At 37.0% G+C, this 144,179-nt stretch overlaps 1 protein-coding gene across 1 annotated transcript; it reads left to right on the forward strand.

Annotated features, from left to right (window-relative positions):
* The first annotated feature begins 22,819 nt into the window (after window positions 1-22,819).
* LOC116864394 (chondroitin sulfate synthase 3-like) lies at window positions 22,820-67,425 on the forward strand. The gene is made up of 3 exons (XM_032851975.1): window positions 22,820-23,872; window positions 26,449-26,732; window positions 67,345-67,425. The coding sequence occupies exons 1-3, from the start codon at window positions 23,065-23,067 to the stop codon at window positions 67,381-67,383; spliced, it is 1,131 nt and encodes a 376-aa protein (XP_032707866.1). The 5' UTR covers window positions 22,820-23,064; the 3' UTR covers window positions 67,384-67,425.
* The last annotated feature ends 76,754 nt before the right edge of the window (window positions 67,426-144,179 follow it).

Consider the following 144,179-nt stretch of genomic DNA (forward strand, 5'->3'; position numbering starts at 1 on the left):
ATAGCTGTCTCAAGTAGAGTGAGGCGGTGACCACAACCGTCCCCAGAATTGTGAATGGCAGCAATAGTTCCTGAATTCTGGATTATAGTGTCAGGGTGTGACTTTTAATTCCAAAGTTCACTTACAGCCTCTGCCCCTCTAGTTCATCCAATGGATTTGTAAAAACCTCCCCCTTCAGAGTCAAGACTTTGCTGCTTGTAATATCTAGGTGGGTTTCTATTTTCTGCACTAACTCTGATTGATAAGACTTTGAACCCAATACACATTTATCACTGATGGCAGTGAAAAGCAATATTCTGACTGGTCTTAAGTTTGTAATCCTAGCTCCAACACTTAATGGCTATGTGATCTTAGATGAGTTATTTCTTTTATATGCCTCCATTTTCTTGTCTATAAATGAGAGTTCTAATGTTACCTACATGTCACCCAGGGGTTTCTTACTCTTTTTTTAGTTAAATGAATTACTGTATGTAATGTCTTTAGAAGATGTCTGCAATGTATCATTACTATTATATAGAATATCACACCCCCAAAATATAGCAAATATTTCAATAAGAAAAAGAAAAATCATACATAGAAAATCATAAAAGTGTATCATTTGTATCCATCTGGTATTTTAAAAGAAAAGACTTTTATTTTAGAAGAATTCAAGTTAATGTAGATAATTTTTATCGAGTTAACTGAAAACGCAAAGAAGAATATTATAGTATCATAGGAAAGCAGGTATCACTCCTAGATTGAAGAAATCAAAGTGAAAAGATGCAAATTAATTAAAATTAGAAACTTGGAGGGCCCCCACACTTTGGAAGCATGGTCTCTGAGGAAGGTACAATTGGCTTTGTGAGAGTCTCTGAGAGCAGTATGATGAGGCTGATTCTAAACAGCTGGGGAAAATATAAAATGGATGAAAACACTACTTCAAGATGGCACACAGCTTCTTTTGTTGGAAATGTTTTTAAGAGCATTGATAAAACTGGGGCACCTGGGTGACCTAGACAGTTTAGTCTCTGCCTTCTGTTCAGGTCATGATCCTAAGGTCCTGGGATCGAGTTCTGCATTGAGCTCCCTGTTCAGCGGGGAGCCTGCTTCTCCCTCTCCCTCTGCCTGCCTGCTGCCCCCCTGCTTGTGCACTCATGCTCTCTCTCTCTCTCTCTCTCTCTCTCTGCCAAATAAATTTTTTTTTTTAATTCCTTTAAAAAAAAGGGGGGGGGGGTCATTGAAAAAAATGTTGTTCCTAAGACCAGGAAGCAAACACAAAGCAAACAGGATGGAACAAGTTTCTTTTCCCTCCTAAAGCTCTGAGTGGCCCTCTCTAGGGCCAGCTATCAGCAAGACAATAGGGAGCCAGTGCAAGGCAGCAATGTGATATGTAGACTTTCAGCCATACTATCTTAAAATGAATATGGAAGTATGGGTTTGGAGCTGAGAGAGAACAGTTTAATAACTAGCAAAGTATCTAAACTACTCAGTATCCATGTTAAAACTTCAGCTACAAATTTGAAATTCCCTATTTCTACCCAACACAATGCAACTATACTTCATACAGATGGAGATGTACTTCTGTTTCCCTGAAATGGGAGGCAAATATCTAATACCCATCGAGTCCATCTCTAGAAGACAGCTGCATTAGTTTCTGGGCTATGTTCCCTTTCTGGGCTATGTTAGTTAGTCTTCAAATTCAGTCCTGGGCCCAACTGACAATTGTATACTATGAAAGACAATTTTATACAACACTTTTTATAAAATCTTAAAAAGAAGGAGGAGATAGAACATGGGAGAATCCCCTCAAAGGAAGAAGGCAAGCTGCTCTGTGTTTTTCCCCACAAATAGCAAAAGAGTCATCAAGTTTGGTGGGCTTTTTCGTTTTTGGAGACAACATTCCTTGGCATTTGAGCATCTTCCTTGGATTTGCCTACCAAGTTAAATTTCATTTTTGATCTAGTAGTTATTTATGTTGAAAATAATGTCTTAAAAATGGGTTATATGAAGTACATTTTATCTAATACTTTCTAGAGTATAAAGAGATTGTTATATTTCCAAAATTCTCAGATCATTCTAGCATCTCTCATACATCCTTCAAATATATTCACTGTCTTCTGTTTTCATACAGTTAAATTTGTATTACTTTCAACATTATTTTCCATACCATTCCATAAACCTTCATGATATCTAAACATATTTAACCTGATGCTGTTACGGATCATAACAATGCAATTCAGTACTTCTCAATAAAGGAACTCTTGGCTTGTTCTAATGGAAAGGTAAATGATGGATTTTTAAATACATGAGTGTATTTTTATCTTTTTAAAAAATTCCTTTAATGTGACTCTTCTCCCTTCATCTTGTACAGACATTGTTTTTTTCATGACAGGTTTTAGTTGTTATAGGAAGGATGCCAGGAGGAAGATGGAGTCAACATGGGATTTCTGAGTCAATAACATAAAAATAAACTTGAAAGACAGGCTTTGTTAAGAAGAGGATTTCATTAACATATCAGGGGCCAAGCTTTGTTGATCAGATCATAGAATTTTATCATAAGCCAAGAAAAGAACAAAATCAGAATGAAGTGGGGCAGTCCTTGTCATATAGAGAGGAGACAGAGAGACATGCCTGATTGACTTGAGTTGGAGTCAAGGAGGAATAAGGCCACAGCCATCATGGAAGTAAAGGTCTGTGTCCTGTGTTCTATGTTCTCGCTTTCCCTTTTCCAGGCTAGTGCTCCAGGAATCACAGGGATATATATTCTATATGTTCTCGAGAAAGTATAGCTTCTGCTTTGTTTGCTATTCGAAACCTTGGTAGACCACACACAGCCTGACCCCTCTCCACCATAGTGGTGGTGGTGGGGTGGATAACAGTATTGGTGGAGAGGAGCTGAGCGCAAAACCCTAAGGCACATTTACTGATTCTGCATGACAAAGGCTGATACAAGGACCACACAAGACTAGGGAAACTGTGCCTCATGCCTTAAGGAGGACTGAGTTCCCCCAATACCTAACTTCAGTTTCAAGAGGAAAGTGAAAAGGGAGAAAGATCCCTGCAGTAGGTTTAATTGTGGATTGAGGGAGTATTAATGCAGTAGAGCTTTTTAAAATTGGAAGACATTGTGCAAAACAAAAAATAATGAGCTATTGTTAAAATTTCCCTCCAATTCCTGTGTCTGTTTTTCCTTGTGGGTAGTTTAGAAGAGCTACAGATGATAATGGATGCTTGCATTCTTTGGACATCTGTGTAGTATATGTGTGAATTTAATTTCACAGTAATTATCTGTTGATTTAAAAGAGCTTGGTGATAGGAGCCGTATGCACATAATTATATATAATCTAAGTCACAGGCATTTTGGAGACAGAACTCCAAATAGATAAATGTAGGGATTATACTGTTTCAATATTTCTTTTAATTATTTGGCACTGTTAATATTATATCATAAGAAATGAGTAGTTCTAATAATAGTCAAACAGGTTCACTCATTTTATATAAAATTGTACAATTTTCAGTCTTTTGTGATACTTTGCTTTATTTCTATTCTAGAACATTTTTACTGGATTCATGTTAGAAAAAACTAATAAAAATTATCTCATTATTCATAAAAAACCCATATTCACAGAATAAGTGGTTGCATTTATATTAACAGCTATGAAAAAAATACATGTTATAGTTAAAATTTTGAGTTGTTCTATTTCTTCACATTGTATTATTTTTCTTCCAGCTTACATTCTAATATTTTAAGCCTAGAAGTTGACTATCTATATTAAAAATGAAACATTTTAATAGAAATTATCATTTTAATTATTGCTGCTATATAATTTATTTTCTTATTTTAATGCAGAATAATTTGATTTTAAACTGTTATCATTTTATTTGCTTTATACACTAATTAAAAGCCTCAGACTGGAACCACATTCCATTAAATATCTGTTACAACATGTCTGTAGAAATGTCTGCTCTATGTGCATAAAATTCTCAGGAAACTGGAAACTTAATACTCAAGTTTTATATAATTCTGTTAACACCACTCTTAGAAAAAAAAATTAAGGAAAATTTACAACTAAGGTACTGAAATAGCTAACAAAAATTCTGCCAATTTAGAATATCTGCTTGGTTTGGTGCTATCCATAGAGTTTTTGTTTTAGTGCCAGAATCAAAGATTCCATTTAAAAAATAAAATAAATAGAATGTCTGGGCACCGGTTGGCAACTTCTGATTCATGGATTTTGTGCTGCTGGTGTCATCAAATACAAGAATTTATGTCTTCACTTTTTTTATGTTCCAATTTTTGCTGAGAATTTTCTCACCTTTCTCTGAGTGCCCTTTAATTTCAGTGTGTTATATTTTCTCTCCCTTTGCTTCAGTGTTGTTCCCAATTTTTGTACTATGACTTGGTTATTTTAAAGGCATCTGTTCCTACCCAGGTAACTTGTTTTCAGTGTGTATGCTATTTAATGTGAAAATAATAGCTTGCATTTATTGAGCACTTATCGTAGGCCACACATTGTACAAATACACACAATCTCAATTAATACTCCCCACTTAAAGAGGAGGAAGCTGAGGCCCAAAAAAGATGAAAGTGACTTGTCCAAGGTCACAAACCGTGGCAAGTCAAAGAGCTGAGGTTTTATTGCATGTGGTCTGACTTTGAAGCACACTTAACAGCATTCTAGTGAAAATTCTATTAGTCATGAGTGACAGAAATTTATTGGAAACTAGTTTATGAAAAATGGCATAAAATGCCTGCATACCTGAAAAATCCATGTGTGGTTTTCCAAACATGCTGGATACACATACTTAACTAAGAGCAGGGTCTCCCTTGTCACCCTTTGGCTTCCTTCTCTTCACTCTCAGACTGCCTCTATGTGTCTAGAAGGATGGCTACCGGTGGCTATGGTCTCACAAGGGCCTTGCAGCCAGAGATCATGGAGGAGTGAGAGCATCTTTCCTGCTATCTCTAACCATAATCCTCAGGAGGGTTATGATTAGTCTTATTTGTGTTACACGCTTCAAGTTGAATTTTGATCAGGACTTATAAAGACAGCTATGGACAACAGTCAGCCCTCGCTAAACCATAAAGACTGAACAGGATTACTGGAGAAGAAGGATTAGATGGGGACAGGAGAAGGATATTGGGCAGACACACAAAAAAAAATCGATTCAGTGTCCATTAATGCACACTGGCCTTAGATTCTGTGAATTATAATTACTAAATCAACAAAAAAACAAACACACCACATAAAACTTTAAAAATACACTGTTGGGGTGCCTGGGTGGCTCATTGGGTTAAGCCTCTACCTTTGGCTCAGGTCATGATCTCAGGGTCCTGGGATTGAGCCCCACATCAGGCTCTCTCCTCAGCGGGGAGCCTGCTTCCCCCACCCCCTGTCTGTCTCTCTGCCTACTTGTGATCTCTCTCTGTCAAATAAATAATCTTAAAAAAAAAATAATACCATTACCTCATTTTTACAGATAACAGAAACAAAGACTGATACAACTTGCCTAAGTTCACAGTGTGTAAGTCATCACACCTTTCCCCACAGCCCCCCGCCCCAATCCCACCCCACCCCCGCCCCAGAGCGTGCACACAACCTCTAGACCACCACCTGAGCCAAAATGAAGACTCAGACACTTAACCAACTGAGTCACCCAGGAATCCCCATCAGACCTTTTAAAGATAATTATGTATTTAAGATAATTATGTATTTAACTGCACTGCCATCAGAGGAATCATATACAGAACTCAATACCTAAACCTGAATGTCATAGCATCAATCTAAGTACCAATTTTTTAAAGATTAAATATATTTAAATGGATAAAATTACACATTAGTCTGACTTAGTCCTTCAGTGTTAGATGATAATTAATCTCTTAAAGATATTCTAATGTCCTGTGCATGCTTTTAGTTGCATTTCCTGAGAGTATAAAATCTGAGTGGAAAATTTCTAGTGGATGAATGTCAGCTTTATTCACTTTGTTTAGTTGAATAAATATGATTGCTAAGAACCATACTTAATGAAATAAGTTCAGAAGTTACAAGAACTTGAAACATCAGCTAGTACTTGATTAACATTCCGTGTAAAACAGAAGAGTCATCAAGGAAGAGAACTTACCTTTTAATATTTGTTTTTTGTTTGTTTTTGTTTTTTTTTAAGATTTTATTTATTTATTTGACAGACAGAGATTTCAAGTAGGCAGAGAGGCAGGCAAAGAGAGAGAGGGGGAAGCAAGCTCCCTGCCAAGCAGAGAGCCCGACGCGGGGCTCGATCCCAGGACCCCGGGATCACGACCCCAACCAAAGGCAGAAGCTTAACCCACTGAGCCACCTAGGTGCCCCACCTTTTAATATTTGTAAAGGTCATTATTGCCTAAGGAAGAGGGAACTATTTTGGTATGAATCTTTATATATTGCATATACGTGCATATCACATTTCTTTATTTTTTTAAGTCATTGTAAATCCATCTCCAAGCCTCCATTTGGAGTAGATATTAAGAAATTAAATCTAAGATATTGCTAGGTTATGCCCCGTATGCATGTTTGTCTAAAATCTAAAGGTTGTGTGCTGCCTCAAGTATCTCTGATCCCAGGGAAATAATGGGTTTGCAGTGTTTTATGCCGATACAGACATCATACCTCTAAGCACAGTCCTTCAGTACAGTAGCTGCTGCTTCTTTTCTTTTGGGTGCCCTCCATCCTTGTGGAGACTGAAACCACTGTGTCCAGGGTCCAGGCTCCCTGTAGGCTGCTACCTAGGGAGAGTCAACGGACCCACAAATCTTGATCCCCTTCACACATTCTGGAAATGTCATCTCTCTCTGGCCTCTGTAGTCTATTCTCCACTCTCCTCTCTCCTCATCTGCTGGGACAGCCAAAATGATCTCATCCATGAGCTAATACTTCTGTAAAAGATAGGAATGGCTGTTGTCCTTGAGATGATTCTACTTCCAGCTCTGTAAAAAGTCCAGGAGAAAAAATACAAATGGCCTGTCTACCAACTTGAAATAGGAGGAAGAGGGAGAGAGAAGAGATAAACACAAATTCTTGTCTTAAAAATACTGTTTTTTTTTTTAGGGATTCTTTTTTTTTTAAGATTTTATATATTTATCATATTTATTTGACAGAGAGAGAGATCACAAGTAGGCAGAGAGGCAGGCAGAGAGAGAGGGGGGAAGCAGTCTCCCTGCTGAGCAGAAAGCCCATTGTGGGGTTCAATCCCAGGACCCTGAGATCATGACCTGAGCTGAAGGCAGAGGCTTAACCCATGGAGCCACTCAGGCACCCCTTAAAAATACTGTTCTGTCATATGTACATCATCAGGCTGTACAGCTTGAATTGTATACAAGCTCATCAGTGTTTCATCTCTGAAATAATATGTCACATGATAAAAAAGTCTCATTACCTCTAGCCATCTTGAAGTACAGCTAATCAAACACATCTCAGTGCCTGTGAGTTGGTGATTATACCTGAAATGGATGCCAGCAGGATCCATAAACAGCAGCTGGATGAAGTGATGAGAAGATGCCATTGGGGGGGGGTAAGCTGAATAAATATTTAAAAACTGTTGGAGAATAGATAAAGAGGTCAGGCAAAAATACAGCTAGAAAGTGGAAGTCTACTGTCTGTTCTGAAACTGAGGGATATAGAGAATTTGGGTATTGGGAGTCTTTTAAACCCATCTAACTCAGAAGTTATCAATCTAGATTCTATGGGTCCATGGAGGAGCTTGAAGTTTTCTCAAAATATTTGATTGGTATTCCATTTAAAAATAGTAGGTGGTTTGGGGAAGCTGGGTGGTAGTGGTTAAGCCTCTGTCTTCGGCTCAGGTGATGATCTCAGGGTCCTGGGACTGAGCCCCACGTCGAGCTCTCTGCTCATCGAGGAGCCTGCTTCCCTCTCTCTCTGCCTGCCTCTCTGCCTACTTGTGATCTCTCTCAGTCAAATAAATAAAATCTTAAAAAAAAAAAATAAAAGTGGGTGGTTTTTTGTTTGGTTTGGTTTTGGTTTTGGGGTTTTTTGTTTTGTTTGTTTGTTTGTTTTGCTAACTTTTAATACTATAATGAAAAACAGAAAGTAAACCTAAAAGGCTTACATTGTGAAGGGATACCAAATGGTTGTGTAAATTATAACTTAATTTGAGATCCTAACTTTCGGGTAAGATGGGACTCCATGAGCCCCATCCTGGAGGAATGTGTGTTAAACTTAGGTGATATTACACTTTCTCCTGTATTCAACATCTACAGTGGCTTCCCATCCCACTCGAGGTGAAACCCTTACATTGGCCAAACAGGTACTACAGGACCCATCCCTTACCTTGATAACCTCATCTCTCACCACACTGCCTTGCTCACACCTCAGTGTTCTTGCTGCTCCTAAAACCCTTGCTCCTATCTGCCTTCAATCTTCTTTCCACAGGCATTGCTGCATTGTGCTTCCTCATCTTCTGAATGAGATCCTTCCTGACCCCTGTGTTTCAAAAGTGCCTCCCTATGTCTAAGTCCTTAATCTTCTTCCCTGATTTCTGTATTCTTACATTTTCTCGCCATCTTATAAACTATGCAGTTTGACATTGTGTTCTCTTTTATTGCTTGCCACCTGTCAGCTCTCCAAGACAAGGGCAAGGGAATTGGTTTGCTTCATTATACCTAGGACATCACCACATAGAAGGAGCTTAAGAAATCATTCTTGAATAAATGAATACAGGGCTAGATGATCTGTGGAATAAATGATCAATGCCACCTCAGAAAGACCAGAGTAAGTGATCAAATTTTCTTTATTCATTTGTGTGTGTGCATGTTGTAACACTGAATTTGTTAAGAAATATAGACATCTTTATCTCTTATTCCAAATTGTCTTTAAAGTTTCTTTTCTACAATACATGCACCCATGCATTTATTAATCACTTGCTTTAATCATATATATTATATATAATTTATATGATTATTCATCTTGTTTAACTCACTTGATCCACAAAAAAATCTGCAGAGCTATTAAAGTATTTCAATAGAAGTTAGACCCTGTAAACAAGGGGCATTTTAGAATTCTCCACCTACCCCCTACTCACTGCAAGGGTTGGATAGGTTATCTTAAAGGCATAATGTCCACAAATTTGAGACACCTGGGCGGCTCAGTCTGTTAAGTTTCTGCCTTTGCCTCAGGTCATCATCCCAGGGTCCTGGGATCTAGTCCCACCTTGGGCTCCTTGCTCAGCAGGGAGTCTCCTTCTCCTTCTGTCCCTCCTTCTACCCTTTCCCCTCCTCCTTCCCCTCCCCCTCACCTTGTTCCTGATCTCTCTATAATAACTAAATAAAATCTTTTTTAAAAATGTCCACATATTTGAGTAGACTCTTTTCCTTAATCTAGTTCAACATCTTCAAACTAAAATAGCATCAAATACGTAACATAGGGGTATATAGTCAAGATCATGTATAATCTACTTTATAGGCAAATAAGGCAAAATTTTTACTCAACCCAATTTTCAGCTTATTTTCTAATCTCTCAGAAATGTAATTTCAGTTTTGTGCTCCTTAACCTCACTCTGATTGCAAATTACCTGGTTTCTTTGTGCCTGAACTTCAGAATAGGGCTTCAACTGTTGTATTTGTGCACATATCTCAACATTTTGGTAAGCAGCCCTGGAACAAGAAGGGTGTTGTTCTTCTCCACTCTCCTTAAAATTTGAACTTGCTTGTGTCCACTCACATAAAATTGCAGCAGCAAACTCATGTGTTCTGTTTCTTCACAGCACAGTTGTCAGTGGGACAAGGACACTAAAACACCACAGGTGTTAAAATATATAGACAGCTTTATCTTCCATTCTGACTTGTTGGTGCCTCTGTCTGATTGCTATATTTTGATTATGAGAGCATTTTTTGGGGGGGGTGTTATAAGTAAAATCAAAATTTCCTACTTCTCTTTTAAGAATTCGGATCAGTTTCATTGCAGAGCGTCCTGAGTTTCCAAGGTGAACTGTTAAAAAATTGCTACTATTAATAGCCACTTATCTGCTCAAAACAGGACTTTATTTTTGAAATCATCTAACAAAAAATTCACAGGAATAAATTGTAGGTTAAATCCTCTCTAAAACGAATTGTCATCTACAATCTCCAATGTCAAAATTGTTGTTCCTTCCTTTAGTCTATCATGTTCATTAAAGCAGCCTCATTTTTCCTGATTGAACTTTTCAACAAGCAATTATTAAAAATTTTAAATTAATTTAAATAAGTATAGACTTGTTTGTTTTAAGTGGAGAGCTTTGGAATAAGACTTTCTCTCTCTTTTTTAAGTTCTGCGACTGAAAATAGTTGGACAATCACTGCTATAATCATGGGGTTGGTGAAATTTTCTGCAAGGGCTAAAAACTAAGTATTTATGGTTTGCAAGTCAAGAGACAAAACTGAGGATATTACATCCTTACATAATTTTTAAAATGTAAAACCATTTTTAAAATTCAAGAATCATTCTTTATTTGGAAGCCACCAGAAAAAGGCAGTGGGCTGGATTTGGGCCTCTGGGCTGTAGTTGGCCAACCTCTATACTAGTCCAATATCATTCATTTTGTAGGTGAAGAAATACTTAGCAAAACTGAATTTCCTGTGGAAGGTGCATAGATATGGTGGCAATACTAAGAGAAGAACATGAACTGCACTGTGGGGGCTCTCGGTGTCTGATATTGCTGGATAGTTAATGAAAACTTAAGAAGGGGCCCAGATGTAACATCAAAAGACCCCAAACTATACTGAATACAACTACATAAACACTAATTGTATAAAAGAACCACATTTAGCAAGTTTTCATTTCCCATATTATACCCTACCAAACTCATTTTGTACACAAAGGAAAATTGTTTTAAATTCTTGGATAATTTCTGAGGTGCCTAGGTGGCTCAGTGGGTTAAAGCCTCTGCCTTTGGCTCGGGTCATGGTCTTGGGGTCCTGGGATCGAGCCCCACATCAGGTTCTCTGCTCCGCGGAAAGCCTGTTTCCTCCTCTCTCTCTGCCTGCCTCTCTGCCTACTTGTGATCTCTGTCTGTCAAATAAATAAATAAAATATTAAAAAAAATTCTTCTAAAAATAGAGCTTCCCTATGACCCTGCAATTGCACTACTGGGTATTTATCCCAAAGATACAGATGTAGTGAAAAGAAGGGCCATCTGTACCCCAATGTTTATAGTACCAAGGGCCACGGTCACCAAACTGTGGAAAGAACCAAGATGCCCTTCAATGGATGAATGGTTAAGGAAGATGTGGTCCATATATACTATGGAGTATTATGCCTCCATCAGAAAGGTGAACACCCAACTTTTGTATCAACGTGGACAGGACTGAAAGAAATTATGCTGAGTGAAATAAGTCAAGCAGAGAGAGTCAATTATCATATGGTTTCACTTATTTGTGGAGCATAACAAATAACATGGAGGACACAGGGAGATGGAGAGGAGAAGGGAGTTGAGGGAAATTGGAAGGGGAGGGGAACCATGAGAGACTATGGACTCTGAAAAACAACCTGAGGGTTTTGAAGGGGCAGGGGGTGGGAGGTTGGGGGAGCCAGGTGGTGGGTATTAAGGAGGGCACTCATTGCATGGAGCACTGGGTGTGGTGCAAAAACAATGAATTCTGTTATGCTGAAAAGAAATAAAAAAAAAAAAATTCTTGGATAATTTCCGATATAGTACACCAGAAATTCTAGATGGCTAGGTAATATATACACGTATGTAAAAATTCAGTTCTTACTTTTACAATCACAGCCTATCTGTTTCCAAATTTTAAAAGATCAATAAATGCAATTCAATGAATAAAAAAGTTCAAAAATACAATAAAATGTAAAAATTGAAAAATAGAGTATCTTTTTCTGTTCATAGCCACAACTTTATGTCCTGATGTAGAGATTAGAATATTAGTGATAATCAAAGATTAAATAGCAGAAAATGAGATTGCTTCTTGGAGGAACAAGTTTCTGTGTTTGGATTATTTTGATTAGTTTTGCCAAGAAAGACCTTCTGAGGAGCTGAGGATAGATATCTTTAATGTTCAACAATCTTTTGAAATCTCTGGATTATCAAAACTTGAAGATAAAAAAAAAGAACCATTTATGCTGTCTTTACCATGCAGATTGTACCACAAGATAAGTTTTCTCATAGAAGTATTGCAGTTAACAAAGGAAGAAACAATGGTGAATTAGAATTATTACTATTTGTGATTTCCAGTGAATTAGCAAATCTAGGAATTCATTATCAATAGCAGCTTACATCAGAAACAGAGACAAATATTTTGGGTCTCCTACCGAAAGAACACAATATCATCTATTGAGTCATTTTGTGACAAGAAATTGAACTTGTATCTGGAAATTCTCTAGGTCCTAATACAAATTTACCAATTGACAGGACCAATAGAAAACAGAGAACCATGTTAAATGACACTATAGGAATGGAATCTACAGAATCCAGATGGTAGGAAACCCCGTAGGGCAAATGGTTCACTTTTTTTTTAAGCAAATATAATACAAGGAAAATAAAGAGATAAAGGCAGAACTTGCTGAAGAACCTTTAGAGGCATCTGGGTGGCAGATTCAGTTCAAATGTCCAGGTCAACATCTCAGGGTCCTGAGATCAAGCTATGAGTTGGGTTCTGTGCTGGGTATGGAGTCTGCTTAGGATTCTCTCTCTTTCTCCCTCTGCCCCTCCGGTGCTCTCTATCTAAGGAAAAAAAAAAAAAAAGCAACTTGAGAGGCATATAAAACGAACTGATAATAAAAAAATAGAAGTGTAAAAATGCAATTGGTGGGACATTGACAATTTGAACTATTACTCGATATTTGATAATATTAAGGGATAATTGTTGAATTTACATAAAGTGATGGCATTTTTAAAGTTTTCCCTTTTTAGAACTGTATGTTAAAATATTTATGGATAGATGGTGTCTGTAGTTTGCTTTTAAAAATTCCAGCAGGTAAGTGGTAAAGGACACAGATAAAACAAGATTGGTTATGAGTTTAAAAGTGTTGAAGCTGGATGATGGGTTCAGGAGGCTCTAGTCCATGCACTTTGTATATGTTTGACATCTTCCCTTGTGAAATATTTTTATTTATTTTTTAAAGATTTTTATTTATTTATTTGACAGATAGAGATCACAAGTATGCAGAGAGGCAGGCAGAGAGAGGGAGGAGGAAGCAGGCTCCCTGCTGAGCAGAGAGCCCATTGTGGGGTTCAATCCCAGGACCCTGAGATCATGACCTGAGCCAAAGGCAGAGGCTTAACCCACTGAGCCACCCAGGCGCCCCATGAAATGTTTTGAAAAGCCAAAGGCAATTCTCAAAACCAAGACACAGCAAAATGGTCATAGTGGCCCTCCACCAAAAATTCTAGTAATTCAACAGGGGATAGTAACAGGAAAACATCAGCAACTCCAATAGTTCCATAAGAAGACTGTTTATATGACACATATTCCTCAATGAAAAGAAACCTAAATTTGCAAAACACGCTTTTTGAAAATATTACTCGGTGTATTGTTACTCACATGGTTTGTGTCTATTGTAATATGGAAAGTCCAAAAGTCTGCCATGGAGAGTGAATATCACTTTAGTTTGTGGCTTAGAGCAGAGGATGCCGGGGTCCTGCCCACATCTCTTGCTTTTACCATTCCCATCCCTGCCAATGGTCTGTCTTCCAACTCTCAACCTCTTTAACTCTTCCCTGAAGAGCTTTTTCAAACTGTCCAAGGGGCAGGCTAGAAGTGCTGGGGAATGTGTCCCCTGGGAGCAGCTCTGAATCAATGCTGACAGAAGTTAGTGTATAAATACACCCAGCTAGCCTCTTTGCTTTTCCCATAGGATAAGCTTGAGGTTCGTGGTCTACAATGACTGCAAGAGTCAGGGTTTCATGTTTTTTTTAAGGGTGGTAAATGTTGGTAAAAGGATATAACAATTCTGCTCTTTATGTTAATTTGTTTAATTTATGTTCTTAGGATTTTGAATTATCCCATTTAACTATTAGAACAGTAGGTTACAAGCTTCAGTGTGTTCAAGAAATACTCGCGTATCTTGTTCTAAATGTGGATTCCTGGCCCCTTAGCAATTCTGATTCAGAAGAACTCCAGATTTACTATTAATTGTTATGCACAGTAAAACATGAGATATGCTTACATAGGATTCCTTAGGATCCTACTTTGAGAAACATTGACCTAGGTGCTAAAATTTTAACTGCTTGTAAAATGTCATGGCCAGTTTGTTTCTACATGCCTATAAAAAGGTTTGATCTGACTCTGATGGCTTTATCATGTCCCAGAGTCCCAATTCTGTGCTGCTAATGCTAAAACCTAAATTTTATTTTAATCTGGTTCAGATGGTACTGTGACTATTTCTGTCTGTTTTCTATAAAGGTAGATGTGGGAAGTGCAGTTCGGAAGAAAAAAATGTGGTGTCAGATAAAGGGTGTGGTAAGCAGGACTGTAGGGAAGGTCTTAAAAATGCAGCGCTCCACACCTCACTTATTTCTTGGGTGTGCCTTAGCCATGCCTCCTTTTGAATCTCTTTGTGCCCAGTTGGGAGATGAAAGCAGAAAGAACTGCTGGGAAATCACTTAGCTATGAGGCTAACATTTGCTCTTACTCTCCTCTTGAGACTCTTCTGGTCCTTTTTCTGCCAAATGAGTCAGAGCTAAGGGCACAGGGACTCCACGAGAGAAAGTACCACCATGTCCTTAGCTTCCTCTCCTTGTCCCCCGCCCCACTCATATTTTGAATCTAGAACACTATTCTCATAGCAGTTTCCAAATAATGACCATTTATTTCATTTAGGAGAGACAATTTGCACTTTTCAGTTAGTTCATGCAGTTTTATTTAGATACTACATTTTGTCTATTCCTAGAGCTACAATTGACTTCAAAGGGCAAATAATTGCACCTTCAGCTTTATTGGTATGGCCATGTTATCTTCCTCTTTCCTCACTAAATTTTATGACTCTGCACCTCTAGAATTAACTTACAGAAACATTTTCTTTTTGGCACAGTAACACAAAATGGTTGGAGCTTGGGAATGATGTATTGTCCTGTAATCTATTTTTGTAGAAATGGAAGGTATACTCCTAAATTTGTTAAAGATACTAAATATTACTTGATACAAACGAGAATTTGAAATGTCTTAATAATTTAAATTCTGTTTGTCTTACAAGATTCATTCTTGACATTCTCTTCCAATAGTAATACATGCAAAAAAAAAAAAAAAAGTGAGGTACCAGATCCCAGATGTTAGATGTAGATGTAGTTCCAGATGTAGATGTTAATCTGAACACATGAAAGCAACAGTATACTTAGAAGCATGTCAAGTTTTCAAAAATACAAATGCAATGATATGCCATCTCAGGTCATCCCAAACAGTTAGAGTCAGAGTTCCATCAGGTGGAAAGCATTCTGATTCTTAATTATTCCTCCTAAAAAAATTGTTGTGCTATTTCCAGGAGAAGAAAAAGATAAATGAAGGTATTCCTTAGACCACTGTTCTCAAATGTTTTGTTCTTGGGAACTCTTTACAGTTTTAAAAATCAATGAGGATCCCAAATGTTTATAGTATGAGAAACCAAAAATTAGAAAAAAATTAAATATTCACTCATACAGAGATAACAAACCTACTATATACTAACAGGAAGAATATTTTATGAACATAACTATCTTTTTCAGAACAAAAACAACTGTAAAGAGTGGCAGAAAATAAAAGCTCTGTCCTTGCATTGCTAGTATTTTATTGAAATCCATAAAATCTAACTTTCAAGACTGTTCAACAACTTGTGTCATTATTAGCTTACTATGAATTTAAATAAAAGTCAAAACAGCTGGATACAGCAGCCTTAAAATGAATTAAAATTCTGCTTCACTCTAAAAATGCAATGACAATGGGTTGAGAGATAGAATATCTAACCTATTTTCCATCTTAGTAAAATATCCTGAAATTGATGCAGGATAGAAAAATCTCCCTAACCTCTCATGTTTATTCTGTAATGGTAGTGGCTGTAAACAAACAGTTTGCTTTACAAACTATATATGTACCTTCATGCATATGTATATATTATATTCATGTATCCAAAGTATTGATTCATATATACAAATGCAAAGTATTTGTATATTGATGCTTAAGAAAGCAGCACAATATTATCAATGTTCTGAAATCCATTTGTCTCTTTGTTAATCAAAAAACTGAGCTTTAAGACTTAATAGTCAGAACTGGATATCCTGGGTAAAATAAAGTATATTATTAAGATTCATGGCACTTGTTTTTACTTTTTAGAATGTGGCTCCTAGAAAAACTTACATTACATATGTAAATTGTATTATATTTCTTTTCAACAGCATTGATCTGTAGGAGAGGAAAAGATACCAAGTGATTTATGGGGTTTTTAAAAATTAGAGAAACAGGAAGGAAGGTGGCATGTGCATTATAATTTTTTGATTGATTAAAAATATGGAATTGGAACCTATTAATATTTTGGAGAGTAGTGAAAGGAGAAAATTAAAATAAAGAACCTTTTTAGAATAAATTCAGATTAGTGATTAGGAGCTCTCTGAAGATTTTATAGCTCACTGCGTAATCACAGATTACTACTACTTAAAAAAGAAAAAAAGTCCTCATCATAAATAGTGCCTCTTTATTTGTTAAAGCTTGATTGGGTGTTTTGCTTATGTCTAAGAGACTGTGTTGGAGCCCAGGGGCAAGGGAAGAAATAGAAGTTTTAATTCTGATACGGTGACCTCGAATCTTTCCCAAGTGAAAGCAGCAGTCTTATTTTTCTTTTCAAAATACATTGATGATTGGGGCAGAAGAACTATCTTAATGCTCAGATAAATCTATAGGAAATGAAAGTTGTATGTGTGCAGCTTTTAAAATATTTTCTTTAAGCGTTTTATTACAGAGAATTCCAAATCTACCCAAAAGTAATCACCCAGCCGGCTTGGTCATTCAGGCTCCACCCACATTGCCATCCACTTAGCTCCTCCCTCAATCCTATATAATTTGAATTCCAGATACACCAGTTCATCATCTACAAAGAGTTCAGTGTGTGATTCTAAAAAACTAAGCGCTTTTTTTGGGTAACATAGCCACAAAACCATTATCTGATCTAAAAAATTTTTTAATAAAAAAATTTGGGGCGCCTGGGTGGCTCAGTGGGTTAAGCCGCTGCCTTCGGCTCAGGTCATGATCTCAGAGTCCTGGGATCAAGCCCCGCATCGGGCTCTCTGCTCAGCAGGGAGCCTGCTTCCTCCTCTCTCTTTGCCTGCCTCTCTGCCTGCTTGTGATCTCTCTCTGTCAAATAAATAAATAAAATCTTAAAAAAAAAAAAATTAAAAAGGAATTAATTCCTCGTAGCGTCAAATATCCAGTCACCGTAAAAAATAAACAAACAACCAAAAAACTACATTTCCATGTTGATTAACTAAATGTAAGTTAGAATTAGGCTGTAAAACATACATAGCTTTATAATGTATTCTAAATAGTTACCTTTTTGTATTTCACTATACGAACTTCTATCATTCCCTCATGCGCTGATTTCCAAGGAAACAAACATACAGTTAAATGGTCATCTTCTTATGTGTCTGTTTAATTCCATATTTATTGAGATTCCTCTAGCTATTGATGGGGGGGATGTCAAAAATACCGTTTAACACACTCTACCCCTTAGAAACGAGCTGAATTACATTATGATTATTAGCCACTAGATGCCACAGTTGCTTCACACAAATGAAATCAATTTGGCCTTGCTATGTCAAGAAAAAATGATAACATTCTAAATATTAGAGTAAAATACTAAATCAGAGTGTCAGTACCAGTCTATACTTGCTGGTACCCTGTAGCATGAGCGTATGCTGAACCATATATTAAACTATTTACCTTTAACTTTCATACCTGAGCAAACTATGATATCTACCCTTTTAAAAGCATCTGTGTCTTTTTCTGTGATTTTGAAGTTGTCAATTCTTTCCAATTAATTTCCAAATTTCCAAATAATTCCAAATAAACAAATTTCCAAATAATTCAATCACTCAGTGTGGTAACTTCAGAGAATTCTGCTGAATGGTTGTAACTGTGTCCGACTTGATTTCAGGGACTGAGAGAGGACAGGGAATCAGTTTTGCACTTTTTTTTTTTTCCTGGAAAATACCATAATTTTAAGAAGGTTTTGTTGCTCTTGTTTTCCTCAAAATCTTCGGAGTTGCTTCATAGAGATTTGATCAGGAGGGTCACAAGCATGCCTTCTGAAACATTCTTGTTTAGCTAATAACAGCAATCTTACCAGACAAAGTTGGCCAGCAATATTAGAATTACCTACACTTCTGTATGCTTTCTTCCAACAATCTATTCAGATCTGGCTCTGTTTTAGTATACATTCAGTATGTTTAATTTTATTCCATGATAAAAAGTACCCATACAAATTTGTCACTTAACAACCACTCTTGCCCAATACAGTTTTTTTTTTTTAAAGATTTTATTTATTTATTTGACAGACAGAGATCACAAGCAGGCAGAGAGGCAGGCAAAGAGAGAGAGGAGGAAGCAGGCTCCCCACCGAGCAGAGAGCCCGATGCAGGGCTCGATTCCGGGACCCTGAGATCATGAACTGAGCTGAAGGCAGCGGCTTAACCCACTGAGCCACCCAGGCGCCCCCCAAATACAGTTTTTTAAAACTTCTTCCTAGAATGTATTACTTTATTCTTTGTTTTAATAAAACACTTAGTGCTTGGTAGAGATTTCCCAGAAAATTATCTACCTGAAAATTCATGTATCTTCAAAATTAAAGTGAGTATGAGAAAATTACTTTGCTGACCTTGGGAAATACCAGATAAATAGCTAGAGGAATCTCAATAAATATGAAATTAAACTCTTAGGAAAAAGTTTCTCAATACTTCTGCTTAATACAAATGAGAAAGAGGTGCAGGACACTGGGTGGGAAGAAGTCATGGAGGTCACCTCAATAATGCTTTAAATGTTTTCCCTGATTCTACCTTTGTTCTTTGCTGACTTTTTCTTCCTACTGGAGCTAGAATGGTCCTTGCAAAACATAAATAAATGAAAACCATACCACTGCTCTACTCAACACCTTCATTGTCACTTAAACAAAAGACCAAGCCTTTGCAAATGTCTGTAAGGCTCAAAATATGTACTATCCAGTGTGGTTGACACTAGTTACATGTGTCTATTGAACATCTGAAATGCAGTCAGTTTGAACTGAAATGTGCTTTAACATGTAAAATACATAACGGATTTGGAAAACTTAGTACTGATAAAAAGAATGTAAATTTTCTCAGTAATGTTATGTTATCATTATATATTATATATAGTTGCAATGATAATATTTTGGATATGTCGAATTGAAAAAAAATGTTATTTAAATTAATTTCACCTCTTTAAAAAATGTATCTACAAGAAAATAGTGAAATTACATGTCTTAACATTTCTGGCTCATATTCTAATTCTGTTGAATAGCACTAGCCGAAATGACAAGCAAGTCATTCAGCTCCCTCCCATTTCCAACCCACACTGGCCTCTTTGATGATCTTCAGTATAACCATGTATATCTCAGGCCATTAGGTTGGCTATTCTCCTCTAAAAAATCTACACTCAGATTTTTTTTAAAGATTTTATTTATTTGAGAGAAAGAGAGTGCAAAAGAGAGTGTGAGAGAGCAGGAGCGGAGGAGAGGGACAAGTAGACCTCCCCTGAGCAGGGAGTGCCACACAAAGCTTGATCCCAGGACCCCGGGATCATGACCTGAGTCCAAGGCAGATGTTTAACTGACTGAGCCACCCAGGTGCCCTTCCCTAAAATATCTTTATTGTTAGTTTCCTTACTTTGTTCTGTTCTGTGTTAAAATTGTCAGAAAGAAGTTCTCTTATCAATCAGTCAAAGATGGCCCTACCCAACACTTGTATATACCTACTGTCTCTATTTTTTCAAAGCCTATATCACTTAGCATATTATATGTATTTGTGTGTGTGTGTGTAATCTCTCCTTAGTAGAATAACCCCCATGATGTCAGGGACTGTGTTTTGTTTATTGCTGTTTCTCTAGAATAGTGCTTGGCTTTTGGTAGATACTAAATAAGTATGTGTTGAATAAATCAGAGGATAAATATCATTAAAAATAAGTAGAGTGTTATCTAAGGGATTTTATCATGAAGGTTTGGAAAATGAGAAGAATTAACATTTCCTGAGTGCCTACAATGAACTAGACACTGTGCTAAGCACTTATATATAATATTGTAATAAATCCTCACAGAAATATATTTGCAGATCAGAAATCTAAAGCTCAGACAATTTAGATAATTTTCCCAAGGTCACTTAGCCAGTATGGAACATCATTTCAATATTTTTCATTTTGTTTCAACGTCTCCAAGTACCTTCCCTGACACCCAGAATAAATTAGATGCTCTTTTAAATACTTTCTAAGTATTTTCCCTTATCATTTGCCACCACTGTAATTCATTGTGTAATGTGGTGCTCAATGTCTGTCTTCCCCACTGCACTATAAACTTCATGATAACTGGCAGTGAATATCTTGTTGACATTTCCACGTTCAGAGACTTCTACCCTCATGCTTAATCTCCAATACATATTTATTGAATAAATGAATAAAGTTAACTTTATCTCAGAATATTGTAATCATTGATGAATGGATTATCTGTGGCCAATAAGAATTAATGGTTTTGTAGATCTACTAAAAGAATGGCACCCCTTAGAATGAAGCTCTGTTGGATATTGCAGGGGAGAGTATGCTAGTGTGTAGGTGTTTTTCACACTTGAGCTCCACGTTACGAATTTCCTTTGGAAGTGTGATGTCCAACACGGCAGACACACGGGGCTACTTAAATAAAAAGTAATTAAAATGAAATAAAATTGAAAATTCATTCCCTCAATTACATTAGCCACACTTCAAGTACTCAACAGTCATACGTGGCTAGTGGCTTCCTTAATGAAGAGACCAAAAAATTTCCATTATAGGGAGAGTTGTATTGAACAGCACTATTCTAGAAAGTTTAAAAAACATATATATTTTCAAATCAGAAGGGGATTGTCCAGTTAGTTTTGTATCCTAACCAAAATTAAACTTTGAGAAAGAGCCCAATAATCTGTATTCCCAAGTGTTTCTGGGCAAGATGCAGACATGGAAAAGCAGCTTCATTGTCTACTGGATGAAACATTTAGTCAGACGTGCTCTTGCACAGCCAGTGGCTGGTGTGGAAAGAACCACTCCTCCAAGGGCCCTGGGCAGGCCTACTGTTCCAGGGATGCTGCCAGCCCCTGGATGGATTGAGCCCTCTGCCTAATGCTACTCAATACCATCCCTTTGCATTTGATGCACAAAACAGAAGACTGAAATTTGAAGAGGAGAGGGTTTGGAATGCCAAATGCACCTCAAACTATTAGTTAGATCCACAACTTCTAGAGAGCAATTTTTTTTAAATGTCCCCTTTCTTAAAATATTACGTATCTTTGGGTAATTTCTTCCTAATGTGACTTTCAGTAATTCTGGCCAATACAATTAAACTTTCTTTGAGATTCTGAAGTGAAGATCCTTTCCCCTAATTAGACACGTAGAACACGTCCTGTCATTGCCTTAGAAAATAAAACAGTTTATAGACAAGAATAAATATAGTTTCTATTTTGTTTTCTGATTAAGTTGACTTATGGGGGGTAAGAATTTTCTTAAATTGGGTCTGCCGGGTATTGGCTCTATAACTTGTTCACATTTCTCCATCATTTGCCAGTCCTACCGAATCAGTCTTGACCAAGACTGAAAATAATTCATGATTCTCACTTCTAGACAACAAACCAGTAAAAGAGCCGAGGCAGGGACCATCAGGCAGCCCCACACTTCCCAACTCAACAGGTGGGGAACATGGGATTTTTACGTTCTTTGGGGACTGAGCCCCCACTCACCGTGTTGTCAGAGGAAGTATTTCCAGGGCCTCTGAGATTTTCATAAAAGACACCGAGTGACTTTGGTGCTTCTGCGTACGCCTGGAGAGGGGTGGTGAAGGATGCAGGTGGGACCGGGAAGTTAGAAAGGTGGGGAGGTGGGGCGCTAGGATGGGACAAACGGTTTCCCGAGCCCTTAGCGGGACACCGAGCAGAGAGCCGAGGCGCGGTGCAGTAGCGGTGAGAGAAACGCGAAGAGCACCGCAAACGCGAAGAGCGGAGCGCGCACGGACCTGGGCGGGGCAGAGTGGGGAAGGGTCACGCCGGGACGTAACCCGCTGTGGGCTGGGGGAGGCGAGCGGGGCGGGAGCTGCGGGCGCCTGCCGGGGGCTCAGGGACCCGAGCTCTGCTGATGAGGTCAGTGGAGCCGACGCGCCGGGAGGAGGGCAGTGGAGCCCCCGGACGCGGGTGTTGCGAGGCCGGCAGAGGGGCGGGACGGGACGGGAAATGGGACGGAGAGCTCGGGCCGTGGGAGGAGGGACGAGGGGGCGTCGGCGCTGGGAGCCGGAGGCGGCCCGACCGGGATCGTTTCCTTCCGGAGAGGAGGCCGGCTCTGGACCGAGGCGCGGACGGGGGGCGTCCAAGGGCGGGTGACGGGGAAATAGCGCGGCTCGCGCTTCTCCCGGGCTGGTAGCGGGGCTGCTTGTGGCTCCTCCTCGGGGCCAGTCCCGAGCCGGGCGGCGGGGGGAGCGGGAGGCGGAGAGCGAGGGCGGGGGCTCGGGAAGGAGGGAGGAGGGAGGGACCAGGCGCGCCAGTGACAGGGTGGCAGCTTAGGAGCGGACGCGTTGCCGCCGCTGCCGCTCCACCTACTCCTCCTGCAGCTCCTCTCGCTGCTGCCGCCGCCACCGCCACCGCCGCCGCCGCCGCCGGGAGAAGTTTCACTCCCGACCCTCGCTGGGAGCCGGGACCCAGAGCAGAGCGGGGAGCGCGGCCGGCAGCAGCAACCCGCAGTCGGCCAGGCGCCCGGAGCTCTCCGACCCTGAGCCGGCGTCCGCGCCTCGGCGGCGGGCAGCGGCCCGAGCTGGGGGCGCTGAGGCGGAGGAGGGGCGGGTGTGAGCCGGGAGACCCGCGCGCAGCGCCACAGCCGCTCAGCTAGCGTCCGCGCCGGGGGCAGTCGCGATGGCCGTGCGCTCCCGCCGCCCGTGGATGAGCGTGGCTCTGGGGCTGGTGCTGGGCTTCACCGCCGCGTCCTGGCTCATCGCCCCTAGAGTGGCGGAGCTGAGCGAGAGGAAGAGACGCGGCTCCAGCCTCTGCTCCTACTACGGCCGCTCGGCCGCTGGCCCCGGCGCTGGCGCGCAGCAGCCGCTCCCCCAACCTCAGCCCCGGCCCCGGCTGGAGCAGTCGCCGCCCCCCGTGCGCCAGGAGCTCCAGGGACCGCCGCTGGCAGAGGCAGCGCCCGGGGTAACCAGTTTTCGGAGCAGCCCCTGGCAACAGCCACCCCAGCTGCAGCAGCGGCGGCGAGGACGCGAGCCCGAAGGCGCAACGGGGCTGCCAGGCGCCCCCGTGGCGGAAGGGGAGCGGGGGGAGGAGGACGGGGGCGCGGCTGGACAGCGGAAAAGCGGCCGTCCGGGGAGTAGCCACAACGGCAGCGGGGATGGGGGCGCCGCCGCCCCCAGCTCCCGACCCCGGGATTTCCTGTACGTGGGAGTGATGACCGCGCAGAAGTACCTGGGCAGCCGCGCGCTAGCGGCGCAGCGGACCTGGGCGCGCTTCATCCCCGGCCGCGTGGAGTTTTTTTCCAGTCAGCAGTCCCCTAACGCCGATATGAGCCAGCCCCCGCCACCCCTGCCTGTCATCGCGCTGCCGGGGGTGGACGACTCCTACCCTCCCCAGAAAAAGTCCTTCATGATGATCAAGTACATGCACGACCACTACCTGGACAAGTATGAGTGGTTCATGCGCGCCGACGACGACGTCTACATCAAAGGTGACCTCCCAGCGCCGGCGGTCCCGCCCGCCCGCCCCTTCTCTTCCCCATCCCCTTTCTCTGCAGCCAGCCCTAATCCCTGCCCGGCCCCTCTTTGCTTCTCTGCCAGCACGTGCTCAGGGCTCCTGCAGCCCCCAACCCGCGGTGCCCACCCTCAGCATCAGCCCACCCTTCCCAGTGCGCTCCCCCTCTTCTCCTGCGGTCTGCATCCTCCTCACACCTAACTGGCTTTATTCGCCTTCCTCACTCTTGCTGTTCTCGTTTCCGCCCAGAGCGTGCCCCTACTCTTTACTGTGTGGGAGCGGTGAGGAAGGGGACTTGAGGCTTAACCGAGGGCTAATCGTACTCCGTCCTGCTCTGAAAGCCCTGGGTGATAGTAGTTTCCCACAGCTATCCAGAGGGGCGTGTCCTCAGTGAAGGAAGGGAAGACCGAGGAAACAGGCGAGAGCCAGTCTGGAGCTGGGTGTTCTAGCTTTAGTCCACAACCCTACAACCCTTTTGTTGCAATTGGATCTAACGCAGGTTCGGAACTGGTGAGATTAAGGAAACATTTTCGCTGTTCCGGACCGTTCCCTGTGGACTACCCACCACGCACTGGGAGTCCTTGAGCACCCCCACACCGCTCCAGCGCTCACCTCCTTTCAGACACTACAGTGCAGCACCAGGTCGGCTCTTAACACAGCAACGCCCCCCGCCCTCCCCGCCACACCTCTGTAAAACCCGGAGGGCATGAGTGTATTTTTAGGAATTGGTGGTGGAGAGGGGACAACGCAGGTGAATTATCCAGACCCCAGGAGCTCCGAGCTGTAGACACTAGCGTGGTTCCTTCCCAATCTGTTTTGGTGGCTGCGGCGATAAGCAAAGGCTGGAAGTCCTTCCCAAAACCACGCGCAGCCACAATAGGAGAAAACTTTTGTCAGTTTTAAAAGAGGCGCGGTCCTTCACCCTGGGTGTGGGTGGTTCTGGCCAGAGATTTCTAAACTCAGCAGAGAGAAGTCCTGAGAGAGGGAGTAAATCTTTTCAGTCCCGCCCGTTGCGGAGATGGAGATGGATTGGTCAAAAGGGGGGCAACTCTTCCTAGTGTGTACCTCTGTCCTTGTAACCTCACTGCTTTCTCCTGATCCAGGTGGTCTTTCACCTGATTCAAGGGAAAACATACAAGATCTGTCCCATTTTGGCTCAGGGAGTGAGTGTAGGGTAATAGAGATTTCTTGGGTTTAGGATGGGAAGAGTGAAATAATTCCATTGATAATTCGATACAAAAATAAACGATTGCATATTTGTTGGATACTGTGTGTTACAGATTTAAGATGTATTGATATCAGTACCTGTAAGTGATGGATCCCTTATCTTATAGTTCCATTGTCTTCCGTGTCTCATTACAATCTCAAAAGTTTCCTAGCAGAAGTTTGCCACACCTCGCAAAAGAATTTTTAAATACATTAGTAGCATCTATTTCTGTCGTTAGTCTTAATGCTTTGAAAGATTGTCCTTCAGAACATTGAAGTGCCATAATCTTTCCATTCCTATTAAGAATGAAATGCATTTTGTATTAAGAACTCAATAATAGCCAGTCAAAACTCATTGAGATCCCAGGGGCAAGGCATGGCATCAAGATCAATGACTGCAGGTGCTGTGCTCATCAAAAAGTGATAGTAAAGATGCTGACTGGGAATATAAAGAAGGTGACTACCTCATTGTATCACTTTGTAGAGTGTCTAATGTATTCAAACTGTTGTAGCTATAGAATTTTATTTTATTTTTTTAAGACTTTTTATTTATTTATTTGACAGAGATCACAAGTAGGCAGAGAGAGAGAGAGAGAGAGAGGAGGAAGCAGGTTCCCTGCTGAGCAGAGAGTCAGATGTGGGGCTCCATCCAGGACCCTGGGATCATGGCCTGAGCTGAAGGCAGAGGCTTTAACCCACTGAGCCACCCAAGCACCCCTATAGAATTTTACTTTTAGATAGGTTTTCTTGATGAACTTACGTGCTATCAGGAAACCAATTACTTAATTTTTAACAAATTTTTCTTTCCTGAAAAGGTGCTTTCCAAAATTAAATTCCAAGATGACTTTAATATCCTCTCTTTCTCTCTCAACTTTTGGGTTGTATATGACGGTTTAGTAATGTGAAGTTTATTAAGAACAAAACACCACTAAATCAATTAACAGTAAAAATGTTTATTGAATATCAACAGTCTGCTGATCGATGCTAAATATAATTTACTATTTTCTGTAATATTATCATTACTTCAAACACGCTAATAAATTTGTCATTTTTCTTATTATCTCACCTTTTACAAAAAAAGTGATGATTGTTAGACTTACAAAGTCTTTTCAGTGATCTTCACTAGAAGGTTGATAACATTTTATTATGATTTAATTAGTAACTAATTAGTAAAAATTAGTAGTTTTTAAATAATAGACTATTCACAGAGATTTTTCTTCCTTTCAGTTGTGTTATGACTTTGGGGAGGAGTTTGCCCACAATGTTGGAAGGTCTTTCCCTTACTCTGTGTGTTCTAAATAATTGTGAAATTAGGAGAAGGAGTGACTGTTGCCTTTCTCTTTGTAGGTGATAAGTTAGAAGAGTTTCTTCGATCACTGAATAGCAGTAAGCCTCTCTACCTGGGTCAGACGGGCCTGGGGAATATTGAAGAACTTGGAAAACTGGGGCTGGAGCCTGGAGAGAACTTCTGTATGGGAGGACCTGGCATGATCTTCAGTCGAGAGGTTCTTAGAAGGATGGTGCCACATATTGGTGAATGCCTCAGAGAAATGTACACAACTCATGAGGACGTCGAGGTAGGAAGATGTGTTCGGCGCTTTGGTGGGACTCAGTGCGTCTGGTCTTACGAGGTAAGACAGTCTGTGATGAAAATGTTTGGGTATTACAGGTGTGTGCCCGTTTATAGCCTGGGGCCGTGATTTTGTTTATTCTCTCGGCATCTTTTAATTCACTTGAAAATGATAGAAGCAGCCGGGTATGGACACCAGGGTGATTGTGGGAGATAACTTTCTTCACAGAGCTGTGGACTGTTGGAGGTTTTGTTTTTTTTTGTTTTTAGCGTGCCTATAGCTTTAAGCAGCAGCCTGTATATACAGTCACATCTCTGGCAGATGCTATTTGCTTTATTGGTGTTTATATACATGCTATCCATTTCCTGTTTCTAACTAGAGGGCTAACTGTATTCTTTTGGGTTGTTGCTTTTAGCATTTGGTACTTGGTGGGTTGCTGCTGTTGTTGTTTTGGTTAGGTATATAATCGCTTCTCTTTGTTTCCACATAGTTAAAATCTCAAGTTCCTGGGAAGAATGTCGTGTGGAAATTTAACATGTTATTTTTTTAAAGCATAGGAAAAATTAACTCATATTCTATCATTTATGATAGATTTATTTACAAATTTAAAGGGAGCTAGTTACCTGGGAAAATAGAAGTAGTTATGAAGATGTTAAGTTTAACTTAACTTAAGATGTTAAGTTTAACTGTTTAATATTATGACTGATGGCTTAAAATTGGTCTCTCTCTGCTCTTATTCGATTTCCTACATATTCCACTTAGACTGGGAAAAGGGATGGGACCTGGAAAGGATCTGGGTCACGGAATGGGATATGAACCTAGAAGGCAGAATTCAGAACTTGATTTGAACTGCAGAATTTGGAATCTGGAATCAGGAATACAGAACAGAAGTTATAGAAGACCACCTGGGGAGGGGTTCCTAATACCAGACAGTTGGAAAGGCTCATCTCTTTCTCTCTACGTGAGACTGAGAACTTGACTGTTTGTTTCAGCCCTTTTGGGTAGGGAGAATCTCCTGCACTTTCTTTTTCATTCCTGCAGGCGAAGTAAAAGGCTAGGGCCTGTATTTCCCTCACCCAGCATTCTTTTTCTCTCTTCATATTCTATCAGCCGAACCCCCATTTTACTGTGCCACTGGGTATCTGGAGTGGGATAGTGACTTTGGGAGGCTCCTCGGTGATCCTTACACCTCATGAACCTCTAGGTTGCTTGATTCTGTCTCCCTTTCAGGAAAACTTGTGCTGGAGTCACCGATGGAACCAATTAAATATTTACTATAAACTATGATGTTTTTTCTTCATCTGCAAGGAACTTAGTCAGGTGCTAGAGGCAGAGCCAGTTTCACAGTTCCAGCTGGCTGATTTACCTCCCCTGTCCTGTATTGTGTTCCCTGAGCCACAATCAGGGAGGGCCTCCCCCTAAGGCAGAAGGCATTAGGGACATCAGTGTTTCTACCTCCAGATAAGCAGAATTTACACCAAAAGTCCTGAACTCTGTAGAATTCGTGCCAGGGGTAGAAAACACTTGAGCCTGTCAAATGCTGTATTAGAATTGTGACTCTGCCCTAGGCAAATGGGGAAACCACTGATGCATCCGTGGGAAAAAAACAAGTGTAAGGGAATTGAATACCTTCCCTGACTTGCTGCCCTCAGTAGTGTGGGATGTCTGGACGAATATGACAGTGGTTAAATATACAGGTTATAAAGGCAAAAAAAAAAAAAAAAAAAGGGGGCGCCTGGGTGGCTCAGTGGTTAAAGCCTCTGCCTTCGGCTCAGGTCATGATCTCAGGGTCCTGGGATCGAGTCCCACATCGGGCTCTCTGCTCAGCGGGGAGCCTGCCTCCTCCTCCTCTCTCTGCCTGCCTCTCTGCCTACTTGTGATCTGTCAAATTAAAAAAAAAAAAAAAGTTATCACCGTGTAAGGTTTAAAAAAAATTATATATATATATAATACATATATTATATATATATATATAATCTGAGTTACATATATTTTTTTGTGATAGTTTCATGAAACACTCAGGCATTTTTTTTTCTTCAGAAATTTGTTTAGAAATGAGAGACAAAATTTTATTTAAGAAAATTTTCCTAAAAGGTAGTCTTAGTAAAAAATGGATTTAACGTTTAAATAGTATGTTGCACTTTTCATAAGTTTGGTTTTCAAGGGTTTGATACACTTCAGCTATCCAATGCACACATTTGTAAATTATAACTTAACTCTTTTACTTTTCAAATTTTTCATGTCTCCTGGTACAGAAGAAACATGAATATATGCTCCTTGTAAAGTCATGATACCTCAAGATTACATAGTCATAATCATTCTTTTTTTGGAAGTGCAGTCTCACTTTACTTAATTTTGCTTTATTTTTTATACTTTGTAGTATTTTAACTTTGGGGAATATTCTTCTATGTATTTTTTTAAGGTTTTTATTTATTTATTTGATAGACACAGATCACAAGTAGGCAGAGGGGCAGGCAGAGAGAGAGGGGGAAGCGGGCTCCCCGCTGAGCAGAGAGCCCAATGTGGGACTCGATCCCAGGACTCTGAGATCATGACCTGAGCTGAAAGCAGAGACTTAACCCACTGAGCCACCCGGGCGCCCCTATTCTTCTAAGTAGTACAGAAAGTAAAAATTATCTGTAATCGTTTATTTGGAATACGTACTATGTGGATTTAAAATTATTCTATACCTCATTCCTTTTGATAGTAAAATAGTAATTCATCTTTTGTTAAACTATGACTACCCTATAGAGTAAAAATTAATGCAAAATAGTTGTAGTTAAAAAGAAGTATTTTAGAATAAATTAACAAAGATTTTTGTTTCTCTAATATAAAACTAACTGGAAGGCAAAAAATAGTACAGAAAACATAGTAGGTTGATTTTGTTTATACGAAGATATTATTTTGGAGGCATTGGCTCTGTGTGGGTAAGTAAACAAAATTAACCATATTTTAAAATAAAGATGGAAATTTCTTATGTTTTTGGGGGTACTTTATTGCCTTAACATCATACAGAAAGTTTTGAAAAACTTTTGTCAATCCTTCTCTTCAAGTTTTCATTGATTCTGCTGTGAAAGTGCAGTCTTCACTTAGCTGTGTACTCACTTATGTTAAAAGAGAGTAAATATGCTCAGTAACCTACATGCAGAAGAATTGATTTAATTATTTTTACTATAGGCATTTGTGCTGAATAATGTTGAAGGGGAATTCTCGTAGATGTGCACAGTCTGCGTTCATACAAGTGAAATCTTATATCTTACCATAAACTGATATAAAAGAACAGACAAACCAAGGGATTCCAAATCTTACAAGATGGAACTTCATGATCACAGTATTTTCATTAACTTTTCAAAAAACATTTGAATTTAGACTCATACTAGGACATCACTGACTTCACAGTCCGTATGAAGAAAATCTTTTCTACCTTTTTCCCTAACAACAGAACTATTTTCTGAAGTTGTGCTGTTTACTTTCTTTTGCTAAACAATTGTATTCAATCTACTTTGTTTTGGAAGTTTAGTTTTTGAGGAGTATTTAAACAGTATTTATTTTAGAGGAGGCAGTTGATAATACAAAGTCTCAGTCTTTTTTAAAGGAATGATGGAAAATTTCATTAGCAAGGGACATATTAAACAGCATCTTTTAATAAATTCAATAAAGGTAAATATGCAATAAAGTTATAATTTAAGTATTTTAATATTAAGATGTTGTTCTCTGTTTTATGAGATACCTTGTTAGGTCAGTTGGGTCACAGCCAAACTAGGATTCTCCAGTTTGGATTTTAGGTTAGTTCAAATGATGTCCATTCTATACTACTGTTCATATTGTATGGAAAAAGGTAATCTATTCTGATTAGTCTATTCTGTGTCCTGAGTAAAGGTCAGAGATTTTATATCTGGTCACATAGCAAGCTATGAAATTGATCCTTAACTTTGTTTTCATACTTCTTTTAAAAGAACTATCTGTGATGGAATTATCTTAACATCTTGAATTTCCTTTATCTATACCTTTCACGGATTTCAGGATTCTCTTTGGCTTTTCCTCCTAATAAAAATTCTAGCAGAGTTAAATGCATTGTCCACGATTTTTGAGTTTGAATATATGAAACATTCATGATGGAAAGTTATCTTTTAAATATGATGAACAGACTTGCAGATCTTTCAGGAAGAGAACTGGACAAATATATTAAATTGTATAGACTAGGTAGCTCTTCTTTATTATAAATTATGTTTTATGTAAAACCTAGGAATCTTCTAGAATTCTTTACTGCTCAATGAAAGTGTACTTTGTATACACTATTAAGCATAATTGGGAAAGAGAGAGGGTAAACTTAAACTGGGTTTGAGTTCTGTCGTCTTTTGTAAATTACTTCTTTGAGCCTTGTTTAATTAGCTGAAATTGGAGATTATAACTGTGTCTACCACATACTTTTTGGAGAAGATTAAGTGAAATGGTGAAATAATCTATGTGGAGTCCTTAATATAATGTTTGGCACAGAATATATTGTCAATAGGTATTAGCTAATATTGTCATGGTTGTCCCTGAATAGATCTTGTAGTGTGTTGTATATAACATGGATTCATCCATATTTTACTTCATTTAGTAGCTATTAGTAGTGAGTGGTTTATATCAAAAGAAACAAACTAAAAATAAGCTGAGTTCTTTTCAGGTAAAGAATCAAAGTTTAAGGTTTTTTGGCAAAGAATGAGAAACCAATATGTTTGGGTATTGTAGAAGTAGGGGAAATCCAGTATCAGTAGAACTTATCATAAAATATGGAATCTGCCTGTTAAATGATCCATTACAAATATTTGCTTCAGTCTTTGAACACCATATTAATAGTTTATCTTAAGGAGCTAGTGTAAAAAATATTATTTAACAAGTATTTATCCAATACACATATTTAAGGAATCCTAAACAGATCAGACTCTCTATTAAAAAAAATGACTGCATGGATTTCTGGATCAGTTGGCAAAACAATAGCCCCTTTTTCTGAGTTTCTCTGGAATTTTTAGTAGGAAAGGAGGTTAGTAATGTCTCATTTTGCAGTCATCTTGTATGAATACCCAGGAACTTGTCTCTCAAGTAACTGGAACCTCTTTCTAGTGTTGCTCACTGTTTCGGGAAATAATGGATAGCTTTACTTTCTTCCAGGGTAAGGTCCTGATGGTCTGGGACAATATGCCTTGCCTGTGAGCTTTTTGCTTTGTTTCTCTCTCTGTCATCTCCTCCCCTTGTACTTTATTCCTTCTGTATTTAATGATATATAAAATACATTACAAGTGCATTTTGATAGGCACCGCTTTTTATCGAGTTCTCGGTAAATTAACGTGCTTATGACAGGCCAATCCCAAGAGGTCACAGGATGTGTACCCAGATCATACTTAGGACCCAGGAATCGCCTGATGTCTTCTAAGTTAGAGACCTTTGGTTGCTGCTGAGCCTCAGATGGACTGGTTCTCTGTGTGCCTGAGACCAGATTTCGGATACTCCCTTCACTACTTGGATGTAGAAACATCTAGATTCTAAAGACGTAGGCAGATGTTAATAATCAACATGCTTGATGGGTTGCTTTTGTACTCATTTATACCTCAAATTGTATAAGTGAAGATTACTAAATGAAGCATGTTCGTGAAAAATCTATTTTATTCACTCTGTGAGTGTGAGAATTTATTGGCATCTACTGACTTTTTTGTAGAACTCTGTCTTGGCTACTGTTTTCCTAGTTATCTGAGCTACAATCTGGCAGCTTGGGAGGCTGCATATGGCTCTTAAACATTTTGGCTCATAGAGTGTTTTAAAGTTTTCTGTTTTTGTTTTTTGTTGCCTTTAGCCGAGGCCAGCAGTCTTCAGTCCCCTTCATGTCCTCTTTCAAACACCAAGCTCTCCTCGCATGTTTTTTGTACCTGTCTAGCCCAGGTATACCCAAGCGTCCTGAAATTTTGAGCCTGATAACCCACATGTTGAAATTTTTATTGAAGTATTCTCTAGAAAATGAACTAATTTTCTAGTGAGAATGAAATGTGTATTTTAAATACTGTAATTTACAGAATTTTTTTTTTAAACTTGGCTGTTAGAATTGTATAACACAGAATATAGTTATACTTTCTTTGTTGTAGGTATGTTTTCAGTAACTAGAAAATCCTCATGGGTAAAAAAAAAAAAAAAAGAAAAAGTTTAAACAGTTCACTTTCAGCATGTGTCTTAGCAGATTTGTAAGTTCTCTTTCTTTGCTTTTTGTTTTAGTACGATCTTTTATATTCAAGCATTAAAGTAGTTTTAATTTCAATGATTCTTTTTCTCCCTGTGAGGGAGTTTTACATTTCATCGTCTGAGACTCATCTTTAGAATAGTGTGTATTTATCTTCTTAATGTTTATAGTTAAATGAGCCAGAGAATATATATATATCTTTATTTCCTTCAATTAAATGTTGTTTCAAATAAAACATAGCTCTATATTGATAAAAAATATTTCTCAATGGGCTTAAAAAGCCATTTCTTATGACTAAACAGATTTTTTATTAGATTCCTTAAATAGTTAATTTCAAGGCAGAATGCCTTATGTTTAATCTTGGCCCCCTAAAGGCTATAAACACCCTAGAAAATTCCATCATTTTACAAAAGGATATGTTCTGAAAGTGTTTCTCTGGGCTTGTAATACCAGAGAGCTATACCATAAAAATCTTAAGTACATATAACTTTTTCATAACATAACCATTAAGGTTAAAATATCTGTGCCATTCTTAAAGGGCCATTGCACATCCTTCTTAGTATTGTGCTATTACTTAAGGACTTTACTCTTCTGTAATGCTAATTTTGCTCCATCATGAACATGGTTTATGTCCCTAAAGTGTATTAATTATGTATGGAAAAGCATAAGGGGGATTTTGATCTAAAATTCAGTCTTTCAAACTTCTTTTCTCGCTTCTTATTCAGTCACAGTTTAGTTTCTAACTAAAAGCAGTAGCTTCTCACACCTACTCTTGCCACCCCCATTCCGCTTGTCACACGAAATCATCATGCATTGATTTTAGGCAGTTTCTCTTCCGCCACATTGTTTTCTTCCTTGTACAAAAATGAAATTTCATTCCAAGTTGGAAAAGAAACATGGTATGGTTTTTCATATTTTGTAGTCTTAGCTAGTTGATTTTTTGTTGTTAACTGAGACCTTATCACCTGAATGGTGACAACATATTCTTTACAAGAAGATGATTCCAACAAGTTATGAAAAATATTAAGTTAAGAAGATGCCCCTACACAGTTTGAAATAAGTTCCAGGATGGCATATAAATACTATTTCAGTTTAAAAATTTTAAATATTCTTTCTCCTTAATTGATCACAAGTATACTAACTTCCTGAAGAAATTCCAAGTCAGTTTTTTCCTTCCACTTGCTTTGCCTTGGTTTCCAAAAACCTATGTTTTGAGAAACATTTACTTTAATCCTTTTTCTACCTACTGAATTAGGGCTCATTGTGCAAAGAAATGTGTTTGGTCATGTAACTAATACGACATTTTACTTTGATTATAGCATGTTTCTTGTTTCGCACAAAGGTGTACATTTTAACGATGGGGTATTTGAGCTAACACAAACTTCAGTAAAATAAAGAAAAATCAGTGTCTTCAGGCATCTGAGTCATTTTTTGATATTAGTAAGCAATAAGAAAATCTCAATAAGCTGAACAGCTGGGGGTCTGCAATTCCTCAGAATTCTAACCTTCTGTTCATTTACTATCCTAACTATTAAACAACTCTCTAGTTAAGGCTAAACTGTGTATAAATTATTTTGAGTTATGACATTTAAGATCACCCTGTCTTGCAAAAGTGTTGGACATTTATAGTACAATAAATATGTTATAAATTTCCAGATTAACTAGATCACAACAGTACTAAAAAATCAGCATGCATTGTTTTGGAGCTAATGAATTAAGAAATGGATTTCTTAATTCCTTGAGATTCTAAAATCTTTACTCACTATTCATAATTTTGAAAGCTGCATCCTTCATTCTTTACTGTCAGTGGCATTTGAACTTTTCATGATCTCTTTCAGTTTTATTCATTATTTTTAGATCTATTTATTTCTAGAGTACCAGTACCTTAAAGAGAGAGTTTTTAAAATATATACATGTTAATAAAAGTAATATACAATAAAATTAAAATGTTAAGAAGTAATGGAAAAAGAAAAATGTAGAAGAAAAAGAAAAAATAATCTTAAAAAATATATGTTGGGCTCCCTGTTTTGCTGGCATTAAAGAGAACACTGACCTACCTGGATCCTGACACCTGAAAGAAATCTTTCCCATAGAACAGAGAGGGCTCTGAGGGATCACAAAATTCAGCACCAGTTCTCTGAGTATAATGGCCTGGTTTGCTTCCCTGTTCCTTATGAATCCCCTCAACGTGAACCACGAATGCAACACAGAATGGCAGTTCTGCACAAGGAGTTCTACTCGGAGACACTGCTGTTATGTTTAAGTGCACCATTGTTTGGTGACTTACTTGACTTTATTTTAAAATTTAGAATAGCTTTCAGAGAGCCCTTCATAGATATTACTTCTAAGATATTTTATATTTGGTTGGCCAACAGGGAGTTTGATTATACATGTTCTCTGGTGGGAATGCAGAGTGCCTCTGTTATGCCATTGGTGAAGGATAGATACATGATTGTGTTTTGCTAATCTTGAGGATGATAGAGACATCAACTCCAAATGGAGAAATCAAACCAGATCTGAGACCTAATGGCCATCCCACCCGAGGAACACAGAGTCAGGCCCAAGAGAATTCCTAACAGCTTGGCCTAGAATTAGCAGTGAGGTTCTGTAGCTCTTGAGTTGATTATTAGAAATGTCTATTTTCATTAATTTAATAATTTATCATGTGATCATTATATACATTATTTAAATATAATTATTAAATTTTTACATGAATATGGATTAGTTTTAAGGTAAAACTGGCATGCACAAATTAAAATATTGAAATATCAACATTTTAACAAAAATATGTCTTAATATAATGTTCTATTATATGGAAATACGTTTTATATAAAATAAAGGTATTACACATGGTGAGTATTGTGAAATATGAGAAAAATGCAGTATTAAAATAAAGTCTGCCTTAGAATTCAGTCGTCTCACCTCTTTTGTAGGCAGCTGACTTCATTTGCTTAAATATGTTTTTTGAGCACTTTTTATCAGCAGTGAACACACCTAGACCTTCCTCGTCTTCAAGGAGCGAGGAGGAATCTGCTTCTGATCAGTGTCTTGCTTTCACATCTGATATATATAGATTTGGGTTTCCCATCTTTGTCATCGTTCTAATTTCTTCCTTTTCATTCTAAGTCCTAAAAGCTCCACTTGGGTTCACCAGTGATGCTTGTCTGCGAACTGGGATCACATGATCCTTATTTCTTCCTCTCTAGTTTTTATTGATATTTCCTGAAGTGGAGTAAAATAAAGACATATATAGTGATTTTATTTCATATTAGTATATTTCATGCCTTTTGTAGAGCACAGATCAGTTGGATTTTGTTTTTTAATGAAATCTGGAGCTAGAATACTCGGCTTCAAATCCCAGGTCTGCCACTCGCTAGCTGTAAGGCCCTGGACAGTAATTTAACTTCCCTTTGCCTTTTGATCAATTTATTATAATCACAGTACCACCTCATAGAACAGTTGTGAAGATTCAGTGACTCAATGTATATAACAGCACTCAAAATAATGCCTGGTAGTGTTAAGTATTCTGCAGCTGTTAGCTATTTTCATAGAAGCTGAATGGTATAAAATAGTGCCAACTTTACAGAGCCATTGTGAGGCATAAAAAGGTCAATGTATTAGAAGCCCTTAGAATAATGTTCGACATGTAATAAGTCCTATATAACTCTTAACTAATATTAATGTTTTCCAGTTTACAATGTTCATATTCTTTTTTCCCTCATGGGAAAGAGATAACGTTGATTAGAAAGGCTTTATTGCAATTGCTTTTTGAAAGATGGGCTTTGCTGTAACAGGGAATGTGCTGATTCAGTACTTCCTGAGCCTGACTGCTGCATAGTTGAATCCCCTGGGGAACTTGGAAAAAAAATCTGATGCTGGAACCCATCCCTGACCCATTATATCAGAATCTCTTACAGGTGAGTCTTGCCGCATGGGTAATGTTTAAAACTCCCTAGGTGATTCTAATGTTCTGTAGGGTTTAGACCTCTGTATTAACTTTTTTATTACTTTTTTTGCATACAAATATCCAGTCTATTCTTTATTCCTTAAAAATACCTTTTGTTTTGTTTTACTTTGGGGGGACTTCATAGGAGAGTAATCAGCACTCTGCATATCTTTCTATGTTTATTATTCATTTGTTCCAAAGAGTTAGTGAGTAGATTTTAAGGCAAATTGAAAGCCATCCCTCAGAATTCTACATTTTCTTATGGTCTGGTTTTCATGGTTCATGTATTACTCTTTCTATAAAAGAAAAATTAAACATAGATTTTAAAACATTCTTAGAAAAAAAGTACTTTTTAACCCATACAAGGCTTGAGTTTTCGTAGCTGTTTTTATGTAATTGTTTGAGTAATACATAGTAATAGAGTTCTTAAAATTGTAGGTGGAATGTTTTCAGTGACTTGATTGCTTTAACACCTGACCGTTGAATTGGAGCTCAAAAGGAAAAATAGATATCATGGTATCTGTTTGATTGCAGAAACAATAACTTATTTAAAAGTTTACATGGGTATATTTGTTTTAAACAGTCATTTCCAACAAATATTCCCATGTCCATGCTATGGTCGACTCTTGTAATGGAGGAAAGAGGCAGGATACCCAGGAGTGTAAGGGAAGATGTCCCTAAGGAGAACAGGAAATTTGGTGCTTCTTCCAAACTGGAAGTTATGCACAGGTATATTGCCAGGTGGGTCAGGATGCATGGGAAGGCAAAGGTGGAAGAAGAGCATGGTGGCAAAGAGTGCGTTTGCTTCCAGCATAGCTGGAGTAGGAGAAATGAGGCTCATAAGCTGTTGGCAGAACTCGGAAAAGGCCTTGTGCAGCACCCTCAGAGGGTTAAGATTATACCTTGTTGATCACTGATTCTTGGAATCACCTGGGAATATGTCATTGGTTTAGATACTAGAGTCATGATGGAGCCTTTGCATAGTATTGTTCAAAAATCTTTCTGGGTGATTTTAATGAGTAATCAGAGTGGAAAACCAGTTCCATAAATAATGAGTAGCCTGAAATAATTTTTTCATTGGTGAACACTGTGATCACATGATTTAATTAGTGGTTATAGCATGGAAGGATGGAGTGGTGGCTTTTGTCCCTAGAGATAGTGACAAAACACAGGATTAGTCTTGATGAAAGAGTCATAGTGGAAGGAGAGGTAAGGAGATGGCCTTGAGAGCTAGTGAGGAGAGAAAATTAACACAACTAGATTCATGATTACATACGGGGTGGAATGGTAGAGAGTTTAAGGTAACTGCTTGGTTTTGGATCCAGATGATAGTACTATTCCTTGAGAGAGAATAGAGGAAGAAGGCTAAATGTGGGTATTGGTGTGTCAGGCATGGGCAAAGAGTGAGAAAGATTAAGTTCTCTTTTGGATACATTGGGTTTTGTTCATCATTCATTGATTCAACAAATACTTACTGAACAACTAATATTCCTGGCACTTTTCTAGTGGAAAAAAAAATGGACAAAAGTCCTTGCCTTGTTTTTGGGGGGAGAAAGACAGTAAATCAGCAAGGGAAGATCTAAAGAATATAGGATGGTGAATGTGTGGTTTTAAATAGGGTGGTTAGGTGAGACTTACTGAGAAGATAAGTGAACCATGCTGATATATGAGGGAGAAGCTTTCCAGTCAGAAGCAGTTGGTGGGCAAGTCAAGAACTCGCCAGAAGGCAGAAGAGAAGGTAGAGTTGAATTAGGGGCCAGGGGAGTAGTAAAATGTAAGATCAGAGAGGAAAAGGGGTAAGAGATGGGGGCAGACAGCATATTATTAGGCTTTGCAGTCCTCTATAAGGACTTTTTTTTAAGATTTTATTTATTTATTTGACAGACAGAGATCACAAGTAGGCAGAGAAGCAGGCAGAGAGAGAGGAAGGGAAGCAGGCTTCCTGCCGAGCAGAGAGCCCGACGCGGGGCTCGATCCCAGGACCCTGGGATCATGACCCGAGCCGAAGGCAGAGGCTTTAACCCACTGAGCCACCCAGGCGCCCCCTCTATAAGGACTTCTTAATAGAAAAGTGAGGCCCATAAAGCTCTTGCTTTCCCAGATGAGGCAGGCAGGGGTATAGCTCCATTGTAAGTATTATCAGACTACCTGATATTAAAAAAAAAAAAAAATTATTTATTTATTTGAGAGAGAACATGAGTGGGAGAGGCAGAGGGAGGGGAAGAGAGAATATTACGCTAATCTTGCACTGAGCACATAGCCCTACACCGGGCTTGATCTCAGGACACTGAGATCACAACCTGAGCTGAAACCAAGAGTAAGAGACTCAACCAGCGGTGCCATCCAGGTGCCCAAATGCATTTGTTTTAGGCAAGTTTCATTCATGGGTGGAACAGTTACTGTTTAAAATGTGAAAATAAAAATGATACCATAGCCATAGGATTAAAAAGTTGGTTTAACACAATTGGATACCACCTCACACAAGTCAGAATGGCTAAAATTAACAAGTCAGGAAATGACAGATGCTGGCGAGGATGCGGAGAAAGGGGAACCCTCCTACACTGTTGGTGGGAATGCAAGCTGGTGCAACCACTCTGGAAAATAGCATGGAGGTTCCTCAAAAAGTTGAAAATAGAGCTACCCTATGACCCAGCAATTGCACTACTGGGTATTTACCCTAAGGATACAAATGTAGTGATCCGAAGGGACACATGCACCCGAATGTTTATAGCAGCAATGTCCTCAATAGCCAAACTATAGAAAGAACCTAGATGTCCATCAACAGATGAATGGATAAAGAAGAGGTGGTATATATATACAATGGAATACTATGCAGCCATCAAAATAAATGAAATCTTGCCATTTGTGACAACGTGGTTGGAATTAGAGGGTATTATGCTTAGCAAAATAAGTCAATCGGAGAAAGACAACTATCATATGATCTCCCTGATATGAGGAAGTGGAGATGCAACGTGGGGCTAGGAAAAGATTAAATGAAACAAGATGGGATCGGGAGGGAGACAAGCCATAAGAGACTCTTAATGTCACATAACAAACTGAGGGTGGCCGCGGGGAGGGGTGTAGGGAGAGGGTGGTGGGGTTATGGACATTGGGGAGGATATGTACTATGGTGAGTGCTGCGAAGTGTGTAAACCTGGTGATTCACAGACCTGTACCCCTGGGGCTAATAATACATTATGTGTTTATAAAAAAATAAAAATAAATTACAAAAAAAAAGTTGGTTTAAAATTTAATTTATTAAGATTTTAATAATTTATTTTTAATTATTTAAAATTTAAGCTTTATTTTATGATTGGAACCAGTAATATTATAAAATGGTTCAAAAACAAAGCATAAGATATTGTTAAAAATCTTTCTATTTCTGTCTTCCTCCTGCCTAGAGAGGCCTTCCTCCTACCAGCTGTCCGCTCTTTTTTCCAGAGTTTCTTTTGCATGTCAGACTGTGCATGTGCAGTCTGACAGTTATTCCCTAACTCCTTAGTTTGTGTTTTCCACAAGAGGTGGCATATGATACACTTTGCTGTGAATGCTGCTTTTTTCAGTGAAGAATATTTCTTAGAGTTGCTCTTACATTACCTCATTCTCATAATCTCATTCTCATAAAAAAATCCTCATTCTTTTAAAATTTTTTTTAGAGAGGGGGAGGAAGGAAATTTGAAATTATTTTTAAAATTGATTAAATATCATACAATATAGAATTAAGTTACAAAGTTTCTATCTGATATGGCTTTTGCTTAGCGTTCAAATCCCTTAAGATGCAGGTCTTCCTTGTGAAACTGGAGTTTCGGATTTATGAACATACAGTCTTTTTTGTATCTTAATTGAATTTTAGGTGCTTCTGCCAGAGGTAGACTTAGAGTTATAGCAGAATAGCCTTCGATGAATTACATAGCATATAAATCCATTATCCTCGATAACCTACCCGTATAATTCCTTATATTAAGAGTCCTGTGTTTCCTGTATGTTGTTCAAAATTCTGCTTTTCTCATACTTAAATTTTCTCTTCTTTTGGTTTCCCATTTCAATTAAATAACCTTAAAGACTTAGGAAACTGTGGTCAGTCACATGGCAAGAATGTCTGCTGACTTTGGAAAGCCTATGGAAAGTCCCACTGTAATCAATAAACTCTGTTAATCAGCATTTGCTTTTGTGATGGTATATTTTATGGTAGTGTTTGTGAATGTTTACTTTTACTGATTATAAGCATGTAACTGATGATTACTCTTGCTCTTATACACATTTGTTACAATAACATATATTCACTCCAGTAAATTCTGCATATAGATCATCTAATACTTAATTGATTAATTTTAAAAATAATTTGAAAATCCAAATTGATTTGAAGAGCATTTCCAGTATACATAAGTTAGTTTTTTGAAATCTAAGCAATATAATGAATGATAATGTATTAATTGAAACATAAAATACATACATAATTATAAAATAATTATGATACTTTTATAATAGAGTAAATTACTTGAAGCACACCTTATAAGTGTAAGTGTTTTCATCAGGTCCTTTAAAGCCCTAATTTAGATACATTTTAATTTTTGGTCCTTTTTTCTAGAAAATCACCCTATTTCAAAAATGATACCTTAGCTAACAAGTACAGCCACATCAGCCTAATATTATTGAGACATTGTGAATTTTGATTACACTTTTCTTGTAAAACTGAATTTCTGTTTTAAGAGAAAAAAATGCATCATCTTATTTCAATTTTGACACTTTTAACACAAGGCCACATTATTTTGAGTTCCTAAATGCCAGAACCAGCCTGGATAACACCCTCAAACTATCCAAAGCTTGTAAAACTTAAATCTCTTCTGGATTAGACCAAAAAATTCCATTTCTCCAAGTACATCATTTGAAGAATTGCTTAAAACAGTGACAATGAGTGAAATTGATTTTATCAACTTTGACAGATAGTTGCAAAATGTGTCTGGAAATAATGCGAAGCAGATCTGTTCCATTGTCTTCTAGGTTTTATTTTATAGCAGTTATTAGTTGTATAAAGTATGTAAGTAATGATGCTGATAATTACTGATCGTGTAAAACATTTTATTTTTATTTCTTTATTTCTTTATTTTAAGATTTTATCCATCTATTTGACAGAGAGAGAGATCACAAGTAGGCAGAGAGAGAAGGGGAAGCAGGCTCCCCGCTGAACAGAAAGCCGGATGTGGGGCTGGATCCCAGGACCCTGAGACCATGACCCAAGCCGAAGGCAGAGGCTAAACCCACTGAGCCACCCAGGTGCCCCAAAAACATTTTGTTTTTATTTTTTAAAGAACCACTGCTTTCACCTTATTCTTTGTCCCAGAGATTTGTGACTGAAAACAGTATGTGAAAAATATATTTTTAGGAATTTGAGTGGTGAATCCCTTTTTTGGTTTTCCTATTCTTCATACTAGTGTTAAATTTCATTTTACAGGTAAGCCTGGGTGGCTCAGTCATTAAGCATCTGCCTTCGGTTCAGGTCATGATCCCAGGGTCCTGGGATCTAGCCCTGCATCGAGCTTCCGGTTCAGCGGGAAGCCTGCTTCTCCCTCTCCCATTCCCCCTGTTTGTATTCTCTCTCTTGCTGTCTGTCTCTCTCTCTCTTTCTGTCAAATAAGTAAATAAAATCTTTAAAAAAACTTTTCATTTTACATGCATAACTCTTTTGGGACATCTAGTTTTCCAGCCAGTTTCTACAGCTCTTAGGTAGGTTGAATAAAGAGTGATGTTAGCGGTATATGATTCTCATGACCAGTGAATATACATTGATTAGTCACAGATTTTAGAATGATGGAGAATTGTGAAATACTTTTCTTGTTAGTACATTTGCTGTACTTTTTTTTTCTTTTCTTTTTTTTAGAGTAGAATTAATGTGGTGTGGACAAATTAATCTAGATCTGGATGTAATAGATTTTCTTCTATTTAAAAAATTGGTGGATAATGCTGGCATCATTTTGTAGAGTTGTTTTGATCAGATAGTTTTGTTTTTGTTTTTTAGGTTTTTTTTTTCTTTACAAGTTTTTATTTAAGTTCCAGTTAACATACAGTGTATTATTAGTTTCAGGTGTAGGATTTAATGATTTATCACTTACATACAATACCGAGTGCTCATCACAATGTCCTCCTTCATATCATCACCTATTTAGCCCAACCAACTCCCTCCCCTCCAGTAACCCATAGTTTGTTCCCTGTAGTTAAGAGTCCATTTCTTGGTTTTCCTCTCTTTTCTACCCAACATTCATTTTGGTTTTTAAATTCCACATATGAGTGAAATTATATGATATTTGTTTTTCTCTCACTGACTTATTTTGCATAGCATAATACTTTTTATCTCTATCCATGTCATTGCAAATGGCAAGATTTTTATTCTTTTTGTGGCTGAGTAATATTCCAGTGTGTGTGTGTGTGCGTGCACACACACACACACACACACTCACGCGCATGTGTGCATACCACATCATCTTTATCCCTTTATCAATTGATGGGCATTTGGGCCGTTTCCATAAATTGGGTAGTGTTAATGTTGCTTGGAGTGTGTATCCCTTTGAAATACTATTTTGTATCCTTTGGGTAAATACCTAGTAGCTTAGTTGCTAGAGCACAGGGTAGTTGTATTTTTAACTTTTTGAGGAACCTTTACACTGTTCTCTAGAGTTGTTGCACCAGTTTGCATTTCCACCAAACAGTGTAAGAGGATTCCCCTTTCTCTGCATCTTTGCCAACACTTGTTTCCCTTTTAGCCCTTCTGACTGGTGTAAGGGGATACCTTGTTTTAGTTTTGATTTGTATTTCTCTGATGATGAGTGATAGTGGGCCATCTTTTCATGTGTCTGTTGGCTATCTGGATGTCTTCTTTGCAAAGGTGTCTATCCATGTCTTATGCCCATGTTTTAACTGGATTATTTGTTTTTTGGGTACTGAGTTTTGTAAGTTCTTTATATAGTTTGGATACTAATGCTTTATCAGATATGTCATTTGGAGATATGTTCTCCCATTCCATAGGTTGTCTTAGTTTTGTTGATTGTTTCTTTCACTCTGCAGAAGCTTCAGACTTCGATGAAGTCCCAGAATATTTTTGCTTTTGTTTTCCTTGCTTCAGGAGAGACACCTAATAAAAAGTTGCTACAGCTGATGTCAGCTGATGTGTACTGCCTATGTTCTTCTCTAGGATTTTTGAAGGTTTCCTCTCACATTTAGGTCTTTTATCCATTTTGAATTTCCTTTTATGTGTGGCATAAGAAAGTGTTCCAATTTCATTTCAGAAAATGTTTTAATATTTTTGAACCATAAAAAATTTTAAAGAGCCTGAGTGCATGTCAAATAATAAATAATAGAATGCTAAATTAATGCAGATTTTACCATTTCTGTTCATTCCTGGTATTTCAAGTTAACTTCAGTATCATTTCCCTTCTGTCTGAAGAACTTCTTTTACCAATTATTTTAGAGCAGGTCAACTGTTAAGGAATTCTATTCATCTTCCTTCTTCTGAGAATCTCTTTATTTCAACTTCACTCCTGAGGGATGTTGATATTTTTATTGGCTATGGAACTGTGGGTCAATGGTTTTTGTTTTTGTTTTTTCTCCTCCAGCACCTTAAAGATGTGATTCTACTTTCTTCTGGTCTCAACAGTGAGACTTCCTTCTCTCCTTCTGATGATAAACCTGAAGTAATTTAAATGTATTACCTTATACTGGATTATTTGTGTTTTGGGTATTGAGTTTCATAAGTGCTTTCTATATTTTGGATACTAACCCTTTATCAGGTATGTCATTTGTAAATATCTTTTCCCATTCCTTAGGCTGCCTTTTAGTTTTTTTGATTTTTTCCTTCCTATGCAGAAGCTTTTTATCTTGATGATGTGCCAACAGATCACTTTTGCCTTTGTTTCCCTTGCTTCCGGCAACATGTCCAGTAAGAAATTGCTGCAGCTGAGCTCAGAGAGGTTGCTGCCTGTGTTCTCCTCTAGGGTTTTGATGTTTCTGTCTCATATTTAGGTCTTTCATCCATTTTGAATTTATCTTTGTCTATGGTGTAAGAAAGTGGCCCAGTTTCACTCTTTTGCATGTTGCTATTCAGTTTTCCCAAAACGATTGGTTGACAGGACTGTCTTTTTTCCATTGGGTATTCTTTCTTGCTTTGTCAAAGATTAGTTGACCATATACTTGTGTCCATTTCTGGGTTTTCTGTTCCTTTGATCTATGTGTCTGTTTTTGTGCCAGTCGCATACTCTGTTGATGATTACAGCTTTGTCATATGGTTTGAAGTCCAGAATCATGATGCCTTTAGCTTTGCTTTCAGATTTTTTTCAGATTGCTTTGGCTATTCATGGTCTTTTGTGCTTCCATACAAATTTTTAGGATTGTTTGTTCTACCTCTGTAAAAAATGCTAGTTGCACTTGATAGGGATTGCATTAAATGTATAGATTGACTTGGGGAACAATATTTGTTCTTCCAATCCATGAGCATGGAATGTACTCCCATTTTTTTGTGTCCTCTTCAGTTTTCCTCATAAGTGTTCTGTAGTTTTTAAGACAGATCTTTTACCTTTGGTTATGTTTATTCTTAGATATCTTATGGTTTTTGGTACAATTATTACTGAAGTAAATTTAATTGAATCTCTGCATCATTTCAACAGTTAAAGTATATAGCCCATGGGAAAATGGAGGCCAGGGTAAGGATTTTGGGGTCGTGTAAAAAGCAGTGTAGACAACTTAGTCAAATGCTGATCTGTAGTTTAGTGTGGTTCTGTACATTTTACTTCATCTCATGAAGAACAAAGACTATGAGGGGAAATGTCTGAATCAGTCTAGTGTTTATTATATGATGAGAAACTACCCTAAACTTTTTAACCTGAATACATAAAATAAAAATAATAAGTATCAAATTGGTTTATATTGACATATAGCTATTAAAATAACTACTGATCATTAGGTACATACCAAGCACTGTACTGGGTGTTTTAACATATTTTCTGGGCTGTAAGGGGGATTATGTGAGTGAAACTGTCCTTTGCCTTAGGGCACAAGTGGGCAGCATGCTCAGAGCAGTTTAGTAACTTGTCCAAGTTCACACAGCTAGAGAGCTGTTTGAGTCTTGCTTCGAGCTCTGGTTTATTTGATTCCAAAGACCATATTCTTCTTGTAACATTACATTGACATTCTGCCCAAACACTCAATGAATGACATTTCATTTTTATTTTAAAACTATATTGTCAGATTGGAATAGACAAGTTCAATTATATTCAATATGGGGAAATTGGAAAGAAAAGAAGTAGGCTGCAAAGGTCAGACAGTAAAGACCCAGAATGGAGAGCTGCTGTCATCAGTTTTAGCATCCCTTCCACATCTTTTCCTGCTAGAGATAAAGAGTTTCTTCATCTTTCTGGGAGAGGCCTATAAAGACTGAATGAAAAGAACCAAAAGTGTTAAAGTCCCTCTAGTCTGAAAACTGTGTGTTTACAGGAAAAATATCTAACAATAAAGTTTTCATTTTCTGTAGAAACAGAAAATTGTATATTTTACTCTAACTTAGAGCAAGAATTAAAATGCAGGCTGTTCGTTTTATCTAACTTGTTTTTCTTTCAGCTGCTCTTTGTAGGACAAAGTACACATGAGCATATGTATCATGCTAGAATTTCACTTACTTTGATATATTCTGAGTCCTCATGATTTTATCCTAAAAATATTCTTTGTTCTGTTAATTATGTTAGAGTGAAGGTTTTTCCTTTACTTCTCAGAAATGCATACACATAGAGGAGAATTTTCAGAAATAGTTCAGTATTGTTTATTTAAAAAACTAAAGCTTTGTAGAAACTCATAGTGTTTCAGAGATTTTTAATACAACTGTTTGTAATTATTAGTTTCTAGGAGTGCCTTTTACGTGGACTTATAATGTTAATAAATTCTTGTGAAAATTCCTGCAGATATGGGTGTATCACCATCTTCATTAGAATTGTCATAGTAAGCAGGCTTGTGTGGGGTGCCAGCCGTATGCTTAGCTGTTGATAGAATATGAAAAACAAAGATGGTGCTTTAATAGCTTTAGAATGGTACTGTTATTTCTAGAGTTTTAACAAAATGAAAAGTCGTACAGTAGAAATATTGGAACAGCAGCCTCTGTCTGAACAAATGTATTTCAAGCACTTAACCAATATAAGATCACATGTATTGTTCCAAGCATGTAAACTTCTCCCGAAGAAATGAGAAGTAGCTAGGAAAAAGGATAGATAAATGAGAATATAAGTAATTAGGAAGTGAGCATGGTACTGATGAATCTTCATCCTCACTATAGTGGTTTCTTTTTTCTTTTTTTAAAAATTATTTTTATTAACATATAATGTATTATTTGCTTCAGGGTACAAGTCTGTGAATCATCAGGCTTACACATTTCATAGCACGCACCATAGCAAATACCCTCCTCAATGTCCATAACCCAGTCAGTCTACTACCCCCACCATCCTCAGTTTGTTTTGTGAGATTAAGAGTCTCTTATGGTTAGTCTCCCTCCTGATCCCATCTTGTTTCATTTTTTCTCACTATAGTGGTTTCAAAGGGAGCCATCTCTGGGGTTATGAAATTTGGCAGGAAAGCTTCATGGAGTAGTTGATCTTAAATTTGAATAGTAGGTAGTTCAGTCTTCCAAGCATAGAGAAGAGATGAGCCAAGATGGTTCATGTCCCCTGAGAGCATGGTTGTTAGGATAGCTGATTCTCCTAGGTCAGAACTGTAGAAGAGGGAGTCACAGCACCAGGAGAGGAGATGGGACATTCTGCTATCATAGGGCTGACTATGTCAGTGACTACCAAAGAGCCACACTGTTGGCAGAAAGCAGACCAAAGATACAGGCAAGAGATGACAGATGAACCCTTGGAAAGAATGAGTGAGAATCCTCTTTCACCACTGAGATTTGAGATTTGAGATTTGGTATAATTGTTTATTACTGAAGTAAATTTAATTGAATCTCTGCATCATTTCAACAGTTAAAGTATAGGCTCCCAATTAAAACAAGGTTTTGAAATTTAGCAACCGGGAGGCCACTAGGTTAACTTAATCTCTTTGAAAACTGCTTTATTCAACTTCTTATCCATTGTGCCTCATTCTTTTCAATCCAGTTCATCTTAAATTGCCTCTGTCTCAGCCTCCCTGATCTTATCATAACCCTCTATTAGCAACATTTGTAGGCTCACATATGCTAACTGAAAATTTTTTTTTTCATTTTGAAAAATCCACTGAAAACATCTCCTGTTTAGTACAGCTTTATAAATAATTTAAAACATGTATATTTGTGGTGTGTCTGGGTGGTTCAGTCTGTTAAGTGTCCAAATCTTGATTTTACCTTAGTGTCATGGTCTCAGGGTTGTGAGATTGAACCCCATTTGGGGAGTTGGGGGTGTGGGGTGCAGGGGTGTATGCTTGAGATTCTCTGTCTCCCTCTGCCCCTCTTCGCACTAGCTCTCTCTCTCTCTCTAAAAAAATAAATCTTTAAAACAATGTATATTTCTGAGAAATGTATCTAGCCTAAGATTGTGGCTGTATTCTTATTAACACTGTTGTACAACCATTTGTACCTATGGACAAATTGATTACCTCAGCTTGCTTTATGGGTTTCAACTGATTGGCAGAACTGATTTCTTCCAGCATAGTTGTAAATCCTGTAAATTAAGGCTCTTTAGAAAAAGACACTCATTATTTGCTCTCCCACGTTCTAAGTAAATCAGTAAGGGCTTAATAAATTACACCAGGGATTTTAATATTTGTATGGTAAAAAAATTCTTTTTTTAACTTTTCTATCAGGAAACAATTTACCAGCTTAACAAAATAGGTATTTGGGAAGGTATGTATAAAACCATTTATGAGTTATTGTGTCACATAAGAATGTATTTGGTAAAAAAACAAAACAACAACCAAAAAACCCACACAGCAGAAAATTTGGCCACAGTGGCTTTTGTTAGTTTTCCAAAAGTGTAGGTGAGTAGGTAGGTCATGACTAAGTAGATGCTGAATGATATCATCATGGTCCCGGGCTTTTACTGTCTTTCTCTCCACATGCTTATAGATTTCAGGCGCTTTTAAAGATCTAATGCTACTTCCAGGTAGGAAGAGGAAAGGCTTTCTATTGGCATGAGTTTAATCCTTTCTTCTGGAATAGAAGTCCTCCCCATGGACTTCTGCCTACATGTCCTTGGTGGAAATTGTGTCATATGGCCACTTGTGGCTGCAAGAGGGATGAGTAAATTGGTACTTTTAGCTTCCATAGTAGGAAAAAAGCCAAGGAGAAGGCGCTTGGGAATAGGTGTTAATAAAACTAACCTACTGTATTAGAAATCTCTAGACAAACCAATAGAATGTATGGCTAGCTGCTTATCTATCTATCTACCTATCTATCTGGAGATAGAGATATTTTAAGGAATTGGTTCACATGATTGGGTGGGTGGGTGAGGGTTCTGGCAAGTCTAAAGTCTGCAGGGAAAGCTGGCAGCCTGGAAATTCTGGCAGGAATTGGTGTTGCTACTCAAATCTAAAAGCAGTCTGGAGGCAGAATTACTAATATTGGTTTAAACAAGGGAAAGTCCTTTTTTTAAATTAACATATAATGTATTATTTGCTTCAGGGGTACACGTCTATGAATCATCAATCAGTCTTACAGAATTCACAGCACTCACTATAGCGCATACCTCCCCAGTGTCCTTAACCCAGCAACCCTATCCCTACGCCCCCCACCCCCCAGCAACCCTCAGTTTGTTTCATGAGATTAAGAGTGTCTTGTGGTTTGTCTCCCTCCCAATCCTGTCTTGTTTCATTTTGGGCAAGTCTCTTTTAAGAAAAAAATTTTGAGTCTTACTTCATTCTAAGGTGGTAAATGACTTATAGCATTTTAATCAAAAAGATTACTTTTACCTAAATGAACCAGAGAATGTTAGGAGGGATAGGGGAATCCTCACTGGCTGGGAAATAGGGAGACCTAGGTTTTTATATTATTCTGGCCATCAGCTAGTTCATCACCTTGCCTTTCTGAACCATGTATAAAAGAACACCTAGTAATAAATCCCCTACCTTTCCTACTGGATTGTGAGACTTACATGAGATGCTGGATTTAAAAAAGGCTTTATGAACCACAGAGTGATAAAATATATGAGGATAAACTAGAATATAAAGGTAAGTGTCTTGTAATAACCTCCTCTGTGCTTGCAAGACTGCATGGCTGATGAGCTGTCAACTGACGGTTAGAGCTGGAAGCAGAGTCAGAAATAATCTGGTCCTCACACGTAGAAGATAAGCTTTAGTCTAGAGGGCCTCAAAGGAACATCTGTCCCATGAAAGTGTGATTCTATGGAAAGCAATAGGAGGGCTGTTCCCTGGCTGAATGAGGAATGTTTTGAAATTCACATCAGGCTGTTAGGGTTGGTCAGCAGGACAGCTGTTTCCATCCATGTTTGTTGTACCCTCTCCTTTGGATTTTCGGAGCAGTTGTTCAAGTAATAGTGGGAGAATATAATTTAAGAAATACTTCATATTAAGAATAAGCTTCTACATGTAAATAGTTACTTCAAAAAACTAAAGAAGGAAGTAACAGGAGTTTACCTAGTTTGATATGTGTTAAGAATAGCTTTTAAATAATCTCAACTGATTTTTTAAAAAATTTTACTTGTAGGGAGAATAAGTGAGCACAACTAAAAGTCATTGATAATTTTTAATTCATTCAGTTATTCCAAGCACATAAAAACCAGCTGAAATTCTATAGAGTTGATATTAAATACACCTGTGGAATAGGATTTACATAACCCTAACTGTATTTACCATTAATTTCTGACTTCTTTGGAGTAATGATTTTGAATGTGTTTATACAGGGTGTCAACTTCTTAATTATAAAATTTAGAAGGTAATCTAGTGATTTAATTCCTTTCAAAAATACTGATTTTGAAACTCCTCAACACTAGCGATTAGTACTTTTTCTTGATGTTCATGTGAAATGGATACTTAAGATTTCAGTTTGTCTTCAAGTTTTCAGTGTTGGTTACAATTATCTGTCTTTTGTCCCAGCAGTTTCACTTTCTGTCGTTTACTATAAGGAACATAGAAATCATTAGATTTGTATGTAATGTTTGGTATGTGAGATAACTTAATCAGTAGAGAAAATAGTTAAAGTACTGTGCACCCATATAACAGATTTATAGTCACTAAAAATGATTTGCTACATTTCCAATGTGAAATAAAAAAATACTTAGGATGTAATGTGAAAGAATGAGATAAAAATGCAATGTAAATCATTATCTCAATTCAATACATAAATTATATATTGCAATATAATTAGGACTTTGGGGATACCACATTGCTCTCTTATTATTGGTAAGAATATGTAAGAATATGGTAAGAATATTTAAGAATATGTGAAATACTGTGAGTCTTCTGTTTAATGAAATTGAAAATGCTTTTTTATGTGGGGTAATGAGCAAGGCAGACATGGTGGGTGTATTTCCAGGAAATGGACATGTAGTCAACATAGAATAATTTATTTGAATTTTATGTGGTAGGCACTGTCATATGTTGTTTAGTAAAGTTTCATGATTACCATAGCCTTGTAAGAAGATAACTGAAGTACCAATATGTGGAAAATTTTAGAGAAGAGGAGTGACTGGATTTGTAATGGAGGTGGGAAACTTCTTTTTTTTTTTTTTAAGATTTATTTACTTATTTGACAGAGAGATCACAAGTAGGCAGAGAGGCAGGCAGAGAGAGAGGGGGAAGCAGGCTCCCCACTGAGCAGAGAGCCCCGTTGGTGGTGGGGGGTGCTCCATGGGGATGGGAAACTTTTAATTGTCATTCTGGATAGGTTGTTCATTAGTAGTTGGGTGTGAAAAGGGCTCGGGGTTGGTTCTTAGAGAACATACAATTAAACTTAGATATCTTGATTTTTTTTTTCAAAATATAATAACCAACATCTTTTTATTTCCAATAGAGGTCTAATATGAGGAAGACAGGAGAGAAGAGAAGAGAAGCGTTGGAGAAACAAATCGCTCTAGAGAGGTTTAGCTTTGACAATTGAAAGGAGCTTTCCTGCTAATAGATAGCCTACCTGGGAAGATATTTGTACACACGTTTGAGTCCTTAGTTTAAAGGTGGCCCTAAGAAATACAGAAGGAAATTCTTACTTATAATAAGAATTAGACCCTAACATTAAGTCAGTCAGACTAAGAGCTGGGCTATCAAAGGAAGATGAACTATTAGAAAGAGTTGTTTTAATTACTGTGCCAAGAAGTGCATTTCTGGTAAAGGTAGAATTTCCTTGTTGCAACGTGTTTCTTCTGTGCAGTTATCTTTTTTTATTATAAGAAAACTTTCAGTATGCATTTTAACATTTCTTCAGATATAGTTCTCTGAAATAGTTTGTTTTGGGCAGTTCCTTAAATGTTTAATCTCTCTGATCACAATCATGAAAGAGATTGTTTTGCTAGGTATCATTTTTCCTCCTAGTGGCCATATATAGTCATGTATGAAATATGAAATCAGAAAATCAGAACATTTTTGTTTATTTTTGGCAGTCTTTATTCTGTGTTCCTAGATTAAACTCATGACCCAGCCTTACCTTAGAGCACTCATTTTCTTGTGCCAAATAAAGGAGAGATGCCACTCTTGCGGCCCTTTCTTATTCATTCAATGATAAGGTTGGTTCTTGACAGTCTGTCATTTAGACAAAATATTCATCTCATACACTTTGCATTTTCAGAGTTCATTCATCCACAAGGGTAACAATTAGCTGCATAAAAGGAATTCTTTACATAAATTGCCTGAATAAAAAGTAGAATGGAAGGAAGAGCCAGGCTAAATTTTACTTAGAAATAAGATGGGAATACTCTTTTGATTCATTTACTTTTAGTAAATTCTAAGTCAATCACATGGAAATAGTGCACTTTTAAATAGGTGTGACAGTGCACCATTTACAGTTCTCACGCTGTAAACTAAAGTTGCCACATCCAGTTGTTATCTTAATAGCTCATAAATCACTGGTCACTGTTGAGACAGTATTCATTTGCAAAGGTGGTACAGGAAAGTGTCCTGTTCAGTACTTTTTAAAACTAGATTATTGTGGAGCAGTTTCTTACTAGACTGATCTGGCATCTGGGAACAGGGCTGGGGACAGTTCTGGGGATAACCTCTTATTCTTTGATGCAGAAGGCAATTTTTGTTGAAAGATAAATAAAATAATAACTTGACGGCTAAAAAATAAATCAGGGTTTCAAAGCTTCTGCAGAGTACTAATGAAAAGATAATCTATATTCATAATGGTTTTTGTTTTGTTTTGTTTTGTGTTGGGGGGGCTTTTTTTCCCAAAGATTTTATTTATGTGAGAAAGAGTGAGCACCAGCATGGGGGTAGGGGGTGGGCAGGGGCAGAGGGAGAGGGAGAAACAGACTCCCTGCTAAGTGGGAGAGCCTGACAGACACAGAGCTCCATCCCAGGACTCTGAAATCCTGAGCTGAAGACAGATGCTTACCTGACTGTACCCCATGTGTTCATATTGCTTTTAACTATTAATTCAGTAACACATATACCTTGATGTAAAATTTTGGGCAGAGTGGAGCAACTTTGTAAAGTTCTTTACTGTTTAAAAGGAAATAACACTTCTAAATCAAACCTACATTTGGAGGAAGTTAATTTTCCTCTGACTTTTGCTTCTACATATTCTACAGAATAAAGGCCAAGCACTTTGGCATGGCGTATCATTCAGTATTCTTAGTTGAAAGCCAACATACCACCTCTGGCTAATTTGTATAGAGGGAATTTATGAAAGGATCTTGGGAAGTTCACAGAATTCTGCTGGAGACTGAGAAATAGGTTGAGGCTAGGCTGCCAGCGACAAGGCCCAGGATGATGCTGTGGTCCCCACCTGGTAAAATACCAGGTAAATATAAATATAAAATACCTGGTAAAATATCGTGTGTCACGTAGCAGACGCCATTCTTGCAGGAGAGAAACCTATATGGTTGGTTTCTTCATCTCTCTAGCTTCCTGGATCAACTGAAGCTGGCAGGGAAATCCCAGGTCAGATTTCTGTACCCCACCTCTAAGGAAGGTTGTGAACATGATTGTGTTCCATTTTTCCCTTCTTTGACAAACATGAGCTGTGGGGGGGGTAGATTCCCCAAATTAAGAATAGGGTATAGATGATGAGAGTTTGGAAAGAAACTTTAATGCCTATGACATGTTGCCCCGTATATTCTGCATTCTGGCCATGGACTCCTCATCATCCCTTCAGCATCCCTTGTCCTTTTCTGGCAGTGTGGTTTTGCTCCTATGATTCCCTGAGCATGAACTTCTCTCCTCTCCCATTTATGCAGGCTGTCCTTCAGTAAAGTGGCCAAGTGTTCCACAAACTTCGTTTTTTTCCCCAGGAGTAAATACCTTCTCTCATTTAGAGTTCTCTCTCTTGCTTTCTTACTCTCTTTTGGAGTTCTGTCTCTTCCCTGCCTGAATGTAGGCTCTTAAAGATGAGGTGACATTTTTATTCATTTTTATGGAGCTTCAAATTATGCTGATCATTAAGCCGTATTCACTGGTGCATCCTCTTGTCAGAGGAGTTTTTAATCGGACTCTCGAAGACTCTAATTCTGCAATATTTGAATGAGGATTTGCATTTTTACTTACTTCCTCCAAATACTATTTTGCTTATAGCTTTAGATATTATCTTTATGCATAGTTAAAAAAATAAAACAAACATGAAAGTTACATATTTTGAATTTTTCTCTCCAAGGAATAAGGTATAATATTAAAACAAGTTTGCTTAGGATTAAAAACCAAACCTACCTGCTTGCCTAAATGTAGGTTTAGTTATATTGGTAGACTATCATAAAAATAATTCTTTATATTAAAAATAAAAGAACATAGACCTATTATGTTGCTAAATGAAGACTTGGGATATGAAAAGTCTTTCTGGTGAGGCTTTGAATTTGTTGCAGGTAGTAGACTTCATTTCAGTGAGTCTGAATTTACCTTGAGGACCCTGCTAATCTTCACTGGTATTGGAAATGATGAGCTGAGAGTTGAGGAGCCCCTAGTTTTTTAATGCAGAGTCTCTAGTATCAATTAACATGGGAAATCTTTTTATAAGGTCTGCCTCAAGATGATAACTTGTAGCCTGAGGATATGAAGACGTAAACTTATACATGTCTTAATTCTAATTACTCTATTTCATGTGATAGTGGCAGATGTTATCCCCATTCACTGGGGACCATTTTCTGTTACTGGAGTTATAGAACTATTAAAGTATGATCTGGATACTTTACCTTAGATTCTAAGTAGTTTATGCTAATCAAATTATAATGGCTTCAAAAAAATTCGTTAAAGGCTTGACATTAAATAGAAATGTTCTAAATTCCCTTTTCCAGTTTGGGTTACCTTAAGAATTCTCAAAGAATATGAGATTTAAATCTATTTTCTAGATCTGAAGGAATGTGGGGGTGGCATATTGTTTTTTTTTTAAAGTCAAACAATATTTGTTTACTACAGATGGAAGATGAATTTCTGATGATTAAATTACTAATGATGTGAGGAATCTTCTTTTGACTCTTGCTAACTGAACTCATTCTTTGCATTTGTAGTGATAATTTGTATGTAAATCAAGGATTAGTTTTTCAGAAGAGATATTGTCAAAAATATGTCATTAGACGTCTGTGAAAATTTTATTTTCAGGAATATAATCTTTAGACATTATGTAAAATGTTTACAAAATGCACTGAGAACAAATCCAGACATTGGTCATGTTAGGTAGATTCTTAAATATGTGAAAATATGCTTGCGGGGGGGAAATTAATGTAAAATTGATCTTGTCTTTCTTTTATAAAATGTTCTTTAAAACTTCTACTGTTACCAAAAAAAAGAAAAATGAATTGTATATCCCTACGTGTATATGTATTTTGGTATACTAACGTATATAGTATATAGAGAGGTTCAGATTTATATGATAGTATATTTGTGTAGATGATATATAATATTAGCTAAATTCATTTATCTAAGTAAGTATAGATAATATGTGTATATATGTCTATCATTGCATACATATACACACACAGAACTTTACATTAGACAGATATTTTTAGTCCTTGGTTATGATTTTTATGTGACTTTTCTTGGCAGAAATGAAATATACCCAAACTTCTGTATATATCACTTTCTATATAGCAAGCCCACACACATTCTCATAATATGATTACTAGCTCATAAAAACTATCTAACCAGACTTGAAGATTACCAGAGAGTAACACTCACTGAAACTATAAGAACACTGTTTGTTTCATGTAAATGAGTCTTTTATTTTCTTATATTTGCTAGTCTTTAAAATTTCTATTAAGTATTTGCAAAATGGCACTTGTCTACTTTTTTTTTTTTAAAGATTTTATTTATTTATTTGACAGAGAGAGATCACAAGTAGACAGAGAGGCAGGCAGAGAGAGAGAGAGAGGGAAGCAGGCCCCCTGCTGAGCAGAGATCCCGATGTGGGACTCGATCCCAGGACCCTGAGATCATGACCTGAGCCGAAGGCAGCGGCTTAACCCACTGAGCCACCCAGGCGCCCCATGTCTACTTTTTTTTGCACTTGTCTACTTCTTATAATTTTCAAAAAATTAAGTAAATTTGTGCCATATTCTTGAATATAGATTTTATTCATGTGAGATAATAAAGTCAAATAATTATTATTTAAAAATTTTATTTCCAAAGAACGTGGTCCCAGTTGCCTGGAATAAAAGAAGGTATTCACATTTATTGAACCACACATTGTGTATAACATGATCTGTATTATCTTGTTTAGTTTTGACAGTAACCCTGAGTGCATGTATTTTTATCCCATCTTATAGCATGTTACTGCTAAAGGGGAGGTTAAATCATCTACCTAGTAATAACTATCTGACTGCAAAGTCTATGCTCTTCACACTCTACCTCATCAGATCAGGGAGAGAGTGCACAGTTTGGTTTGAATTTCTAAAAGTATCTTTAATTTGAGGATGGATTTGGGAGGTAGAACTTATGTTTAATGTCTTCATTTACAGCATATTTCAAGTTGAGTGAATAACAGTGTACAAGATAAGATTTATTTGAACCTTAGATTTATCCTGCCTCTAATGGAAACTCTCCATTGGGGTGTTTACTTAAGCCTGCAGGAATCAACAGTTGCATTTTTATGGACCTGAATTTTGAATTTCTTCACAGATGTTATTGTGCTTTTATTTTGATGATAATTTAAAAGTATATAATGATACACGAATAGGTTCTGAACCAATTGGACAATGTCATAACTGAGTCTTGCCATGCAGAATCAGCATATTTATAATCATGTTTACTCTTTCATTGGAGCTGGATAGGACTCTTCATTATCATGAGTGAAGGGTGGCAGAAGAGAGTCAGACTTAATAGGGATGTAATTCATTAGTTCCAAAATGAGCATTAAAGTTTCATCAGTGCACTCCATGAGAAAGGGTTTGCAGTAGTTCAAACAGAGAAAGTGGTTGAAAAAAGTGCTTCATGAAATGGTGACTCTATATGCATGCTGAACTCGAAAGAACCTGGGCCATTGGTAGGCAGTACCCTAAACAAATTACAGAACAACACTTGTCACTTGAAAATATTGGTAGACTAATGTTAATTCTAATTTTAATTGTATGTTTGTGTTTCTGTAGTTTAATTTGTGAAAGGAATTATATCTAAATAAGACTATATTATTTTGTAAGATAGAAGTCCACAGATTTTATATTTAATGATATGGTTGTATATATTTAAGTAACATGATACTTTAGGATTTTTTTCTTTTAAAAGTATTTTGTCTATAAAATTAGATAAAGTTTAGAGTAGGATATTTCTTATGCCATGAAGACAGGGACCAGGTCTCATCCAGCATTCTAAACCATAGGTGTTTTCAATAAATTTGTGAAGAATTAAATTGTATAATACCACATATATACATCTATTAAGGTCATACACATAGAACACTGCCGTAATGAGCATGCAAGGTTTTGGGGTTAACTATTGAGCATTGACATAAAATTTGGAAGGCATTAACTGGAAATCTCAATATTCAGTGCTCTATGTCTTTTCTAATGATAGCTCTTCAGGAATTCTTATCAAACTTAAGAAGAGTTTCTGGTTGGAAAGTGTAGTCACAGAATGATCGTTTTCCCTTGGGCTTCAGCACTGAGTCTACAATATGCCCTTCCTGTGGTGCTTGGAAAAGGGCCAGTTGAAATTAATCTGAGGAAGAGTCAGCACCTCTAACCTGGAGTTCTCCTTTCTTGGGCTAAGATAAGTGACCCATCAGAATACCCATGGTGGAGCTGGGGAGGAGGTAGAAGCTAGTCATTCTAGACTGGTAGTGTAACATAATGAGCTCCATTTTAATTTGCTTATGCAGAATAAAAAGCTATGTGTAGAGATGACCTTATAAATTACCCATGGTAAAGGGCCTTTAGGTCATTCAGTGGGGACAATGAAATGGCTTTAGTATTTTTGAACTGTTCCCTGGAACTTATTTTTGTAACTAGTACACTAATACTTTCAGATCAGTACACTTTTGAAGTGTTACATGAAAACAAATTAATCCTCTGTGTATACATGAAAATTTCAACCACTGTAGGTTACAAAAGTAACACACGCTTCTTAAAAAGTAACAGTACACATGGATAAGGGGAACAAAGTCAAAGTCTCCTTTCTCTGTATCCTTCTTAATGTGTGTTCACATTTTAGACACAGCTTGCTTTTTCATTAAGAAATGAAAGACATGGTAAGGATTAATTTGTAATTTTCTTTGCAAATGGTAATGTCAAATGACAAAGTGCACTAATATTTCAGAGTAGGAAATTTGTCATTTTCTTTTTTATTTCTTTAAATTTGTCTGCCCAAATTAACTGGATTAGAAATGACAATAAAATGAGCCCACAGGTTGGATCATTGAGATTCAGTAAAAACTGATGTCTCTTTTAATACCTGATTGTTCTAGTATCCAAAGTTCATGAATCATCCTGAAGTTTTCTGTGAGCTGCCACCCTGAGTTTGGTAGGTGATTATGGGCATTTGGGGACTCTGTGGGTTAGGAGGTGTGTGCAACATAGTATATGTGCCTGCTTGGAGAAAGCAAAAAAAAAAAAAAAAAAAAAAAGCTGGCCTCTTCTATCTAAATTGGCCTGAGCACCCCCAAGAAATGCTAAATGCTATATGCTAAATACGGCACAGTTTACAGAAATGGCAACTTTGCTTGAAGTTTTGAGGGCAGTTATAATGAAATAAATAAGACTATGTTCAGGAATAAAATTAAATACCAAATATATAGGAATCTTAAAGTTTTAACATAAAACAGAGGAAATTTGTTTTAAGCCTTGAACTTATACCATTAATATCTGAGAGTATGTAGCTCTCCTCCTTCCCCATAAGGGTACTTCTGTTTGTGAGAACTTGAAAACTCTGCTATATTTTAAGGATGGAGAGAAAGAACAGAGAAGACATTCATGGACTTTTTGTTTTGGACAGTATGGGAGAGGAGACGAGACAGGTGGAAAAAGAATTGAGGATTTCTCACTTATTTTTTAATTTCACATGGTATTTAGCACCATACCTTGCAGGTGACAGGGCTATAAAAAAAATCTGTAGATTTTTTGATTCACTTTCTCTTCTTTTTAAGGAAAAATGATACTACTTTTGAGCCCTAGGTCCCAAACTTTGCCTAGCTAGTTTTCTTTAAGACTCAACTGACTGTTACTTTTTTTTTTTTAATTTTATAGTTGTATCTAACTCTGGAAGAGAAAAAAACGAACAAGAATTTGAAAGAAGTGAAACTATGAGCATATTATTTGAACCACAAACTTGTTTTTACTTTTTTTTTAATTGAGGCATAATTCTACATAACACAGTATAGTAGTTAAACTAGTATAAGTTTCTGGTATGCCCTTGAATGCACATTTAAATTGTGCAGGTCTGCCTGTATGTGGTTTTTGATGAATAAAATATAGTATTGTAAATGTATCTTCCTTATGATTTTCTTAATAACATTTTTTCTCTAGCTTACTTTATTGTAAGAATTCAATATATAATACATGCAATATACCAATACATGTTAATTGTTAATTGACTGCTTATGTTACTGCTAGGTCATCAGGTCAATAGTAGGCTATTAGTAGTTGGGTTTTTGGGAAGCCAAAACTTAAATGTGGTATACCATTGTATATACCTCATCTTCTTTGCCCATTCTTCTCTGGATGGACCTTTGGGTTGCTTCCATATCTTGGCTATTATAAATAACACCACAGTACATAGAGGTGAATATATCTTTTTGAATTGGTGTTTTCATTTTGTTTGGGTAAGTAAATGACCAGTAGTGGAATTACTGTATCATATGGTAATTCTATTTTTCATTTTTTAAGGAACCTCCATACTGTTTTCTACAGTGGCTACACCAGTTTGCATTCTTACCAACAGTGCAGAAGGGTCCTTTTTTCTCCACTTCCTTTCCAGCACTTGTTACTTGTTTTTTTGATACTAGCCATTCTAATTGGTGTGAGGTGGTATTTCATTGTGGTTTTGATGTGCAGTCCCTTGATAATTAGTCATGTTGAACATCTTTTCATGTGCTTGTTGTCGTAGCTATATAGTCTTTGGGAAAAGGCATATTTGGATCCCCTGCTCATTTTTTTAAGTTGGATTATTCATTTTTGTTTTTGTTTGTTTTGTTTTACTGTTGTTTGAGACCTTTATATATTTCAGGTATTAATCGTTCCTGAAAAATGATTTGCAAATATTTTCTCCCATCGACTGAGTTGTCTTTTCATCTTTTTTGATGAATTTCTTTCTCATGCAGAAGCTTTTTAGTTTGATGTGGTCCCACTTGCTTATTTTACTTTTGTTGTTTTTGCGTTTGGAGTCAGATCCAACAATTCATTGTCAATACCTGTGTCAGGGAACTTACTGCCTATATTTCCTTCTGGGAGTTTGATGGTTTCAGGCCTTCCTTCAAGTCTTTAATCCATTTTGAGTTATTTCTTGTGTATCATATGATAAGAGTCTAGATTCATTCTTCTGCATGGGGCTGCCCAGTGTTCCCAGTGCTGCTTATTGAGGAGATTATCCTTTCCCAATTGTGTATTCTTGGCTTCTTTGTTGTAAATTAATAAACCATGTATGTAGGGGGGAGGTGGGTTTGTGGACTCTTTTTTGTCCCATTGATCTGTGTGTCTGTTCTTAGGCCAATACCATACCGTTTTAGATATTTTATCCTTGTATAGTCGAAAATCAGGGACTGTGATGCCTCCAGCTTTGATCTTCTGTCTCAAGATTTCTTTGGCTATTCAGAGTCTTTGGTGGTTTCGTACAAAGTTTAGAATTATTTGTACTTGTTCCATGAAAAATGACATTGAAATTTTGTTAAGGATATCATTGAATGTGTGGATTCCTTTAGTTACATATTATAGACATTTTAACAATGTTCATGACCATGAAATACTCCATTTATTTGTGTTTTCTTCACTTTGTTTCATCATTGTTTTAGAGTTTTCCCTGTACAGGTCTTTCACCTCCTTCATTAAATTTATTATTAGGTATTTTATGCTTTTTGATGCAACAGTTTGTTTTATTACCTTATCTTGCTGATAGTTTGTTACTAGTGTATGGAAGGACAACAGTTTCCTGTATATTGATTTTGTATCCTGCAACTTTATTAATTCATTTATTAGTTCTAACAGTATTTTGGTGGAGTCCTAAGGGTTTTCATATATAGTATCAAGTCATCTGCACATAACAGTTTCACGTTCTCCTTTCCAGTTTAGATGATCATTATTTCTTTTCTTGCCTAACTGCTCTGGTTAGGACTTCCAGTGCTGTGTCAGAAAGAATTGGCAGGAGTGGATATCCTTGTCTTATTTCTGACCTTATAGGAAATGCTTTCAGTTTTCCTCTACAGTGTATGATTTTAACTGTGAGTTTGTCATATATGGCCTTTACTGTGTTCGCTTATGTTCCCTCTCTAGCTGTTTTGTTGAGAGTTTTTGTAATTGATGTTGAATTTTGTTAAATGCTTTTTCTGATTCTGTTGAAATGATCATATGATTTTTATCCTTCATTTGGCTAATATGAGTCATACTGATTGATTTATGGTCATCAAACCATCCTTGCATCCCTGAAATAAATCTCTCTTGATTATGGTGAATGAATTTTTTAATACTTTGTTAAATTTAGTGTGTTAATATTCTGTTGAAGATATCTGCATGTATGTTCATTAGTGACATTGGCCTATAATTTTCTTGTTTGTTGTGTCCTTGTCTGGTTTTGCTACAGGGTAATGCTGACCTCATAAATGAGTTTAGAAGCTTACCTTCTCTTCAATTTTTTAGAAGAGTTTGAGAAGAATTGGTGTTAAATACTCATTGAATGTTTCATCATTGAAGCTATCTGGTCCTGGATCTTTGTTGGGAGTTTTTTTCTTAAATTCAATCTCTGTCTAGTAATCTATTCAAATTTTCTGTTTTATTGTGATTTAGTCTTCATAGATTATATATGTCTAGGGATTCATTCCGTTCTTCTTTGTTGTCCAGTTTGTTGACTTACAATTTTTGTAGTAGTTTCTTATTATCCTTGGTATTTCTGTGTATCTGTTGTAAATTCTCTCCTTTAATTTCTGATTTTATTTATTTGCACCTTCTTTCTTTTTTCCTTGGTGCTGTCAATTTGCTTATCTTTTCAAACAACCAGCTCTGAGTTTCCTTATTATTTTGTGCTATCTTTTTTGTCTCTATTTTTGCTCTAATCCTCCAATCCTGCTAACTTTAGGCCATTTGTTCTTTTTTTCTAGATCCTTCATGTGGAAAATTAGATTGTTTAGTTGATATTTTTGTTTCTTTTGCTAGAACTCTATCACTAGGAACTTCCCTGTTAAAGGTAATTTTGGTGCATCCCATAGATTTCGGATTGTTGTATTTCCATTTTCATTTGTCTTCATGTATTTTTTTATTTCCCTTTGAAAAAAATCAAAGACCCATTGCTTGTTCAGTGGCATGCTATTTAATCTCCACCTCTTTGTGGATTTTACAGTTTTTCTTCTTGTAATTAATTTCTAGTTTCATATGATTATGGTCAGAGAGGAAGCTTGATTTGATTTCATTATTAAATTTATTGACATTTGTTTTATACCCAACAAGTGATCTATCCTGGGGAATATTCTATGTGCATGTTAGAAGGTGTATTCTTTTGCTTTTAGGTAGAATGTTCTGTATATATTAACTTTGTCTGGTCTAATATGTTAAGGTTGATGTTTCCTTATTTTTTGTGGACAATTTATCCGCTGATGTGAGTGGGGCATGAAAATTCCCTGCTATCATTGCATTGCTTTCAATGTCTCCCTTAGGTCTGTTATTATTTGCTGTGTGTATTTAGGTATTCCTATGTTAGATTCATAAATATTTACAATTGTTATGTTCTCTTCTTGAATTGACCCCTTTATCATTATGAAATTCCCTGTTAGTCTTTTATTAAAGTTTTGTTTTAAAATCTGTTTTGTGGGCACCTGGGTGGCATAGTTGGTTAAGCGACTGCCTTCAGCTCAGGTCATGATCCTGGACTCCCGGGATCGAGTCCCACATTGGGCTCCCATCTCCATGGGGAGTCTGCTTCTCCCTCTGACCTTCTCCTCATTCATGCTCTCTCTCATTCTCTCTAAAATAAATAAATAAAATGTTTTAAAAAAATCTGTTTTGTGATAGCTCTGGTTTTATAGTCTATTTTGTGTAGCTACTTTGGCTTTCTTTTTGTTTCCATTTGCATGAAACATCTTTTCCATATCTTTACTTCCAGTTTATGTGGAAGACACTGCCCTGTCTTCCACATCCTTGATCTGCTTCATCTAGTCTGCCTTTAGACACCTGTAGTGTATTTTTCTATTCAGTGATTGTATTCTTCAGCTCTGTGACTTCAGTTTGGTATTTTGTTATTTTTTTTTATCTCTTTGCTGAGGTTCTCACTGTGTTTACCCATTCTTTCCCTGAGTTATATGAACATCTTTGTGGTCATTATTTTGAACTCTTTTATCAGGTCAATAACTTATCTTTATTTCATTAAGGTCTTTTTCTTAAGTTTTGTGCTTTTGTTTGGAACATATTTCTCTCTTTCCTCATTTTGTTTGGCTCTGTGTTTGTTTCTGTGGATTAGGTGAAGTAGCTACCTCTCCCAGTCTTGATGGAGTGGTTTTGTGTAAAAGGTGAACCTTATCATTCATCATTGCTTTAGCTCTTGGTTATCTCTCAGACTTAGGTGATTGTCTAAGTAGCTTAATGTATTCTTGATAGGGCCCAGTTGGTTAGAGTATGACAAGCCTTGTCACTTTCCCAGAGAACAATCTCAGTTAGCACCCAGTTTCAGGCTGATGGGAAGCCAGATCTTCAGGTAGCGACTTTGAAAGCATGCCGATATATACAGTCCTGTGGGGCTGCAGTTGTAAACCCTGCTATCATCCAGACCAGAAGATCTAGAGGTGTTCCCTCAGCCAATGTTGCAATAATACTTCAAATGAATAGATAAGCTCCTTTTTGGGTGGTACTAGGGAATTGTGGCGAGGTCAAGAGGGGCTCCAAGATGGTCTCTTCCTGCCTGTCCTTTGAGACCTTCTCTGTAGGCTCTAGCTGTGGCAAACCTGAAGCTTATTCCTCAGGTTGAAGCTCCAGCACAAGTAGATTGGGCTTTTTTTACAGGCAGATGGTAGGGATGTGTTTCCGTCTACTGTCTGGGCAGTGCCCTGTGTTTGGGAGTCTGGCTAGAACTCTCTTTCTGATAGTGTGAGTGCCTCAAAAAGGAGTATTACAGGTCCTCATGGTCACCCTTCCCCCCATCCCCTTGACATAAACTCTGGTTTCCATAGCCAGATATTTTTAGGGCCTCATCTGTCCAGTGCAGGTTCCTAGGGTTGGGGTGCCCCCAGTATCACACAAATCCCTCACCCTTTAGACAGAGGCTCCAGACTTGTGAGTTAACCTCCCTGTGAGTTGCCATGCAGGCATGGGGTTTTTCGTGAAACCACATCTCAGTTATCTTCCTATGGCACTTTTATCCCTTGCAGAGGGAGTTGTTCAGCTACTTTTCAGTCCTTTTCCAGCAGTAATTATTCCATATGTAGCTGTAGATGGTGTGTCCTTGAAAGGAGGTAAGTTCAGGGCTTTGTTATGGTGTCATCTTAGACTTTTCCTTCCCATGAAACTTATTTAAAGTCTATTGACTCTTAGCAATAATTCTTTGAGAGCATCAGAGAGGCACAGGTTAAATCTGTGAAGTATAATGGGCATGGTGGGCTGAGTTTTTCCACATTTGTAGACATCCCTGTGTTATTCTCTAACTCTTTCTTTTGTCTTTAAATATGTGGATGGTTGAAGGAAATTTTTAAACTTTTAGAAAGTGAAAAGTATTTAAAATTTTCTTAAGAATAAATAGATATTTTTAGAAATTTTTACTTCTCATTTCATACTGCTTTCTAAAAATATTTTGAATATAGGTTAGGGATTTTTGGAAGTAAACATATTTCCAGAAGGGGTCTCTCCAGATGGGAAAATTATTATCCCATAATTAGGTGAAGGTAAAATATAAGATTATAGGATTAAAAGTAAAAAGTGTATTTTTTTAGACCTGACAATCCATATGTAATTATAAATGTATGTGAAATTTTTGTTTACATTGAAAATGAGTGTTGATAGATAATTTTGCATTAGTCTGTACTTTTTGTACTTTTAATTTAGAAAAGTACATGTAAGCAAAATAAAAGAATTTTTATAATGCCTTTTTCATATTTTGAGTTAATGTTATTTCTCAGTTTTTTGGCATATCTATAAATTGAAATGTGCACTGTCAGTATAAGAAATTACATATAAGGTTTTCACAGTGACTAACATTTTTTGAAACATATGGAAGAGTATAAATAGAAATCAGTGAAATCTATACTGTTTAATTAAAATTCAGAAATGTTAGAGTACCATGGAAACTTAGAGAATAATTTTTAGAATTTATCTCCATTCAAGAGTGGTGAAATTAGCACACACACACAGGTATTCTAATAATATTTTTTAAATTTCATTAATTTTCTTTTACCAAATCTAATAATTTTGTGTAACTTTCAACAGGTGATAACAGCTGGATAGTTAGTCATCCTTCTCTTTGAATTCCTAGAAACCTTTCTCTTTGTATGCATTGATGATATTTTAATATTCATTTTGATGTTACTGTATTATTTCAATGTTAGAGCTGACTCTCTTTTGCACCCTTCACTCGTATTAATGAAAAAAAGTACTACTTGGTTCCAATGGGAGAACAATTGTGAATACAAATATGCTGATACTGCATGGCAAGACTCAATTAAAATTTGTATAGGTATTATATTCATTTCATTATAAATACTTATGCCCCTCAAATTTGGGACTTAATCACCCTGTTATTTCTTTGATATATTCCTCTGCTCCATTGTGTGTTCACTTTTTTCCCCCTGATATTAATACTCATTAGTCATATCTTTAACCAGTTTTATTGGTTTTTCTCTCTGCTTTTCTTTCATATTTTCCTCCTGGGCAGGTTATTCACTTACATGTTCCAAACCTTCTGTTGATTTTTAAGTTGGCAATCTTGTAACTTTCTAAATGTTTCTAATGTTCTCAGATTAATTTTTTTTTTAAGATCATGCTTTAATTTTTATGGCTATGGCACCCTTCTTCAATATTTAAGTGTTATTAGTTTATGTGTTTTTCTTTTATGGCTTAAATTAGCACTTTTTTCCTGTTCTTCCATGCTCATGTTGCTTTTCCTTTGAGATCTGGTAATTTTTGATTGTCTGCCCACATTTCAATGATAGCTTTAGCTGATTATTCTAATTAGGCAATATGGATTTCTTGAATGTTGTGTAACTAGACCCATTTCCTGCTGGGCCTTTCTCTGGAGTAGGCCATCTAGCTGGGAGCTCTATGTAGGAGGAGGATGAACTGAGTGAAAAATATTACTTAGGGTGAGTATGGGGCCAAGCAGCTGTCAAATGGATGACTACAGCCTTAGTTAGAAAGCTCTCCTACGGGTTACTTTATAATTTTTGTAACTTACATACTTTGTTGAATTATTTTAAATTTTTTATCAGTAATCTCTGTGCTCGGTGGGGGGCTTGAACTCACAACCCCAAGATCAAGAGTTGCATGCTCTACTGACTGAGCCAGCCGGGTGCCCCATTAGATTCCCTGAATTACTTTTGCTACTCATTAAATTTCACTTTACTGCTAATTCTGCATTCAGGGAAATCATATTAACAAGTTAAGGGTCAATTAGTTCTAACCTGCAAAGGAGAGTTGAAAGTAAACAACAAAAAAAGGCACTGTAATTCCAAAGTTTCTGTCAGAGAAACCATAGAGAAACATCATGAACTTTATTTCTTATACTTGTTATAGGACTTCGCTGATTTTTACCTTTCCCTTTTTTTTTCTAACAAGGTTGCTTTCCCTTTTCATTTCCCATAGAAAAAGAGAAGAATGAAAAAGAGAGAGAAAAAGAGGTAAAGTTAAAATTAGGTGTTCTGCTGGATACCAAAAGTAAATAGAAGATGGGAAAGTACACTCTGAATAAGTCTAATAATCTCCAAGTTAAACTGTGTTCATTGTCTTCTTTTTAAGAAATAAGGAAGTTATTTCTTATAGGGAGATTATTTTTGAATGACCAAAGAATTGTATAAAGATTAATCCTTGGAAGTATAAAATACAGGGCTCGACATTTCCTTATTAGCTTAAATGAATGAGTTGTTAGCCTAGTTTGTTAGCCACATGTAACAAAATTCTATTCATCATTGGAAGGTCATTTTGAATCTTGACCTTTTTAAAGAAGTTTTTCAAGATAAACCCCACTTGAATGTACTGTCTCTAGTCCATTTACATACTTACATCTTTCTTTTTCTCTTTCTTGAGAGACTTGCCATGTTTTGCTTCATATGCTGATTTGTGTGCTCATATTATAGTTAATAATAGAAGTTAATCATGCAAAAAAGATTTTAATTTTTAATTATTTTTATATGTTTCTTAGATGTTTATTTGTCTAGTAGACAGTACATAGTATTAGTCTAATGATTGGAATGATGCTAATCTCTTAATTTTCCAATAATCATTTGTTACTTCTCAGCAAGAAATACTGTGAATGTAGTGAGAGTATTGCTACCTTTTGATGATTTTCCTTCACATCCTAAGCTGTCTCTGGGATGATGGTTGGTATTTTCACTTAGGGCTTGCATCTTGAAATTTGAATGTCTTCTGTTTTTTTCACATTCATATTTATTGTGACCCAGTAGTGCAAAGAAAGTCCTAGTTTGCATGAAAAAGAATGTGAGATGTGTCAGTTTCAATATTGTTAAGTAGGAAAAAATAACAATAAACATGTTTTTATGATCTGGAATAGTTGAGCTCATTGTTATTCAGTTTGAATATGCAGCTAAAATGGTAACATAATAAATATAAGTGGTTTCCATAGATAGCATTTTTAGACTGATTTGCATTAAGATTTCTACATCCCTAGCATGGGAGAGATGCTGAGAACTGTAATAAATTTGGAAATTTTCTTTAGTCACATGTACATTTATACACATTTTTGTTATAGTTTAAGATACTGTTTTCCTATAATTGATGGGTTCTTTTAAGCTTCTTAACAACATTTTAAAACTTCCTTGATGTGTTATTGGATTATTTCATTGCCACAGAGTTGAGTGATTTTGAGTGTTAAAGCATTTCTGGTGCTGGTTTATATTCTTCAGACAAACCATAGAAAATTGCTAATCTTGAGAACTCTGAATACATTAAATTGGTTTTATGATGACAGACATCCATTTGATGAAGTTAAAATGGCTTTCTGGGACCCCATCAGTGTGATTTTCCCATCCTATGAACAGCAATATGGCCAAATTCTTTCTGTTCCCCAAAGACTGACCACATCTTATTAACACAGCCTACATGCTGCCTTTGTTGCTTTAACAGGCCTCTTTCTCCATTTGACTTGGTCCACAGAAGTTTGGTTAGGCTTTTGGCATTTAGTGGATACTCACTAAAACCATGAAATGAACTTTGATTTCCTTAAGGTTGACGCCTCTTTGAAGGCTTTTGACCAAAAAATAACATGGTAAAAAGTCCAAAATATTTATTTCCTGATACTCATTTTTTAAAAGATTTATTTTATTATTAAGATTTTTAAAAAATATTTTATTTATTTATATTTGAGAGAGAGTGTGTGTAGGTGAGAGGGAAAAGGAGAGAGAATGTGAGGCAGACTCCATTCTGAGCACAGAGCCCTATGTGCGGCTTGATGCCAAAACGGCAAGATTTAGGACCTGAGCCAAAACCAAATGTTGGACACTTACCCGTTTGAGCTACCCAGGTACCCCAAGATTTATTTATTTTAGAGAGAGGGCGCATACAAACATTGGGGAGGGACAGAGGGAGAAACTTTCTTAAGCAGGCCCCATGCCCAGGGCAGAGCTGACATGGGGCTCGATCTCATGACCTGACATGACCTAAGCTGAAATCAGGAGTTGGGGGCTTAACCGACTAAGCCACCCAGGCTTTCCTGGCACTCTTTAAAATGGCCATTGATAATGGGATTTTATTACTTGGTTTATTTACTTAAAAACACAGAAAGCCAGGGATTGATTTTTTTTTATGGAATTGTTCAATTAAATGTATAATTTCTGTTGTCTGAGAAAGAAAACTAGTGAAATGAGCAGGGTTTTGGACATTTTACTTGAATACATGAGAAAATGGAAATAGTAAAAGAAGGTCATTTAATTCCACTGGTTTTGATTAGATTTGTTTTAATGTTTTGTAGCTCTCAATGTATTAATCTTATAATTTGTAAAATGTGAAACTTGGCATCAACATTATTTTAGCAAATCACTTGTTTTATACATTATTTTTTAAATTATGTATTTGTTTCATTAAGAGATACGCTAGTTTTTACTTCTCCCAAAACCTATTTTGCAGCTTTTTAAGGAACATTTTATATGCACCCTACTTCCAATGTTAGCATAGATAGGGAAAAGTGTTATAAAGGACTGCTCTCATAATAATTTTACTTTCTTTCTAGTTTTCTGAGTTATCAAATTAGAATTTATTTTCTAATACACTCTAAATACTGTGTCTACCAGTGGATATGTTCAAACCAGTAGAAAATCTCTGCAGCCTGTTCTGAGTTGAAATTCTTCCCAGAGTGACTTGAATTGGAATGTTGGGTTGATTGCGGCAAGTCTGACTTGCTTTTCACCATAAATGGTACAGACGTGAGTTTTCAGAAAATGGGCAGTGGAAATTACAGCTAATGCATGGAATACACCAAAAGGGGTAATTGCTTCCTTCCTTCCCTCTTTAAATTTAGTACTTCTGACATTGCTAAAGTTGCTCGAAATGCTTTCTTTCCTAATTGTAACATATAAAGTCAGTAAAAGCAGGGGAGGTGAATGAAAATGAAGAAAGGTTTTGAATTGAGAGAGAATATGTTCACATTGGCCTATTATTTCTTATGATATTTTCATGTAAAACCATAACAATATAGAGAAAATTATTCCTCAGTGTTGTCTGCACTTCTCAGGTTGAATCCTTTCATTTGAGAGTAAAATTTCAGGTCACTTACCCCTTTTAAAGGGCAATGGTCAGTTGCCGTAACCTCTTCATCTAAGGTCTGAGCATACTGTACACAATATACTCTTAGCCCTGGATTTTTTTCCCCTGACACCCAAAAGGCCCTAAAACGCTCCAGGCTTTATTCATCCCTCTGTGCTCCAAATTTTTTTTAAGGATGTATTTACTTATTTGAGAGAGAGGGAGCACGTGCATGCACTTGCACAAGTAGGGGAGGAGTCGGGGGAGAGAGACTTCAAGCAGACTCCCCTCTGAGTGTGGAGCCTGACATGGGGCTCCAACGCATGACCCATGAGATCACGACGTGAGCTGAAGCTAAGAGTCAGATGCTTAACAAACTGAGCCACCCAGGCATTTCTGTGTTCCAGATTTTAAACACCACCTCTGACAGCCCCTTCTCTGAGCACCATTGCTCTTTTTCTTTCAGCAAAACAAGAAACTATGCCTTACTTTTCCTTCTATTAGTCTTATTCTTGCTTTTCTTTCATATATATTAGGGGGAGGTATGAGCACAATCTGATGTCAGCTTGTACCACTGTACTTTATTTCTGTGGTCTATGTACATTTTTAACTTTCAATAACTACTTCAAACTTTCTGTACTCTCAAACTCTTACAATTTTTTTATTTGCTTACCAGAGAGAGAGAGAGAGAGGGTGCAGGAGGAGAAACAGAGGGAGAGGGACAAGCAGACTCTGCACTGAGTGTGGACCCTGACTCAGGGCTTGATCCCACTAACCCAAGATCGTGACCTGAGCCAAAATTAAGAGTCTGATGATCAACTGACTGAGTCACCCAGGCATCCCTGTACCTCTCACACTTGTTTTTCATGTCATTCTCTACAGATGACCCTTTTTATTCCATCCAAAAGGAAATAAAAGTCATCGTATGTAAACAGAAGCCTTCCTAGCCAGGCAGTTACCCATATCTGGAGCCATCCTTTCAACTTTTTCCTCAGTTATATAAGAGGGGTTCTGCCTGTAATATACACACCCCTTCATCTGGTCTTTGTTTCCTGCATTCCCAACTCTCGGAAAATTTCTATGATCAATTACTCCTTTCTCTTTCACATACCAACTGTTTCATCTCAAAGAAATCATTCCAGTCATGACTCAGATTCAACTGTTCCATGGTTGAACGCATGACCTTCATCACCATCAGCTGCTTCTGATTCTCTGATCTCAGTAAATAGCACCACTCCAAGAAATTGCACACAGAAACATGAAGCATTCATGAGATCTCTTCTCTCACTTTCTGAATTCAGTCTCTCCCCACGTCTTATTGATACTGCTCCCTAAAGGTCTCCAATAAACCTCCTTCTTTCCAAATCCCCTCTAAACACCCTCATGTAGGCTAGCATGACCTTTGCCAGAGAGACTGCATAAGCCTCTTAATTCATGAAGACTGTTCTCCAATTTGAAGCTGTGTCTATCCTTTCTGATTATAAATATGACCTGTCACTCCTCTGCTCAAAACTCTTTAGTCATCTCCTATAATAAACAAAATAAAAACCACACTTTTTTCAGTAGCCTATGAGATCCTGCATTGAATTAGCACCTGCCTGTGTTTGCAGCACCCTGCCCCCTCCTCCAGCTCTTCTTGCTGTCCATCTCCACTAGCCTTCTTTTGCTGGTCAAGCAAAGGAATCCTACTTCCTCCTCTTTGGTGATGACACCAGGTCTCTAGACTTAGGCTATATTAACTCCGTCTTCAAGGACTGCATTCAAATGAAAAATTAAGCAGAAAGAAGAGTTTTCTAGAGTTATCAAAATTATCTACAAGGGTAAATTAACTCTCTGATAGTTGGTCTAAGTTTCAGCCATCTTGGGTGTTGGTAGCCATTTTGGAGTCCAGTTTTTGGTGAGGTTTGTGCTCTTATGTTGCTGAAGGTCTGTCAAGCTCAAGGTAGTTTCTAGAAAACTTGGAGCAGCTGACAGGGTTCCAGCTTCAATAGTGAGGCCAGAATGACCAGATTTGAGTGTACTTAACAGTCCAGCAAAACTATGGTGTGATGGAGAGATATAATCTCTGTACTGAGCATAGGGCCAGAGTCCTAATTGATTACTAAAGAGAAAAAAGGACCTTATTTAATTTCTGAGGCAAGATTAGTGGATTGTAGCTACTACAAATACTTTACATCTCTGTAGCATTTTAGTGCTTGTGAAACTTTTTACAAACCACTTTGGTTGATAATTCACTTCTTAAGGTAGACACAACAACCGTTTTCAAATTCTTTTTGTGCAGGTGAGGAAGCTAAAAGAAAGATTACAACTTCACCATGACACTTGAGTTTCAAAGCCAGAGTAAACAGCCGCATCTAATTCCTGTCCTCCTCCTCACAGGGTTGGTACAAAACTCAGCCCTCTTCTGGACAGAGTGTGTACTATTAACATACTAGTGAAGTGTGATGTCCTGGGAAAATGACTAGCAGATGACATTGAGGAATCATTTTCAGCTGGTTTTCACAATGCAGCCCACTATTTAGCAGTTACATCGACCTATTTTTAGCTGTGTTTGGGATGAAGCCCAGAGCCGTTCTGAACAGAGTCTACAACCTTCTGTGTGGAGTTACTTGCCCTTAATCATCCTTTGAATATTTCTGATGTCGTCTGGCTCAGAAAATACACATCTTCATTGTCTTCTATAGTATTGGTTCAGCTGATCTTGAGTTCTTTATAATGTCAGGGATTTGTTTTTCTTTGTGAGGTTGAAAAAACCCTAAGAAATAATTCTCTCTCTGTGTACAAGTGTGTATATGCTCGTGCATGGGTGTGTATCCTGTAATTTGCTTGTGATACAGGTCTCATTCGTGGTAGGGCTTAGTTTCTCCATCCTCACTTTTCATAATGTGTGTGCCAGTTAGTGGGTAACCTCCATGTCAAGTCCACTTCACAGCAACAGGAAAAACTATGCTGGATGGGAATAAGATAATGGTTCATCTCCTTCCTTGGGAGCTGGGCTTTCTTTATGGGTTGGCAGCTGTTTCCAAAGAAGAGAATCTGATGTGCCTGCTGCTATGTGGTCCTTGGTGACTAACTGCAGATCTGATTTGACTCTGAATGTGTATATTTGTATAGGAAAGGAGGTCTATCCTAGGATAAAGTGGAATTTCCAGTAGTGCCTCCGTAGCCTATCCTGTGCCGTCAGTCAATCTCTAGTCTAGCTAGGGAAGGACAAGGTAGCAGAAGGTGATAGTGGTCTAGGAAAGAGAAAACAGTGATTATGACTTTCCTGGAAGCTAGGGCCTGGCATAGTCCAAATGTAGCTTGGAGGATTCCAGTAGGTCCGAGCCTATCCCTGCCAATACTATATTGTTCTTTTCTATTTGGGATTCTCAGCTAGAAATAGTGCATGGTCTCCTTATTTTAATAGCCAACAGTCTAGGATTGAGCTATTCAGTATGTCCCCCCCACACACACACCTGTGTATAGCAAATAGCATGTATGGAATCTTAATCACTTCAGAAATAATCTTAATTACTGACAGAAGACCACTTATTAGTAATTCTGGTGTGTTTAAAATTCAAATTGATAGGAAGAGTCTTTATTCCTCCACGTATAAACTATTGAACTGTGAAGCTGCTCCCAATATAAGCATTTCTTTTATTTTTTTTAACTTTCAGAACTGTGACAGAAAGCACAAAAGGTTCTTGATCTTCCCCACCATGAGTTTTCTATCATTCAAAATATGTATCTTTTTTGAAATAAGTTTAGTCTGCTACCAAAAAATATAGGTTGAATTGTTTACAGCCTTTTACCTATTTAAACCTATTTCTACCTATTCAGACTGTGATTTTTTTTTTAATGACAAAAACATTTTTTATATATGTCATAAGAATTACCAGTCTAAACACAAGGAACTGTGAGAGCCACTGTCATCGGCATCAAGGGCTGTCGATAAGCCTCTTACTTTGCCATTGGGATAGTACCCTTTAAGTATTTTCTCACCTGCAGTTTGAAAGATAAAGATCAATGACAATGGCCATCCAGTGGTAAGAGGGGAGAGAGAGAGAGTGTGTGTGTGTGTGTGTGTGTGTGGTGTATGCATGGACTGTGGCTGATGGGTACTAAGAACGGTTGGGTTACCAGGCCCCACATATACCAGGAGCTACCTCTGTTGGTACTTACTTAAGTTGCAACTGTGTTTTTTCAGTTAAAGGTAATACTGTTCATCTCACTGAGGATAAAAGTGGGATTGTGATTGTTCTTTTGACAATTCATAAAGTATAAGCTCATGACAGGAAACTTTTTAAAAAATCTGTCTCTTGCTATATCTCAGCACTCAATAAGAAACTTTCGAATGAGTGAATGAACTGGTCTTCAAGGCAGCTCAGATACTCATACTCTGAACTAATCCTTTTGTAGCCAGAACACAAATTGGTCTAAGTCCTTGTTTTCCAAAATTTATTTTCATTGTGACACTCTCATGAATAGATTAAGAGCATTAATAAAAGCTTTGCATATTAAATTTATTCAAATTGTTCAGTGCTTGTTATACATCAAGGGGAGTTTTAGTTGCTAGGGATTCCAAGATGAAAAAACCAGATCCCAGCCCTCTTGGAATTTTACATTTTAGTTCAGAAAAAAAGGCAACAAGCTGAAAAATAAATTATTCTGTGTTAAGTGCTGGCAAGTGCTATAAAGAAAAATCAAGAAAGCCCTCTCTGAGGTAACATGGTAACAGAGATCTGAAGGGAGTTCAGTAGTATCCTGTGAACATCTAAAGAAAGAATGTTCTACTTGGAGAAAGTACATGAGTTTTGTGGTGGCAGCGTGCTTGGTGAGCTCATGGGCTTTACCAAGAAGGCCAGTGAGGCAAAAGAGGGATCAGAAAGCTAAGAAGAATAGTGTGGGGATCAATGAAATCCTGGGGTAGGAAATTTGTGGGCTTAGAATCCACTGTAAGGGAGCTTGTTGCCAGTGGAACCTTTTTGAATGACTTGGTAGTGGAGTCATCAAGAAGACATAGCAGGACCTTCTCCATCACCTCTGTAGGTGATTGGCTGTTAGAGCCCCTCATCTCTGTGTCCATTGTGTCTATGGTATTGTGATAGTTATTAACCAGGACTACATACTTTTAATCATAGCTACCCAGGAGAGAGGTACAGGTAAAGCAGCAACGTTGGCCCCTGCCTCTAACCCACTAGCACACATCTATTTAAAAGACATTTTCCTTCAAATTTTTTGTTATTCTAAATTTTAAATGAGTTTGAAATCTCTGGCTATGTGTGTCAGCAAAGACTTGGATTTAGGAGGAGTTTGCATTTTAGGAGTAAGAGACCAGAGACTGTGCAGTCATGTGGGTGTACATAGAGGAAGCTCTGAAATAGGTGTCCCAAAATTTGTTTCCAGGTCAACTTCTGATAGACACTGTCATTTGACCTTGGGCAAATGATGTTACTTCTTAAATACATTAGATTATCTTCAGATCAGCAGAATTTGGCTGGATGTATTCCAAAGACTTTGCTAATCAATATTTTAGTCAGTTCAAGATCAAAGTGTAGGCCACTTAGGTTCCTGGTAAGAATTCCTGGCCTGTAGGCAGCCTTCTTCTACATCTGTTCCTATAATGGCATTCATTACCTTCCAAGTACCATTCAGTTGAGGCTTCAACATAGGAACTGGATTGGGGGGTGGTGGAGGACACAGACTTTCAGTCCATCATAGACAACTTGAATTTCTATGACACCATCCCATGTTCTTTCATTTTATTGAAGGATTTCCAAGTCCTGTCTCTATGGTACAGTCTATCTGACATGGAGCTCATTGAAAGTTTGCTTTCCCTGACAGTACTGACAGTTGAATAAATATTATATGCCTTTGTTTTGTGGATTCCTGGGTTTTAGCTCTCATAGGGCTACTTTGGTGTTGCAGGAGGCCTGTGATTGTTTCATTTAAATACACTTGATATTAATATAGTGCTTCTGAGAGTAGCTGATGAGAAGTTTTCATCTTACCTTGTTTCGAAACAAGATAATTGACAGGTTTCAAAAAGAGACCTGGAGTAGTAGGGAGGTTACTAATTCTAACATCCAGTTAATAAATGATAATTGTCTTTCCACGTGTGCCAAACGTTTTCTTCTTCAGTAATTATAATTTGCTGCTCTAAGAAGGGAATTGTGGAGATGTCTCTCTTTGAGTCACCAGAGACGTGGTTTCCTATTATAACATTTGCTGGTAGAAAACATTTCATTTAGTAAGATCAGTGGCTTAAATTCTTGTTTTAAAAATTGTTCGATGAAGCATAGTTAACTAGCTCTTCTTACATTCCATGCATATTGATGACCTGGGGAAGACAAAGTAGTGGCCCTCACTCCTGGTCTTTTAATGTGATCAGTAGGATAACCTTTGTAAACTATTTAATGCCTTGTCCATAAGAGGATGTTATGCATAGTGAATGTCAGTATCCACATTGCATTCCTTAGTGCACAGTTCAACAGGTAGGTCATTCTGTAAAACTGGTTGCAGTGCCCAAGTTTGAGTCCTGGCTCTCCAGCCTGCTTGCCTCATAACCCTCTATTGAACTTGAACTTCTGTATATTCATCTGAACATGGGGCAATCAGAAGACCCATGTCATAGGGTAGTTAGGAGCACTAAAATGGATAATAAGATGTTAATTAAAATAACACAATTGTAATAATATTTCTGGTTTTGGCTTTGTACATTTTAGAGGAACCAAAAATGAAAAGACTCCCCAGAGAGAACCATCAAGTCATCCTGGAGTTTAGAGAGCCTGTACATTAAAAAGAGAGTTTTCACTAAATGCGAGCTTTTTCAGGTCCATAAAAATTTCCAGTTTTATCCAGCAGCTCCTTGAGGGAAAGACTCTAACCTGCAATTGAGGATCAGTTTTCTTGAAATGTGTTTGGTTCTCGAAAAGGGAAAGGAAAAAAAAAAAAAAGGCAGTCAGAAATAACAATAAGGGAGCCAATGCCTGACTTTATTTTCTCTCCTGGTGACTAAGTTGCTGGTCTTATACTGGGCATACTGTAAGTAATTTTATACTTAAAGTCAAAGGACTCCTTGTGTAGGGTCTCGACACGTCTAGTGTTACTTGTGTCGAAAGCAATTTAAGAAGGTAATAAATGAATGATTCTGACCATCTTCTATTTATAAAACCAATTTAGAGTGACAGGGTTGTAATGGAAAAAACACTCATCATCAAAGGACCTTGTGTTTAAAATCAGACTTCACTTCTCTTCTTCCTTCAGTGTCCTCGTCTGTAAAATAAAAATAATATACCTCTCATAGATTTCTTCATTTTAATGTGCCTTGCACATAAGTAGCCCCCATATGTTGTTATTTGAAGTTAACTTGATTTATACGTGGGTTTGGAGAAACATCAAAATCTAACTTAAATGTATTTGAAGGTATGATCGTTGGGGTGTTGGTCTGACCCACAGTATATCTCCATCTATGTAACAAATTGGTTCTTCTATATATATGGAGATAAGAAATAGTTAAAGCTACTAGAGTCACTTATTCTAGTTTTTTTTTTTATTACAGAATTCAGTATCAAGTATCCCTTGTTCGAATTGTTCAAAATACTTAACATCACAGGGTCTTTGAATTTATCATCCCAATAACTTTTAAAATTCAATTTATAATAATTCTCAAAATTGGGGATTAGGTTTTAGGTAATGAGCAATTAATAAAGGATAAATGAATGAATAAAAAAAATCAGGCTTTTTTTGTACGGATGTTTTAATTAGATTTCCCCTCTTAGAATTCCCCTCATTCTTCTTTCTCCAGTGTGAGTACGGTATTCCTGTGATTAAAAGTGGAAGGGAGGAAAATGGAAATATTACCTCTTTTCAGATAATTATATTTACTGAGATTGATTAAAATCACATCTATTGCAACAAAGCTGCATGACTCAGGTGCCAGTGGCCCGGGGAGGATGAAGAAGTAACTCTGGCTTCTAAAGGTCTTTTAACATCATCAATAGGAGAACATTTGGCTGCAGGAAAGAGCTAGAAAATGGGTACTGGGCATTGTAATCAAGCATTGAGACATCTGGCTCAGGCAGGATTAATGAGCACAGAGCACATTCCGAGTAGAATTCCAAGCGAAAATGTGTCCTGTAATGTATATTGGTAGACAGGACATCCAGAGCACACTTTAGGGCATGAGGTGCAGCCTCCAAAAGGACCTCTTTAAGAAGAATGTGAGTGAACTGGTTTCATGGGACAGTATGGCAAACTTCACAAGCCACATGTGTGTGGGGTGAAAAAGAGTTTGAAGGAAGATGAGATCCTTTAATGGGAGGGCCTTTCCACCAGTCTAGAGAGTTAACAGTTGATCCAAGAGGAATCAAGTGAATGAAGACTATTTTTAAATGATCATAGGTGATGAAATTCAAGTTACAGATGTGCACATATATGTATATCTTGTTTACTTTTAAATGTCCTTTGAAGAAGATAAATTTATTTCTGTGGAAACTGAAAAATAACTTCTAACTGTTCATTTTCTGGCTAAATATGGCATTTATTTAAAGGGTCTAATATTTACCAGTCACTGCTACTGTTTGGTTCCATAAAAACCCTCCTAATTATCTGAGAAAGCCAAATGTGATCTGGGCTTTCTTGGCAAAAGGATATTGACTTTCATTAAGACTGAATTGCAGTACAGACCTTTAAGCCTTTATCTGCATCTCATTAACTAGCATGTGATTTGGGAGAGTGGCTATTAATTATACAGAAGATGGTGAGTGAATAGAAAGGATCATTCAGAGGCAAACCATGCTTAAACCTGACTGTGTCCTCAAGCATTATACACTTCATCTGACAGGCATTCATTTGCCTAAGTGTTTAGAATCTGCCATAGTAAGAGTATTAAAAGGACCACATCTAGAGGCAATATTAATGTCTAGGGTTTTTTTTTTTTTTCTCATTTCATCTCATTTACTGCTAAGTCATTTTTGTTGAGTTTGCATGATTACTTGGTTGAAGGGGCAAGAAAGGAGCATATTTGGTGTAATAGGTATAAATCCCGAAAAACTTCAGATCTGTTTTTACAAACCAAGCCCTTTTCCCCCTGGTATAAACTATGATGATGTGCTCTTCTGAAATCCACTCCAAGGTAAAGTAAAATGTTCCCTTACTATAAAGATACAAGAAGAGGCAATCCTCGTACTTACTGTTAAAAGGTCAACAAGTAAATTGTGTCTTGTTAAATATAGACTATACTGGAAATCTATATTCTGCTTTTGCTGGTATTAGAATGACATCTTTTCATAATATATTTTTATAAGCCCACACATAAGTATAGATTAAAATTAATTTTCAGTAAACTCTATGTGAACTCTGTTTTCAGTTTTATCTGTGTAGCTAATGCTTTTGAAATAGTGACCACATGCTCTCAAGTTTGGCTTCTTTTTAAATCAAACTCATACGTCTGATTGTTGTGTGTAAAATTCTTATCCTTTCCAGTATTTAAATTATCTGCCTTACTTTAATTGGGCAAACTCACATAGAGTATTGAGGGCACATTGTTGTGCTGCATTAACCATTTTTTTAAAGATTTTATTTATTTATTTGAGAGAGAGAGTGAGAGAGAACATGAAAGGGGAGAAGGTCAGAGGGAGATGCAGACTCCCCATGGAGCTGGGAGCCCAATGCGGGACAGGAGCCTGATAGGGACTCAATCCCAAGACTCTGGGATCATGACCTGAGCCGAAGGCAGTCGCCCAACCAACTGAGCCATCCAGGCGCCCCTGCATTAACCATTTTTATGAGTGGTCAAAACTTGGAACTCAGCATTTGCAAAGCAAGGTGGGGAAGAGAGGATCTTCCACTCCCACTCATGGTGTGAATGGAGTGTGAATGGATCTGATCAGTTAGTTTCTCATTAATTTTCATGAGTTTGAGTGTAACTGTGCCTATAAATGACAGGTATTTCTTACACGTTGATGGATTGAAAGCTAATGGAAACTAACAATTTTGGCTATATATTTTTATTAAATGGTAGGCATTATGTGACAATAAGATCCTGGAGTGAATAGGACATGTATATTAAATTGTCTTCTTAAGTTTTTCCAGGCTGTAAAGGGCAGTGTTTCCCAAAGTTCAGGCACCAGCAATCCACCTTTATGTGACACATATGAGTTATTTGTTAATGCAGATTTCTTGCCCTGCTCCATACTAAATTGAGTTGGAATCTTTAGGTGTATGAAGCCTAGGGATCTGCATTTAACCCACTCCGTGGGTAATTCTTAACTACTGATTTATCTTTCTAGCATTTGGGGTAATGATTTGTTTCTGTGGAAAATGGTTATACTTACTGGATATTACATTATAGTGAAATCAGTGTTGGTATATATTTTATGGAATTACTGTATCTTTCAAAAGAGGTATCTTTGGGTCATTGGAAGTGAATTGATATTGCTGTGATAGGTTCTTTTCCATTTTCTAATAAAGTAATACTTCAAAAACTATGCTTTGTACATTCACGCACAGACACAGACATGAACATACATGAAGTTAAGAGGTGGCATAGCTAGGGTTAAATAAATTGGTACAAGTTTGGGACCACATATCTGGAGTCCCTATGAATCGCACTTTATTTAAAGTAGTTGATACTAATTCCATTATCAAAGTAATGATTTACTCGTTAATGTTTAGTGCTTAAACATTACTTAATGTAATTAAATGAATCATATTTTATGAGGCACATTTTCTTCAGCTAAGCATTCAGTAATTGTACTTAAGTCATTATGTATACTGATTGCATGCTAAACACATTTTCTTGCTCTTCATAGACATTTAATTTGAAATACTGTGAGAAAAACTATCAGTTATTTTTCTTTGCCTCTGACTGAATTCGCCTGAATAGAAACTTTCTCATGAAATATTTTTATTCATTTCTCTTTACACAAAGGACCTGAAATTTCAAAGCATGATGTAAATGGATTTGCAAGATTCTTTGGAGTAGAAATTATATCCTCCTCCCTATTTAAATTCTTTTATCTTCTATTCAGTGGTGGAATCATTTTGGTAAGGTGTTCCTAAGTGCTATTTCTATAATAGGTGAAGGTCAGCCAAAAATATAAGCTCAAGCAAAATGTTCCACCTTAATTAACTCATTAAAGCAATTCTTTCTGTTGAATCAAGGGGGAAAAAAGAACTTAAAACCAAAGACTAGGGAAACATTATACATGTATTTATTTGTTGAATAAATTAAAGGTATGATGTATTTTTCAGTTTCTGTAACATACTCCACACTGTTTCCTGCCTGAAGGTTCTCACCACACATTGTACCTCATACCTATAAAGAGGTCCCCCAAGTTTGTAAACCTGCCTCCTTCTCATCCTTTAGATTCCTACTGAAGGCTGTCTTCTCAGATCAGTTTTGACTACTCGATGTAGTGCAGATCTCCTCTTCAGCCTTTTATTTGCTTCTTTCTTAAGACTGAAAGACTTGTAATTGTTGTCATTGTTTGGTTTGTCTGTTGATACATATCTTATCTATCTTTTCCATTGGGCTGTAAACAACTTGAGATCAGAGAAAATATTCGTCTTATAAACACTTGTATCACTTGAGCCTAGCAGAATGACTGCCACATAGGAGGTACTCCATATGTATATTTGTTTGACTTCAGGGATGGATGGATGGATAGATGGTTGTGTGGGTGGATGGGTGGATGAAGGGATAAAAAATAGATGCTCTTGGGTTGAATATATTTACAGAGAGAGAAATCCTAAATGGTTTTCCAATATGAAATAATGCTTACATTTGATCAGTGGAGGGGAGTGAGTAAATCTACAGGGTAATTTTATATTTACCTAAACCACTTGAGTGGAATTGGACTAGTCAATTTGGAGTATTTTGTGGCTTGTATCATTGTTCTGAGATCCTGTAGTTTACATTGCTCTGTATGACTTGGTTAAAACTATAGGTGTAGGGGCGCCTGGGTGGCTCAGTGGGTTAAAGCCTCTGCCTTTGGCTCAGGTCATGATCCCAGCATCCTGGGATCGAGCCCCGCATCGGGAGCCCCGCATCGGGAGCCCCGCATCGGGAGCCCCGCATCGGGCTCTCTGCTCAGTGGGGGGCCTGCTTCCTCCTCTCTCTCTGCCTGCCTCTCTGCCTACTTGTGATCTCTGTCTGTCAAATAAATAAATAAAATCTTAAAAAAAAAACTATAGGTGTAATTTTCTTTATATAACTTTTTTCTCCTTATAATTTTTTTTCTCCTTTTTATAAAAAGGACATGATCTTTGGATATAGTATGTATACTAATGCCACCAGCTACTCTAGGCTGTAAAGTCTTACTGCCAGAAGTCATGCTGTGATTTAAACCTGGTGAGCTTTGGACAGCATTGAAAGAAAAGTGAGTTGATACATGCAACTCTAAATTATTATTGTTAAATATCAATGTAAATGCTTCTACTATGCCAGATAAATTTAAGATCATGGCAGCTCCTTCCCATGAAGCTAGGAAATTAAGGTTTATTGTGGTAGGTATTTATAAACTATATACTTAGCACATTTCTTGGTGTTCTCTTTAAAAATACATGAAAACATTTAGAAGAAAAGGGAATATTGGGAATTCAAAGAGAATGTGCTGAACAGATTCCAGAGATTTAAAGTGAGTAGTTTTTGAGACTATTCTGTACTCTAATTTATAATAAGATGAAAGTGCTCTGTATGTATTTTAATTTTAATAATAAGGTAGGAAACTGTGCAATTTAGATTTGGCATCATTTCTCAGAGAAAGTGCATATTTAATGGATTTTTTAACTAGTCAAATATAGTAAGTTGTTTTAAGACAGATGCTGTTACAAAGATAAGCAAAAGAGTCATAAAAAGATGCCATTGCTTCCTCATTTTATTTTCACATGCTTTTCCTTGAGCTTTATAAATATTTAATCATTGATTAATAAAAGACTGGCATCAGAATACCAAACACTGTAGGTTAAATTATTATTATATTACAGGCACTGAGGTAGGTAAGTTTTTGGTATATATGTATCCACAGCAACTCTGCAAATTAGTATGATTATGTCAGTTTTACAAATGGGAAAATTGGGGCTTACAAAAGTTTTTGGTCTGAAGCCATATTGCTTAAGAATTGCTGAGTCCAGTTTATCTGCTTTGAAACCCCAAATTCTTTCTGCTGTCTCATACACATGGCTTCTAGAAAATAACTTCAGCAATTTAAAATAATATGCAGAGGCATTATTAATGTCGTTTATACTTTCCATTTAGTCAATCAACAAACATTTATAAGCAGTGATGAGGCACTGAACTGAGAATTAGAGATAGGCCAAAATTATGCGGGAAACCTGTCCCCGAGGACATTATTTTTGTAAAGTGAGACTGTTGCTGGCATCTGTAAATTTCTGCACATGCTTGGGTGCTACTGGGAATTCAGCTACACTATTTTACTCATCTCTTCTCTAGCTAATGCAGAAGCGTGAAAGGACTGCCTTCCCTAGAGCAACTCTCTGTGTGCCTTGTTTAACCAACAATGACTAAATCATTCTGGCAAGACACAGATTTTCCCTTATGAATCAGATTGGAATTTTAACTGAATTAAAGTAGGTAATTTGAACAAAAAGAACTTCAATGTTGCCTGCTACCTATGGAGTAAATTAAATTATTTAGATTGATTTTAAAAAATACATCACCAGTCTCTCAGTTTAAAAACACTCCTGGCTGTTTCCAGATTACGGCTCTGATCCTCAAATCCAAAAGACCAGTGATCTACCTCCTTATTCCCTAAGTTTACCCTGGTGGTTATTGACACTAATCCTTTGCTGTAGGGTCTCCTGTGCCTGGAATGTTTTTGCTGCTCTGGCAAATCTTCCTCGTATTTCATGTCTGGCTCAAGTCAACTTCCCTGGCAAAGACATTTTCAACTGTTCCCATCCTTATTAATCATCCCTTCCCAGAACTCTTTTAGCCCAAATGGTTTCACATGTCCTTGCTGCCTGAACTTCTGTATGTTCATTCATCTCGATCCTCAATGTGTGACTATATTTCCAAATAGGTTGTAAACCTCTGAACCTCTGATGGGAAGGGATCACATCATACCTTCATTTTGTTTGTTTGTTTTCACTGAGCTGGTACTACATACAACTGGCATTTAATATTCTTCGGTTCAGTGAATAAACCCAATTACTATGTGAGGGTTTCTAATTTCTAGGGACCACCAACTGTGGTTATTTAACTTCTTTCAAGGTGAAAGCTCATTAGACTGGACTAATTCAGCCATACCAAGTATTTCAGCAGGGAAAGATGCTACCTTCGAGAACAAGGGAGAAATTGGAAGCAGAAATACTGGCTCACATCACTGTCAATCACCTATGAGACAAAAGGCCAAAGCCATAGAATTTTTAATGGTGAGGACTCTGCAGTGGAAGAATTTACACTTGTACTTGGTTTGATACTTAAATTTTGAATATTCACAAAAGGGTAATTGATTCTAATTAAAACGAGAACTCTCATGTTGAAATCTTTTAAAAGCTTAATTGAACACAAAGTGTGCATTATAACATCATCACCACAAACACGTGGACTGTCATACTGTTCCATTCAGTCTAATTGTCTTTCTGACAATGTCATCATGGGCTGTGCTTTTGTTTTTGTTTTTGCCTTTAGCTAGATAATAAGGCTCAAATGCTCCTAATTTCTTATAATAAGCCATTGTCAGAGTGCCATCTGTAAGCATGTATAGTTTCTTTTTTTTCCACTCTTTTTATAATCCAAGTAACAAAATCCATATACAGTATTTATACCATAATATATCTTTTTGTTTAACCCAATACTTAGCTTTAGAAATTACCACTAAAGGTGAGTCATGTATAGGGGGTGAGGAGAAGAGTTCCTGTGTCTGAAGTGAATAGCGTTCTCCTAATATGTGTCTTTGATACTCCTTTCCTTTTGGAGTGGCCTTTGATCATCCATTGCCCACAACAGGGTCATTTGAATTCAAATTCCTTCACTAGAACTTTCTTCAAAGGGGTCATTGCTCCTATGTTTATATGTTTTATTTATATTTAGTATTTTAATGGATATTCACTTGGAAAAAACAACAAGAATTAGTTTTTCATCTAAATGAAGAGGGGCGCCTGGGTGGCTCAGTGGGTTAAAGCCTCTGTCTTTGGCTCCTGTCATGGTCCCGGGGTCCTGGGATTGAGCCCTGCACCAGGCTCTCTGCTCAGCGGGGAGCCTGCTTCCCCTTCTCTCTGCCTGCCTCTCTGCCTACTTGGGATCTCTGTCTGTAATAAATAAATAAAATCTTTAAAAAATATATTTTAAATGAAGAATTATTGATAGGCCCAATCATACCAATACCAAAACATTCTATGAAAATCCCAGCATCTAAACAGATGTCAGAGTTCCAGAAAGATAAAAGGGTGAAAAATCATGCAAGAGACAGGAGATGACTTGAGGACACTTAACCCTGTCCCTGGAATGTTTCCCTTCCCACTTTCTATTTCTGGTATTCCAGGATGTGGTAGAACAAGCCCGGTTTAGTCTTTGCAGCCTCCCAGGGTATATATAGAAGGAGGTATCCTGATATTTTTTCACAACTGAACATTCTTGATGGTAGTAACCCTTCTTTGCTAGGTAAAACTCATCGTGTTTGTTTCAGGAGTTCTCTTCTGGGAGGTCTGTACCATGAAAGCAGCTACACTCCTCTTTCTGCAATCATGTGTGTGCATGTGAGTGCATATGACGTGTGTGTTTGTGTCTGTGTGATACTTGTGTGTCTGGATGAATATGGGAAAATGCCCTGCATTTGGACCCTCAAAGATACTTCCTCCATCCTTTGTGCATTCAAAGTCAAGCTGACGGTAGTCAAGAAATATGTAGGGAGACTCTTCTCTTTATTTCTCTCCCATTGTCCAATTCTTAGGTATTGCCAGGTTGCTTGCTGTCTGTTGCCAATATGCTATGGTGGCTTGGGTCTTCATTTTGTGCCTTGTGTCTTCCATGGCCATCAGCTCTGTCTTACAGGCTTGTCTTACCTACTTTGGCCTTTTTTCCCATGTACTGCCTTGTCCTTTCTAGCAAGACCTTTAGGCCCCCTGACTGGATCTTGTGATGGGTCACTCCTCCTTTCTCATCTCATGACGAGCCTTATGCCTTCTGTTGCTCTCACATGGTGGTTCTAACTATCTCACATGATACTCCCTGCTTCTCTCTCCCCTTTGATAGCTCTTTCACTAAGTGCCCCTCTTGTGAGTTCATTATCCTTTAGCTGTTGTGTTTATAAAACCTTTGTGCTATAGATCCTGCCTATGCTGATGATGCCTTATCAGGAATTTAGTCCTATAGGCTCTGGTTGTTGATGCACATCATATGCAAGATCATAGATTTTCCAAAAAGAACAACTTCCTGTTTCATTCCTTTTAATGTGATTATACTTTTTATGAAGAACTTTAAAGAGGATCTAGAATCCTATTATAGTCCTAGCTTAGCTACCTCTAACTGCCTAGTAAGGTGAACAAAGCAAATTTTGTCTGTCTTTATACATCTCTCTGAATTATATTCTTTTATTATTACCTATTTCCTGAGTATAAAACTCTTGTTCCTGTTCTAATGAATATAAAAATGTTTCTTTTTGAACGGTTGCTAAATTTTCAAGATAATTTCAAATGCAGCTGAGTTTCTTCAGGATTTCAAAATGCTTACGTTTCCCCCCCCTCTCTCTTTATATTACGCATTGTTGTTTGGTATGATTTCTGTTAGAAATTGTTAGTAGTCTATATTGCCATTTTGTAATAATCTACTTTGCTCAGTTTTTGCAGGCAGTGCTTTGATTAAAGGCCTCATTTCCACTCCTGGAAGAGTGATGAGCTGTACCCTCACAGTTCATCCCCTCTCCAAACGATGGCTTCTACAGTAATCTTTCTAAAACATGTCATTCTGGATAAGGCATTTTTATGCTTCGGGTTTTTGAATGTCTCTCTACTGACAAAGACCAGGCTATGCAGCAAGGTCTGTCCCTACTTATATTTTCAATAAAAATTACCCTATTCCCTCTAAAGCCCAAACTACTTGTGTTTTCTCTTATAATGATGTGCTATTTCACAACACTATGATTTTTTGTGTGCTAGAGCATCTGTCTGGAATGCTTTTATTTTGTCTGTTTGGCAAATTCCTATCTGCCCAGCATTCTTAATGGACTGACTACCTCTGAACTTTTTATACTTGTAAAAATAACTTATTATCCCAAGTAACTGGATATGAGATATTAGAATTTCATCAGATATATTTGGGAGTCAATGGGATTTTCTGGCACAGAGCTTCTTTCTAGTAGTCCTTAACAAGAAGGGATGCTTTTGAGCTGCTAAGACCCTTGGCACTGTTCTGGTTACGACCTTCTGCCTTGTCCTCCTTACGAATCACGTCTAAGGGATGGAATGTGCCAGTCTGGGTGTGCAGATTATCTCCACAGGAAGGAGAAACTGACTGGCCCTTTTGTGGTCTGACTCTGAATTGGACCAGTCCGAGAGACAGTAATTCCAGTTGAAATACTTAAAATGCGTCTGTGCTCACCCCTACTCCAGTGCTATGGTATAGCCTGTTGCCCATCTTTAAACTGGGATTTTTAAACACCAGAATCCTTTCAATTATCCCTGGTAAAATGCAAGTACCATGGTTGAGAATCAGAAGCAAAGGCCCCTCTGTGTTTACATTCCTCAGGGTTGTTAGCTGTGATTCGGGAGGCGTTGTGGTTCGCAGTTCTAGAGAAAGCTCATGGCATGGTTCTGAGGGGTGGCGCTGAGAACAGGAAGCTGAGCACAGGGTTCCTTCATTGGATGCGTGGTGGGCAGCGCACAAGACAGTGAAAGAATCCCAGCAGTTTTTACAGATTTCAGGCCACTGTACAGTGTCCTTTGTTCTTTCTGTAGAAAAGATCTAAATATATAATTGATGCTAGAAAATATGTAATTGGCATAAAATGCAGTGTAGGGAAGTCACATTAGACACGATGACATTTAAAACCTAGTCAGACTGTGGCTTTCACTGTTTCTGATATAGTAGGGGTAGCATCTACTCAGAAATTTACCTTTCAAACTCTGTGTAAGTATTACTTAAATATGGTTACTTCATAATTTACGCTGTAACAAAATGACTTCTCCTTGACCCTTCACTTGTAAAGGAAGTAGCAAGTTGAAGAATGTAACCAAAGCACTGATTATAAGCTGATTGACATGATCATTAATGGTAAGATGGTAGTTTAATACAATAAGGAATTATTCGTATGTAACAAAATAATTTTTGAGATTTTGCCCAAGATGGTCAAATAGAAATGTTAATCAGTGCTTTCTTTAATCCGGTTATTTGGTGGGTTTCTTTATTTTACAAATAATTTTTCCCTACGTTATAGTATGTCATTCTGTGGGTATTTGAAATACTTCCATCTGAAGCTTTCCATATAGTCAACACAGTGAAGCATCAGCGAAATGAGGAAATTACTTTTATACCATCTTTCTTATGAGATTTCTCTTCAGTGATGGTGATGATGATGTTGATGATGATGATGGTAACATTATCATTACTGTATGAGATTTCACCTCCTTTTATGTGCAAGTCTGTGTTCTAAGTATTTTGTATAGGGTTGTGTCCTAGATTTAAGGAGGTAGTTTATTTAAGGAGGTGCCATGATGTTCCTCTTTATGCAAGGAGTCTGAAGCATGGAGAATTGAAGTAACTTGCCCATATGAGTAAACAGCTGCAATCAGAGTTGTATCCCAGATCCCAGATGGTCTGACCTAATTCTGTGTTCTGTGTGGGGGGGAAAAAAGAGAGAGAGAGAGAAATGAGAGCTTCTCTGATTGAAATTAGGGGCACTAACCTATATCCATTTGCATAGCAACCCTCAGATGTCTGTAGGTTCAGTTGAATAATCTGAACTGAAAGATTTGCCCAACCCCTTTGTTTTGTAAGGTCAGACACTGCTGAATAGAGAGACCCACTGACTGTTGCGTACCATCTCAGGGTCACGTATCAGTAGCTAGTCAGGACTGAAACCTCATGACTCAAACCAAGTGTTGTTTCTGCTATGTCATTTGCCCTCATATTTAGTTTTACTTAAATGCAACTTGTGTGTTTCAGGCATCTCTAAGTCAACATGTATCACGTATTTGTACGTTACCTATCAGGCACCAGGGCCATCTCTTTCTCCACCCTTAGACTTAGTTGCTTATTAAAACCGATCCATAGTTAGGGGCTTTTTAGAGGTTGAATTCACTGGCTCAGACCTGAAGCCATTATATTAACTCTCCTTGGTTTGGGCAAGAGTACACTTAAACAGAACTATGTCAGAAATGAAACAATTGGGTTGGAGTTTCATCTTGCTCAAGAATACCAGCTGTTTTATTTACTCTCTTCTTGGTGAAATAATTGGTTTGAAAATGCCCCTTTTTGGATCCCCCACAGGTGCTGGAGATGTACAGCAAAGGTCTCATAAAAATGTAAGATGGGATCAGTCAGTTTGCAGCTATAATCAGTGTTTTATGAGGTGGAAATTCTCCTGATTGGCAGAAATTTCCTGAGGAAGAAGCCTGGCACTCTGCCCCTCAGAGTACCTTCACCAGGTTGAATTACTGAATGAACCCTTTTCTAATGCCGTCAACAGATGTGGGGTCTTTGTAACTTACCTCTCTGCTGTGGATTCAGATTGTGTTCTCACTGTCAACGTCATTCGGTAACTGTATCCTTTTCAGTGAACATTCCAAGTTCTTGCCCATTACATTTGGGTGTGAGCCACTGGGTGGTCATACCTGTGTTCTGTTATACCTGTGTTCAGGTGTTCTGTTATACCTGTTCTACCTGTGTCATACCTATGTTCAGGTGTGACCACTATTAAAGTCCTCCTCCTTACCTGCTGAAATGGGGCAGATTTCATGATACATGGGTGGTACCCTTATTATAGATGGCCATCACTTAACTTGAAGTCAGAATTTTCTGTGAGATGATTCATGTGTAGATGAATTTATTGTTTGCACTAACTAGGCTAAAATATATTTTAAAATCATTAGGGATTGTTTTGCTCATTTCTGAAACATAATTCTCTTTTGTAAGTAAGAGTGTAATACAAAAATAAACAAATTCTAAACATTTAGGGTGACATGCTCCATTTTTTGTAACATGGAGCATGATGTTTCCCTCTGAACTATTAGAAGAACAGTAGAGAAAATATTAAAATAGGTGAAGGCTTAATGTGTAACCCTGATGATTGACAGACCTGTATCCCTGGGACAAATAATACATCATATGTTAATAAAAAAAATAGGTGAAGGCTATATAAAAAGCAAAAGAAACACATATATAGTGATTTGAGCTCTATAAACATTTCTGTCCTGGTTTCATGTGTAATATCCCAGTGAATTTCTCAGATATTTGCTGTAACAGATGTCCACACAGGGAATTTCTTGGAGATACTTGAATCAAATGTTGTAAGGGGTTGTTATAAGAGGTTGCATATCTGAGAACCTTACTTTTTTTTGGAAATTATATACTTTTAGCTATACTTAATATTTGATCTTTCTGATTGAAAGATTTACATGTACATAAAAACATATATCACATATAGATTTCTTTTTTAAGGGTGAGATTTCAGGCTATATACATAATGGCTTGTATTAGCAAATTTCTTCTTGGTGGTTTTACCTCCTGATGAAGAAAACTCTCTAGTAACATGAAAAAGATTTGTTAGAAAGAGGAGCTACATAATTCACCTTGTTTTTCTTGTGATAGTCTGTGACTAGGGGTAATTCACTTGAGCAGCTCATAAAAAATGTCTAAAAATTTGTTCTTTAAAGAAAAATTTTTGTTCTTTAATATCTTAAGAGAAAGCAACTTTCTGATTAAATATAGAAAAGCTAGATATAGGATGCTACAATATGTAAGTAAGACATTCTTATTTATTTAGTTTTTCTTTTTTTGTTTCAGATAATAGTCTAATATTTTCACTGATGTCATTTAACTGAGTAGCTACTCTGTAAGAAATTACATCCTAGGTACATTACATATAACACCTTTAATCTGTGGAAGAACTATAGGACTCTAACCCTGTTTTGACTTACAGGAAAGCAAAAGCTCAAATACTTTATGTAAAATGACATTCCAAAAGTCATGCAGGAAGTTGAATTGTCTCATTCCAAGCTTCGGTCTCTTTGCACAGAGATCACACACTTTCCCTTACCACACTGGCCCCCAAGGACAAAATGAATCCAAAGAAAGTAGTTTCAAGGTTAGGTTATATATTGAACTACTGATTAGCAGCAAAATGATAGAGTTAGGCAAGCTTTTAAGGACTGTGCTTTATCTGGGCACAGACTACTTGGGACTAACTCTTTTTGTGAATTCTTGCTGCTCCCTGCTATAGCCCTTCAAAACAGCTATTCTTTGTGCATAAAATTTATCTTTATTAAGTTATCAAGATACTTTATTACCTTTATTAACTTCATTAGTAAGTTAACTTAAAGTACATCTGCCTAATATCTCAAGTTAGTTTAAGTTTTCTGTAGGATAGTTTGTTTTTTTCTTTAAGATTTTATTTATTTATTTGACAGAGAGAGACACTGTGAGAGAGGGAACAAGGGAACACAAGCAGGGGCAGAGGGAGAAGCAGGCTTCCCGCCCAGCAGGGAGCCTGATCTGGGGCTAGATTCCAGGACCCTGAGATCATGACCTGAGCTGAAGGCAGAGGTTTAACCCACTGAGCCACCCAGGCGCCCCAGATAGTTTTAACAATATAGGCAAACAGTAAGTAAAATATGCTGATGATTCATCAAAATGTGAAAAAAGAATACAATGAACAGCACTTTACCCGGTGTCAGCATTTCCGTGGTCAGTATTTTCCTTAAAGAAGCTAAGTATTCTTTCACTTTGGAAGAAAATCAAAAATTGAAAAATGTCATTTTATTATGACCATACCAATGACAAAAGATTAATGATGAGATTATCTGTTCTAGAATTTTAAGTATTTTTAACAACATACATGGAAATATTGTCATTTCCTTGATTTTGCTTGTTCAGTATTACCATTGTATATATAAGCAAAAAGCAAAACAAATAACTTATTTCAGGGGAAAAAAATAAAGGAGGCGTAGATTTTTAAATAAGGATTAGAAAAGGTAATATTGAAAAAATCCATCTAATGCTTCTTGTACCATATGTCCTCAGCCCCTTTTCTTTGTCACTTTCTGTTGTGCTTGTTTTCCATTTCAACACAACTTTAACTTTCTAGAAAGTAAATATGTTAATTACTTATGTAGGTGTTTACAGTGCTCTAAATTGGATATTAACTTCATTTATTTTTAAATATTCCACGTGTGGCTTTCTAATTATTTTGTTGGCTTTCATTGTTGTTTTTCGCCTTTGAGGAAAGAGATGGTCAAAGTTCTACTTCCACTGAAATATTTTCAGTAATGTTTATAGTATATCTTAAATGCCAATGCTTATAATAATATCTTATAGAAAAGATTTGTTTTAGTCATATATAAATTATTTAATATATAGTAATTTGCCAATGGAAATTATGCTAATATGAGTTTTTTAGTAGGTTCATTAATATTTTTATCTTAAGTTAGATACATTAGAAGCTCCTTGAGCTTAAGAATCAGAGGTAATTCATCTTTATATCCCCACAGAAATTCATGCCATTTCTAAAACATAGCTGGCTTTGAAATGTTTGTCAAATTGAACATTAATTATAAGAGTATTTTAAAACAGCTGTATATTTATCTTTTAAAGTGTAGATGCATATGTAAATATTCTTGGTATTCATGTTCTTGTGAGGATGTATGAATTCAGTTTAAAGAAGTAGAATAAATAGATTTAGGGGCTCCTGGGTGGCTCCGTTGGTTATGCGTCTGCCTTTGGCTCAGGTCATGATCCCAGGGTCCTGGGATTAAGCCTCACATTGCACCAGGCTCCCTGGTCAGCGGGGAGTCTGCTTCTCCCTTTCCCTCAGCTGCTCCCCCTGCTTATGCTTCCTCGCTTTCCCTCTCTGTGTCAAATAAATAAATAAAATCTTTAATTAAAAAAAAAAGATAGAATAGGTTTGATGTCACCATTTAAGTTACTCTGGTGTTCTGCTTTCAGTACTGTAGTCCCTCTGTTTTACAAAAACTGAGACATTTATCTTCTCATCTGAGTGCTTCCTCTACCAGGTCCAGATTTAGAAAGAAAGATGGTAATAGTCTTTTAAAATTTTCCTTTTTAAAATTAAAAAAAAATTTTTTTTTTAGTATAGTTGTATAGTATACAATGTTATGTTAGTATCAGCTGTGCAGCATGGTGATTTAACAGCTCTATACTTTTGCTATGATCCCCACAAGTGTAGCTCCCATCTGTCACCACACAACCCCACTACAGTATCATTGACTATATTCCCATGACTTATTCCACTCCTCTTCACTCATACTACCCATGCCCCCAACAGCCTTCCCTCTGGCAACCATCAGTTTGTTCTCTTTTTGTAGGTCTGATTTTGCCTAAAATGGTTATAGTTTTGAAATATGTAACAAAGCTTGTTTAAATTTTGTGGTTTCCTTGTGGTTTTGATGTGGCTTCTCTGAATATTATATGGCATATTTAGATAAAAGAATATATGTACATAGAAAAAAATCATATAGAATGGTATCTCTGTGTTGATTGTAACACTTACCCTCTGGTTATTTTGAATTAAATTAAAGCAAAGAGGATTGTTCATTAACAGAGAAAATAAGGATACAGAAAGATGTAGGGAAAGGGTGAGTTTTCTCAGATTACAGTAAGTACTCTCTGTGGGTGTTAAAAGTTAGTAAGAGGCTTTTGAGTGAAATGTCTGTTTATGTATGCTGTAATCCTACTCCTCGATGTTTATTTTCAGGGTAAAACTAAGAAATGTAGGGGAAATGTAGAATAAGACATTTCTCAAAGCATTGTTTATAATAGAGGAAAAACTGGAAGCAACCTAAACATCTACTACTGGCTGTAGTTGAAAAAAATCGTAGTATATTGGTAAAATTTAAGATGGTGCAGGCACCAAAAAGTATTTTGTATATTATCTATATTTATTGTCTTAGATCTTCCCAGTACCTTGGAAGAAAAAAGAAGATTGTGAAACAGCATGTTTAGAATTACTTTATTTATAGAAAACCATGTATTCACATGGACATATGTGATTCACATTCAGTATGATTTCATACTGAAGTAAGTCCAAATTTCAATGAATTTTGCCTTTGAGCTCTAAATATTCTTTCTTTTTACACTCTAGTGAATTTTGTCCAGTGACTATGTATTATCTTAGCTTATCTAAATATATAAAAATAGCTTTAATCTACCTGGAAAAAGAAGAAAAACTGAACATGTTTGACAAATTATTTTTAAGCTTAAAATTATAGGCAGCTTCCTAAATACAGCTGCATTTATTTATTTACATACTTATTTATCTATTTAAGAGTTCAGTGTTGTACTGTCATTAGAAAAATTGCTGCTAATTTGGTAGCAAGCAATATAAACCAGAAGAGAATCTAATGTGGGAAAATATTATATTAAAAAATAAAATCATAAGCAAGTGTTAAAAATTGACTTACGAGTTATATCTCTCTTTCTTGTATATTATGTACTCATTCACTGGGGGTATCATGTGGCATTTCATCTTTTCAGTTCTCAACAAGTGGTTTAGTTTGAATGAGATTCTGGCTTGCTGTTTAAGAGGATTTGAGTGCTATGTATATTTCTAATTTTACCGACATGTTATCTTTTAGTAACCCAGTTCCATAATATAGTTTCTTTTATAAATCCTCTTTTGGGTTCTTTATTCTACGGTCTTCATTTAATTCATTTATGTGATAGGTATTCAGTTTTCAGTGATTCTTCTCATATGCATCTCTAACTATATTCTGAGGTGAGAACAACTGCTCAGTGAACTATGTGTGCACTAGTTGGCTTGATCTCCTTCATAATCACAAATATTTTTAAACATAGGACAAATAAAGAAGAATAGATCTTGTCATCTCTGTAATGGATGTAGATGTGAACACCTTTCTTTCATCATCGTTTCTTTCCCCTTTAGAGTATAGCAGAATGTCTTTAAAGCAGTTTCATCTAAACTTGTATAGCAGAGTTTCCTTCTGGGCAATTTGGAACGATGTTTTAAAAAAGGAAAGAACAGTTACTATATTTAATACGGTACAATACAGCACCTTTCATTCACTCTTTCCAGTGTATTTTAGGGGTTTTGACAAATTCAAATATAAATGAAACATTTCTCCTCTAGGCTTTAAAAACATTATGTTAATTCAATTAAAGCAACGTGTCAGGAGCAGCACTCAGTAGGTTCTATAAACATTAGTGGAGTGAAGGTTAATTAGAAGAATATGTACTTTTAACTTTTGATTTAGACATGAAGTTTTTTCACTTCTTAGTGTTCCCTTACATGATAGAGGCAAAACCAATAACCATGTCACAAAGAGATTTTGAGAATTAAATGGTTTAATGTAGATAAAGGGATAAACACAGTACCTGCCTCACAATAAAGGCTCAGGAAATAGCTTTTACTAAGGTTTACTATTCATTATAATTTTCTGGTTGGAATTAGAATTTTATTTCTATCACTAAAATAACCAGTTAGTAACTTTCCATACTTTCCAAATAGTGAAGCATGATGTTTTCTTTTTAATTAAAATGAAACTTTTAAGGTAGAGTTTTAAAAAGGACTGTAGTATCTATCCACTGAATTAAAAAAATAAGCATCTTTCAAATAAGTTAGGTTGTGTCTTTGCCTCATTTCTCTTCATTTTCTTAGTTGATCAACCCTGTACCTGTCCCCAGAATGGGAAGATGACATCTCTGGGCTTTCAGTATTGCATTCAGGCCCATGGTGCTGTGTTAAACTGTCAGTCTTGTAAATCTGTCCTCATGAAACAATGTGATTAAATCTGCTTTATGCTTTGCTTACTGTTCTTTGTCTTCCTTGGGCCATATTTGTCAATATTACAAATCTAAACAGAGTAATACATTACTTATAATGTATTATTATAATGTATAATGTAAAATTATAATGTATTATAATGTATAATGTAAAATAAGTTTATGATTTACTCCATTTTTAGAAGCACATCAGCATATTTTCTACCCCATACTCTTACATGAAGCTTAAATATTCCTTGCTTTCTGAAGAAGATGAAGTCTTTTCATTAAGGTCTGATATGGGTTATAAATGATTTTGTTCAATACATACTTATTGAGCACCAACTGTATACCAAGTGGTAGAATGGATGCTAATGACAAAACCTTGAAAACTGACTTTTGGATGTACAGGTACATAAAAACTCATGTCGGGATAGTTTATTAAGTATTAAGACCCAATTCATGCAGAAATTGCTCGGAGAATAGAGTGGCAGAAAAACACCTAATCCAGTTTCCAGGAAATGAATTCAGTCCAAATAACTCTTCAGAAGATGGAATGATAATTATATTCAGAATTATTGCTGTGAATTATCACCAAACCCTCAGTCATCAACCGAGATTCACTTGTGATCATAATTTCCTGAATATTAAGCAAAACATCCTAATGCATTGTAGTACAAAAAATTAAGAGTAGTAAACAAGGAGGGTTGTCTGCTTGATGATTAACTGGAAGGTGCATCAGAAACTTCATTTCTTGAATATTAATACTAATCAAGGATTCACACTTTATTTGGTGGAGACTATCTTAATTCTTAATGTACTACTGATTTTTATAATACTAGTGTGATTGGTTTATTGCCATTTCTATATTTCAAAAAAAGTTTTCTTTTTAATGAGTTTTGTTTGGTGAAAAACAAATTGAACAGAGCTAGAAAATAGAAAAAACTGTAGGAATATTTTTCTTTATTTTGTAATCATTTAAATTGCTAAAAATTTGCTACTATTAAAGTATGTTTTTTGCAAAGTTTAGTTATTACATCTTGATATTTAATAAAATGAAATTATTGGGACACCTGGGTGGCTCAATGGGTTAAGCCTCTGCCTTCGGCTCAGGTCATGGTCCCAGGGTCCTGGTATAGAGCCCCACATTGGGCTCTCTGCTCAGCCGGGAGTCTCCTTCCCCCTCCCCCTCTGCCTGCCTCTCTGTCTACTTGTGATCTCTCTTTCTGTCAAATAATAAAATCTTAAAAATAAATAAATAAATAAAATGAAATTATTAAAATAAAAAATACAGAAAACATAATGATTGCACCGCAACTTGTGATAGAAGGAATTGTGTTCATCAGTCTTTTTGTAAAATTCTCAGGGCCATAGCAGAGAATTCAACATTATATTATCAGCAGAAATATTGGAGTTCCATAATACAAAACTTACGTTAAACACCCATCCTAGTTAATGATGTATTATTAGAAAATGTAAGTGGGTACAAATGTTTTAAATATAGCACACCTTTTTTTTTCTTTATTAATTGGACCTTAGGACAGCTTTTATATAATCAATAACAGGAGATGTTTCTTAATTTATTGTATCAGTTCCTTTGCAGTATTTTGGGAGTAATCTTTTAATTAAGATATATTGGTTGTCTGGCATAGATGTAATCACTCACTTTAAAGAAATGACTTCTTAAGGGAAATAATTATCTAATTCAAAGATATTAGAGAGTTAGTGCTGTTTCTGTGACTTTGTTTTAGCTCCTCTCAAAAGAAGACTACCATGCTAATTTTTTTTCCTGTCTTGGTCACACATGTATTGGCATGTTTGTGTTACGTATTATTTGACTATAAATCATGCTTCAGCTGGCCAGTAAGAAAAATAAATATTTTGGTAAGAATACTCTTATATTTGGATGATTTCTTTATGTTGTTGAACGTGTTAAAGAGTTGCTGACTCTTGTAGCTGCATCTGTGGCCCTTATGTCATTTATTTTAACATCAGCTAAAGATGTCCTGCCTACCTGTTTCACATCATTCTCAAAATCTTCCTCTTATATGTGCATTGTGCTATGAGATTTATAAATAGCAGTTAAATTTTGTAGGTGGCTGGAGTTACACACACACACACACACACAGATGTATTAAGTATCTGAATGAGTGCAATATAATTAATTTATGGAACACCTTATAGATAAAAATTACATTTGTTTCAAAATGACATCTGGGCTAAGGCTAAAAAAAGGTTACTGTCCTTGGTCAGGAACATGCACTCTCCTGTACGGGCATATTGTTTCCTGAATTTGAATGAGTAATGGCACCAGAAGCATGTGAATGTGAGCCCAGATCACTTAGATTCTTTTAATCTGTGGACCACTCAGGAGGGGAGTACACAGATTGAAAATATTATTGATAAAAGGCATACCTTAATCATTCACCTCAAAGGTTATCATTGTTTTCCTTTACCTTATCTTCCGTATCTTGATAAGCCTTTTCAAAAGCAGATCTATTTATATACAGTGTTAAAGAATCAGACAGTGATAGACTTATCAAAAAGAAAAGAGAAAAGATCCAAGTAAATAGATTCATGAATGAAAAAGAAGAGATCACAACCAGCACCAAGAAATACAAATAATTATAAGAACATTTTATGAGCAACTATGTGCCAAGAGATTAGGCAATCTGAAAGAAATAGATACATTCCTAGAGACGTATAAACTATCAAAACTTAAATAGGAAGAAATAGAAAACCTGAGCAGACCCATAACCAGCAAGAAAATTGAAGCAGTAATCAAAAAAATCTCCCAACAAACAAGAGCCCAAGGTCAGATGGTTTCCCAGGGGAATTATACCAAACATTTAAAGAATTAATACTTATTCTTCTGAAGCTGTTTCAAAAAATAGAAATGGAAGGAGAACTTTCAAACTCTTTCTATGAAGCCAGCATTACCTAGATCCCAAAACCAGACAAAGACCCCACCAAAAAGGAGAATTAGAGACAAATATCCCTGATGAACATGGACTCAAAAATTCTCACCAAGATAGTAGCCAAAAGGATTCAAAAGTATATTAAATAGATTATTCACCATGACCAAGTGGGATTTATTCCTGAGCTGCAAGGGTGGTTCAACATGTGCAAATAAATCAATGTGATATGCCACATAAACAAAAGACAGGACAGAACCACATGATCCTCTCAATGGATACAGAAAACGCATTTAACAAAATACAGCATCCCCCTTTTTTTTATTAAGATTTTTATTAATTTAAGAGCGTGCAAAAGAGAGCAAGAGGAGGGTAGGGGGGTGGGTGCAGAGAGATGAGGAGAAGCAGGCTTCCAACTCATGAGTCAATCCCAGGACCTAGGATGATGACCCAAGCTGAAGGCAGGCACTTAACCAATTGAGCCCCCCAGGTGCCCCAGCATCGTTTCTTGATTAAAATCTCAAAGTTTAAGAATAGAAGTTATATACCTCAATATCATAAAAGCCATATACAAAAAGCTACAGAGAATATAATTTTGAATGGAAAATACTGAGAGCTTTTCTCCTAAGGTCAGGAACATAACAAGGATGTCCACTGTTGTTCAACATGGTATTAGAAGTCCTAACTTCAACAATCAGACAACAAAAAGAAATAAAAGGCTTCAAAATTGTTAATTCAAGCTTTCACTCTTCCCAGATGACATGATGCTCTATGTGGGAAACCCAAAAGACTACACCCCAAAATTACAAGAACTCATATAGGAATTTAGCAAAGTGTCAAGATATAAAATCAATTCACAGAAATCAGTTGCTTTTCTATACACTAACAATGAGACAGAAGATAGAGAAATTAAGGAGTCGATGCCATTTACAATTGTACCCAAAACTATAAGATACTTAAGAATAAATCAAAAAAGAGGCAAAGTAATTTTCTGTACTCAGAAAATTATAGAACACTCATTAAAGAAATTGAGGAAGACACTAAGAAATGGAAAAAACATTCCATGGATGGGAAGAACAAATATTGTTAAAATGTCTCCACTACCTAGAGCAATCTACACATTTAATGTAATCTCTATCAAAATACCATCAGCTTTTTTCACAGAGTTGGAACAAACAATCCTAAAATTTGTATGGAACCAGAAAAGACCCTAAATAGCCAAAGGGATGTTGAAAAAGGAAACCAAAACTGGTAACATAACAATCCCAGACTTCAAGGTCTATTGCAAAGCTGTAATCATCAAGACAGTATGGTACTGGCACAAAAACAGACATAGGTCAGTGGAATAGAATAGAGAACCCAGAAATGGGCCCTCATCTCTATAGTCAACTAATTTTCAACAAAGCAGGAAAGAATGTCCAATGGAAAAAAGACAGTCTCTTCAACAAATGGTGTTGGGAAAATTGGACAGCCACATGCAGAAGAAAGAAACTGGACCATTCCCTTACACCGTGTGGGACAGGAAGTGTGAGACAGGAAGTGATCCCAGTGTCCTGGGATTGAGCCCTGCATCAGGCTTCTTGCTCAGCAGGAAGCTCGCTTCTCCCTCTCCCATTCCCCCTGCTTGTGTTCCCTCTCCTGCTGTCTCTCTCTTTCTGTCAAATAAATAAAATCTTTAAAAAAGAAAAAAAGATGAAAAGCTTTTGCACAATAAAGGAAACAGTCAACAAAACCAAAAGACAGCCGACAGAATGGGTGAAGATATTTGCAAATGACAAATTGGAGGAGGGGCTAGTATCCAAAATCTATAAAGAATTTATCAAACTCGACACCCAAAAAAAACAAATAATCCAGTCAAGAAATGGGCAGAAGACATGAATAGACACTTCTCCAGAGAAGACTTCCAGATGGCCAATAGACAAATGAAAAAATTCTCCACATCACACAGCATCAGGGAAATACAAATCAAAACCATAATGCGATACCACCTCACACTAGTCAGAATGCCTAAAATTAACAAGTCGGGAAACAATGGATGTTAGCAAGGACATGGAGAAAGGGGAACCCTCCTACATTGTTGGTGGGAATGCAAGCTGGTGCAGCCACTCTGGAAAACAATATAGGGGTTCCTCAAAAAGTTGAAGATAGAGCTACCCTATGACCCAGCAATTGCACTACTGGTATTTACCTCAAAGATATAAATGTAGTGATCTGAAGGGGTACCTGCACCCCAATGTTTATAGCAATAATGTGCACAATAGCCAAACTATGGAAGGAGTCTAGATGCCTGTCAACAGATGCATGGATAAAGGAGATATGGTATACACATGCACAAACACACACACTGGAATACTACTTAGCCATCAAAAAAAATCTTGCAGTTTGCAACAACGTGGATGGAGATAGAGGATATGATGCTAAACGAAATTAAGTCCATCAGAGAAAAACAATTATGATCTCATTGATATGTTGAATTTAACAAATAGAAGTTCGTAGGAGAGGAGAGGAAAAAATAGAACAAGATAAAATCAGAATGGAGAAGAGGAAGACAAACCATAAGACTCTTAATCATAGGAAACAAACTGAGGGTTGCTAGAAAGGGGGGTTTGGTGAAAATGGGGTAACTGGGTGATAGACATTTTGAGGGCATGTGATGTAATGAGGTCTTATATAAGACTGATGAATCACTGACCTCTGCATCAGAAATCCATAATACATTATATGTTAATTAATTGAATTTAAATTTTAAAAAATCAGGCAGTGGTAAGGATGGCTATAAAGCCCCACTAGCTTTCACAGAAAATTCTAGAACTCCCTTTCTGTGTTGGTGATGGTGTTAGCTTCCACCATCTCAGAACATGTGAGTTCATATATATGTTAGAAAGCAGAAGGAGAAGGACTGCTGTGGGTTCTGTTTATTCTATATCACCATGTTCCATGCTCAGAGGGTGTATGTATTCTCACACATTAAGTAATGGGTTGGTTATTGACTCTACTCTCATAGTGCTGAGCAAAAATTATGTCATCTTCCCCTTTACTGCTCCAGATCATAATTTTCACATGAAAAAGTCTTTTTCCATAAAGAAGAAAAAGATTGAATATTAGCATTTTAAAACATGCATAAAAATTCCTACATGAAAAAGCAAAAGGGGCATACAGAGAAGAAATCTTATAATGTAACTGCACAAATAACAAAACTCTTTTACTTCTCTTTATGTATTAATTTTGAAAGAGAAAAATGCACATGTATTGTATTTTTTGAATTTTTCTTTAAAATCCAGAGCAGAGCTTTTCATTTATAGGTAATTTAAGGTATGATACACTTTAAGGTTGACTAGGCAGGACTTTTCATCGATTTTGTTCACTGTTTTATCCTTAGTACCTAGGACAGCACCTAGCACATAGTAGGTGGTCAAGAAATATTAATGAATGAATACATTATATTATATTCTGTTAGTATTGCCACTCGTGTCATTTTGTGGGTCAGTAAAGTCAAAGATTCTGGCCATTTGCAGCCACTATCTTCTTAAGAAAAAGCTCTCATCTTTTGCAGTAATTTTATTTTAACTACTATTCAAGATTATAGAAACTATGGAAGTATGTAAATCCATACTGTAGAATTTAAATTGGGGAAGGACTTTAAAACCTGTACTTTTGGACCAACATAATTAGAGGGGACCATTAGCCCTCCTGGAAAGACAGTTTTCAGCATTCCTCCATGCTGTTCCACGTCTGGTCTACTTCTTCACCACAGCTGCATTTCCGTGAGGGATGCCTCCAGAATGAAAGGACTTTGAAGTACAATAAAGAGATTTTGAAGTACAATAAAACCTACTTGAAATAATTGATAATCCTGATGCTTTCTAACAATTTGGCTCTAAAAGCTTTACCTTTTAGAAGCAACCAAAAAATATGTCATCGGAGGAGGAAAACATCAAGATTAAGACTTATTTCAGGGGCGCCTGGGTGGCTCAGTGGGTTAAGCCGCTGCCTTCGGCTCAGGTCATGATCTCAGGGTCCTGGGATCAAGCCCCACATCGGGCTCTCTGCTCGGCAGGGAGCCTGCTTCCCTCTCTCTGTCTCTGCCTGCCTCTCTGCCTACTTGTGATCTCTGTCTGTCAAATAAATAAATAAAATCTTAAAAAAAAAAGAATTATTTCAAGCTATTTCAAACAGATTTTATTTAATTTTAAAACACATAGCCTGACTCTAAAGGATACTACTCTATCTTATTTATTTATGATATATATCACTATTTATGATATATATCTATGGAACCATTATTAATTTTAAAACTAGGAAACTACTAAATAAAGTACATTAGGGTAACTGGAATAAAAACAACTTGCAGGAACTTTTTTCCTCTCACAACAACTTTTGTAAAATTGATGGGCTGCAGTGGAAAATAACCCGCAGATTTTTTTTTTTTTCTTTTAAAAGAGAAAGAGGGGTTGGGGCGCCTGGGTGGCTCAGTGGGTTAAAGCCTCTGCATGCAGCTCAGGTCATGATCCCAGTGTCCTGGGATCTAGCCCTGCACAGGCTCTCTGCTCAGCAGGGAACCTGCTTCCTCCTCTCTTTCTGCCTGCCTCTCTGCCTACTTGTGATCTCTGTCAAATAAATAAATAAAATCTTTAAAAAAATAAATAGAGAGAATGAGGGGAGGGGCAGAGGGAGAGGACCCAGGGAGGAGCCCAACTTGGGGCTCAGTCTCATGACGTGGAGATCAAAACCTGAGCCAAAATCAGGAGTAGGATGCTTCACTGACTGAGTCACCCTGGCACCCCTAACCTACTGATTAGACAAGAATAATGAAAAGAGATTTTTGAATAGCATTCTTTGCTTAGTTTTTTTCTGTTAAATAAATTAGGCAGTAGTTAAGAACACAGGCTTAGAACCAGAGTATCTTTGTTCTAGCTCTGCCCCTTGTTAATTTTACGACATTTGGCAAGTTATTTAGCCTCTTGGTGCTTCAGTTCATCACCCATAAAATGGGACTATTTATAGTGCTAGTTTCATGGGATTGTTTTGTGATTTAGTGATTTAATAGAGGTAAAGTAGCTAGAGCAGGATTCAGCAAACTTTTTCTGTAAAGGAACAGATCAAAGATACTTTGGGCCTATGCAGTTATTCAGCTCCATCGTTGTGGTGTTCAGGCTGGATAGAAAATCCATAATTGAATGAGTATGGTTATATTCCGGTGAAAAATATATTTACCAAAACAGGTAATCCTTAATAAGGAGGGCATTAACAGAGAATACAGATAAACACAGTGGTGTTAGCTTCAAATATATATCATGTATGACTGGTACTCAATAAAAATTTACTGAGTAAATTTAAAAATATTGCTTAATACATAATCAGGTTTGAAAGTGATTAGACATTTTATTCCACCTTTTGAAGTTTTTCATTATTTAACCTGTCACAGACACTAGAATTCTCAATGTATTAAAAAACAACATAATTTGAAATCCTCATCTTTTTAACAAAAATACAAAATGATTATAATGTGAAATAATGTCTGAAAATTTCCAGGAGGAAATCCTCAGATTAGTGGAAGGACATAATTTGGAATTTTTGTTTTAAATATAAATGGGATTGGCTTAGGGGCATTCAGTGATTTGGATCAAGTCACAGGGAAGCTGCAGGAATAGGTGTTAAAGTGCTATGAGTGTGGGGGGGGGTGTGTGTGTGTGTCCTGCCTTCTGGTTCTGCGGTTTTTCTACCAGCCAGTCTTACGTATGATGGGATTCAGAATGTTTATCTCTTAGCCAAACAGAAATTGAATATGAAAACAAGAAAAAAAGAAAATGAATATGAAGCAATGTGCATATTTGAAGATGGGTAGGTAATATATTGTCAACTCAAACTTGGAATTTTATGATCTCAACTTCACTATCTGGTTATACCTGACTCAATGCTAGAAATACTAACCCAGTCTCATTTATATCAAGGTTGGATTAATCCAGTCAAGCTTTATTTGTTTATGCAGTAGTGATTTTCACTTATATTCATTTATTTCTAGACTCATTTTTTCATTCATTAATTCATTTGGTAACAATTTGTTGAGCATCTTTTCTAGGATAGAGATCTGAGGACAATAAAATGAAAAAAAAAAAAAAAGAAAAGAAGAAAAGAACAGTCCTAGCAATCAAGGTGTTTACAGTAGAATAGTGACATTAGGGAAGCAGTAAGGTGATTACAGCATAGCTGACAGAGGTTCCATAGAAGGAATCCCAGAGGGCTGTGAATGTGTAGAGGAAGAACACATAATCAAGTCTTCCCAAGGAGATGACACCTACGCTAAGAGCTAGTCGGGAGGTTTTAGGTTTTAGGATGCCTGAAAGGGCATTTCAGACAGATGGAGCATCAAGACAAGAGATCATAGGAGGACATCAAATAGATTAGGGATGAGTAACAGGACAGGGAGCTGGAGAGGTTGTTGGTCTCTGTGGGTGTAATTACAGAGATGGTGACCAGAGCATTCAAGTTGAAGGATAGCATGATTGCATTTGCCCTTCAGAACATCTGGAGACAGCGGGGGAGTTCATTGGAGGTAGATGAGTCTGGAGGTTAGAACGAATTAAGAGTCTCATAGTAGCAATCCAGGTGAAAGATGATGCCAGCTTGGACTTCTGAAGAGAAATTTAGGAGGCAGGGTTAAAATATTTGAAGACAGATTCAGAGTGGGAAGTCAATGTATAGACAGAATCAGGGTAATTTTGAGATTTCTGGTTGTCCTATTAATTTATGTTTGGTACCCTTAGTGTGAAATTTCATCATATATTAATGATTCTTTGTGTTCTTTTACAAAGTAATGATAGCATTGATGTGTTTGAGATTTTATTCCTGGGGTAGTATATAGTAATAAAGGTAAATAATAGATGAGATTTGAGATCTGATCGACAGGTGAGTTTTTTCTAAAAGTTGAATTGTCATTATTTCCTACCATAATCACATAAATTTCTTCTCTTGCCTTTGTTACAGTTGTGAAATGCAGATTTTGTAAGTAATGTAACTGAGAAGCAGCCGTAGGTAATACATTTCTAATAGCAGTGGCAGTCAGTGAATGAAGAGGTAAGAAGAAGAGAAAAAAGAGAAGAAAGCAGAGGAGGGGGAAGAGGAAGAGGAGGAGGATTCTTGTTTCGGATTGAGAATCAGGGAAACAGGTTACTCTTAGCCCTTGGATTAAAAAAGATGCAAGGAATAATGTTGTTCCAGGGAATTTAGGGGAAATGAAATTGCTTCTTGCAACTGTCAAGGTGACTTGCCTTTTAGTGAGTGCCCTCCCTGTGATAGACTCATCTTACAATACAAACTACTCGTTGTTACTCCAGTTAATACTGTCTAAGCAGCCCTAGAAATAGACAATCAAGGATGAAGAATGAATCTTTTAATTAATTAAAGTTGTTTTGTAGCTTTCCTTTGAAGTTTTCTTTTCTGGCACACTTTCAGCAGTTCAGACCAGCCATGTGACCATGTAAGCCAGCTTGCTACAATTGAAGACTTGCAACCATTCTCTTCCAGGATGTTACACACAGTGGCGAAGGCACACATTTTCTTTACCTTTCAATCACATACAACAATAAAAGTAAATTAAAATCAACTAGAGTTCAATAGTACATTACCTTGGCATCCAAACAAATGATTTCCTTGATTAAGCCAATATGGTTTTTCATAAGCATAAGAATATCTCCCCTACTCTTGTTTACTTTTCAATAACATTTGATTTTACATACACTTTTCAGGTAGAAACCAGAAATCACTGTGTTATTGCTTGCTTTTTTTACTTGTAAAATGATGTTGAAGTAAACAAGAAGAGGATACGGATTGGAAAGAATTGGAATTCTCTGTGGTATTTAAAGAATTTATCTTTTAAGTTCTTGAACACATTTCATGTACTTTAGATTTTCAAATGGGATAGGTCTCTATATCATCCCAGTGAAGCAGGGAAATCTTTGATGTCTGTTATTGACAGTATTATAAGTAGAGCTGGTGGATTGTGATCAGTAGTGACCCATCAGTACTTCCTGTGTCTTATGGCTGCTGCAGTCATTTGTAGTTGCTGTCGCCTTCTGTGCCTTTGGCTTTTTAAATCTCTGATTGGCCTCAATGTTTTGCTTGAAAAAACTAAGCCATTTCTAATTGTAACATGTTGTTCTATTTGAGGCAGTTTCCTAGTAAATCCCAAGTTGTATCATGTTATATCAAATCTATATGAACTCTAAAGCAGTAGTTCTGCATTTAAATTCTCACACATATTCATTATTATTATTATTATTAGATAAAATAATAAGTTTTATTCTGTGTTTTGAGTGTTGGAGAGTTTTGTGTTTTCACTGTTGGGAATATCAGACTGTGATATAGCACTCAAAACACTGTTCTGAATGTTTTATAAAGGTTGTCACGTAATTTTCATCCTTATCCTTAGAAGTAGGTACTATTTATTATGTGCTGTTTCAGATGGGATAAATGAACTCAGAAAGTTTAAGTGACTTGCCCAAGTTCAGATGGCAAATTAATATGTGTTAGAATCAGCATTCTGGTACTAATCACTCATTCTGACTTTACCATGTAACACCATGTTATTGTCTTTTTTTTTTAAGATTTTACTTATTTATGAGAGAGCGCCCATGCGCGTGCGCACGCGCACACGCATGTGAGTGGGGTGAGGGGCATAGGAAGAGGGAGAAGCAGACTTCCTGCTGAGTGTGGAGCCAGATGTGGGCCTTGAGGACATGGGGCTCCTGTTGGGGCTCAATCCAAGGACCCTGAGACCGTGACCTGAGCCAAAGTCAGACGCTTCACTGACTGAGCCACCCGGGTGTCCCCATATTACTGTCTTTTAAGAATGATCTGGTACCAAAGTACCTGTGTACAAGAAAGAAAGAAAGAAAGAGAGAGGGAAGGAGGGATGGAGGGAGAGAAAGAAAAGAAAAAAGAAAAGAAAAGAAAAGAAAAGAAAAAAAAGAAGGAAAGGCGGGCCCATTCATAGAGGTTTGTTTATTCCCTTTAGGCAAAGAACGTACGCTAAAAGATAGTAAATAGCCCCTTCTCAGGGCTATAGTTCACAGGTTGGGAAACCCTGGATTTGTGTGTTTAAGAATTGTTTTTCTTTTTATCATTTTATTTTCCTTTTCTACCCTCCCTCCCTTCTCCTTCCCTTCCTCTCTCTATCTCTCTTTCCATCCCTCCTCTAACCCCAGCTTTTCCTCTCTCTCGAATTCTAGCGATAATGCATGGGACTTAAGACCAAATAGACCATGTCAATGCCTGGTTCTCTTCTGCTAACCCGCTTATTTTGAGAAAGTTACTGAACTTCCCTGAGACTCAGTTTTTCCATCTTAGAAAGGGATAATAATACCCTTGTAACAATCATTTCAGTTGAAATGATTTTATGCCTGGGAAGAGCCTAATAACAGTTGCTGTTGTTACTATGAATAATTTTGTTATTATTGTTCATATTATCACTTCAGGTCACAGTGGAGACTCAATTTCTGGGCTGTTGCCAGTGATACACTTCAACCATCGTAGCCCACTTGCCTTGTCATTGCTTTATGTTTCAGAGCTGATGGAATAATTTGCTCATAAGATGTTTTGAGAAATTGTGTCATTTCATACACTGTAAATCTCCTAACAAACTACAAAAGCTTCCCTGTGGGATATGGTGGCATTTTTGACTCTCAGAACCCTGGAGTTGTTTGGAGTTGTGGATATGTTTATTTTTCCATCTTTCTACAACATTTTTAAATGCTGTAGAACTTAATGTCAGCAACAGTTAATGCCAGCAAGAGTTTCTATCTTCTAACCAATACAGTGGATTTCTTGATTCATTGCTTAGTTCATTACTGGACAGAACTTGTATTAAAAGGCACAGTCAAGTTTCATAGATAAGTTTCCTGAGGCCTTCTAAATCAGACTGGGTCTTCCAAAGTATTCCTTATTATTTTAATAACAAACACATACCACTTCCAAGGTCTGCTTCCACCAGACCTTACTTTCTTTTCTTTCCTTTATAGCATTATCATTCTATGTAACAGTCTTACTTGTAGACTTGTTTATGGTGTGTTTCTTGTCATACTCAAAAATAACCATAAAATAAGTGATGTTATCAGACTTGTTTTCAGTATCCCTAGTGCAAAGCACATTTCCTGAATTTAAATTAGTTGTTTTTTTTTTTTAAGTAATTAATGAAACCATGTAAAGTTCTACTGTCTGGCTCATAATATGTCTTCTGTAAATGTTTTTTAGTTTCCTTTCTTTCTTTTTTCTTTTTTTTGGGGGGGGGGTTGTTTTTAATACAGAATGAGAATATATGTATGCAAGTTGGTGGGAGGGAGGGGAGAGGGAAAGAGAGAGAAAGAATCTTAGGCAGGCTCCACACAGAGCCCAATGCAGGGCTCGATCCCACAACCCTGAGATCATGACTTGAGCTGAAATCAAGGGTCAGACACTAAACCTACTGAGCCACCCAAGTGCCTTCTTCCTCTTTCTTGAATCATCTTTTCATGAACTTGTGATAGTTGAAGTCCATCAGTAGACACAATTCAGATGACTTGATGCATTTTAAAAAACTTCTAGCTCTTTTGCATTTTTTCACAGAACTAGAGTAAACAGTTCTAAAATTTGTATGGAACTGCAGAAGACCTTAAATGCCATAGAAATCTTGAAGAAAAAAAAGACAAAACTAGAGGTATTAGAATGCCAGACTTAAAGTTATATTGCAAAGTTGTAGTAATCAAAACAGTATGGTACTGGCACAAGAATAGACACATAGATTGATGGAATAGAACAGGAAACTTAGAAATAAATCCATAATTATATGGCCGATTAGTCTTTGACAAAAGAGCCAAGCATATGCAATGGGAAAAAGACAGGCTCTTCAACAGATGGTGTTGGTAAAAATAGGCAGCAAACATGCAAAAGACTGAAACTAGACCACTTACTTACACCACACACAAAAATAAATTCAAAATGGATGAAAGACCTAAATCTGAGACCTGAAACCATAAAAATCCTGGAAGAAAATGTAGGCAGTAATTTCTCTGACATAGGTTGTAGCAATAACTTCCTAGATATGTCTCCTGAGGCAAGGGAAACAAAAGAACAGTTGGAACTACATCAAAATAATAACCTTATTCACAGCAAAGGAAGTAACCTACAAAACTAAAAGATACCCAAAAAACATATAATCCAATTTAAAAATGGGCAAAAGACATAAACAGACTTTTTTCCAGAGAAAACATCCAGATGTCCAACAGACAGAAGAAAAGATGCTCAACAACACTCATCATCAGGGAACTACAAATCAAAACCACAATGAGATCTCACCTCATACCTGTCAGAATTGCTAAAATCAAAAACTCAAAAAACAAGTGTTGGCAAGGGGCACCCTGTGCACTGTTCATGGGAATACAAACTGGTGTAGCCACTGTGGAAGACATTATGGAGATTCCTCATGAAATTAAAAATTGGAACTACCTTATGATACAGTAATCATCCTACTGGTTATTCACCCAAAAAATATGAACACACTAATGGGAAGAGATACATGCACCCCTGTGTTTATTGCAGCATTATTGACAATAGCCAAATTATGGAAGCAGCTCAAGTGTCCATCAATAGATGAATGGATAAAGAAGATGTGGTGTATATACATGATGGAATATTTGCCATAAAAAGGAGTGAAATCTTGCCATTTCCAACAACACAGATGGAGCTAGAGAGTATAGTGCTAAGCAAAATAAGTCAGTGAGAAAAAGATAGATACCGTATGATTTCACTCATATGTGGCATTTAAGGAACAAAACAAATGAACAAAGAGAGAGACCAAAAAGCAGACTCTCAACTATGAAGAACAAAGAGATGGTTGTCAGAGGGGAGATGGGAGGGGAGATGGGTGAAATAGCTGAACAGGGGTTAGAGGACACTCAAGAGCACTGAGTAAAATATAGAACTGTTGAATCTCTGTAGTGTGTACCTGGAAGTAGTACCTTGAAGTAGCATGTTGACTTCACTGGAATTAAAATTAAAAAAAAATTTAAGACTTAATTGATGTACAGTTTCCATACAACAAAATATAACAGTCCTAAGCATTAAAAAAACTTCTTGTTCTTTTGTTTCATTCTCAAGGATGTCTTTTTTGAACAAGTTAAAGAAAAGCAGACTAGTTCACTGTCTGTGCTTACTTTGTCAAAACCAGCATATGATAATATGTGTCACAGATATGAGCAATGCATGGTACTTACCTCATTTTCTCTCAGACTGTAAAGGTCCAACAGCAATGATAACTTTATCAGCAATGATAAATATAATCAGACTTTTCTTAAGTTTGGTTTTCTTTCATTGAAAAAGCTATCCATGGACGCCTGCGTGGCTCCAGTCAGTTAAGTGTTTGCCTTCAGCTAGGTTGTGATCCCAGGGTCCTGGGGAGGAGTCCCACATCAGGTTCCTTGCTCAGTGGGGAGACTGCTTCTCCCTCTGCCTGCCACTCCCCCTGCTGGTGTGCTCGCTCGCGTGCACTCTCTCTCTCTGACAAATAAATAAAATCTTAAAAAAAGAAAAAAAAGAAAAGAGAAAAGCTATCCATGAATAGTTTCTAAAAATTAAACAAAAACTGTATAGTGACATAAATATGTCTTGCTGCCTCAGACCCTTCGGCTTCATGCCCAGAAGCAATCAATTATCTAATTTGCAGTAATTTAACAGTAAAATATTTGAAAATATTTTACTGTTAAGCTATCATCTATATGTATGTATATACTTTAATGAATACTACATTTGCTGTTAACCCCTTGGTAATTTTTCCTCACTTAGGGGATTTTATTTATTTATTTGCAGGGGATGGGGCAATTTGAGTGAACATGAATGGGGGGAGGGGCCGAGGGAAAGGGAGAGAGAATCTCAAGCAGACTCCTTGCTGAGAAATGGAGCCTAACTCAGGACTCCATCCCACAACCCTGAGATCATGACCTGAGCCGAAACCAAGAGTCAGACACTTAACCAGCTGAGCCATTCAGGTGCCCCTGAGTATGTCTTTTTAAGATCTTTCTATATTAGTCCATGAGGATCTGATTTTTTTTTTAAACAACTGCATGGTATTTCCTTGTGTGCATATGATTCTATTTATTGAATAGTCTATTGGCAAACATTTAGAGAATTTTTAGCCTTTAGCATTTAAAAACAATACTATAATAAATATTAATATAAATACTTTCTCTCTCTCTCTCTCTATATATATATATATACATATATATATATATATATTTTTTTTTAAATATATCCATAGCATGAATCCTTGAAGTAAAATCTTAGGTCAAAGGGTTTGGACTTTCTAAGTTATAATAGATATTGCCAAATTTTGCTTTAAGTCATTTGCCACAATGTATACTTCTACCAAGAATCTATAAAAGTGCCTTTCCTGCCAGGTGTTTAACAATGTTGTTTATGATCAATCTTCTCAAATTTTATTAATGTGATTAGTGAGAAATGTCCATTTTAAGCTGTTTAATTTGCATTTTTTAATTACATAGAAGGCTCAGGATATTTTTATGTATTTGAAATCCATTTATATCCCTTTTTTGATTGACCATTTTTCTTTCACGTTTTTGCTTTTTCTGACTGATTTGTGGGAACACTTAAATCAGTATGGAAATTGGCTTTCTCTCTCTGCCATACATGGCAAAATTATATTTTCAGTTTGTTGTTTGGCCTTTTAAAATAACTTTACCATATTTTTTCATGTGAAAATTTAAAAAATGCAATTGTTACTTAACTCTCTAAGGTTTTTTCTTGATGTCCCATGATACATGGTCTCTTAGGTCACCCATTAGTAGCACTTAGCACAATATAATTCCATCTTTGTGTGCATTACTCATCAGATTTCTGTCTTGTTTTCTAGACTGTAAATTCTGTAAAGGTCAGACATTATCTTGTCATAACTCTCTGAGTTATGCTCAGCACAATACATATCACCTGCCTGTTCTAAAGAGCCTCTGGGAAATGTGTGTGGAGTGAGTAAGGGAAGGAAGTAATATATGTTATGATGTAATTCATTCACCTTAAATACATGACTGTTGATAATCAAATGTGTGTTTATCACAGTCTGTAGTCCCAGTGGCATGTAACTATATCTTCAAAAAAGAAAAAAATGAACCTCAAGCCATTTTATGTCAGTACAAATCATTGAAGAATCTATTTAAAATGATTTTCATATTTGTTCTAAGAACACTGATTTTTGTAAGGCTGTGCTTACTTGAATGTCATTTCCCCCTTACGCAGAATCACTTTGTTCATTCAGAAAGCTGAAATGTCTGGCTTGCCAAAAAACTTGTGATGAAATTCAACATTATATCTCAGAAACAGCTACCTTCAGTGGTGAAAAAATATTCTTTAAAGATGATCATTGTTTTTTAAAGAACTCATAACTTTTTGGAAGAATAGATACTTAGTTTTCAAAGATAATGATTAAGAATAACATATTTTACCTTCTGTTGCTTTTTATTAGAGATATGGGCACATTAAGAATGTTTTTCCACATCTTAGCTTAAAAGCATCTTAGGATTTTTGGTGTAACATTTTGGAAAGCTGCACTATGAAAATAGCGACAGGTACAAATAACGAGATAAATAGAATGAAGGTGCATAATTTTTATTTGACTGTCAGTAATGAAAGTGTTAATGACAAGAAACACCTCCAATTCCAAATTTCAAGTCAACCCAGATTTATACTTTATTTAAAAATCTACATCTTGGGGCACCTGGGTGACTCAGTAGGTTAAAGCCTCTGCCTTTGGCTCAGGTCATGATCCCAGGGTCATGGGATCAGGCCCCGCATTGGGCTCTCTGCTCAGCAGGGAACCTGCTTCCTCCTCTTTCTCTGCCTGCCTCTCTGCCTACTTGTGATCTCTGTCTGTCAAATAAATAAATAAATAAAATGTTTAAAAAAATACTTTCAAAAGATGAAAGGATACTTTTCTGTAAGTATCTCTAACAAGATTCTTGTTAGCAAGAATCTTGCTAACATGTATTTATATGCAGATGTAGATATCTACTACCTTTTAATCATTTGTTATGTATTCATTCCCTCTGTCCCCTCTCTCTCGCTCTCCCCTCTTCCCCCACCCCATCTAGGTAACCTAGAAGTTGATAATTATTTCACTAACTTCAGTTAAAGCCTGGTTGGTATACTTCCTGGGTTCTCTTTTATGTGTGCATTCAAGAATTTCAGCAAAGGGCTCCACCTCTCAGCCCTCAGGTGCCTTGGTGGTTGAATTTTTTCTCCTAGGAAGGAAAAGATTATCTGAGAAACAAGTCATTATTCAAAAAGTTTGAGGCATTGGTTCTCTGTGGAACTTATTCTTTAAAATTCTCCTTTTTATTGAGGACACTGGAGTAAATAGGCCACTAAAGAAATTACCAGATGGTGGAGGTGTTGTCAGTAACACATTAGGCATTGACTTTGTGTGCCTGTGGCAGGGCTTGGTACCAGCATCCAGCATCCTGGCACGGGCTTGGTTACCAGCATCCAGCATCCTGGCATGGGAACCACGCAGGACCTCACTGAGATTTTCTTTCTTCATTTATTCCACAGAGTGGTACTCAGTGAGCATTTGTGAGAATTTATTTATTGTTGCTTCTTAAGTAGGGGATAGAGTAATATATGTAATTTAAAGCCTACGTATTAGCTATTCTTCATGGTTATTTCATTGAACATTATAGAATATTATTTTTTTATATCTATAGAATGTTCTTTTTAAAAGATTCTTATGCTCATAGAAATTGGCATCCCTTATTCTGAACGTTTCTTCACCAACAGTTTTCTGTATTTTCAGTTAGGGGAATACAAAATGTCCACATACCTGCAACTGACATTCAGAGATTTAACTCACAACCAAAATCCCATGGAAGCCAAAACAGGAGAGGAAAAAAAGTAGCAAGACAAGTTAATTACAATTCTGCCCAGTTTCCTTTGGGTTATTGATATGTAAGCCAATGCTTATATTTAAATTTGAATTACTCTTTATGCCCTTGTTCTATTCTTTTTAATCCATGACTTTAGCAATAGAAGATGATATTCTTTTGCCTATATATGAAGGTAGCACAAAGTGGCTTTCTTCTGTGTCTCATTTTGTTGCCTAAGAATTCTGTCTCTTGTCTTTTATGGCTCAGTGTTCAGGACAAATTCTACAAAGTCTACATAGTTAAGAAATTGTCTTTCCTGGGAAAATGTACATAGCCAAGAATCAAGAAGAGAAGGTATGGGCACCTCTCTTCCTTCTGTTTCATAAAAAAACATGTCATGGTTAGGGTACTTCTAGGGCCATGCTCACAGAGGGGGAGATGTAGTCTAATGGGTGCCATAAAGCCTGAATTTAGGATGCCAGATGTTTAAAAGCCTGGAAATGCCAAAGCCAGTGCTTGCAGACCTTAGAAACCTTGGGATATTATATATATTTCCCTTTGAGGATAGATGCAAGTCAGGGTAACCCAAGCCTTCATGGCCTCTCCTGTCAGTAGACAAGGGACTTCCCGTCCTAGCTTGCTTAATATCTAGACATCCAGAATATTCCTACATTCATTTTCAAACAGTCCTGATCCCTGTTAAAGGAATTGGTGAGAGCACATCAGAATCTGAAGAGACAGAAGTAAATGTTAATAGTTGAAACTTGATAGGCATATTAAGTATGTTTTTCTTTTTGTCTTTTTTTGGGAGGTGGGCGCTTATTATTTTGATTCGCATTGCCACATTTCCAGCCTAATTCTTGTGCTTCCAGCTTTATAAATGCTTTCATTTTTTTTTTGTTTGTTTTTGAATTACTGTTTCTGTTTGCCTTGCCTTTAAATTTCCTGGGTGCAGTCTCACCTGCCTGGTGTCACTTGGCACAGGAATGTTATCAGGCCTTCTCAGGTAAGTTTCTACTCAAACTGATTTGTTCTAAGCTGTCCTTCAACAACTGAAGATCAGCTGTGCGTGTCGTCAGAAACTTTGGCCTGTTTTTCGATGTTGCTGATAGGGTTGTTGCTAATTAAATAGTTAGGACTCTGGGCAGGGTATCGATGACAGCTCAGGTTCTTGCTTTCAAAACTGTAATGTGGTCAGGAGCATTATGATTCAGGTAATGAGTTTTTCATGAGGTACACTGCTCTCTTGTCATTGACTTTGCTCGTGTGTAAGAATATTTGTCTTTGTTTTCTTTGGACAGGAAGCTTTCAAGGATCAGTTTTTTGTAGTTCTTTGTGGGGTTTGTTGTGTCAGAATGCCCTTTCAGATTTGTGGCTGATAGATGATTAACTTAAATGGTGAGCTGATTGGGGGAGGGGGGATGACCTGAAGTGGAGGCTTCTTGGCTCACGTCAGACTTGGTGAAGGGCACAGCAGCACTGAGCAGTGCTGGAAGATTCCGTGTGCATGGTGTCCTTCCTTGCTCGTGCTGCTGAGCAAAGGAGGCAGGGCACGGAGGGGTCAGTAAACCATAGGATAAATAATATTTATTTTTTAAAAAACTAAGAAAGCAGAACAAAAAAATCGTCTCAAAGAAATAAAGGAGAAAAATTATAAAGTTCTTCCCTAGACTATTTGAGACTTTGAGGTCCAGTTTTATCTGAATTTTCTAGAATGAGGAAAATGAAACAACTGTTACAGAGCTCGCTTACATACCTAAAACCCTTTGAAGGTTAATTCCGATGCAGACACAATTTTTTTGAAAAAAAAATCATCCTTTGAGATATCATGAATCAATTTGTATCATATCATTTTTTTACATTTTAAGAATGATTTTTTACTTGTTGGAAGACAGATATTAAAGCATTAGTATTTTTGATAACTTATTATAAAACCCCATAGTTATCACATGCTTAAATGAAAGCAGCACCAATGCAGGAGTTTCACCAAGAGTCGGTTTTGAATGCCCATTGTTTGAAAAGTGGCCATTTTTAGGGTGATGCTGACACGGACCGTAGTCATTTTGGTGCCGAAATTTGAGAATTTAAGAAAATAGGTTTTTTTAATGAAATTGGTATGTGGGAAATTCAGTGAATTTTTATTTAAGCTGATTAGGACAGTTTATAAACATTTTAATTTTGGTCCACATTGCATGAGAAAGTCATTTTGTGAATGAGAGCTGTTCACTTTCTTTTATTTTTTGGCTTTATAAGATCTAATTGACAAAATTGTAAGATTTAAAGTGTACATTGTGATGATTTCGTATACATATATATTCTGATAGGCTTCTCTCCAACTAGTTAACCAACACATCCATCCCCTCACTTATTTATTTGTTTATTTATTTATTTATCTATTTATTGGTGAGAACATCTAAGTTGAACTCTAAGCAGACTTTAGGTATTCATTATACTGTTACTATCTACAGTCACCATGTTATACATTAGGTCCTCTGACCTTTATCCATCTTAGTGCTCAAAGTCTGTACCCTTTTACTAACCTCTTCTTATTTTTGCCCCGGCCCTTCCCAATCCTTGGCAGTAAATTTTCTACTCTCTATTTCTGTGAGTTTGACTTTTTTTTAGATACCACAAGTAAGTGATAGCATGCAGTATTTGTCTGACCTACTCGCTTAGCCTACTGCTTTCCAGTTTCATCCGTGTTGTCACAAAAAGCAAGATGTCCTTTTTTTTTGAAGAGTATTCATATTTATGGCTGAATAATATTCCACTTTTTATATACCACATTTCCTTTATCCATTCATTTCAATAGTGGACACTTGGGTTGTTTTCATGTCTTGGCCATTGTGAATAATGCTTCAGTGAACATGGGGAGGCAGATTGCTTTTTGAGTCAGGGTTTTCATTTCTTTCCAATAAATACCCAGACATGGAGTTGATAGATTGTATGGTAGGTCTATTTTTAATTTTTTGAGGTCTGCACTAGTTTACATTCCCACCAACAGAGAACAGCATTCTCTGTGTCCTTGCCAACACTTGTTATCTCTTGTCTTTTTTATTATAGCCATTCTAACAGATGTAAGGTTTTGTCTCATTGTGGTTTCGGTTTGCATTTCCCTGATGATTAGTGATATTGAGCACCTTTTCATGTACCTATTGGCTATATGTGTGTTTTCATTGGAAAAACATCTGTTTAGATCCTCTGTCTATTTTTTAATAGGATTGTTTGGGGTTTTTTTGCTGTTGAATTTTATTAATTCTTTTTTTTTTTAAAGATTTATTTGTTTATTTATTTGACAGAGAGAGGAATCACAAGTAGGCAGAGAGACAAGGCGGGAGGAGGTGACGGAGGGAGGGGCGGGGGGGGGGAGCAGCCTCCCTGCTGAGCAGAGAGGCTGATGTGGGCCTCAATCCTAGGACTCTGAGACCATGACCTGAGCCAAAGGCAGAGGCTTAACCCACTGAACCACCCAAGAGCCCAAGTTTTATGAATTCTTTATATATTTTGGATGTTGACCCCTTACATATATATGATTGGCAACTGTTTTCTCCCATTTTGTAAGTTTGCTTTCCATCTTGTGGAAATGCAGAAGCCTTTTCATTGGATGTCGTGCCACTTAATTTTTCTCAGGTTTCCTTTATGTTTGGTGTCAAATCCGAAAAAATATTTCCAAGACTGATATCAAGGAGCTTACTATGTTTCCTTCATAAATTTAAGTCATACGTCCATTTTGACTGATTTGGGGTATAAGATAGGGGTCCAGTTTTCCCAACATTACTGAAGTTTTAGAATTGTCTGTCCTATGTATCTCATATAACATGGATATTTATTTGTTCATTTAAAGACTGGTTTGATGGGATAGCCATTTTTTGTTTTGTTTTTGTTTTTCCTTTGAAAACATCTTTTGAAAACTTATTTGAGATCTCTACCTGAATGTGTTCTAAAACACATGATGCCTTTGACAAAATGAATGTTCTCTGGATTTATGGAATCTTTATGCTCATTTTAATTTACTTCACATTGTAACTCTTCAAATGCTAAAATGTAGGAAAAATTTTGTTTCTTGTTTGTTTCTGCATTCTCCATATAGTGATCATTCAACCTATTTTTCTTAAACTGTATTTTTTTCTTACCTCAACTATACAACATGAACTTGACTATAGACTGACAAATAATGAGTAATGCAATATCTTTCATTAAATAAGCTTGTATTTTGCAATGTTTAAAGTTTTTGTATATTTAAATATCAGTGATGCCGTTCAACTTGAAAATTTTATATCTCTAAAGTAGAAATGCAAATTAGAGCTTGCTTTTTCTTGATGATGACTTAATGTAAAAAAGTAAGTAAATCCGTAGCAGTTACCCAGCTACTTGCCTGGTTGTCCTTTTTTTTTTTTTTTTAAATTGTTTAGTAATACCTACTTGAGCAAAGACAGGCTGAGACAAAATAGGAGGTTTGGTTAGGGTAAGAATGAGAAGCCCTAAAAATTGTGTAGTTTGAAAACTTGATATTTAAGGATTGAGGTAGCTCTAAGTTATTTATTTGCTGTATATCTCTAAAAAAGGATCATTTCTAAAGTGAGTGTTTCAAAGTGATTTGCATATTATTCAGGAGACTTGGAAATAATATTTACAAGACTAGAAGGAAATGCAGTAGGGCTTGAACAGACTTGTCAATTTAAAATTATATTTAGTCATGTTTTGATTGTTTCTTATCAGCTAATCTCATACAATCTCAACATTATTTATATGTAGTAGTTTTTATAATACATAAATAACCTTTTACCATTATATCAAGTTAGGTGATCAACTAAATGAGTATTATTTGAGCATTATTTGAAGATGATGGTTTTGCATATTTAATATTACATGATTTGAGAATTCTATCTCAACAACACATATTTAAACACAATATATTAAATTTTTAAAAGATATTATAGAATCCAGTTTTGCAAAATTCACCTCTATTTAAATAAGAAATCAGATGAAATGTTAAAAAGTCACCCATTAAATAAACTAATTATGTATAATAGAAATAAAATTTAATTTTTTAATTTTTTAAAGTCATTTTGCTGGTATACATTGTTCTACATGAGTTAACACACTGTTGAATTTCAACTTAAATTCACATTAACTTTCTGAAGATATGGAACTTTCAGAACCTATGATGCTTAGGAATCACTCCTTTTTTCCCCCTTAAAGATTTATTTATTTATTTTATTTTAGAGAGCGTGTGAGTTGGGGGAGAGACAGGGAGAGAGGGAGAGAAGCAGACTCCCTGCTGATCACACAACCCTACAGGGGGTTCAGTCACAGGACCCTGAGACCATGACCTGAGTTGAAATCAGTAGTCAAATGCTCAACCAAAGGAGCTAAACAATAAGTTGAAATCAGTAGTCAGATGCCTGTCAGTCAAACATCAGGTGTCAGTCAGACACCTCTCAGTTTCTTTTTCATTCTATTTTCAACCTATATGTATTTCCAGTAATGTTTTTAACTAAAGTACTTGAAAAAGATTGTTACAGTCTTTATTTTTGATGTTGAGATCTGTACCAATACAATAATGAATAACTTCTGTCCCAGGCACTCCGACACTCTTTATTACGAATTTGAAATATGGTCCACCCTAAAGTATTCTATTGAAAGAGGGGGGTTAATATACATATAGTCTCCAAATAATTTATGTTTGGCTGAAGAATACATTAGCTCGGGGCACCTGGGTGGCTCAGTGGGTTAAAGCCTCGCCTTCAGCTCGGGTCATGATCCCAGGGTCCTGGGATCGAGCCCCATGTCGGGCTCTCTGCAGGAACCTGCTTCCCTTCCCCTCTCTCTGCCTCTCTCTCTGCCTACTTGTGATCTCTCTCTCTCTCTCTCTCTCTCTCTGTCAAATAAATAAATAAAATCTTTAAAAAAATACATTAGCTCACATCTTTTTGTGTTTAGTTGAATTTCATATTGTTATGAATGACAAATATTTATTGCCTCACTGTCTGGTTAGAGTGTTGCTAAAGATAATGAGAATCCTAGGACATAAGTTATGGAACTTAATCTACCAGGCAAATCGTATATGAAAAAATCAACACACAGCAGCACGTGTCACTGTTGAATATTGAATATTTGTGCCCACAGCATATAAGCAGTGCGGGAAGATAGAGCACTGTTTGGGTCATTGGGGTCTAAGGGAAGTTATTGAATTTGATGTTCTTGGATTATACTTGGATATATATGAATAAGCAGAAAAGGAGGAGGAACATTTCCAAGCAGTGGAAATGTGGGGTAAGATGTGGACTTTTAGGACTGTCCCTGGAATGCATGTCTGGAAGAGGACAGATCCTGTTGTGTGACATGAGGTAATACGGATGAAGAAGTGTTTGGCTAAAGAGTTTGCTCTCAGTAGCTCCCAAATATCTTTGAGATGAGAGGTGACAAATACTACGGAATCATTTGTTTCAGATAGATCAGAGCGGGGTGAGCTTTACAAGAGTCTGGAAGGAGCGATGTGTCTGAAAATGTTTTCTAAAACAGCCATGTGCTATGGATTTTGATTTCTACAATTCACACTATTAAAATTTTTAATTAAATTTTGCATTTTCTAAATATTGCATTGAATTACCCAAAAAGGTAGAGGAAACATGGGAGCAGTGTATCATCAAAATAGTCCCAGATAGGCGCCTGGGTGGCTCAGTTGGTTGAGCGACTCAGTTGGATCGAGTCCCGCATCGGGCTCCCAGCTCCTTGGGGAGTCTGCTTCCTCCCTCTGACCTTCTTCTCTCTCATGCTCTCTCTCACTCATTCTCTCACAAATAAATAAATAAAATCTTAAAAAAAAATAGTCCCAGATATATCTTATGAAAGAATTTGATATTTTTAAGAAAGGCATACAAGTGTTCATTAATGGAAAAAATCAGAGTTTCATATTTTTCAGTTTTTATTACTATTGTTTTCACTTACATGTAGAGGGGTTTTCAGTACATTGGGCTTGTGAGGAATTTCTGTAATCCTGTGTAGGGTTTAATCAGTTACGAGAAGGCCCTTTGCCTACAGTGCTGGGTGACCAAAAAACCAGTCAACTCTTTGAAGAAACTGTAGGCCAGTGGCTCTCACATGTTGATGTTACTATAATCATTTGGGAATGTTGTTAAAAAATGAAGGTGCTAAGGGAGGAGCTCGTGGTTGACTCAGTTACTAGGACATGCAACTCTTGATCTCGAGGTTGTAAGTCTGAACCCCACATTGAGTGTAGAGTTTACTCTAAAGTGAAAAAACAGACCAAAATCTTTAAAACAAACAAAAAAGATTGTCACTTGGTAGGTCTGGAGTGGAGCCCGTGATTCTCTATTTGTAACAAGCTCCCAGATGATACTGGTGTTGTATGTCCTTGGACCCACACTTTTGAGAAATACAATGGAATTTTTAACACAGATTCTACAACAGATTTTAATACAATGGAATAAGTTGGTCTCTTAACTTGGAAGTTAACATGCACAGTAACTTCTACCACACTGTTTAGTGTTGATTTGCATTTGAAATGCTGTTCTGAGATTCTTTCCAACAACCTTTAATACAATGATGGATTCATCATTCTTTCATTTTTTTTCCTGCATTTTATTTTAATTATCTTTTCAGTTACTGATTTGCTCTGAAGGAAAAAATGTTGTAAAACATGTTATCATCACATTGAGGATTAATTAGACACGAGGGTAAAGTGGTATAGCAGACGTAGAATGTCTGCTTGCATTTTATTTAGTGAGTAATGGGTAGGCACCATCCAGTGAATGCTTTTGAGGTAACAGAGGTGATTGGGGAGGACAGGCTGGTAAAAGGGAGAGTGATGAATAAGTATAGGAGAATCTCACTATGAGGCATACTTGTGGTGACCCTGTATGAAGGTCTGAATATAATTGGGTCTTTTTGGAGACTACTACAGCCATCTAGTCATGATAAGGATAGGATAAAGGCAATAGCCATGAGTTCAAAAGACACTGATATAAACCAGATTGATAGAGGTTTTACTTGTTTACTGTTTTCCTTATGGTGGTTTGAAGTCCTTTGAGAAAAAGGACTTCAGTTTGTTTGTGTGTTTTATATTACTGCTCTGCCGGTGTATAGGTAAGGATGTATAAGGTCTGTGTTTAGGAAACGCCTGCCTCCGGATATTTTGGAGCTTAGCGGCTGTTACCACATTTAGGTTCCTGCTGCTTTTTTCCCCACTCTGAGCTGGAGATCCCCTAACAAGTTAGTCTCTCCACTTCCCCAGGCTTTTTTCAGTTATTAATGTTCCCACTGCCTCTCCAGCAGATCTTTTACTGTCCGCAGGCACTGGGTTGGGGGCAACTTTGTAATCTTGACAATAGTGGAAAGCAATTAAAGAGAACGTTATTTGACTAAACCAATCTCCTGAGACGCCCTTATTATCCTATTTTCTCCAATAAGAGAGTTTGACAGATTTTTTAAAAGTCTCTTAAAGGAAGTCTTAGTTCGTAGTCCTTTCTCTTGAACGGTGTTTATATCTTCTTACTTACTGTTTCCTTAAGACAAGTTGAATGCTAATGCTCTGAACTAATTTTTAAAAAAAAGTTCTGTGAGCCATCTTCTGTTGTAGGATAGCAGAGCTTTGGAACACACTTAAAACATAATAAAGTATTAAGCCGTGATATTAAGTGGATTTAACACAGAAGCTCCAAGAAGTACAAAAACATTGCTTGCTTTTATGATTGCACTAGGGGATGAGAAAACCAACCCTGACGCTCTTCAAACCACTTAGAACAAGGAAGCTTACTGTTGGGAGGGTGGGTTTGAAGGACACATGGTTTCTTTGTAATAAAAACTGTATTTCTTTTAAAGTGTCCTGGGGGGTCATAGCTGGGTGCCCCCTGTCTGGTAATCTTCTGTGGAATTACCACTGAAAAGTATCAAAGTAGATTGCTTAAATAGACCTTTAGATCCTTTAATTTTTAAAGGGAGAATATAATTTTATATTTGTTTAAAATTCATATTTACTTAGTGGAAATACAGGATGTTCTTATTTGCCAAGTAAATCCCTGTGCCTCTTGCCCAGATAAACATCTCCTAGTATTTTAACAAGTATACAGAAATGTTATTGTTTACGTTAAAAGGATATCTACATCAACAAGCTTTTAACATACTTAATGAATAACTATGAAATGGTCCCGGTAATTGGGATAATAAATAGTTTTACAGTAATTTCCTTCTGGTTCAACCTATTCTTTGAGTATTCTACTTCAGTTTTGTGCCTTTGAACATTCTCTTGTTATGAAAGGCTGTGGAATGATTATATTAGGTCAAGGAGGTTTCTTGGAGTTTTGTTGTTTATAAGATGATTTGATACCTTAACTGCTGAGAGCTTTGTTGATCTTTTATGGGTCTAGCCTAATATATCTTGTAGAGTATATAATTCTAAATAGGTAATGTTCCCATTTCAATAACTCTTGTTATATCTGTTTGAAGAGTAATGGGTCTTATAGTTACCATTCAACATGGCAGTATTATTAGGCCTTAACATATATACTGTTTTGCCCTTCTCTTTCTTTTTCCTTCTTTCCTTGTGTGTTTTTTATCTTCATGAATGGCGGTATCGCCTACCCAGAAGCCAGGAACCTGAGCTTCCTTTGCCTTCTAGTACTCTTTGATTCCATCTGTTACCTAATTGACCCTCTTAATATCTCTTAATTCTCTTACCTCCTTTTTGCTTTTATCTCCCCAACTGGCTTCCCTCCTTCTTACTTCAGACTTTTACTTTTTCTTACCTGGGTTATTACAATTTCCACCTAAATAATATTTGTCCAGGCTGGCTGCTCCTGTTATATGCTTAACCTACAGTTTAACAATCTTATTCTTATTTCCTTGGTAGAACTTCTTTTGTTTTTTACAATTAAAACTTCATAAAATGTTTTCATTTGATCTTTGTATGGGGAAAATTTGGCTGTCAAATTTTCTTTATTACGTGCTTAAGAGGATGGGTTTACTTAAAAGAATTTTGTCCTGATTTTGAATTCCAAGAAGTATATATTAGCATTATCTACATAATGTTAGGTAAGGCATTATGGCTAAGTGCTGATTAAGAAATTCTGTTTCTGTGCCTACACTTGTGGTTGTAATGCTGCCCTTACTACCACCACCAATAATTTGCCCCATGTAGTAATAATACTTAACTAGCAATATTGAAATTTTTTATTACTATTATTTTCAGGCATAATTGAATTCTTGTTCTGACTACATCAATGCAACCTGATTTTTTCTTCATCTCCTGCTAGCTATGAGGAGAGAATAAATGAAAAAAAAAATTGCTTTCTTTTCAGTTTCCATGGTAATGGAGGCTTCAGTGTGTTTAGCCAGGAAAGAATGCTAGCAGAACTCTTGTCTCTTATCCCCTCCTCTCTCTTACACACACACACACACACACACACACACATAACATGCATACACACATACATAACAAACACATACCGCACAAGGTTATTTTAGCAAATCTTACAAAACTGGAATAAATTTATTACTTCTTTCTGCTCGAGTTGTCTTTTTTTTTTTTTTAGGATTTTATTTATTTATTTGACAGACAGACAGAGATCACAAGTAGGCAGAGAGGCCCGCAGAGAGAGAGGGGAAGCAGGCTCCCTGCTGAGCAGAGAGCTGGATGGAGGGCTCGATCCCAGGACCCTGAGATCATGACCTGAGTCAAAGGCAGAGGCTTAACCCACTGAGCCACCCAGGCACCCCTGCTTCAGTTAAGTTGTCTTACCCAGTTTTGTTTCCCTTATCAGAAAAGGGTAAAAAAAAGGGGGGGAGGGTAAATAGTATCTAAATTTATGTGTATTATAAATATTTAGAAAATGAGAAAGAAGCATATATGTCACACTTTCAAAATATACTATATGTCTCAGGGTTATGAAGACTTTTACTTCTCTAATTACTGGGGTTTCAATAAAAATTAGGAAGTAGGTAATTTTCATTCCTATTGTTTAATCATTTTCTTGCCGGTATACATTTTATGTAATTGGAAGGGTCCACATAACTGGATAGACTCATGGAACACAAACGTAATTAACTGCATTATTATTTATAGGTAAAAACAAATGAGGTCATTTGTTGAAAAAGTAGATTAAATTTCTTCTGTTCTCTGAAAGGTTGAATTTGCTTCTTGCGAATATCCTGCCTCCCTACCTTTCAATGGGAGCTAAATAGATTTGACTTGATTTATAGTGTTAGTATAGAAAATAATTTAATTCTGTATCTATGAAATTACTGAATATCTTTCCACCTGTACCAGCTTGTTATTATCAATAATTTAAGCTTACTGTAGCATTAGTCACTTTGATTTTCATGTGTGTGTGAGTCACACCACTCTGCAGTATATTTACATTCTTAGTATACATTAGCATTATCTATGTAATCTTATTGCATGGTTGTAACTATGAACTGTGCTAAGTAACTGTCTGGTTTTATGTGTACACTTGTATGTGAATTGCTACTGTCAGTACCACCACTTATAGTAATATAGTGAATTAAATATCAGTTTGTGTTTGATTGTAGGAAAGGAGAAAATTTAGGAGTCTTTGAGAGCAATACTAACTCTCCTGTTTATCTTCTCCATCATTGACATCTTGCCTGATTTGTGTCCCCCTTTTCAGTCAAGTATATGTGTAATTTATTTTTAAAAATGATTTGAACAGGAAATGAAGTGATAAACTTAGTAACATTCTCTGTATAGAATTTAATCATTTTATATTCAGTGCATAGTGCTTTGTTTGGAGGGGCTTCCATGAAATCACCTTATTTAAATGCTGCATCCTTAACTTGTATGTAACTTTAGAACGTATATCAAAGTGAATGGTAAGTATATTACATAGAATGTAAGCAGAGAATAGTGATTTCTCTTCTTGTTTGCATGTTTTCAGTTTTGCAGAAAGATCCTATGAAACTTCTAAGACCTGTGAAATTTAATTCACTTGTAATTTAAAGTATAAAAGTAAGTCCTATAGTTGCATATGGGGAAAGGATAGTTTTGAAGTCAAATAATAATGGACTTAGAAACTTAAGATATTGGAAGCCATAAATAATGACTACAATGTTCCTGAATATTCTTAGAGAGGATCTCTCAAAATTCTTCAAAGACCTTGCAGTACCTTCTAGAACGCTCCAGGTTAGAGTGATTTCTGTGATACATTCTTTGATAATGTGACCCTCAACTCCCTGTTTAGAAATGGGAAAGTTTGTACATATGAATTGCATAGTCTTTGAGTTTTTGTTTTCTGAATTTTGTTTTCCCTTACGATTGCAGGAAAAAAAAGAGATTATAGGTGTTACTGATGCTAATGAACTCAACTGTAGGGAATTCAGTAAATAAGAAGAGGGTTTTAGCGTACATTTCTTATATGGAAATTACACAGGGGAGAGGGGACCATAATCTGGCCTGTCATTCCGATTATGCTGCATTTAACTTCTCTAGAGGTCTCTACCTATTTGCCTTATGGTAATTACTGTGAGGTTAAATATAATGCAATAACAATAAATATAAGCAAAACATAATGGGAAGTAAATTTTTGAAGTGAATAAAGAGCGTTTATGAGAATTGCATAACTCTCAAACCAGTGTGTTTAACGTGTAAAGGAGAAGATCCTGAGCAAGGTTAAGTGAGCATTAATAACCATGGTGCCTTATGCCTTCACATTTACCTATTTTCAGTAAAAGGTATGTAAGCAGTGAATAAAGGAGAGTGAGGTCTAAAACTATCATCACAGGTATTAAGACCATCCTGAGCACACTGTTGTGAGACGAACACCCAGGCCTTAACATAACAGTCTCAACTTTTTTCTCTGTTTTTCGGTCTCTTGTGTTAATAAAGTGTGCAGAGGAGGCAAATGAGTCAGGCAATTTAAACTAACATAGCAGGAAACACTTTCTAAATCTGCAGCATTAAACTACACATTATTTAAATACAGCACACCAAAGCCTTTATTTTTTTTTAACAAAATAGCTGTTTGAAGGAAATGCAGTTTGTACAGCGTGAACCACTATAATGATTCATAGTATCACATTTTCTTAATACCAGGTATTGTAAGTGCCTGTCAATGTTTTTGAACAACTTAGTCCATACGAAATACATAACCAGTATAGATGCTTTTTCTGAGTCCTACTTACAGCTCCTGTGTACTAATCCAGCATTATCCCCATCTTTCTCTGTGTTACACAGCCAGAAAATAACTAAAAACAGCTCCTGTTCATGTAGGGCTATCTTCCTACCTGTCTCCTAATTTTGTAATCGTGTAACCCCCACCCTTGGGGGACGGGGGCCGCGATCTAAATTCTTTCCTCATTAGGAATAAAGTAATTTCACTTTTTACCTCAGCTTTTCTTGTAGATGGAGAACCCGACTTAAATGAATTTCAGAAGATTTCAAAATAACAATAGTTCATGTAAATCTTTTAAATGTGAAAGCCCATTGCAGAGGTCTCTATTTTTTTGAACCTTTACGTAGTTAATAATAAAAAAATGCCTCAGGTGCTTTGAATTTGCAGGCAGTTAGTTTGGGGAGGGTTTATTTGTGGGAATGAAAATAATGCACAGACTCTGAAGCTGGTTTCCTGCCTTGTACAGTGGTCTCTGAGAACCTAGCTAATCAAGTTGAATACTAATGCTCTGAACTTCACTTAAGGATACAGTATAAGGGGGTGCCAGGGTAGCTCAGTTATTAAGCATCTACCTTCAGCTCATGTCATGATTCCAGGGTCCTGGGATGGAGCCCCATATCGGGCTCCCTGCTCAGTGAGGAGCCTGCTTCTCCTTCTCCCACTCCCCCTGCTTGTGTTCCTGCTCTCGCTGTGTCTCTCTGTCAAATAAATAAATAAAATCTTATAAAAAAAAAAAAAAGATACCGTATAAGAGTTTTTTAATCCAGTTATGTCTTACAAAATGTACTTTGCTGATTTCTTATTGACAGTATGGGGACTTAATTTTCTTCCACGTCTCTAGGGAAGTGGCGAGATTAGAAGTTCTTTGTAACCATGGATAGCATGAGAAAAAAAAAAAAAAAACAGACAAAACATTGAGGCAGCATCCATGAAAAGTCTGAAGCTTGAGGTAGGCAAATTCTGACGGGTCTCTACATTGCTTTGTAAATTACTATGTAAAAATGTAAGTGAGTAGGAGGGGAATTCAGAAGGTAACTGATATTACTGAGCCCAGAAATAGCTCTTCGTGTCCAGGTTCAATCCTCTCTGCCAAAAGAAATCAAAGAGTCTTTGGTAGGACTTAATTGGGCGAGTTATGATGTTGACAAATATTAAAAAGTGTTTTACAGAGTTCAAATGTTTCACATTTACCATCTAATTTAATCCTTTGGAAAATAGCACAAAATAGTCTGAATAGCTATTATTTTAATTCCAGTTTTACAAATAAGTTACCTGAGTTTCATAGTTGCACAGGATCAAAACTGATTGTGGCAACAGTAGGATTGAATTCTCCTTTATGATTCTATGGTATTAGTTAGTTGATTCAGCAAATGTTTGATTGATGATTAATTTATGGTCTGGAGGCACTTATACAGTGAAAATTAAAGAGTTCTTTCCTTGAGAAGAACTTTGACAAATATGCATTTTCTTCCCTATTTCTAGTGTTGTATTAGGGAACTTTATGGATTAGTGCTCTGATCTTCTTCCTCGTTGGCAGTCCCCTTAATTTGACTCTATGAGAGAAAAAATAAATAACAGGAGGGTTCTAATTTGGATTTCATAGGGGCATCAATGAAATTCTTTCTAAAGAAATAACCTTTAGGTTAAGAAGTGGTGAAGTTAGCTATATGAAAAATGCAGGGAAGAGTGTTGTAGGCAAAAGGAAAAAACACGAGAGGTGCAGTACTGGCACCCAGCTATGAAAGGTGGTCATTGTGGCCATTGTGAAGGAAGCAAGGAAGAGGGGGGCCTGAGACAAGCCCCTCCTCCAAAAGGAGCCAGATAATACAGGCCCTTGTTGCGTGGGTGGAAGATTTTTCTTTTAACAAAATAAGATGAGGAATTATTTAAAGAAGAAAAGTGATATCATCTAATGTATATGTAAATAGATCATTTTGGCTACCATGTTAAACGTGGACAAGGGGCCAAGAAGAAAGCAGGCAGGGATCCATTTCACTACTTTCCATAGCTCCTTATAGGCATCCAGGTGAGGGATGATCGTGTCTCCAAGGCACAGGATAGTGAAGAAGAAAAGTGAATGGATATGAAGGAAATCTTCTATGGGGCCATGTTGCCCTAAACCAAGTAGGGTCACTCTTCATCTTCTTAGCTGACATCTCTAATCTATGTGACCCAAACTCTTCTTTTTTTTGAAATTTCTGCATTACAATAGGCTCCTTAGCAGTTTCTTATGGCATCCATACATAGGAATTACTGTTTATCCATAGTATTAATTACCAATCCAACATTTTGAAAAATATCGCATCTTATTTGGCAAAGTATTAAAATGTGAGTTATGAAGTGATTAAAATATAAACTGCTTTCTCTATAATTAAATACTATAATAAAGGAAGATAATAATTTTTTAAATAAACTGACTGCCTGCTAAAAACATGGATAAGCAGGATTTCCTTCAATAGAATTCATTGCTTCACATCAGCAAAAAAATCTTACTGTGGACTATCAATGGGATCTATAAATAGCAGTTATATTTTATTACATTTTACTAAATAGCAGATATATTTTAGTGATATTAATGTAAGTGGATTTATGCCTTATAATTTCTGAACCTAATTTGCCAATTTGCATTCTTGCAGGAAAACCCTGTCTAATAGCCATTGTCCAGAAACAATTCTCTGAAAATGAGGTGTTGTTTTTTTTTTTTAATTTTATTTTTTATAAACATATATTTTTTTTTCCCCCAGGGGTACAGGTCTGTGAATCTCCAGGTTTACACACTTCACAGCACTCACCATAGCACATACCCTACCCAATGTCCATAACTCCACCCCCCCTCTCCCAATCCCCCTGCCCCCAGCAACCCTCAGTTTGTTTTGTGAGATTAAGAGTCACTTATGGTTTGTCTCCCTCCCAATCCCAACTTGTTTCATTTACTCTTCTCCTACCACTTAACCCCCCATGTTGCATCTCCTCTCCCTCATATCAGGGAGATCATATGATAGTTGTCTTTCTCTGATTGACTTAGTTCGCTAAGCATGATACCCTCTAGTTCCATCCACGTTGTCGCAAATGGCAAGATTTCATTTCTTTTGATGGCTGCATAGTATTCCATTGTATATATATACCACCTCTTCTTTATCCATTCGTCTGTTGATGGATATCTAGGTTCTTTCCATAGTTTGGCTATTGTAGACATTGCTGCTATAAACATTCGGATGCACGTGCCCCTTCGGATCACTACGTTTGTATCTTTAGGGTAAATACACAGCAGTGCAATTGCTGGGTCATAGGGTAGTTCTATTTTCAACATTTTGAGGAACCTCCATGCTGTTTTCCAGAGTGGTTGCACCAGCTTGCATTCCCACCAACAGTGTAGGAGGATTCCCCTTTCTCTGCATCCTCGCCAGCATCTGTCATTTCCTGACTTGTTCATTTTAGCCATTCTGACTGGTGTGAGGTGGTATCTCATTGTGGTTTTGATTTGTATTTCCCTGATGCCGAGTGATATGGAGCACTTTTTCATGTGTCTGTTGGCCATCTGGATGTCTTCTTTGCAGAAATGTCTGTTCATGTCTTCTGCCCATTTCTTGATTGGATTATTTGTTCTTTGGGTGTTGAGTTTGCTAAGTTCTTTATAGATTCTGGACACTAGCCCTTTATCTGATATGTCGTTTGCAAATATCTTCTCCCATTCTGTCAGTTGTCTTTTGGTTTTGTTTACTGTTTCCTTTGCTGTGCAAAAGCTTTTGATCTTGATAAAATCCCAATAGTTCATTTTTGCCCTTGCTTCCCTTGCCTTTGGCGATGTTCCTAGGAAGATGTTGCTGCGGCTGAGGTCAAAGAGGTTGCTGCCTGTGTTCTCCTCAAGGATGTTGATGGATTCCTTTCTCACATTGAGGTCCTTCGTCCATTTTGAGTCTATTTTCGTGTGTGGTGTAAGGAAATGATCCAATTTCATTTTTCTGCATGTGGCCGTCCAATTTTCCCAACACCATTTATTGAAGAGGCTGTCTTTTTTCCATTGGACATTCTTTCCTGCTTTGTCGAAGATTAGTTGACCATAGAGTTGAGGGTCTATTTCTGGGCTCTCTATTCTGTTCCATTGATCTATGTGTCTGTTTTTGTGCCAGTACCATGCTGTCTTGATGATGACAGCTTTGTAATAGAGCTTGAAGTCCGGAATTGTGATGCCACCAACTTTGGCTTTCTTTTTCAATATTCCTTTGGCTATTCGAGGTCTTTTCTGGTTCCATATAAATTTTAGGATTATTTGTTCCATTTCTTTGAAAAAAAAGGATGGTACTTTGATAGGAATTGCATTAAATGTGTAGATTGCTTTAGGTAGCATAGACATTTTCACAATATTTATTCTTCCAATCCAGGAGCATGGAACATTTTTCCATTTCTTTGTGTCTTCCTCAATTTCTTTCATGAGTACTTTATAGTTTTCTGTGTATAGATTTTTAGTCTCTTTGGTTAGGTTTATTCCTAGGTATCTTATAGATTTGGGGGCAATTGTAAATGGGATGGACTCCTTAATTTCTCTTTCTTCTGTCTTGTTGTTGGTGTAGAGAAATGCGACTGATTTCTGTGCATTGATTTTATATCCTGACACTTTACTGAATTCCTGTACAAGTTCTAGCAGTTTTGGAGTGGAGTCTTTTGGGTTTTCCACATATAGTATCATATCATCTGCGAAGAGTGATAGTTTGACTTCTTCTTTGCCGATTTGGATGCCTTTAATTTCTTTTTGTTGTCTGATTGCTGAGGCTAGGACTTCTAGTACTATGTTGAATAGCAGTGGTGATAACGGACATCCCTGCCGTGTTCCTGACCTTAGCGGAAAAGCTTTCAGTTTTTCTCCATTGAGAATGATATTTGCGATGGGTTTTTCATAGATGGCTTTGATAATATTGAGGTATGTGCCCTCTATCCCTACACTTTGAAGAGTTTTGATCAGGAAGGGATGCTGTACTTTGTCAAATGCTTTTTCAGCATCTATGGAGAGTATCATATGGTTCTTGTTCTTTCTTTTATTAATGTGTTTTATCACATTGATTTATTTGCGGATGTTGAACCAACCTTGCAGCCCTGGAATAAATCCCACTTGGTCGTGGTCAATAATCCTTTTAATGTACTGTTGAATCCTATTGGCTAGTATTTTGGTGAGAATTTTTGCATCTGTGTTCATCAAGGATATTGGTCTGTAGTTCTCTTTTTTGATGGGATCCTTGTCTGGTTTGGGGATCAAGGTGATGCTGACCTCATAAAATGAGTTTGGAAGTTTTCCTTCCATTTCTATTTTTTGGAACAGTCTCAGGAGAATAGGAATTAGTTCTTCTTTAAATGTTTGGTAGAATTCCCCCGGGAAGCCATCTGGTCCTGGGCTTTTGTTTGTTTGGAGATTTTTGATGACTGTTTCAATCTCCTTACTGGTTATGGGTCTGTTCAGGCTTTCTATTTCTTCCTGGTTCAGTTGTGGTGGTTTATATGTCTCTAGGAATGCATCCATTTCTTCCAGATTGTCAAATTTGTTGGCGTAGAGTTGCTCATAGTATGTTCTTATAATTGTCTGTATTTCTTTGGTGTTAGTTGTGATCTCTCCTCTTTCATTCATGATTTATTGATTTGGGTCCTTTCTCTTTTCTTTTTGATAAGTCTGGCCAGGGGCTTATCAATCTTATTAATTCTTTCAAAGAACCAGCTCCTAGTTTCGTTGATTTGTTCTATTGTTTTTTTTGGTTTCTATTTCATTGATTTCTGCTCTGATCTTTATGATTTCTCTTCTCCTGCTGGGTTTAGGGTTTCTTTCTTGTTCTTTCTCCAGCTCCTTTAGGTGTAGGGTTAGGTTGTGTACCTGAGACCTTTCTTGTTTCTTGAGAAAGGCTTGTACCGCTATATAATTTCCTCGCAGGACTGCCTTTGTTGTGTCCCACAGATTTTGAACTGTTGTGTTTTCATTATCATTTGTTTCCATGAATTTTTTCAATTCTTCTTTAATTTCCTGGTTGACCCATTCATTCTTTAGAAGGATGCTGTTTAGTCGCCATGTATTTGGGTTCTTTCCAAATTTCCTCTTGCAATTGAGTTCTAGCTTCAGAGCATTGTGGTCTGAAAATATGCAGGGAATGATCCCAATCTTTTGATACCGGTTGAGACCTGATTTAGAACCAAGGATGTGATCTATTCTGGAGAATGTTCCATGTGCACTAGAGAAGAATGTGTATTCTGTTGCTTTGGGATGAAATGTTCTGAATATATCTGTGATGTCCATCTGGTCCAGTGTGTCATTTAAGGCCTTTATTTCCTTATTGATCTTTTGCTTGGATGATCTGTCCATTTCAGTGAGGGGAGTGTTAAAGTCCCCTACTATTATTGTATTATTGTCGATGTGTTTCTTTGATTTTGTTATTAATTGGTTTGTATAGTTGGCTGCTCCCACGTTAGGGGCATAGATATTGACAATTGTTAGATCTTCTTGTTGGACAGATCCTTTGAGTATGATATAGTGTCCTTCTTCATCTCTTATTATAGTCTTTGGTTTAAAATCTAATTGATCTGATATAAGGATTGCCACTCCTGCTTTCTTCTGATGTCCATTAGCATGGTAAATTCTTTTCCACCCCCTCACTTTAAATCTGAAGGTGTCTTCGGGTTTAAAATGAGTTTCTTGTAGGCAACATATAGATGGGTTTTGTTTTTTTATCCATTCTGATACCCTGTGTCTTTTGATTGGGGGCATTTAGCCCATTAACATTCAGGGTAACTATTGAGAGATATGAATTTAGTGCCATTGTATTGCCTGTAAGGTGACTGCTATTGTATATTGTTTCTGTTCCTTTCTGATCTACTACTTTTAGGCTCTCTCTTTGCTTAGAGGACCCCTTTCAATATTTCCTGTAGAGCTGGCTTGGTGTTTGCAAATTCTTTCAGTTTTTGTTTGTCCTGGAAGCTTTTAATCTCTCCTTCTATTTTCAGTGATAGCCTAGCTGGATATAGTATTCTTGGCTGCATGTTTTTCTCGTTTAGTACTCTGAATATATCATGCCAGCTCTTTCTGGCCTGCCAGGTCTCTGTGGATAAGTCTGCTGCCAATCTAATATTTTTACCATTGTATGTTACAGACTTCTTCTCCCGGGCTGCTTTCAGGATTTTCTCTTTGTCACTAAGACTTGTAAATTTTACTATTAGGTGATGGGGTGTGGACCTATTCTTATTGATTTTGAGGGGGGTTCTCTGAACCTCCTGGATTTTGATGCTTGTTCCCTTTGCCATATTGGGGAAATTCTCTCCAATAATTCTCTCCAATATACCTTCTGCTCCCCTCTCTCTTTCTTCTTCTTCTGGAATCCCAATTATTCTAATGTTGTTTCATCTTATGGTGTCACTTATCTCTCAAATTCTCCCCTTTTGATACAGTAGCTATTTGTCCCTCTTTTGCTCAGCTTCTTTATTCTCTGTCATTTGGTCTTCTATATCGCTAATTCTTTCTTCTGCCTCATTTATCCTAGCAGTGAGAGCCTCCATTTTGATTGCACCTCATTAATAGCTTTTTTGATTTCAACTTCATTAGATTTTAGTTCTTTTATTTCTCCACAAAGGGCTTTTATATCTCCCGAGAGGGTTTCTCTAATATCTTCCATGCCTTTTTCGAGCCCAGCTAGAACCTTGAGAATCGTCATTCTGAACTCTAAATCTGACGTATTACCAATGTCTGTATTGATTAGGTCCCTAGCCTTTGGTACTGCCTCTTGTTCTTTTTTTTGTGGTGAATTTTTCCGCCTTGTCATTTTGTTTAGATAAGAGTATATGAAGGAGTAAGTAAAATACTAAAAGGGTGGCAACAACGCCAGGAAAATATGCTTTAGCCAAATCAGAAGAGATCCCAAATCGTGAGGAGGGGGGAAGGGGATAAAAAGAGGTTCAGAAAGAAAAAAAAAAAAAGAAAAAAGAAAAAAGAAACAAATAAAAAGAAAACCAATAATGAAAAAAATATAAAAAGGAAAAAAATATATATATTAGATAAACTAGTTAAAAAACGTTAAAAAAGAAAAGGGTAAAAGTTAAAAAAATTTAGCAGAAGAAGAGAAAAAAAATTGAAAAAGAAAAAAAAATTAAATTAACTGTAAGGCTAAAGAATCATGGGGAGAAAGCCATGAGTTTCGTGCTTTGCTTTCTCCTCCTCTGGAATTCCGTGGCTCTCCTTGGTATTGAAACTGCACTCCTTGTAAGTGAACTTGGTCCTGGCTGGGTTTCTTGTTGATCTTCTGGGGGAGGGGCCTGTTGTAGTGATTCTCAAGTGTCTTTGCCCCAGGCGGAGTTGCACCGCCCTTACCAGGGGCCGGGCTGAGTAATCCGCTCGGGTTTGCTTTCGGGAGCTTTTGTTGCTTTCGGGAATGAAGATGGCGGCCTCCCAGTCTCCGGCCTGGAGGAGCCAAGAGCTCAGGGCCCCACTCCTCAGTGCGCCCTCAGAGAACAGCGCCCAATTACTCCCTTCACCCTGGCCTCCGGCCGCGCTCCGAGCTGACCGAGCCTGCGACCGGTTCAAGGTAAGCCCGAGCTGTGAGCTCACTCCTCGGCTCCGTCTCTGTAGCCGGCTTCCCTGTTCTAATACCTGCGAGCTCTGCGACACTCAGACACCCCGATCCTTCTGTGACCCTGCGGGACCTGAGGCCACACTGGCCCCGCGTGGGCTTCACCCCGGTTAAGACTCTGCAGCGATGTCCCTCAGCGGAACAGACTTTTAAAAGTCCTGATTTTGTGCTCCGTTGCTCCGCCGCTTGCCGGGAGCCGGCCCCTCCCCCCGGGGTCTGTCTTCCCGTCCCTTTGGATTCACTTCTCCGCCAGTCCTACCTTTCAGCAAGTGGTTGATTTTCTGTTTCTAGAATTGCTGTTCTTCTTCTCTTCGATCTCCCGTTGGATTTGTAGGTGTTTGCAATCTTTAGATAAGCTATCTAGCTGATCTCCCGCAACCTGAAGTAGTCTCAGCTGCTACTTCTCCGCCATCTTGACTCCTCTCGCCTGAAAATGAGGTTTTGCTCTGCTTAAAATTATATGTAAATTTTTGGCATTTTATATTAAGGTTGTGTTTTTAAAATCAAGTTATTATGAACAAATTACAATAAAACTGTCTTTCTTATGAAAGTTGGGCAAATTAGTCTGCTTAAATTTTATTTAAATAGCAATATACAGTAAACCAAAATACTTAAAACATTTATTCTGACATTTAGAAAATACTGGCTAGTTCACTTTTTTGTAATTTTTGAAAAGAAAATTTCATTTTCCCCAGAGCTGTATGTGTCCATGTTTGAATGTGTGTGTATATATGTGTGTGTGTCTCTGTGTGTAAATCTTATTTAAAATAAGAGACATTGGGGTGTTTGGTGCTCTCTTTTCCTGTATTTATGGCCCTCATCACTGAGGAGTCACTGCCTCATGAGACTTACCCTGGCAGCCCCTTAGGACTTAGACTACATATGTGTCCCAAGACTCTGTGGGAAATTCAGCCTTTGGGGTTCTCTGGCACCTTGGTCCTTTCTGAAACAGGGGGAAGGAGTTTTACACTAGGATTGAAAGGATCTGTTCTGTCATTGAACTTAGCAAATTTTATTGTAAGAGTCTAATGAATCTACAGCAGTTAAAGGATCTAATCTTTTCATCTGACAGCTAGAGAAGTTGAAACTGCACTCAGCTTTATGAAAGGAAAATATACTTATGAAGGAGCGTAGTCATGGCTGTGCTGATTGTTAGCTGGTCATTAAAAAGAGTGTGATCCTGGGATAACTCCTGAAAAATGTCATAATGGGATTACTGTACAGAGGAATTTAGGCAAGATACAGTATACTAGGTACATAATAATTTTTAGTAATTATGAGTAATTAGTATTATATCAAGCATCTACCTTGTTGTCTAATACATAATAGCTGCTTGATAATGATTTGGGTTGAAGTGAAATCCAGTTTAAATCGCTACAGTGAAAATGCGAACTTACTGTCTTACATTGCTGCAAAGTCCTGCTTTCACGTTCATCCAGAGAGGGTGCTGGGAAAATCCAATCAATCCTCTCCCTCTCTCCCTCTCTTTCTCTCTCACTTTCTGGCTTTCTTTCTTTCTGTATTTTTCTGTTACTTTCTGGTTTTTGTTTCTACATCTGTCTCTGCCTTTCTGTTTCCATCTTGTTTCTTTTTGTCCCTTTCTAAAACTGCCTCCCTTCATCTTTTCTCTCAGTGTCTCTTCCTGCTTGTCTCTCCACCTGTCTTTCTCTCTTCTTTTAGCTCTTTGCATTCTTTTTTGTCTTTCCTCTCATTCTCGTTCTCCCACCCTGCCTCTGCCCCTGTATCTCTTTTCTTTTCCCTCTCTCTCTTTCTGGGTCAGTCTCTTTGGTTTTGTCTCTTCACCTCTTCTGTCTCCCTCCCTGCTACTTTCCTTTCCTACTTTCCTATAATTCTCTGCAGACTCCAGTGTCAGAATGGCTTCTGACCATTTATATGGAAATTGGTGCTGATGACTCCAAAGAAAAGAGAATACCACTTCTTAGATAGCTCCAGCAAAAGCCCAGATCTGGAACAAGGAGCTTTGAATCACCGAAATCTGTTGAACTGGAAATGAATTGTATGTAACAATAATAAACACTGTAGCTTATTAGGTATATACTGTGTAGCAGGCCCTGCTCTCCTTGTTCTTTATATATAATCTTACTACATCCTCATAACATCTTTGAATATGAAGAAGTATACTTATCCCCATGCAACAAAGAGGAAATTGAGGTTTAGAAAAATGAAGGTTGTTAGCTAGGGTGGCTTACATATACAACTGAGCTGGCATTAGGAAATGGATGGGCCAAAGCCCTCTGCTCTTAGTTTCCATACACACCAATGTCTCCCCAGAAATTTCAGTTCTTTGGATCTCCATTTCTTCACCAGTGAAATGAGATGTTTGGTTTAGGTATTTATACTGCTGGGTCCTTATAATACTAATTTTGCAATTGATCTTCGGTAAATTATAAATGCATTTAAGAGCCTTCTGCCCCTTCCACAAGATCTCAGCACTCTTTTGTGTTTTGATAACAGCACATGGGATTTTATTTAACACATTGTTTCAGATCTACCAGAGCTCCTAGGAACTTAGCTTCTTCTTACCATCAAAGAGAAAATCAGCCTTGTTTGTACACATTCAGAGAATGTATTGGCTCCCTTAACCTGTCCCCAGCCCCATTCCTGTTTTTCTTCAGAAATAAGGATTGGAGTCCAAGGACTTCTTGTCCTCAACCACATGCAAAATCATATCCTTGTAATACAGCTAAAGATGTAAGAAGAGGTGAGTTAGCTCTCTTTCCTTTGGGTATTATAAATGACAGTTACTATAGGCACAAGTAATTGCATCTGTTTTGTAATTTTTTTTCCCCTAATTGGCTTTCTGATATTTTTTATTTTTCAGTTTTCTATTTTCTTTCAAGAGATCCTTTAATTTATTCTCTAGATTATTCTGTATTTTTTATGATTTTGTATATTTTAACCAAAATTGGATTTTCTCTCTTCAAATATCATTATCATCACTGATATTTCATTCTAATGAATTGAATAAGGAAGCTTTAAATGTCATGGTTCTTTAGCTGTCTGACATTTAGCCCATTTTGTGCAGTGTTGGTTTAGAAGAAGGGTTTTCTTTTTTTTAAAAGACTTTACTTTTTTAAAGCAGTTTTAAGATTTTATACTTAGACAGCCTCTCTCATTATCAACATCCCACACCAGGATGATGGTACATTTGTTACAATTGATGAACTTAAATGAACACATCCTAATCAGGCAACACCATAGCTTACATTAGGGTTCTTTTTTGGTCTTGTACATTCTGGACAAGTATCTAATGGCATGTATCCACCATTAAGGTATCATACAAAGTAGATTTGCTACCCTCAAAAACTGTGCGGCACATACTCCTCCTCCCCTTACTCTCACAAATTCCTGGCAGGTACTCTTAACTGTCTTCATAGTTTTTAGAAGAGCTTCTCCCCCCCCCCACCAAGTTGGTATTTTTAAATTTCTTCTAGCAATGTATGCAGCAGGGTTTAAAATAAATTGAATAAAGTTGCTTCTATTGTTTAAACTCCACTTAGGGGTTATTTCCCCTAAAGGACTGTATGTCACAGCTCTGATATAAGTGCTAATATTTAACTCTTTGTTCAAAAATAGAAAATTTTTGGTATTATTGTTAAGGTGTTATCTTGTTGTCTGAAAATAAACCATTAATTGTGTTTTTTATATACTCTTTTTGGAAAGTGTTGTATTAGTATAGATTTTAAATTCTAAAATCTGCTTATGAGACATACTGTTAGGCTCTTATCTGAGACCTGAGCCCACAGCGCCTTCTGGGTGAGCTTGTTACTGAGTCTGGGTGATCTTGGGTATTTTGGGGGACTTAGTGTTATCCTTCGGAAATGTTTTCTTAGATGGCTTCTGAGCCCTGAGCTCTTTGGCTTCTGAACCTTCCTTTGAAGGTGTAAAAGTAGTCTGAAGAATGGTAGTTAAGCCTTGCTAGCATATTAGCTTCATATAGAACATTTTGCTGCAAGAAAAACAAAGGAAGGTTTTTAGACAACACTGCAGAAGCAGAACTGGGACTAATTTTTACTTTCTTATTTTTAAGTGCTAGAATATCACAGAAGTGGCAGACATGTTCTGGCATAATGCAATCTCAGGTCTTTATTTTTCTTTGAAAAATATGAATATTACTTATTGAAGATAGAAGGCAGATCCTGTAATAAAAAGAAGACCTGGACTCGGCTGCTTCTTACGTGTACTGGGTGGGTCCTTAACTTTTCTGCCCCTTTACTGACACATGAGGCGGCTGAATGTCTAGTCAAGGATAGATAGGGGCACCTGGGTGGCTCAGTGGGTTAAAGCCTCTGCCTTCGGCTCAGGTCATGGTCTCAGGGTCCTGGGATCTAGCCCCACATCAGGCTCTCTGCTCAGTGGGGAGTCTGCTTCCCTTCCTCTCTCTCTGCCGGTCTCTCTGCCTGCTTGTGATCTCTGTCTGTCAAATAAATAAATAAAATCTTAAAAAAAAAAAAAGGATGGATATTCATCTGAGGTATAGTTATTTATTGACTGTCTCATCCTTTAATGGAAATTTGTTGACTGTCTCATCCTTTAATGGAAATTTAAACAATGTGAATTTGAAATATTATCATCTATAACAGTGTTGTCTCACTGTGTGTACAAAATTTATAATAACATGATATCCCACATTAACTTTTTACTTATTAAAATATTACAAAATTTCAAATATAGGTTATTAGGTTATTTGTATACTTTATGATAGTCCATGTGGGAACATTTCTTTGGCTAATAAACCAATAAAATTGTCACTGGTCATCAGGATTCATATGAATTGAGAGTTTCAGTTGGTTGACGTCTACATGAATACATATCTTTCATAAAATGTGAAAACCGTGTATATTGTTCTATGAGATATTTTTAATACCATGAATGGTTTGGTAAAATTTAGCTTATTTATTCAACAATGTACCTGAATTATATAAGATACTGGGATGCATCAATGAGCTAACGAGATAAGATAGTTTCCCTCATAAAGCATGCACAGTGGTGTCCCAAAGTAACATTTGGGTGAATATGTAAGGATCAGCTGTTTTTAGTTTTAAAAATAAATTATCTCTGTTGAAGTAAACTTGTTTTAACAAAAATATGCCCAAGCCAAACAGTTCAGTATTTCACAGAGGAAGGCTAGAAACTCAAGTGGAAGAAATGATCTTCAGCTCATATATGTCATTTGATAAAATTGCAACTTGATAAATTGGAGATTGTCAGCATTCAATTAAACATTAAGCAAATTCCAAGTAAAATCAAACTTGCATTTCACCTAAGGTTGATCCATGGTCTGATACTACTTATGGTCATGCAATCCAGCAATATAGTCACCTGTTGGTGGGTTTGGAATGTATCTGTTGCTTCTCTCTGTAAGTATGATCTATTCTCTGTAGTTAGGCCTCTTATGGGAGCTATTTGCAGATTGTTTTTTGTTTTTTTTATTAACATGTATTATTTGTTTCAGGGGTATAGGCTTATGATTCATCAGTCTTACACAATTCACAGCACTCACAATAGCACATAACCATCCCCAGTATCCATCGCTTAGCCTCCCCATCCCTCCCACCCCCCTCCACTCCAGCAACCCTCACATTGTTTCCGGAGATTAAGAATCTCTTATACTTTGTCTCCCTTTCTGGTTTCATCTTGTTTCATTTTTCCCTCCCTTCCCATATGGTCCTCTGTTATTGTTTCTCAAATTCTTCATATCAGTGAGATCATATGAAATTGTCTTTCTCTGATTGACTTCTTTCTTTGCAGATCATTTCCCCCCCCACATATTAAGAATGCAAGGCAACTTGAAATAATAAAGGAAATTTCCCTCCAGAAATATTTATTGTTTATAAGATAGTATTCATAGCACCTAAATTATACATGTTGTATTTTTTTTTTAAGATTTTATTTATTTATTTCAGAGAGAGAGTGAGAGAGAGCATGAGGGGGGAAGGTCAGAGGGAGAAGCAGACTCCTGTGGAGCTGGGAGCCCGATTCGAAACTCGATCCTGGGACTCTGGGATCATGACCAGAGCCCAAGGCAGTGGCTTAACCAACTGAGCTACTCAGGCGCCCCTATTTTGCATTTTTAATAACATAAAAATATTTTGTTAGACTGTGCTTATTTTTGTTTTCTTTCATTTTTTTAAGATTTATTTTCCATCATTTGACACACATATATCTTGCCAGTCAAGAATATTTGCTACTTTTCAAAACTACAATGTTGTTCAAGTCCTGTGTCCTTGCTTATCTTCTCTCTTGTTGTTATACCCATTGTTGAAAACAGCCTACTGAAGTTTCCTAATATTATTTGTCTTTCTGCCTCTCCCTTCAGTTCTGTCAAATTCTGTATCATATATTTAGGAGCTTTCATGTTTGGTGCATAAATATTTAAAATTGTTATCTGTTCTTGATAAATTAATCATTTTAATTAAAAAAAAGTTCCTTATCTCTTGTAACTTTTTTTTTAACTTAAAGTGTGTTTGTCTGATATTATTAGTATGATGACCCTGCTCTTTTCTAGTTATGATTTGCATGAAAAATGTTCTTATCCTTTCACTATCAGCCTATGTGTATCATTAGATCTAAAGGGAGTTCCTTGTACATGGTACATAGTGTTAGATTTCGTGTTTTTGATCTATTCAGCTAAATTATATCTTTTGACTGAGAAGTTTAGTCCAGTTATATTTAAAGTAATTACTGATATGAAAGGATTATTTCCAGTTAATTCATTCTTTTCTGTATGTCTTGCAGCTTTTTGTCCTTCTCCTCCTTTCTTTCTTAAATTTAAAAATTTTTTTAAAGTTTTTTTTTAAATTCCAGTTAGTTAACATACCATGCAGCATTAATTTCAGGTACAAAATAGTGATTCAACCCTTCCAACTTAATATTTTATTAGACTGTGTTTATTTTTGTAGTAGTGTGTTCAAATGGAGGCTTGGGCCACAATGCATTATGAAGGTAGATCTTGTCTAGGCTTCCCTCACAGAGAACCCTGCTGTGACTCAATACTCACCCTATTTTTTAAAGGAGAAGAGTGAGTCTGTCATCTCCTACTGCAGGCCTAGGGACTTCAAAAAGGTTTATTGGACAGACCTCAGCTGTGCATTCTGATCCCCACCTTCCATCGAGGGTTTCCCTCTTCACCTCAGGTTAGGAAAGAGAAGATTTAGGGAGTCTACTCTGAGGACATAAAATGAGTTGCTGAAGTTTAGATATAGTGGATCACTGTCTAAAGCATACCTAGGAAATCAAAATTGGATGCA

This window comes from Lontra canadensis, unplaced genomic scaffold (genome assembly GCF_010015895.1).
Source record: "Lontra canadensis isolate GAN:19392208 unplaced genomic scaffold, GSC_riverotter_1.0 scaffold5, whole genome shotgun sequence".
NCBI lineage: Eukaryota > Metazoa > Chordata > Mammalia > Carnivora > Mustelidae > Lontra > Lontra canadensis.

Excerpts from the sequence above, each read along its gene's own strand:
- LOC116864394 (XM_032851975.1), top strand. The coding sequence starts at position 23,065 with ATGGCCGTGCGCTCCCGCCGCCCGTGGATGAGCGTGGCTCTGGGGCTG. Across the intron at positions 23,873-26,448 it reads CGACGACGTCTACATCAAAG|GTGATAAGTTAGAAGAGTTT; the intron begins GTGACCTCCCAG and ends TTCTCTTTGTAG. Across the intron at positions 26,733-67,344 it reads AGTGCGTCTGGTCTTACGAG|AAAAAGAGAAGAATGAAAAA; the intron begins GTAAGACAGTCT and ends CATTTCCCATAG.